The sequence below is a fragment of the Tauraco erythrolophus genome, chromosome 12 (genome assembly GCF_009769465.1).
Source record: "Tauraco erythrolophus isolate bTauEry1 chromosome 12, bTauEry1.pri, whole genome shotgun sequence".
NCBI classification, from domain to species: Eukaryota; Metazoa; Chordata; class Aves; order Musophagiformes; family Musophagidae; genus Tauraco; species Tauraco erythrolophus.
This window is the reverse complement of record NC_141476.1, coordinates 19,301,367-19,419,300: the sequence shown is the minus strand read 5'-3', so window position 1 is coordinate 19,419,300 and position 117,934 is coordinate 19,301,367. Positions and strand designations below refer to the sequence as shown.

Here is a 117,934-nt window from a genome sequence, read left to right as displayed (position 1 = left end):
GAAAGCATATCTAGAGGGAAAGTCTTTTCTTTAGAGGAAAAAGAGAGCCCCAAAGCGTTCGGTACCAGCACACACTCATCTTTTTCTGCCTCCCAGCTCAAAATGCCTCCCACCACCCACCTGGAAGTCCACACCTGTGTCAGACCTTCCCGTAGGAATCCCAAGAGCCACAACACAAAGATAACCAAAGATCCCACCTTACATTTCTACACATTTGTTTCAGTAATATTTAGAGAAGGGCTGATGAAACTTTTCCTTGCTGTAGAAGAAACTCTCCGTTGTTGACCAGTGCTGAAGAGCTGCTTTAAGAATAACTTTATAAGAATAAGTTTATGGCAGAGGCACAGCAGCCACACTGGAAAAACTCAGCAACTATTTCTATTCTGATTAAAGCATCCTTGACTGCCAAATAACCAAGCACCAGAGACAGGAATCATTTTTGCCTGCCACTCTGGGTCCCTCTCTCCTTTAACCAAAAAGCCCCAAAGCAGCCACGCACCCAAGGAAATCCTTCCAGGGCCTCACAGGAGCTCTGGGAAGAGATGTGTTTCCCAAAGAGCCTGGAAGAGTCCATTTGAGGGCTGACCATGCATGAGAAAGAGGGAGGAAGCCTGTGTGACAAGAAGCAAGCAGTGCTTGAAAGCACAGGCAGCCCTAACGTCACAATCTGAAGTTGCGACGACGGCACGAGTATTTCACATCACCTGTCGTAATTCAGCACTCAAGTGGAAAACTGCTGGTTCAAACTATCACTCAGCCTCTTCTTACTCCAACTCATCCCAAAAATCAATCCTTAGCCCTGAGGACCGATATAAAACGATCAGTATCTGCTACTGGAAACTCTCATCAAAATTACCGAATGCTAATCCCCACCCTTCAGGAACACACTTCACAGAAGATTAAGCTTCCTGAAGTCTGGTTCAAAAAAAAAGACGAGACCCAGTGTGAATTCATTGCCTATATGCATTCAGCACTCACATGACCTCTAACCATGCTAGAGTAAACTGAAACCTCTCCCGTAATCGCTTTTTCAGCCCCTGAGGAGGGAGGGGAGGAATGCTACTCATCAGGTCCTTACTGAGGAGTATTTGCAAAATCAAGCATTGCATGAAAAGACTTCTAAGCCAATTTGTTGGAATGCTCCAAGGAGCCACGATTCAAAATATTTCTGAAGCTGCCCATGCAGCCCTGGATGAATTGAGCCCTTCTCAGAAAGCACAGTAGAAAATACACACCATCCCCTTATTCGGGGTTGCAATGATGGCAAATGCCATAGCTGAGCACTGTGGTGAGACCACAACACAAGAACCGGGAAAAAGGAGAAGTCATCAGCAGAAACCTTCATTCAAAGACCTCTTTACAGGTCAGATGAAGCCAGGAGCCTGTTCTTCTAAAGAAAAACCAAAACCAAAGCTGAACACTGCCCGCCTGCAGGGCTGGGACTAGTTCTACCACTGTTTCCAAGCCCCACTCCCTGCATGTGAAGGTCTGCCAGAAATAATGTACTTTGAATCCCACCAAGAAATACTCTCCAGGCCTAGAGGATACCTGCAGCTGGAGAAACTGGAGGGACAACTCAACTTTGAAGAAGAAAACATCCATCACAGCTCAGAGCACCACCCCAAGGGAGAGCTCTGCTGATACAACAGCTCTCTGCCTCCCAGGGCTTCGTCCGACACCCCTCCTGACGGCTTTGCTAAGCCACTGGAGAAAGGGTCCAGCTGAAAAAAAGAACAATTTTATGCCAAGTTAGCAGGATCAGTTCATCAACGCATCAGCTCAGCACCACAGCTGGCACATGGGAGGAGGCAAGAGGGCACAGCTGAAAGCTGGGAAAGAGAAGGGCCCTTTTAAGAGCATCAAGCCCTGAGGCTGGCTGAGGTGACTGCTCGTCCTGAGCTAACCCACCGCTCTCCAGCACAGGGTCCATGCCCACCTCTCTCTCCTCGTCCAGGCTGCATCTCGATTCCTCTCCACCTGCACTGCTGGGGTGTTGACAAGCTCCTTCTGGCTGGGGCCTTTACAGGCTCCTTCCACAGACAATTCAGGTTACTAATTTGCAGAAAGTCAACCAGGGAAAAAAAAAAAAAAGATCAACTCAGCAAGAAGACTGCAAACACCACAACCACAACTGTGTGTCTGGAGGTCAGACCTCCCAAAAAAACAGCGAGCCTTACACCAGCTCAGCCATCCTGTGTGCTTCACCGTCTGCTGCTCACCACGCCTCACCCCGGGACAACCACAGTGGCATTGGGACTGACGTGGTCCAGCAGTGACACAGCTCAGTGGGCAGAGATGCTGAGGAATCTCCTAGCATTCCTAGAAACCAGCACTGCTGGGCTGAGGTGACCTTGAGCAGGACACGGCATTTGGGAAAACAGGGTGCATTCCTCAGGTGCCTTATATCACTTGCTTTCCAGCTAATAACTTGGGCAGAAGAGCTTCAGGCAAGAAGCTCCAGCTTTAATTCGGGCTGTGGTTCCAAGACACATCTGCCCATCCAAGCAGGTCGCTGCCAAGAAAAGAGGGAGGTCCCCGTTGCTTCCCGACACTCTGAATGCTCACCTCCTCATCAGGCACCCGGGAGCAGCAGAACAGCTCACAAACCACATGCAAGAACCACGGATCTTCCTGCTGGTCCCCGGGCAATCAGGTCACAGGCCCAGCAGGCACCAGCGAGAGGAAGGGAGTGGGTCTGCCCGGCCAGGGGACTCAGACCGTCTCCTTCGGACAGTGTTGCACCAGCAGATCAGCTTGGATACTCATGAAAAACGCAATGACAAAGAAAGCAGTAACATCAAATACATAAAACCATCTTTCCCACTGGCGAGCTAAAATTTTATCCCAGCAAAGCTGAAGCAGAGACAGTTCAAGCCGATGAAGAAGTGCAGGGAGATACACAGACAGAAAAAGGCTCTAGACTAAGAAGTGCACCTACCTAGTGTATTCATACAGGTTGATATATTAACTTTCCATCCAGCAGGACCTCAGTAGCTCACTCGAACTTATTCAGTCTCACAGAACAAGCCCTAAAAGCCCAGGTTCTTTGGGTTGATCTTTTATTTTTCACAGCTTAAACATGGTCACAGTCCTCGACGAATCCGGTCTGAGGTACAGAGCTCTCCAGACTGCACAAACATCCTAAGAACAAATATTTTCAGCATACCAAGGGCTCAGATATGCTAGGTCAATCCAACTGTGTTTATTTGCATTTCACCCAAATCACCACCGAAGTACTTGGAGCTCAAGGAGCAACAGCCTCCCACTGATTCAGCAAGAGACCAGAATTGGTAGACAGTCTACAAGCACCACAAAGAATGCCAGAGGCATTTATTTACATGACCCCTGTTTGCCCAAGAAGAACTCAGAGTTTGCATTTTCCTTATTTAAATTAATCATTACTGGAATTAAATCCTCTGTACTATTCCTCAGCTAACGGAAGGAAAGGCAGAAACCATCCAAAATCGTCCTCGCAACAAAACTTTTAAGATAGCTGCCATTGCCAAAACAAGACAGGCAGTTTTACTGCTGTCAGCTGGAGTTCCTTCCCAGGCTAGCACAGCACCCTGGGACCTCTCCAGGACAGTCTCTCTTGTTATTTGTCCAAGGGACATGGAAAAGGCAAGGAGACACCATTCCCACTGTTGAGTAACACCACTCCTGCCAGAGCAGAACCATCACACCTCCTCTGCTAGGCTGACAACACGCTGCATCTCGTACCTGTGCTGCGGACACGAAAGCATGAAAGTTCCAACGGGACCCCACGGCTGCGACCGCAGGGTCCTCGTTTCCGTCAGACCTGAGCGGGACCCACCAGTCTTTAGTGAAAGCACCTCTCAGGCTTGTCAGCTGGCACTGTCACACAGGCCAGGACGCAGCAGTGCTCTCTCCGACGTTGGCTCCTCGCTGCCGGAGCACAGCTCTGCCGACAAGAGAGCGAGAATTCCTCCAGATCAGCCGTCCATGGAAGGCGAGTTACGGTCAGAGCTCTGAGCCAATTCTAACCATGCACTGTGCAGTTGAAGCCAGCAAGAGGTCTCACTCTACCCGTCACGCGTCCTCCTTCATTTCCCATAGCAGCTGAGCCCAGCACAGCAGAGAGGAGAAAAAAAAGTGCATAAGCAGCACTCAAGCTAGCAACAAGTACCAGCCATTTCTAAAAGCAGAGAAGTAATTGGGGTTAACAAATCCCCTACAAAACCAACCAGTACACAGCGAGGCACAGAACACCTTTACTGATACCAGCCCCACAGCTTTTGCCAATTCTCCAGGCCTAGTATCAGCAATTAAATAGAACTTACTACTCAGTTTACACAATGCTGCAAAAAATGGGTATTTCTAAGCTAGCATGTGCCATCAATGTCTTCTAGCTATTCAAGAAGTCGTGCCAGCTCTCAAAGAAGCAAGTGCAAACTCCTGCAGCAAGAAGATGGCACGACCTGGAATCAGCCAGGCTTTGCTGATTACTCCTCTGAGTAAACAGTGGTGTTCCCAGCACTTCAGCTTGCTCTCGAGCTTCTCCTGTTGGCATACTACCCTATATTTAGGATAGAAGAGTGCAATGACAAGCATCGGGAAGAATGAATAAGTGGTTTAGGATGCTCGGAATAGCGGCAGAGACTGTGAAGAAACCTATGCTGGATTAGAAACTCTTCAAAGCGAGGAAAGGAATCTGTAAAGCTAAAGATGGGAAGAGACATCATTCCACATAGAAAGTTAGATAACAGATTTTGTTAAGGACAGTATTCCCAAGGCAAGAGATGCACATCCACCCTGTAACAGCAGCAGGCAGGGGAAAGAAGCCTCTGGCTGGAGGGGCTGAGAGAAGATAGGCAAACACTTGTTGTTCTTATACAAAAAGATGACTTTAGTCTTATTTCGGACATCACTGAGCGATGTCAGTGCCATTTTCCCAAGCCTAGGGGCCCAAAGCTCCAGGACCAAGGTAGATGCAGCACCTCAGGGAGTGACTGCACCCTGTGGCACAGCTCCCACGTCCCCCTGCCCACACCTCCCCCCACCCCGAGACCCGGTTAAGCTCCAAAATCACACACAGTGAGTTGTGACCTGCAAACCTGTGGCAAAAGCTGCTAAATTCACACCCGCTGACTTGACGGGCACTGGTGCCTCGGGGCGAGCCGCTCCGCAGCCTGTTGCTTCAGAGGAGCCAGGGACGCCACGAGGAATATTCCGCATTTATGCCTCTTTGTGCAGCAGAACTTATTTACTTGCGTTTAGTCACCCGCCCCGCCGACTGAGATAAAAGTTTAACTGCGGGTCCGTTATGTCCCGCCGGCAGCACCGACTCAAGGTCAACCCCCGGAGCCCACGGGCCCCATAGAGCCACTGCCGGATCGGCCCGTCCCAAACGGGGCCGAGGGGCTGCCCCACCAGTCCCGCCGGGGACTGCGGGGAGAGCGTACCCGGAGAGACGCCGAGCTCCGCCGGGTACCTGGAAACGCACCTGCGCTCCCGCGGAGCCGCACGGGGCCGGGTGAGCGGGGAGAGCCGCCCGGTTCCCGCACGCCGCGCCGGGCCGAGCCCGGGAAGCCCACGCGGGCTCCGGCACACACCGCCACGAACCACGACACATCCAGCGACCGGCGGCCGCCACCTCTGGCACCTGGGCCGCTCCCACCGCCCCCGCCGGCGGCTGCAGAGAAGCCTCACGCCTTACCCGGTACAGCCCAACCCGGCCCCCGCCGCTCGGTGCCCCGGGCCGGGCCCGTTCCGCCTCCCGCCCGCCGGCAGGGCCGGCCTCGCCGGGCACCTCCGGGCGCGGCGCCCACCCAGGCCCTGGGGAGCCCCGGACGGCCCCAACCGGCGGTCCCGGCGGGGGCTGGGCACCGGGCGGCGGGAAAACAACGAGGAGGAGGGAAGCGCGGCAAGCCGGAGGCAGCGGCGCCGAGGCCGGAGCCCGCAGCCAGCCCGGGCCGCCGCCCGCGCCCGGCCCCGGCAGGCCGCGCCGAGACCGAGACGGCGACGGGCCGCCCCCGCCGGGCCGGGCCGCCCCACTGCCCGCGCACCGGGAGGCCTGAGCCCGCCGCGCCTCTGCCCAGGCCGCGCCGCCGCTCCCGGTCCCAGCCCGCCCGGTAGGCCAAGGGCAGGGCGGCCCGGCAGGTGCCGCCGCAACCCCGCGCCGCTGCCGCCGGGCGGAGGCCAGACTCGCCCCCCGCCACCCCTCGTCCCCGCCGCCCCTCACCGTGCGACGGCCGGGCCCGGAGGCCGCTCCCCGCCGGCTCTCGCCGCCAGCGGCCCCGACGCACCGAGCGGGCGGCGCGGCGCGAGCGCGACCCCGCGCGGGCACGTACCTGGGGGAGGGGCGCGCGGCGCCTAGCAACCGGCGGCACGAGAGCGCCGCGGCCAATCGGCGCCCGGCGCCCGCCCTCGCCCCGCCCCCCTCTGCCCCGCCCCACCTGGCCGCGCGCGGCCCCGCCTCCCCCCGCGCCCCGCGGCCGTCCCACGCGGCCCCGCCCTCCCCACCGCCCCGCCCCGCCCGCTCCCTTCTGGCCCCGCCCCAAGCACCGCCCCGCACCCCCGGCGGTCCCGCCCCCCGCCAGATAAGCCCCGCCCCCAAGCCCGCAGGCCCCGCCCCGCGCCCCACGTGCGGCTCCGCCGCAGGGTGACCCCGGCCCCGCCTGGCCCCGAGCCCGCCGGCAAATATTTGCCCGAGGCCAGCCCGGCGCTCCGGCAGCCCGGGGACGCGGGGCCGCCGCCATGCAGCCCGTGCTGGGGGTCCTGCTCGCCCTGGCCGCGGCCCTGGGCTCAGGTAGGCCCCGGGGCCGGGCCGTAGTGGGGCTGGAGGGTGTGGGGCAGCGCGGGGGGCAGCGGCATCTAAGGGGCTGCAGCGAGTGCTGTGCACCCCGTGGGGCAGGGACTCTCCTGCTCCACTGGACATGGACCTCATAGTCTGTGGGGCAGGGATCCCACGCTCCATAGGACAGAGACTGGCTGCTCCGTGGGGCAGGGATCCCACGCTCCATAGGACAGAGACTAGCTGCTCTGTGGGGCAGGGATCCCACGCTCCACGGGGCCCGGGTGCCCCTGCTGTGCCCCTCCCGGCACGCTGAGCTCCTGCCACTCTCCCCAGGCCGCCGCTCACCCCTCAATGACTTCCAGCGCCTGCGAGCCACCGAGCTGCTGGCAGCGCCTGCCGATCCGCCGCCGCCGCTGCCGGAGCAGGGCTCTGCGGAGCAGTGTGCCCGGCGCTGTGCTGCCAGCCTGACTTGCCGGTGAGTGGGTTGGGGCAGCCCCGCAGGTCCGGTAGGAGTGCAGGGGGCCATGACACGGCAGTCACTCATGTGCTTGTGGGTGCCCATGTGTGTGCCCCCTGGGATGCCGCAGATCCTGACCCTGCAGGGTGCCCTGTCAGGCTCCCACTGTTCCTCCCAGGGCTTTCCACCACGACCGGCAGAACCACCTGTGCCAGCTGCTGCTCTGGACCCAGCACTCGCCTCGCATCCAGCTGCAGAAAAACATCCACTATGACCTGTACCAGAAGAAAGGTGGGCTGGTGCCATGGGTGGGCATGGGGACATCACAAATTGGGCACAGGCTGCCCGACGCAGGTCTCCGCTCTGCCCACGCACTCCGGCCCGACTCAGCCCTGGGGCTCTGACACAGTCCCTGGCTCTGCCCAGGCTACCTGCGGGACTGCATTGTGGCCAATGGTACCAGCTACCGCGGCACGCGGGCCACGACGGAGAAGGGTCTGCGCTGCCAGCACTGGCAAGCCACGACACCCCACGACCACAGGTGCCCCCATGTCCCCAGCTGCCCTGTGGCACCTGCTGGTGGCCACGGACAGCATGGGGCAATGGGGAACAGGCTGGGGACAGTGTGGGCAATGGGTACAGTGCAGGGGCAATGGCACTGACCAAGAATGCCGCAGTGTTGTGGCTGTGCTACTACTACCCCAGGGCAGCGCTCCTACCCACCCTACTGCCAGCAGGTTCCTGCCATCCCCCCGCAATGGGCTGGAGGAGAATTACTGCCGAAACCCTGACCGGGACAAGCGGGGCCCATGGTGTTACACCGTCGACCCCAACGTCCGGCACCAGAGCTGTGGCATCAAGAAGTGCGAGGACGGTGAGTGCCGCAGCCCAAGGGTGCCCTGTGCCATGTCCCCACCCCAGCACTGACCCCCCTGGCTGTCAACAGCTGTCTGCATGACCTGCAACGGGGAGGAGTACCGTGGTGCCGTGGACCACACAGAATCGGGGACGGAGTGCCAGCGCTGGGACCTGCAGCACCCGCACAAGCACCCCTACCACCCCGACAAGTACCACCCCCTAGCCCTGGGCAGCGCTCCGCCGCCCTGGCCATGCCTGGCACCGGGGCGATGGTGCCACCCTCAACCGCCGCTCCCTGTCTTCTACCCAGGTACCCTGACAAGGGACTGGATGACAACTACTGCCGCAACCCCGACAGCTCCGAGCGGCCCTGGTGCTATACCACCGACCCCGGGCGGGAGCGCGAGTACTGCCGCATCCGCCTCTGCAGTAAGTCCCTGCTGGTGTCGCCATGCGGCTGGGACCGGGGCTCTGGTGCCACTGTAATCCTACCGCTCTGCCCCTCTCCGACCATGCAAGCAGAGAAGCGCCCGCGGCCCCTCAACATCACCACCGGCTGCTTCAGGGGCAAGGGAGAAGGCTACCGGGGCCGGGTGAACATCACTGTGTCGGGGATCCCCTGCCAGCGCTGGGACGCCCAGATCCCCCACAGGCACCACTTCGCACCTGAGAAGTACCCGTGCAAGTGAGGAGGGGGTTGGTGATGCGCCCGGGGAGGGTGGCGGTGGGCAGCACCCATGGGTGCAGGCCGGGGAGTGGGCATCCACAGAGCCCCTCCACCAGGGACCTGCAGGAGAACTACTGCCGCAACCCCGATGGCTCGGAGGCACCGTGGTGCTTCACCGCCCACCCCACCATCCGTGTTGCCTTCTGCTTCCACATCCGCCGCTGCGCTGACGAGCTGGGTGCCCAAGGTGAGCTGCCCCCGGGCACCCACCCCCAGGGTGCCTGCCAGGGGTGCCAGCCCTCCTTGCCTGTCCCCAGAGTGCTACCACGGCCACGGCGAGCACTACCGCGGCCACGTCAGCAAGACACGCAAGGGCATCACCTGCCAGCCGTGGGCTGCCCAGACGCCCCATGTGCCCCAGTGAGTGTGCGAGGGAGCATGCGGGGGGCAGTGTGTGGGGATGGGGATGGAGGTGGAGGAGACAGACGTGCAGGAGATGGAGATGGAGGTGGAGATAGAGGTGGAGGTGGAGATGGAGATGGTGACGATGACTTCTCCTGGCAGGATCTCACCCGTCACCCACCCCGAGGCACACCTGGAGGAGAACTACTGCCGCAACCCCGATAATGACAGCCATGGACCCTGGTGCTACACCATGGACCCCCGCACCCCTTTTGACTACTGTGCCATCAAGCCCTGCTGTGAGCCCCTACCCATGTTCCATCAGAGCTGGGGGAGTCCCTGGCCACCCCTTGGGGTAGTTTTTGTCTCCCTAGGGTGGCTGGGTCCCACCCCAATGCCACCCTCTGCTTTCTCCGCAGCTGGCAGCATGGTGCCCTCCGTCCTGGAGAATGCAGGTGGGGGCCCATGGGTGCCAAGTGGGTGCCGCAGGGTGGGTGCTGGTGGCACAGCCCCAGCTGACACCCACCCTGTGTGCAGACGTGGTGGCATTTGAGGAGTGCGGCCAGCGGGATGAGAGGCTGCAGCGGAAAGGGCGCGTCGTCGGTGGCCAGCCCGGCAACTCGCCCTGGACCGTCAGCATCCGCAACCGGTGAGCGGGCACCCCACCTGCACCACCGCGCTGCCAGCATCCCTGCCGGGAGCTCACCCTCTGCCCGTCCTCGCAGGGCTGGCGTGCACTTCTGCGGGGGGTCCCTGGTGAAGGAGCAGTGGGTCATCAGCACGCGCCAGTGCTTCTCCTCCTGGTAAGGCCAGGGCCGGGACGTCGGGTGCTGGGACCCCCCATGCCCTCATGTCACCATCCTGCAGTGACGCTGACCTGACGGGCTACGAGGTGCAGCTGGGGACGCTCTTCAAGGACCCCCGCCCCGGGGACCCCGACCAGCAAACCATTCCCATCACGCGGATCGTCTGCGGCCCCTCCGAGTCCCAGCTGGTGATGCTGAAGCTGGCGAGGTGAGCGGCTGTGCCCTGGCTCCCACCGCACCCCGTTGCTGACGAGGCTGGCACCACGTCCCACTGCCCCTCTCGCCACAGGCCGGCGGCTCTAAACTCACGCGTGGCCCTCATCTGCCTGCCGCCCGAGCGCTATGTCGTGCCTGCCAACACCGTCTGTGAGATCGCCGGCTGGGGGGAAACCAGAGGTACCTGTCGCGGGCAGCCCTGCCAGGGTGTCCCCTGCCCAACACCTCCTCTGCCTATGCCATTCCCCTGCAATGGCATCTCCCTGCCCGCAGCATTCTCTGCCCCACAGCATCCACTGCTTGAAGTATCCCCTGTCCCTGGCATCCCTCTGCCCACAGCATCCCCAGGTCCCTGGCACCACCTGCTTACCACATCCCCCTTCCATGGCATCCCCCTTCCACGACATTTCCCTGCCCACGGCATCCCCTTTCCATGCCATCCCTCTGCCCATGCTATTCCCCAGCAACACCATTCCGCCTGTCCACAGCATCCCCTGCCGATGATGTCCCCTGCCCACAGTACCCCCTGTGAGGGCACTCCTCCTACAAAGGCATCACCTTGCATGCTGTGTGCCGCCGCTTACCCATGGCACCCCTTCCCATGGCACCCCCAGTCTGTGCCATCCCCCTGCCATGGCATTCCCAGTGCATGCATCCCCTGCCCGCTGCTCCGCGTGCTCGCTGCCCACAGGCACGGCGGACGGCAGCGTGCTGAACGTGGCACGGCTGCCCGTGCTGGCCCACGATGAGTGCAATGCGGCACTGCGCGGGCGCCTGAAGGAGAGCGAGCTGTGCACCGCCCCGCTGCATGCCGGCGTGGGGGCCTGCGAGGTGAGCTGGGCTGGGGACCGCCATCTCGGGGAGCCCATGGGTGCCAGCACGGGGGGTGACACCACTCTCCGGGTGCCGCAGGGAGATTATGGCGGGCCGCTGGCCTGCCTCACCGCCGACTGCTGGGTGCTGGAAGGGGTCATCACCCCCTCCCGCGTCTGCGCCCGCACCGACCTGCCCGCCCTCTTCATCCGCGTCTCCCTCTACGTCGACTGGATCCACAAGGTGATGAAGATGGGCTGAGCCGGCTCGGCCCCAGCCTGGCACAGCCGCCACCACGCAATAAAGGCACAGCCGTGGCTGTGGGGTCAGCACTGCATGGGCTCTCACAGGTTTATTTAGCGCCAAGCCCCCACCCACATCCTGTCCTGCCCACGGCTACGCTCGCTCCGTCCTCTCCTGGTCCTGCCATGGGCCCCAGGGCCAGCGGTCACCCCAGGGCTGGCATAGCCACAGGGCCACCGCGGGTGCTAGGGGCTGTGCCGGCCCGTTGCATCCTGCCGGGGCTGCCCCAGGTGCCGGAGGAGCCAGCGTGCGCAGTTCCCAAAGACGTCAGCCTCAGTCTCCACGCCGGCCAGCGCATGGCCGCCCTCCGGGTACCACAGCAGCCTGGGAGGTAGGGCAGGAGGATGCTCAGTTGGCTCCTTGGGGCTCCCTCCCCGCTCCCACCTCCCTGCACCCCACTCACTGTGCTGGCACCCCCCTGGCCCGCAGCACCCGGTACAGCTCCAGTGCCTGTGTGGGGCTGACGCGCCGGTCCCGGGCGCCCACGCACAGCAGCACCGGCGTCCGCACCTGCGGCACAGCCGGTGGTGGGTGCCCGGCACCCCGCGCCCAACACCCCGCACTCACCCTGCCCCTGCCTTACCCGGGCTGCCTGGGCAATGGGCGAGCGCAGCAGCATGGCGGCCACCTCGTCGGCACGGGGCACCCGCTCGAAGGAGTAGGGCAGCCCCAGGGAGGCATAGCGCCTGCGGCACAGAGGTGCTGGTGGGTGCTGTGGGCATGTGGCACAGCGCGGCACAGCACAGGGGAACAGGGTGGCACTCACCAGTCGGGGATGTCAGAGGTGCCCAGCAGCGCGGCCAGGTTGGAGACGGGGCTGCGCAGGGCGCAGGCTTGGTAGCGCTGGGGCTCACGGGCGAGGAGGTGGAGGGCGATGAAGGCTCCGTGGGAGCCAGCCAGCAGGGCCAGGCGCCGCGGGTCCAGGGGCTCGCTGCGCAGCGCCTGCTCCACCGCCAGCTGCGCCCGCGGGGCACCCACTGTCAGCACCCAAACATCAGCAGACCCCACCACCAGCAGCAGCCCCAGCCCCGTGCCCCTCACCTGGGTGTCTGCCACATCCTGCTCACCCACGTGGGACAGCAGGGAACTGATGCCAGCCTGGCCGAAGCCCAGGGAGCCGCGGTAGTTCACTGGGGAGACAGGGGCCGTGGGTGCCACGTCTCCAGTGGGGCAGCGGGGCCACATGTCCCCGGGCTCCCCGGCACTCACCCAGGAGCACGGCGAAACCCAGGCAGCACAGTGCTGCCATGCCCGGGCGCCAGCGGGCGTCGAAGACAGCGTGGGGGCCACCTGGGGCCGGCGGGGACATCACCCAGGGTGCCACCAGCGCTGCCAGGGTGTCCCCGCCAACCCTTCACTCACCGTGGGGACACACAACAAGGGGGTGCGGTGCCGTGCCGGCCGGTGGGCTCAGCAGCAGGGCCTCGAAAGCCTGGGTGCCTGTGCCAGGGAAGGGGTCCTGCTCAGCACACAGCACCCTGCCCACCCCCTGCTCCCAAGGGTTCCCGGCGCCCAGGCAGCACCCAGGCAGCACCCAGGCACAGCGGGGACCCCCGGGTGCTCACCATGCACTGTGGGGCTCTGCCCACTGCAGGGTGGCTGGACCGTCAGGGTCTTCCAGATGACACCAGGCACAGTTGGGGTGTCCTCCACCGGCACCCAGCTGAGGGGCAGCTCCTGGCCCGCCGGTGGCAGCACCGCCACCACCTGCAGATAGGCAGTGGGTGACATCCGGGCACCCCTGTCCCAGGGCATCTGGCCTCTGCCTGGGCATAATCAGCCCCAAAATGCCTGCAGTCCTAGTGCTGTGTGGTGCCGTGCCGTGCTGTCATCCCACACCACGCATGGATGTGCCATGCTGCGCCTGGTCACATTGCTCTGTGCCATGCCGTGCTGTGCCTGGCCCCTGGTGTGCTGTGCCACTCTGCTGTTCCTCATCATGCTGTGCTATGCAATGCCACGCTGGATCTGGCTGTGCCACGTCTCGCCGTGCCACGCCACGCCACACTGTGCCACATCACACTCCGCCATGCCATGCCATGCCATGCCATGCCATGCCATGCCATGCCATGCCATGCCATGCCATGCCATGCCATGCTGTGGCTGGTCCTGCTGTGCTGTGCCCTGCTGTGCAGTGCCCAGCTGCACGTGGCTGTGCCACATCACACTGTGCCATGTGGTGCCGGGGCTCTGCTCACCAGGCTGGGGGGGTGGTGTGGGGCCGAGCAGGTAGCCACCAGCACGTCCCACTGGAGGGTGAGCAGCTCCCAGCATCCATCAGGCGACCCTGGGGACAGAGAGCACACTGGCGCTCGCAGATGCTCATCGGGGCACTGCGGGCAGCCTGGCGCCACATACCTGCTGTCAGGTTGGTGACGGCAGCAGTCTCGGTGTCCACCAGCAGCAGGTCCTGTGGGGGGGCAGAGCGTAGGCAGCCACGTCACTGCGGGGCATGGGGGCCACGTCGCTGATCCCCCATGTACCCGGGGCTCACCGTGCGGCTCCGCTGCGGAGTGCCCAGCACGGCTCGCCGGCTGTCGGCCGCCCAGCACCGTGGCGGCAGCGCCTCCGTGTAGAGTCCAGCAAAGGCTGCAAGCAGGGCAGGGCGCTGGCAACCGCGGCCACGGGCACCTGGCATGGCGCGGGGTCCCAGCCTCCCGGCAGCAACCAGCCCTGTCCGCCGTGCTGCGCTCACCCTCCATGGGCTCCTGCACCACGTCGAGCACTGTCACCGTCTGCCTTGTCTGCCAGGTGAGCTGGGGAGAGCTTGCGCTCAGTGGTGGGTCCCCACCAGGGAAACTGAGGCAGGGGGGCTCGGGAACCGAGCTCACCCTGTGCCAGGCACTGCAAGAGGCTGTGACACCCCGGGCTGGGGATGGTGCAGGGTGGCACAGCCATGCCCAGTGCCTGCAGGGCCCCGCTCACCATGCACAGGCGCAGGCACTGCCGGTGGGGCCCCCCCAGACACCCCTCCAGGTACAGCAGGCGGCGGCCGTCAGGGCTCAGCCGGGGGGAGCAAGCGGCGCGTCGCTCAGCCGACAGCAGCTCTGTGGTGGCAGGAGGTCAGCACCCCGGCGACCCACAGCACCCAGGGCACCACCCACAGCCCCGGCACCCACCACAGCACCCGCTGGCCAGGTCCAAGTGGAAAATCGCCGACCTGGGGAAGAGGCACAGGTCAGGCTGGAGTCCTGAGGCCACGCCGACTCTCACTGTGCCAGCATGGTGCGGGCATCCCAGCACGGCGCTGGGTGCCAGGGGGAACCCACCTTCTGTTGGAGCAGGCACTCAGCCCCAGGCGGAAGGGCTCATGCCACCAGCCCACGAACACCACGCCGCGGTCATCCGGGGACCACAGGGCCTGTGCGACAGCTGGGCTTGTCCCATGGCCCCACGCTGGCCCCCCCGGGGCTCTCCCTGCACCCCCCGTCCTCACCTGGCCGGGGGAGAGGTGCTCCGGGACCCCCTCCAGCACTGAGAGGCTGCAGCGCTCCAGGTCCAGGGTGCAGAGAACGGGCACGCTGCGGGTGCTCAGTGCCTCCCCCCAGTCCTCGCGGTACACGAACTGCTCACCCTGCGGCACAGCCCCGTCAGCCCCAGACATGGGGTGCATGGCACACTTATGGGGTGCATGGCATGCTTACGGGGCACGCAGCATACTCGTGGGGGGCACAGCACATTCACGGGACACATGGCACCCACCTCCACATCCTTGTCCTCCTCTTCCGGCCTGGCTGCTCCTGGCACATCCCAGGGGCAGGGGGGCCGTGGTTTGGGCCAGCTCTTCTCAGCCACGTAGAGCAGGCGTGTCTCTGAACGGGACCAGGCAAGACAGGCGAAGGGCCCTGGCACGGTGAGAGGGTGCCAAAGCCCAGCCTGGCACAGGCACAGCTGGGCACCGGGCAGGCACTCTAGCTGCCAGCTGTGCCACCCTCACCAGTGTTGTGGGCAGGGGGTACGGGGCAGGGGCCCTACCCTCCGTGTAGACCTCTCCGTGCTTCCCCAGCGCTGTGAGGTCCACGCTGTGGCTGCGCCCGCCGCTGCCCCACACCTGGCAGGACGGGGGTCAGCACCAACACACCACGGCCATGGCACCCACTGCCCCGCACTGGCACTCCAGCCACCCCGGCGAGCCCTGAGGCTGCTGCAACTGGGGCAGCCCGCGTTACCTCCAGCAGCTCATGGCCCTGCTGCAGGCAGCGGCTCAGCACCGCGCGGTGCTGCCCTGTGGGCGAGTCCTGGCTGAGGAGCCTGCGGGTGGCAAGGAGGGACGCTACGGTGGGTGGCACGCTGCGGGCACCAGCCATGCCACGGGCACCAGTCACACCATGGGCACTGGTCATGCTGCCCCATCCCGCGGCCTGTCCATGCCGTACTGGTTGTGGATCTCGGTGCTGAGCGCTGCCTGGCTGACCGCGAGGCCGCTGCCACCCGTGCGCCGCAGGCTGTAGTGGCGGCTGAAGCGCAGGAGCCGGCGGCGGGGCAGGTCGGGGCGGCTGCACTCTGTGGGAAGGCACTGTCAGTGCCCGCCCGCACTGGACTCGTGGGCCAAGAGCACCGGGCTGGCAGAGTCTGCGACTCACCAGTGTAGAGCATGAAGGTCTGTCCCCCCGCAGCGGTGCCAAGGGCGGCACGATTGACGGCAGGGAACTGGCTCAGCTCCTGGTAGCAGGCGGCAGGGCTGCCGGCCGCCTGGCCACAGGGAGAGGCATGCTGACAAGGGGTGAGCTCACCCCTCTGCCCACCATCCACCCCCCCAAAACAGGGCCGTGCCCACCCACGCAGCGCCCTCGGCCTTCCCTGCCCACCTCCGTGCCCTGCTCGGTTCCTGAAGCCATGGGGCCTCGCTCCGCCGCGCCGCCGGCGCCTGCTGCTCAGCACCACGGCAGGCTGCCAAGGCGTGCGCGAGCAGCCTGGCACGAGGGGCCCGTCTGGCGTCAGCTCCCCAGCTGCCCTGCGCTGCCTGTGGTGCCCATGGCGGCTGGGCAGGTTTTACCCTCTGCCACGGCACACCGCGTCCCTGGTACTGCACACGCTGACCCATGCGGGAGAGGGGTCTGGTGGCCACGAGCCCCTGGGCACCGCGAGCAGAGGTGACACCGGCACTGGCACCACCACTGGAGAAAAGAGAGGTGCTGAGCTACACCGTTTATTGGGGGCGGCAGCGGTGGGAGCCGTTAGCACCGCAGGTGCTTGAGCAGCCACAGTGCCATGTTCATGAAACCGTCGGCTTCAGCCTCGACGCCGGCCAGCGCGTGGTTGTTCCCCGGATACCAGAGCAGCCTGGAGGGTAGAGAGGAGTTAGCACTGTGCCTGAACCCCCCAACCTGGGCACCCAGCACCCTACTCACCGTGTGGGGACCCCCCGGGCCTTGAGGGCACGGTAATACTCCAGGCCCTGCTTGGGGGGCACACGCCGGTCGTCCTCCCCCAGCAACAGCAGCACGGGCGTGTGGACCTGCAGGAGCGGCACAGCCTCAGTGCCAGCACCGCTGACAGGGACGGGGACAGGGATGGGAACGTACCTGGTCGACGTAGCGGATGGGTGACCTGAGCAGCATCTCCGTCCACTGGGCTGGGTCCGGCAGGGCGTCGTACGTGTAGGGCAGCCCCATCTCCGTCAGGCACCTGCGGGCATGATGGATGGGGGCACGTGCAGGTCCAGGGCGGTGGGGAGCCAGGGGCGGCAGTACTCACCAGTCAGGGATGTCGGTGGCAGTCACCATGGAGGCGATGTTCACTACGGGGTTGCGGACCACACAGGCATGGTAGGTGTTGGGGAACTGGCCGATGAGGTGGCACGCCAGGAAGCCCCCATGCGAGCCGCCCATCAGTGCTACCCGGCTGGCGTCCAGCGGCTCCTCCTGCAGCACCCGCTCCACACAGAGCTGCCACCACAGGGGACACCTGCTGAGGCTGGTGGCCCCACTTACCCTCCTCGGGGGCACAAACAGGAGCACGGGGTGCCCTGGGGTGCGGACTGCGTGCCAGCGCCGTACCTGCACATCACGCACGTCCTGCGTGCCCACGTTGCCCAGCAGGGAGGTCACGCTGTCCTGGCCAAAGCCCAGCGAGCCGCGGTAATTCACTGGGGAGGGGGGCAGCATCAGAACCCTTCCTGCCCCTGCCCCGACCCCATCGTGGGCACTGTACCTCCCAGCAGTGCCCGGGCCCCTGGCATCGCTCACCCAGCAGCACGGCGAAACCCATGCGGCAGAGCGCTGCCGGGTACAGCATCCACCCGGCCGTGAAGAGAGTGTGGGGACCCCCTGCAAAAGGCAAAGGGGGAGTGACGCTGCCTGGCCAGGGCAGGGGGCACGGTGGGGCGGGGACAAGCTCTTACCATGGGGCATCACGACCAAGGGGGCCTTCTGGGTGGCGGGGCCCTCGCTTGGGCGCAGCAGGATGGCATCAAAGTCCAGGCCTCCTGCAGAGACGGGGTGGGGGGGGTCAGAGCTCAGTGGGGGCAGTGGAGCCTGGCTTGGCACCCCTGGGCACTCACCGTACTGGGGGTGCTCCTGCTCTGGCAGAGGCTGCAGGGTGCGGATGCCCCAGCTGATGCCGGGCACGGGGGGGGCATCCTGCAGGCAGACCCACTGCACCTGTGCCTCCTGTCCGACGTCGGGCAGGATGGCCACTTTCTGCACAGGGAGAGGGGTCAGTGCCAGTGGCCAGGGGCTGGGGGGGGACTGAGGTGGGGGGGTGGCTGTCACCTTACCAACGTGGGGGGCAGCTAGGGGTGGAGAACTTGGCCACCAAGAGGTTCCGGTCAATGGTGAGGACAGACCAGCTTCCTTGGGGGGCATCTGGGGAGGAGTGTGGGGGGTCAGACCTGCAGGCGTGACCCCCTCCCCAGCCCTGGCACCAGTACAGCCCCACCGGCCTGCCACTCACCGGCTGTCAGCGAGGTTGTGGCACCCGTCACCGTGTCCACCACGAACACGTCCTAGGGGCACAAGGGCAGAGTCCAGCAGAGCCCTGACCCGGCCTGGCCCGGCCCCCCTGCACGCCCCCGTGCCATCCTGGCACAGCAGCCCTCACCTGCTGGCTGCGCTGGGCTGTATCCAGCACGAGCCTGCGGCTGTCAGCCGCCCAGCACAGCCCTGGCAGAGCGCTGCAGTAGATGCCCGGGAAAGCACCTGTAAGGAGAGCGGCAGCGCTCAGCACCCCCCTACGCCCCTCCTGCCCTCCCCAGGGCTGTACTCACCCCACGCCTGTCGCGGCACGGCCTCCAGCACCGTGCTGGTGTGCTTGGTGTACCAGTCGTACTGCGGGAGACACGGGCATGGGGTGAGTTTTGCAGGGTCTCAGCCTGCCCACCTCCATTGCAGCCCGGGGAGGGGGCACCACCACCCTCCTGCCAGCCACCTCCCTGGCATGGGCACCCTGTCACCTCCCCGGTGTCCCCTCGGTGCCGCTCACCATGCGGAGGCGGCTGCACTGCTGGTGGGGGCCCAGGGCGTCGTTCTCCAGGTAGACGATGCGGCAATGGTCGGGGCTGAGCCGCGGGGACCACACGGCCCTGGTGTCCTCGGAGAGCAGCTCTGCACGGGCACGAGGGGACGGTGAGGAGCTGCGGGTAGCCGGGGCACCAGCAAGGCTGGGGCATGCGCCGCTTACCACATCTCCCGCCTGTCAGGTCCACGTAGAAGAGCGCCGACCTGCCAGCACAGACCAGTGTCACTGCGGGGCTGGGGCGGCCTGGCCACGGGGCGCGGTGCCCCACGGGGACTCACCGGCGGTTGGTGCAGTGCTGCAGCCCCAGGCGGAAGGGCTCGTGCCACCAGCCCACAAACACCACGCCAGTGTCACCGGGAGACCAGAAAGCCTGTGGGGTGGGGAGACAGGGGAGGGGAGTAAGCGTCTCAGCCCACCGCTGCCCCACCAAAACCTTCCTTCTGCGGTGCCCCAGGGCACCCCATCCTCACCTGGCCGGGAGAGAGGTGCTCTGGGATGCCCTCCAGCACCGAGACGCTGCTGCCCTCGATGTCCAGGGCGCAGAGGACGGGCACACTGCGGGTGCTCAGCGCCTCCCCCCAGTCCTCTCGGTACACGAACTGCTCGCCCTGCGGCACAGCCCCGTCAGCCCTGCGGCTGCCCCACGGGCCCCCGCCTGCCCCCGAGCAGGGGGACCTCACCTTGAGGGGCGCGTCCTTCTTCTCGGGGTGCCCCATGTCCTCGTCAGAGGTGCCCAGCTCAGGGGCTTTGCTCTGGAAGAAGGACTCGGCCTTGGGACGCTTCTTCTCCGCCACGTAGAGCAGGTGGGTCTCCGAGTGCGACCAGGCCAGGCAGCCAAACTGGTCTGCAGGGGGGAGGTTAGGCACTGTCCCCCCCCTGTCCCCCAGCATCCCCCCGGCCCCTCACCATTGTCATAGACACTGCCGTGCTTGTCCAGCGCTGTCAAGTCGATGCTCTTCACCTTGCGGTTCTGATCCCAGACCTGGGGGCAGAGACGCCGGAGCGGCCCCAAGCCGCAGCGTGGACCCAGCCCCGAGCCCCAGCGAGTATCCAGCCCCCCCGCGCCCCCCCCCTCACCTCCAGAAACTGCTTCTCTTTCTCCTTCTCCTTGCCAGGGACCTTGCGCAGGACGGCCTTCAGCGCCCCGCTGGGGGACTCACGGCTCAGCAGCCTGCAGGTGGGCAGGTGCCCGTGAGCCCCCTGTCATCGGCACCCCGGGGGGAACGCTGGCACAGAGGCCGGGATGGGACTCACTCATCCTTGAGCTCAGAGCAGGTGCCAGCGGGCCCCGAGTAGACGACAGAGGCCCCGTCGTGGAAGATCAGGTACTGGCGGCAGAACTTGACATTCTCGGCCCGCGCCAGGTCCCGCTGCGACCACTCTGTGAAAAGCGGGGTGAGGGCACTGCCACGTCCCCGCTGGGCAGTTGGAGACCCCCCTGGCCACCCCCAGGGGACACCCCATCCCCATACCGGTGTAGAGGCTGCAGTACTTGCCCCCGTACTGGGTGGTGACGTCAGGGCCGAGGCAGGCGGTGCTGAGCCCCGGGTGCCGGCTCAGCTCCCGGTACAGCTCCACTATCTCCTCCGCGTTCGACAGCACCTGCGGGACCCGGCGGGGCGGCTGGGGGGTGCGGGGGGCACGAACCGGGGAGTGGCAGGGCACAGAGGGCAGTTACTGGGGCACCAGGGTACATGGCGGGGGAATTAGGAGGGTACTGTGGGGGAGTTATTGGTGTACCAGGGGCACTGCCTGGGAGTGCAGAGCTGGGGCAGCTACTGGGGTACAGGGTTGGTACAAGGGTATCAGGGTGGGTACTGGGGTACCGGGGGCCATACCAGAGTGGAGAGTCGGGGCAATTACCAGGGTAGCAGTGGGTACAGGGGTACCAGGGGGCAGTTACTGGGGTAGCAGTGGGTACAAGGGTACTGGGGGGCAGTTACCGGAGTAGCAGTAGGTACAAGGGTAATGGGGGGGGCAGTTACTGCGGTAGCAGGGGGTACAAGGGTACTGGGGGGCAGTCACCAGAGTAGCAGTGGGTACAAGGGTACTGGAGGGCAGTTACCGGGGTACATAGGGGGGATTAGGAGGGTACTGGGGCAGTTACTGGTGTGCCAGGGGCACTGCCCGGGGGTGCAGAGCTGGGGCAGTTCCTGCGGTGCACGGAGGGGACTGGGAAGGCGCCGGGGGCCGTCCCCGGGGCACCGCGGCGTGCAGCGCCGGGGCAGCTGCCGGGGCACGGCGGGGGGGGGCGGTGCCCAGCACGGGGCTCCCGGGGGTTGCAGTGACGGACAAGGGGGGGCAGCGGGGCCTCGCGGGGGCGGGCACTCGGGGCAGTGACGTCACGACCCCCCCCCCCATTCCTCCTCCCCCCCCCCGCAGCCCCTCACCGTCGGCTCCATGTCGCGGCGGCGGGCGGGGGCGGGGCCAGCGCCGGCACTTCCGGGACGGAGGGGCGGAGCCGGCAGCGTGCGGCACCTCCCATTGGCTGCGGCGCTCGGGCCGCCGTCCGCGTGGCGGCGCCCCCCGGTGGGCGCGGGCGGAACCGCTGCCGGAGGCGCCGAGGTGCGAGTCCGCGCTGGGCCCCGGCCGGTGCCGCCCCCCGCCGCCCCGCTGGCGGCTGCTCCAGCGCGGAGACAGCGGCTCATCCGCGGGCCCCTGCTGGAAGCCGGAGCCGGGGGCCAGCGCGCGGTCCAGTAACCTCTGGGCCGCCTCAGAGCGGCGTCCCCGGCAGGTGGCTGCAGCACGGGGGCTCCGTGCGCAGGTGGCGGGGATCGGGCCCCGGGGGCCCACAGGGACCCCCCCAGCCCACCAGCCCAGCCAGAGGGCGGATCGGGCCCTTGTGGCCCCCCCCCCCAGCCCACCAGCCCCGGCGGTGGGCCGCAGAGCCCACCAGTGCATGGCATCGACCAGGCCCATGGGGCTCGCAGCCCAGTTGCCCCCGTCGTGCTGGGCGTTCTGGTCCCCCCCACCTCCCCTCGCCGCAGGCAGGCAGGAATCGGGGCTAGTCTGCAGTTTGTGTCAAGTCCTTTTTATTCTGTTCCCACAGAAACACCTGGTGAGGGGGCAGCTTCTGGGAGGGAGTCACGACACAGCGGCAGGGGCGGTACGGCACGGTACGGCACGGTACGGCACAGTACAGGGTCACTACGGGTGGCACAGAGCACAGCAGACACGCACACCGTCACAATGTTCAGAGGGAGCGCACCCGGCATCGCACTTACCGCTGGAAACGGCGCCCGGCCGTGCTCGGCCCTCCGTCTCCGCACCCTCTGTCCCCCTGCCTTGGCCAGCACGCTGCCACAATGCAGGCTGGGGGCCCAGCCCGGTGGGGTGGGCTATGTGGCCCCGGTCCTGGTGGGCACAGAGACAAGGTGGCGGACGTGCTCGGGCAGTGAGATGGGCCCCGGCGGGGGTCTCGGTCCCGCGTGCGGTTTACACACTGTACAAGTATTTACAGCGCGAGGAGCGGCGGGGGCCGGGGGCCCGGAGGAGGCACCCTCGGGATATGCACTTGTCATCGTCGGGGAGGGGCGGCGGGTGCGCGCAGGGCCGGGGCTCTCCTCCGTGGGGTGCCCCATGGGAGCGCCATGCTCACAACCGCCAGCTTCTCCCCCAGCCTTGGGCAAGGGCAAGAGTCCCCTGTGAGGGACCTGCCACGGAGCGTGGGCTTCCCGTGGCCACCGGGTCCTCGATAACAAGTGCATAAATCTGCTAAGAGCTTTCAGTACAGCGATGGACTGATGGCAAAGAATAATAAAAAAAAGAAAAGTCCAGGCAAAAACCAGCAAGCACTGAAAGGCGGGTGGAACCGTGCAGAGAAGTAGCAAGCCATGCTCTACGACGGGACAGACGGTCACGGGCGCTAGGGCTGCCCTTTGGCAAAGTGGCCCTCCGTGGGTCGAACATGCCACGAATTCATACGCACGGGTGGTCGATAAAGAGTAGTTACCGGGTCGCTCGGCGGCACGCTTTGCGATGAAACCCTTAGGCGCGACATGGAACCGATTACAGCTATTCACAGGTCTTATTCTGGAGTCGTGTTATTTCGTTGCATAGAACATTGGGCGGGCGAGTGGGCGGCTGCCGCCCGCCGCGGGGGGCACCGGGGCGGGTGCCGCCGGCGCAGGGAGGCGGCAGGGCGCGGGCGGCGCGTGGCTGTACGCTGGCGAGCCCCCTCCTCGCGCTGCCTCCCCCCCCCTACCCCCCGAGGAACCCCCTCTTGGCGGGGTGAGCGGGCTTTGGCCACCGGCGCCGGCCGGCCCCGCGGCCCCGCGAAATGGCTTGAGAAGGACTTGGATTGCACAGTAAGAGGAAGGATACTGCTGGAGGCAAAGCTCTCCTGATCTTGTTCCACGGGATTTGTGCTCTTTTGTAGCCTCCTGCACTCTATTGCTTCTTACAGACGACAGCCCATGTGCTAACTCATCGCACAAAGCAAAGAGGGAAGAGGATTTGGTATAAAGTTTAAAAAAAACCCAAACAACCCAAAACTCAAAACCGAAATAAAATGAACTCAGAGAAACTGAGAAAAAAGGACACCCCCCCCAACTCTGGCGATGCCCCGTGCCCCCCCCCGGTGCGGATGAGGTATACACAGAAATCAAAGTGGGATGATTAAGGCTGTTCTCGAAAGAAAAGGGGTGCCCGGTGGCAGGCGCGCTGGCTGCGTGGCGAGGGCGAGTGTGGCCCTTTCAATGCTTCCAATGGCTTCGGGGCAGCGCCGCGTGCCGGGACGCACGAGTGGGCGGCGGCCGCGGCGGCAAAGACCGGCCGCGCTGCCTGTCAGAGTCCTATGGCCTCGTATTTCGGTAGTGAAACAGTGTTAGGTCCTAGCCGACGCGCTCCGGGGGCTCCCTGATGGGGCCGGGAGCGGGCCGCAGTGCAGGGGGCACGGGGACGGCCCCGGTGGGGCGGATGGGGTTGGGAAGGAGGAGCGGCGCCCGCAGCGCCCAGCCCTCGGCTCACGGGGAGGGGAGAAACCTATGAAGAGGCCAGAGCTGGGGTTCGGAGGGAGCAACTCTGCGTATAATCTTGAGAAAGGGCCGTGGCCCCCCTACGAGCCTGACCCAACGACCCGGATCAGGCCCATCCCCTCGGGGCGGCCGCGGGGGCAGAGGGTGCATCCATCCGCACGGTGCCGGGGCTCGCCGTGTGCCACGCCGAAGCTGCTCGCCAGGCATGGGGGGCGACCGCCCCGGGGTGTCCGCCAGGCCCCCGTTCGGCCGCCGTTTGGTCCAGCATCCAGGGATTGCCCTGCTTTCAAAAGCTTGGAGAGACAGAGAGAGAGAGAGAGACGTTAGCCCGAGCGGCAACGTCCCTGCTGAGTGGACCCTGCCACGTGGCAGCGCCGGCCTGAGTGAACAGGCGGCGGTGAGCCAAGAGGCGCTGCCGGCGAAGCAGTTGCTGCCGCCCCCACGCTGGACGGGTTTCCGGAGCAGAGCTCAGGCCACCCAAACCTTCCCTGCAAACCCAGGGTCTGCACCAGCATCCGTATGGCAGCAGCCCACACGGCGCTGCTGAGACCGAGGAGTGAGGCCAAGCCTCCGCGCCTTGGCATGGGGCTGGCACTCGGCCATGGGGATGGGGACAAGTGGCCCAGCGCAAAGGGGACGGGGCTGTACCGTGTCCTCACCCTTGGGGCTGGGAGCGTGGCTCCAGGGGTGCCGGGGGGACAGAGGTGATGTGGGAGACCTGGGGATGGTGTGATGGAGGGGACCGGTGCAATGGGAGGGATCAGTTCTGGCCGTGCCCCAGACACTCACCGTTATACTCAGAGTCTGGCGCCGTGTGCTGAATTCACTGGCTTCTTCATAGGTTTTTCCACTGCAACGACTCTATTTCCACTCTCTTCCCAAACTCCTGCAGCAGGAGGGAGCGGGAGGGTGTCAGGCACAGCCGGGGCAGGGAGAGCCCGCGGCGCGGCACCTGGCACCAGCCGCACTCACTCACCTTGTGCCGTTGTCTCACCAGAACGAAGTGAACTTCTTGCCGAAAGCCGACACCGCTGCGGGGAAGCCGGGAGAAGGGGTCAGCATGGTGCAGCCGCCCCGGCCCCCCACCTCCCTGGCCCCCAAACAGCTGCTTTTGCCCCAAACTATGGCAGCACCACATCCCGTTGGCAGCTCCCGGCCATCACTGCGGTGCCCAATCCCATCCCAGTGCAGAAGAGCATCGCTGCCCCATTCCTATCCCCGTCACTGGGCACAGCCCTCACCTTCAGTCAGTTTGCCTGCTTGTTCTGCTGCTCCCCCCGGCAAGATTTTGGAGAAAACGCTCTCTCCTTCCGCCCCGGGCTGCCCCGTTGCCGAGCCGGTGGGACCACGCGGTCCGGTTGCCCTCGGCCCAGCCTTGCTGTCTGCTGGGGGATCAACAAAGCCACCGTTAGCAGGGGACAGGCCTGGCTGGGGTGTCTCAGCTGAGCCCCGCAGTGCCAGGCAGCTGGTGCGGTGACGGCACCGTGTTGCCAGGCCCACTGACCTGCAGCTCCCAGGGGCTGTGCCGCGGGCGCTCTCCCCGGCTGCTGTGGCATTTTCCCTGCGGGTTTGGATGCGTCCGTCTGCTCCGCTTTTGGCTGGAACGGGGAAAACAGCTCTCAGGGCTCGCTCTCCCAGCACAGCATCCGCCAGGGGCGGCCCAGGATGGGAGGCAACACCGAAATCCCCAAACGCTGCAGGAAAATGGTCCTGCAGCCCCAAAAGTGGCAGGGAGGGATCCAGGACACAGGGATGTCCCCTCCCCAGGTCCCTTCCAGGGGACGCTGCTCCCGTAGCACCCATGGGCAGCCGTGGTGGACACACGGGTGGGACACACCTTGCCTCATGGCTCCGGTCCCTGACCACCTGCTAGCCCCTGGCCATGGCCAGCCGGAGCAGTCCCAGGCAGAGCCGTGGGGCACAGAGGCAGCCAAGTCGACCGATTCCATACTTACCGCCGGCGCTGCGTGCCCACTCGGCTGCGCGTGGAGCGCGGCCGGTGCCTTCCCCGCTGCCTGGGCTGGCCCCGGCTGCTGCTGCGGTGGCCGGGACGATGGGGGTCCCTGCGTCCTGCCCCTGGCCTCGGGCTGCGCCGAGCCCGCTGGCTGGGCAGCCTGCCGTGCCGCCGGCTGCTGCCGTGCCGCCTGCTGCCCTGCCTGCTGCTGCCTGGCCGCCGGCTGCTGCGGGTGCGCCACGGGCTCCGGCTTTGGCGCTGGAGTGGCCGGCCCGTGTGGCTGGGTGGGCTTCTGCGCCTTGGGGGTCTCGGCACCATGGTGGTGAGCAGCGGGGCGGGATGGTGGGGTGTACTCGGCAGAGCCAGGGCCGTAGGGTGCAGGTGTGCGGGGCTCGGGCTGCTGCGTCTTCTTGGGGGCGGCTGGTGGCCCGTGGCCACGGGGCTCGTGGCGGCCAGGCTCCCGCGGGTGCTGCTTGGCTGAGCGGCGTGGGGGCTCGTCGCCGGTGTGCCGGGAGGTGCCAGCGTGGCGCCCGTACTCCCCGTGGTGCCGGTGCTCGCGATGCTGGGGGTAGTCATCGTGCTGCCACGGGTCCTCGTCAGGGGGCTCGTCGTAGTCGTGGTAGGTGTGCTTAACCGGGGGTCTCTTCTGCGAGGAAGAGTGGCCACCGTAGTGCCTGGCCCTCTCCGCCCGCGCCTCCCTGGGCTTATCAAACCAGTCTGTCTCCTCCTGACCCAAATGATAGGCTTCGGAAACCAAAACAAACCACAGTCAATCTCTCGCTCGAGGCCACCGGGGCAGAAGCCATGCAATGAGGCGGGAGAGGCAAGCAGCGGGCACGCGCGCAGGGGACAGCCCGCGCCGGTGGGGATGGGATGCGGCGTGGCACCGTGCGGGACCGGCCGACGCCGAACACCCGGGGCGGGGGGAAGGAAGGCACGTGTCAAGCAAACTGAGGCGGTGAGAGCGTCTCTGCGTACGAGCGGATGGGCATGCCCCGGGAAAGCACCATGCTCTGGGGTGGTCACCACGGGGAGCCGTTACCTTCACTGTCCGAGACAACGCAATGGGCATCGTCCATGCCGTAGCCCTCCTCGTGCTTGTACGAGTGACTCCTTGGCACGTCTTTGATGTGCTCTTGCACATCAGGCAACGAGTGGCTGGAGCAGAACTGGGAGCAGGGGTCCCCCGCTGACTGGGAGCCGGGTCCCCCCACAGCACGCGACCCCCCCACCGCCTTCCCCAGGGGGCTGACGGGGCTCTCCTCCTCCGAGGGCTGTGCGCGGACAGGCGCCCGGCCACGGCTCTGGCTCATGCTGAGGGAGGAAGGCTTGGAGCCACCTTTCTGGGAGCGCTCCGCGCCCTCCCGCTCATAGTACTTGCTCCGGCCGCCCACCTCCCGGCCGGAGGACTTTTCCAGCCCATAGGCGGAGGAGCGGGTTCTGCTGCCGGAGGAGTAGACCCGCTCCTCCTCATCCACCAGATCTCGGCTGGAGACTCCATAGTACTTCTGCTGCTCGTAGACGTTCTTCTTCAGGCCATAGGTGATCTCCTCCTGCAGCCTCTTGGCCCTGGAGGCCACGTTACTGCTGCCGACCGAGGTCGTCGCCGCGTAGGAGGCCAGGTCCGACTCCACATCTTTGGCTTCTTCGATGGGGGAGAACTTGGAGATCTTCTGCTCCATGCCCTGCTTCCTGTGCTTGCTGCGCTTTGAGGAGACGACAGCGGGCGCCAGGTTCTTGGATGAATGTTTCGGCAGCGCCGTACCGGAGCCGTGCTTGTCTGCCCGCGAGGAGTGCCGGTACTCACCATCCCCGTAGTAGTAGGACGAGCCGGTGGAGCTCCCCGACACCCTGCCGTTGCTCTCCACACCCCGGTGGTAGCTGTTCTTTCCTCGATGGTCGGGGCCATGGTGGTCGTAGACATCCTCCTCAGACTCGTCCTCAGCTTTGGTGTAGCAGCAGGGCCGGCTGGAGCCCTCGGCGTCCCCCAGCTCGCTCTTCTCTCGGCCATGGCGGCCGTCGGCGCCTGTGCCCACCGGCTCTGCTTTCTGCCCCTCCACCGCCGGGCTCTCCTTGGTGAGCTCGCTGATGTCCTCAATCATCACGTAGTTACGGGGGATGTTCTGCTCCAGGCTGGTGTAGAGGGACTCGGAAGAGAAGCTGGTCGTGGGGCCCTGTGCTGCACCAGCTCTCTCGGCCGGCCGAGCCTCAGGCGCCTTGTACTGCTCGTAGCCGCCGCTCGCCGTCGTGGCGCTGAAAGTGACATCGGGGACGGCGGAGGAGCTGGTGACTGTGCCGATGACCTCGTAGTTGGTGGGGATCTTCTGCTCCAGGTCAGCCAGCGACGTCTGCCGTGGCTTCTGGTGCCCGCCGGCCACCTCTGCCAGGCTCTGGAAGAGAGTGGGCTGCGTCGCTGGCACGGCGGCTGCCCCGGCGAAGGCGCTCGGGGCTTGGTAGGGGTTTTGGGGCCGGAATCCCGGCTGGCCTGGGGTGCCCAGCTCTGGGTACGTGGTGCCGGGGGCTGCGAAGGCGCTGGGCGAGACAAAGGCTGGCAGAGGGGCTGCCGGCAAGCCGTCCTGCGAGGTGCTGGCCACGGGGTACTGGGGGGGCTGCAGGCGCGCCAGTGGGAAGGCGGCGGGGCCCTGCGGGGTGGGGTAGGGGTAGGCGCTGTAGGAGGCAGCGGCGGCGGCGGCGGCGAAGTCGGGGTACTGCCCGGCGGGTGCGGGGCGCAGGCCGGCGCTGTCGTAGGCGGCGAGGCGCAGGCCGTGCAGCTCACTGTCGGACAGGTAGTCGCGGTGGTCCCCAGGGCAGCGCAGGTAGGGGTGGTCCCGCCCACCGCCCCGCTCCTTCAGCAGTGACTCCTTGCGCTGGGTGATGCCCAGCTCCAGGTACTTCAGCTTGGCATCGATTTCCTTCTCCTCCTCGTCCAGCTCCGCCTGCTTCTTCCGCAGCTTGGTGGCCTCATGCTCCACCAGCTTCAGGTCGCGGTCCAGCTCCTTCAGCAGGCTGGCCTTGGTGACCGGCGTGGTGCCCTTGGGGGCCAGGCTGCTCAGGTAGAGCTGGGGAGTGGCCGGGCTGGCCAGGGGGACATGGGGCTCCTCGGGCGGTGGGCTGGGCAGCGTCCGCTTCACCTTGCGCGCCAGCGGGCTCGACTGCAGTCCCCCCACCTGCAAAGCCAAGGGATGCTCAGTCAGGGGCACCGGCGGCCGTCCCCCCGTGTCCCCCCTGCCCCCAGCATCGCGCAGCTCCTCTCGCCCCCGGGGTTGCCCGCCGCGCACGTGTCCCCCCGTGCACCCAGGACATGGCATTTATGTAAAAGCGCGATAAATAGGATGGAAGTAACAGGCAGGGCGCTTGCCGTGAGTAATTACTGGGGGTGGCAGCCGGCCAAGCGCTGGGCCGGCCATGTGCGTGCCGCCGCCTGCCACAAAAACCGCTGCCTGTCCTCGGGCGCTTTGCAGCAGGGCTCGGGGCAGCGGCCGGGGGTTGCCATGGCTCTTGGCTGGGCAGTCAGCAGCCCGAAGCGACCTTGGTGCATGGGGGAGAAGGCGGAACCGAGAGGCAACGCAACCTGAAACGGAGCTGCACGTGGCGGCCACTCCTCGGGAGAGGAAGGGGACCCAATCCTGCCACCCGCCCGCTGACGGGCTGGCACAGCCGCCGCAGCTCCAGGGCCTGCTGTTCCCCGCACCGACGTACCTGGGTGCCGGGGAGCAGTGGGTGCTGGTAGAGGGAGAACCTGTCCTTGCCGGCCTCCTCGGCGGTGGGGCTGATGGGCTTGGGGTCGGAGAGGGAGCGCTGCATGGTCTTGATGGGGCGCGGCAGAGTCTGCTGGCGCTGGGCTGTGTCGGCGGTGAAGTGCTTCTGCGGGGGGACGTGAGCCTTGTTGAGCCGCTCGCTGGTGGCGAAGGAGGACTCCAGGAGGCGGTGGGGGGACAGTGGGGAGACGGGCGAGTAGAGGACCTGGGGAGAGCGGGGCGGCTGGCGGGTCACCAGCTGGGAGAGGGACTCAGCCGGCAGGTGAGCCTGGTAGCCGATTTCCAGGGGATCCGGCTTCTTCTTCTCAAACTTGCCCAGGGTCGGCTGCCGGATGGCGTGAGGGTCCAGGGGGCCCGTGCTCACCATCTGAATGTTGGCAGAGTAGGGCGGGATGGTGGTGGGCACTGTCAGCTGGGGGACCACGACGCCGGGCTGGGGGGCCGGCTCCGGCTCCGTCTGGCAGGCCAGGCTCTCGCCCCGCTGCGTCTTCTCCGGGGCCGAGATGTACTTGACGATCTCCACGCGGGGGTCATGGGTGGTGATGTGGATGGAGGGGGAGACGCGGAGGAGCTGGTCCGGCTCCGTCTGCACCGAGCAGTCACTGATGGTCTGGATGCCCACGCTGGCCGTGCCACGGGCCACCCCCTCCGGCTTGCCCTCGCTGCCAGCCTCGGCATGCCGCGAGGGCCGGGAGCGCCGGCGGCGCACGGGCTGCTCCCACTCCCCGCTGTCCTCCTCATCCGTCTGCACGCTGCAGTCGGCACTGCGCCGCGCCCGCCGCCGCCGCGACAGCAGGTACCGCTCCTCACCGTCCTCCTCGTCCGTCTGCACGCTGCTGTCCGCCGTCTTCCTCGCCGCCTCCTTCTCATAGGCGTCCCGCAGCCGCGGCATCGAGTTCCTCTTCTTCATGCCCCGGCCGGGCTCCCAGGGCTCCTCGGCTTGCAGGGACATGTCCGAGGCCGAGCTGCTGAGTGGCCGCTGCGGCGCAGGGTAGCGAGGGCCGGCGGGCCCATCCGGCGGCGGCTGGCTCGGCGGGGGCCACGCTTGCCCGTTGTGCGGCAGGCCCCGCGGCACCTCGGCAGGCCCGTCGGGCGGGCGGGCGGCGGGCTCAGCGGGTGCGGGGAAGACGCTCTTCTGCCGCTTCTGCTCCTCCAGCTGCTGCTGCAACTGGTGCTGGAGCTGGTGGATGTGCTCGAGCTGCAGGCGCTGCTGGGCCAGCTGCTCCCGCTGCAGCGCCAGCTGCGCGTGCCGCTCCTCCTGTTGCTGCTGCAGCACCTGCTGCTTGATGCACTGCAGCTCCTGCAGCTCCCGCTGCACCAGCAGCTGCTCCTTCTCCCGGTGCCGCTGCAGCTCGGCGCGCTCCCGCTCCAGCTCCTCCTGCAGCCGCAGCTGCCGCAGCTTCTCCAGCTCCACGCGCTCCCGCTCCAGCTGCAGCACGTGCTCCTGCTGCTTGCGCTGCCGCTCCTCTTCCCGCTCCCGCTCCTCCCGCTGAGCCCCGTCCGCCGGCGGCTTGGGCGCCGCGGCTGCCTGCCCGCCCTCCTTGCCAGCCGCTGCTGCCGCTGGACCCTCGGCACGGGGAGCGGTCCCTGCCGGCTCCGCTCTCTGCAAGCCGCTGGCTGGGGTGGCAGGGCCTTTGGGAGCGGGACCGGCGCCCGCCGCTGCCGGCGTTGTGCTGACGGGCTTGCCCAGGTAGACGGGCGTCTCCATCAGCGAGGCTGCCGGGGCCGGCCGGCTGGGAGCTGGGTAGCGGTAAAGGCTCTGTGCCGCCAGCGGGACGCGGGGGGTGACGACTGGCAGCCTGGCCAGGCTGGCCAGCGGGACCGCCGCCACGCCGCCCGGGCCGTAGGGTCGGTAGAGCCCACGCAGCATGGGCCGCAGCACCGAGGCTGGTTGCGTGGTGATGGGCAGTGTGGAGGCGATGGGTGTGTTGATGGTGGAGTAGATCATGCCATCGGCGGCCCGCACGGTAGCGGTGGAAGGGAACATCTGCCGGACGGTGCCCAGGCGGACGCCGGGGACGTTGTACTGCGCCAGGCTGCTGAAGCCCTGCCGCCCCTCGGGGAAGGTGGGGTTGTAGGTCCCACCGGGTTTGGGGGGCGCGGGGCCCTGCTGCTGAGCTGCCAGCCCCCCCGTGCCCCCTGGCCCGGTGCCGGGGCCGTAGGGCAGCAGGTCGGGGCCGTTGGTGTGCCGGCCCCCGTACTGGTCCATGGAGTTGAGGGCGGCGCACATGCGGCTGATCTCGCGAGCTGTGGTGGCGCTGTAGTGGGCCAGGCTGGACTCCTGGAAGCTGGCCAGGTCACCTCGGGGCGAGAAGCGGTAGTCGGAGTAGATGTTGGAGACCGAGCTGTACCTCCGCATGGGGAGCGGGTGGCCCAGCAGCTCGGTCGGCTGGCGGAGGTCGGAGAAGGAGCCGTACTGCAGCCCCTGGCCCAAGTAACCCCCCTCGGCGAAGCCCACACTGTAGGAGTGCTTCATGGTGCTGAGGTCCACAGCAGCGTCGCCTGCCGGGGAGGGGAAGGGCTGATCCCCCTTCGTTGGGTAGTAGCTCATCCCGATTTCAGAGAGGTTTGTGTCCGACATGGAGGAGTAGAGACGGCCAAAGGCGCCGGTGGGGTAAAACTTTGGCTCCTCATAGAGCGCAGGCGCCGGGGCCGGCTGCTCCCGGTAGGGAAAGGTCTCTGGCAGCTCCGTCTCTCTGCTGCCGTAGAGGGCCCCGCTGGCTTTCCGGCCAGGTGCCGCAGCCTCCCCGGCTTTCTTCTCTGGCATCTTGGAAGTGGGGTTGAAAGTGCCAGTGCAGCTGCCGCCGAAGGGGAACTTGTAGACCACGTCGCAGCAGGCCACCTGGCTCTCCGGCTTCATGCCCGTGAGGTCCAGCACATTGGCTGGTGGCTCCTCCTTCAGCACTTTGGTCACCGGGCCAGTCGCTGCCTCCTCCACCTGCACCATCATCACCTGGGACTTTTTGCCACCCAAGGTGAGGAGAGGGCTCTGGTTCTTCAGCTCCACTGGCACCGCCCGGTACAGCTCCGAGCCTGGCTCAGGCGGGAAGGTCTGTGAGAGGCCGCCAACATTCTGCACCATGCCAGTCTGCGTGATGAGCATGTCCTTCTTCACCATCTGGCCTGGCACACCATACCTCGCAAACTTGGTCTGAGGGGCAGCGGCAGGCTCGGGCTTGCCACCGGCTGCCCCGCTGGCTCTGACAGCAGCCGTCTGGACACCCTGTTCCACCTGCTTTGCCTGCGCCAAGCACACCGGGCTCCCGGTCCCCTGCCCGAAGTCCACTCGGCTCTGGAAAGGGTCTCCGTAGACCACGGGCTGCTTGGACTGCGAGAGGAGCATGGGCGAGGCGATGGCCAGGCCAGCAGTGCTGGCTGCCGCGATGATGGCATGGGGCTGCTCCTGGGCGTTGAGGTTGATGATCAAGGGCTGGATGGCTGTGGACTGCCGGCTTGGGATGTGGTCCAAGGTCAGGCAGTACTTCCTGGCCTCAGTGGCCAAGGAGGTGAGATCCATGCCTTGGTCCGTTATGATGATGGGGGCGGACTTCAGCGCGGTCCGTAAGTCCACGGCGTTAGTGCTTGGCGCCTTGGGCCCTGGCTCCACCCGGGATGTGCCGGGGACGGAGGAGATGCGGCAGAGGGAGATGTTTTCTGCAGGGAGGGCTCCCCAGCCGTACAACCCCGCCATGCCATCAGTGGCTGAAGTCACAGCGGGCGCCTTCTGGCCATGCTCCTTCACTGGCTGTGCCCTGATGTAGGCGCCCGGTGGCTGCTCCGGCTCTGGCGCCTGGCTGTAGCCGTGTGCCGGCAGCTGCCGGCTCAGCCTGGTGGGCGACGAGGTGGGGGACATCGAGGAGCCAGAGCCGGCCAGCTTGGTTTGGCTGGCCGCGTCGGCCGCCAGCGTGATCAGCATGAAAGGGGCGTCCTGCGAGGAGGGCTGCCGGGCCAGGCGCGGCGAGCCCGCGCGGTGCGGCGTCTGCGTCCCCTGCGCCACCATGCCGGAAGAGGTGGCGGGGCCGGGGGTGGCGGGAGCCTCGTAGGGGAGGAGGGGGCTCTGCGTCTGCGTGGAAAACTCTGCTGTGGCCTTCGTGGCGCGGGTGGGACTCTGCGTGGGTGAGGTGGGCGAGAGTGGGGGGCTGGAGCTCTTGAAGAAGGGGTACGTCTTGGGTGGCGGGGGCTTGCCGTCACCCGCAGCCGGGAGCTTCTCCCTGGCCGTCTGCACGCTGATCTCCACGGACACCTTGCTTCTGCTTGTGTCCTCCGTCTGCGAGCCGTAGCTGACAGTGCTCTTAACCGGGCCATAGCTTCTGCTGGCCACTGATGGGGCTTCCGGAGCTGAGGAGCCATAGCTCCGCGGCGCAGTCCCGGGGCCACCTGCTGCTGCTGTTGTTGCCGTGCTGGCACCTTTGCCGTAGGCATAAGGAGCGGTGGCAGCCTTTGCCGCCGGGCCGGGTGCCGCCGGTGCACTCTGGAGCTTGGCCGGCTCTTGCCCCTCTTTTGCAAAATGCTGGGTGACCCGGACGTCGGGAACAGCCTTGCCCGTGCTGCCGTCGGAGGTGGCGAAGGAGACGGGAGCGGAGAGCTGCGTGGGGCTGGTGCCGGGGGTGAGCGGCCCGCCGTTCTGCTTCAGCAGGTCGGCGTAGGCGCTCTCGGCGTTGAGGAAGCGCTTCTCCTGGTATGCCTCCGCCTGCCCCTTCGCCTTGTCTCCCTCCTCGAGGGCCAGGTCAAAGGAGGAAGACTGGTGCATCCGGGAGATGCTCTGCGAGGTCTGCAGGATCTCCTCGTACACCGCTCCTGCCTTCGGCGAGGCGCTCGGGTAGCTGGGCTGGGAGGGGCGTGCGGGGCCGCCGTCGTAGCGGTACTCCTCGGCGTACTGGTACTCGAAGCCGTTCTGGCCCTCGGTGCCGCGGTAGCCAACCTGCTGGTAGGTGCCGCCATAGGAAACGGCCGGCTGCGCCTGCTGGACCTGCTGCTTCTGCATCATCTCCGCCTTCCTCATCATCTCCTCGTAGGCTTCCTCGGCACTCTTGAGCGGCTTGCTGGCGGGCTGGCTGGGGCCGCTCTCCCCCTTCTCCGTCGGGGAGTACAGCGACATGAATGTGGGCAGGTTGTACTCGCTGCCTGACTTGTACAGCTTGGAGGTGACGGCATCAAAGCTCTCGGCCTCCGAGTCGATGGAGGGCGAGTACTCGGAGCAGGAGGAGCGGTGCAGCTCCTCCATCTCCGCTGCCTGCCGCAGCTCCTCAGTGGGGGAGGCGTCCTCGATGGGGGAGAGGTTGCTGGGGGGGGTTTTGGAGCGCTCCCTCCTCCGCTGGGCTCTCAGCTCCTCCTTGTCGCGCTTGGTCTTGCGTGCCGTGCTCCGGATGCGCTGCTGCTCCACCTCCCGCATCTTCTCCTGCTCCCGCAGCAGCTCCTCTTCCTCCCGCATCTCCTCCTCCTCGGACGAGTCCTCAATGGTGGGCAGCAAGGGGCCGTGCGAGCGGTGGCGAGCCTTCCTCTGCTGCTTCACCTCCTCCAGCCGCTGCCGGCGGCTGGGACTGCTGTCACTGTCCTCCTCCAGCGAGGAGATGGAGGTGGGCGAGGTGCCTGAGGTGTAGCTGGGTGTCGTGGCGGGCAGGGTGGAGGAGTACTCGCCCCGGGAGCGCTCCTCGGGGGAGCCCGTCAGGCTCTCCATCTCCAGCTCGGGCTCCCGGTCCAGGCTGGCGTCCGCCTCCTGGCCCATCTCCATCTCCCGGCCATAGCCAGTCGTGCTGTTCAGCTCGATGGTCTTGAAGCGCCGCAGCCCGCCCTGGGCTGTGCTCAAGTCATCACCCTCTGCCGCCTCCAGCTCCTTCCTCTCCTCCTGGTACAGGCTGCCAGGGCCGTGCGGCAGGCGCCGCTTGGCCAATGGCGGCTCTTTGCCCTTCTCCACCTCCGCCTTCTGCCCGGCTTTGGGGATGCCGTACTTGGCGCGCCCGTAGCCTTCTTCCTCCTCCTCCTCTTCCAGGTTGTCCTCCTCCGCGCTCATCTCCAGGATTTGCCTCCGCATGAACTCCTCATCACTCGCCTCTGCCTCCCGGCCCTTGGGCCGGGGGGGCACTGGGGAGAAGCCCCCCTCACTGCTGTCCTCCACATAGTCGTGCCGCAGCTTGCTGCCGAACTCATCCGAGGACTCCGCGCTCTCCCGCCGCTCCCGCTGGTTCTCCCACTCCAATGAGTCCTCGTCCTCCTCCAGGATGTCCTCCAGCTCCTCGTCTGAGTCAAAGGCTTCGGGGGTGATGGAGAGGTACCGTGGCCGCTGCCGCTGGCGCTGCTCCTCCCGTGGCTCCGGGCCCTTGCCCTGCTCCGTGGGCTCCGGCGGGGCACCCCGGCCTTCCAGGAGGGGCCGCATGCTGCTCTCCAGCTTGGTGAGCTCGGAGGGGCTGGGGGGGCTCTGCCCGGCCAGCCCGGTGCCGCTCAGCTTTTCCTCCTCCTGCTGCACCAGGCCGGTGATCTCGCTCTGCGAGCTGGAGATGCCGTCAGACGAGTAGCCGGTGTCACTCAGGCTCTGGGGGCTGCGGGACAGGTCCGGGGGGTAAGGCTTGCTCCCATCCTGCCAGCAAGGGAGAGCACAGCATCAGGCCTGGGCAGTTCCCCCCCAAACCCTCCCCTGGGGAGCACACAGAAGGTCTGGGCAGCAGTGGGAACCAGCTCAGCACGAGGGCTGGGGGCCACCCCCTGTGTCCCCCTGCCCAAAACGGCTCCTCAGCAGTTTGCCTGCGCACTGATGGAGGCAGGTGTCGGAGCGTGCTGCGAGCAGGGGACAGCACAGTGAACGTCCCTGGGGGGACAAGCATTGCAGGACTCATAAATATATTTAAAAAACAGAGCCCTTCTAATTGCTGTTACAATTAGGCAAGCCTCCGAGCCGTGGGGAAAGCACCGGTGCTATGCCGGCTGCTGCCGGGGCAGTCGTTGGCTGGGAAAAACCATCCCAACGCAGCCAAGCTCTCCCTACCCCCAAATTGTATAGAATTTTTAAAAAGGTGGGACGAGGGGCTTGGAAAACGTCCGCCGCTGCAGCACGCGACGCTGCACAGAGTTTTCCATTTAATGACAAATTCAGCTGCCTTTATATCCTTTTGAAACAAATCCGAAGGGCAAAGACGACCTGAACTCTCGCGTTGTGCCCAAATTGAGGTCATCGCTAAGAAAGAGAAGGCAAAGACCCGTACGCTGCTACGGAGCCTGCCGAGTTCCTAGGTGGTTTGAAAACGCTGAGAGCGCAGCGTTGGAGCTCACCATTTCCCAAAAGGCCACTTCCCAAGGCAAACGGCCTCAATGACACCGTTTCTGTTCCGACTCGGAACAACCCCCTGTTTCCAAGCACGGTGGCCAGCGGAGGCATGGCTCAGTGCCGTGCCAGCCCTGGGTGTGAAGCGGTGCCCAGGGATGCTCAGAACCCTGCGAGCTCACCTCCTGCTCCTTCGCCCGTGGCGTCTCAGCGGGTGCCCGGCTCTCCTTGCTCTCCACCTCCGGTTTGGAGGTCACGCTCTTCCCCTTCGGCGCGACGCTCTCAGGAGCTCTGGAAGGTTCCGGGGCAGCTTTGGGCAGCGGCTTTTCCTCTGCCGGCACTGGAGGCTTCTTCTCTGCTGGGGCAGGGCTCGGGGTCCTGCTCTGCTCGGCAGCCCGAAGACTCCTTGCGGGCGATGGTTGCCGCTCGGGGGGTGCTGCCGGCTCGGCGGGTGCCGGCACTCTTTGCTGCGGGCCGGCGGCTGGCGGCTGGTGCCGCGGGGAGCCAGTGGGCGGTTGCTTCAGGGCAGGCAGCGGCATCGGGGCAGGGTCACCGAGGCTGCCTTCGAGCAGGCGCTGAGTTTGGCAGTTCAAGCACAGCCATTCGTTCTTCTGCAAAACAGAGAAAGGAGAAGTTCTGCTGAAACTCTGGGAGCTTCATCCCAGTAGGGACCTCACTGAGAAGTTTGGCTGATGGGACACACGGTGACGGTGCAAGGGACTCAGCTCGCCCAAACCAAATAACCAGCTTTGGAAAGGCCGAGCGGTGAGCCGGCAAGTGCCAAAACGCCGGCACGGACGGTGGAGGCACGCACACCGTGCTGGAGCCCTCCCCACTGACCCACTAGAAGAACAGACCAACCATCCAGCTTAAACCAACCCCTACCCTCGTCCAGACCTCCGTGACGTTCAGCCGGAGGGACTGTGGCTGCGATACAGGGATTTCACGCTCTCCCCCATGACACCTCCGCATCACCAGCTCTTTCCATCTCCAGTCTCGCCGGTATTTCGGTTTTAAGTGAAATTAAACAATGAAGGCAGATTACTACCATAGCTTAACACCGCTCGGGCTCCATACAGCTTCTCTCTCGCTCTGATTTGTTTTCTTCGATACAATAAAGGTTTAATAGCATAATCATAATACTTAAGGATCTTTTATTTTCCTAGGTTATCAGAAAATACTGGCTACGCAAGTATGTAAAAAATTTCCCAAAGACATTACCCAAAGTACACGCTGTGCAGGAAAAGAACAAGACAATCTTGTCGAGTGAAATTCTCAGCAAGAGCCGTCGTTTTATGGCCTGGAAAAAAGCAGCTTGCAGGTGGGGCTGTGAGCGGCAGAGAGCCCGCGGGGCTGCGGCGGGGGCTCTGCATTAAGAGATCAGAAGCACTTTTCCCCCACCAGGTCATCCAAGGGCTATTTTTACCCTCCCAGGAATGTCCAGGAATAGGGACCTGACATTTCCTTCCCTTTTGAAGTTTCATCATCTTAAATCTTTTGGGTTTTGCTGCTAACAGCCCGATATGTTCCAAGTCCTTTTTCCCAGACTCCCCTCGTGTTGATCCGTTGCTCCCAAAGCTCGAGGTGGCCAACCTTGGGGGGTGGCTGGCCCCAGAGGAGCTGTCTCGATGTGACAGAGAGGTGGTCTTGGTCTTCAGCTGCACCAGGCTGAGACCAGGGCTGCAAGCCAGCCATGTCTCCTGGGGCCACAGAGGCCATGGTCTCCATGTAGAAGATGAGGTTCTCCAAAATGACCTCAAGAAAATGGCCTAAAGGTGTGCCAGGGGAGGTTTAGGTCGGATATTAGGAAAAATTTAATCACCGAAAGGGTTGTCAAGCATTGGAACAGGCTGCCCAGGGAAGTGGTTGAGTCATCATCCCTGGAGGTATTGATAAGATGTGTAGGGTGCTCAGGGACATGGGTTAGTGGTGGACTTGGCAGTATTACGTTTATGGTTGGACTCCATGATCTTCAAGGTCTTTTCCAACCTAAATGATTCTATGATTCTATTCTACGACTCTAAAAACCACACCTACGAGACAGCAGCAGCATAACGGGCTTGGCACCTGCACCCCACATCCAGGAGTCCCCACGTTTTGACGAGACACTGGAGATCCTTTGCAGCTGGTGGTGGCGGGGAGTTGTGGGCTTCTCCATGGACACTTCTTTGCTCAGACAGCAATGTGGACCAGGAGCAGCCATCCAGCCCACGCTCCTCAGGGAGCAGCGGGGCTTGTTCTGCGGGGATGGGGCAGCCATGCAACGTCCTCCCTCCCACCTCCACCACCCTGCCACAGCCCCTGCTCTTCACATCAACATCTGAAGAATATGTTAGGGCTTCGGAGGGCCCTGAAAAAAAAATCCCTTTCAGCACAGTAATATTTAATTACTGCTTAATCAAAGAGAAAGTCTAATTAAGGGGCAAGTGCAGCCTATTGTATCTTAATGATTACATTTGTCTTCTTTTATTTCAGAACTCGCTCTCATCCCCGCGCCTCTGAATCAGATCTCCTCGCCCCGCTCCGCTGGGTAATTATTCCAGACTGCAGAAGGAAATGGGATTGCACGACACAAATTGAATCCCTGCCTCGTGGAAACGCGTGGCCTTTCATTTTTCTTTCAGGACTCCCATTTTTTCTTTGCCAAAGCTCCCTCCCTGATGCCAGCAGCGAGGGGCAGGCGCAACACAGAAGGGATGGGCTGGCTGTACCAGGGTAGAGCTCAGCTCCCCTCTTGCCCATCTCTCTCTGCCATGCCATCGTGCCAGCTCCCAGCTTGGTCCTGCAGGGTTTGGAGAAGATAAGCCCACCTTAAACAACCCAACCTGCTCCATCCAGGCCCTTAACACGCTCCCTGGATGGGGCATTGCCTGTGCTCATGATGTCCCAGCTCTGGATGAGGCGATGGGCACGGCTGCTTTTGCCCTTCTAGGGCAAAACTCAAGCCAAGATTCACCAACTCAAGCCAAGGATGACCACAGAAGGCTAACACTGGCCACCAAATGCCATCTAGAGATGCCGAGTGCCAGTCAGGTCCTATCCTAGGAGGTGGCTCTTGCGCCCATGGGGTTGCTCCTGCTCTGTCCAGTGCCCTGTCAGGACAACCACGATGGCAGGACACCCCATCAGTACACCCCTTTTGTCTCGGTTTGCCTGGGTACAGATGGATGTGCTTTGCAAAAGCAGAGGTTCAGGGTGGACATTAGGAAAAGCCCCTTTGCTGAGGCAGCGGTGCAGCCTGGGACAGTCACCATGGGGTGTCCTACCTTGGAGGAGGTTCAAGACTTTGCTGGACAAAGCCCCTTGTGTTGGTGGCTGCCCTGCTCTGCGAGGGAGGCTGGGCTGGAGAGCCCAGCAGCACCTCCCAGAGTCTATGCAGGCACAGGACATGGCTATGGTGCAAGGCAGGCATCAGCAGAGAGGAGCTGCTGGCATCATCTCACCAGGATGGAGCTTAGGGGTCCTCCAAGACCAGGGGCACAGGACTGATCCGGGCCATGGGGATGCGGTGGCTCCGCAGATCGGGCTGAGCATCCTCCCTCAGGTTCCTCCCAGCCACAGCTCTGCAGCCGTTCCTCTTGGCAGCTGCCCCAGTTTGAGCAGCCCCTCCGCCATCCTGCTCTCACAGATGTGACAGCTTGATTCTTTATGGGACCGCACCGGGGAGTGGAAAAGGGAACGATCTCCAGCAAAAATAGCGCTGCCAGAAAGATTGTGGCGCTCTACTTTGAAATGCCCCTTGTCTTTCACGGCAGGCAGGAAGGCGCTGGGTACGGAGAGTGGGCAGAAACCAGGGAAGGTCACAGGCAGAGCTGGACCTCAGCCTTCGCCAGCCATGAAAGGTGCCGGCCAAGCCCCGGGAGACACCCAAGACAAGAGACTGGCAGATATGGAGTTTGCCTTCTTTGCTGGCTTTTTTTCTGGCACCCTGGGAGGTCTCCCATCCTGGGGAGACCCTGCCAACATTCCAGCACCCTGCACTCCAGCCTGAATCCCCCTGAAACCACTGTGCTGTTACAGCCTTGGACGGCACGAAACCAAGGAAGGGATAACGGAATTTTCCCGAGCCGTGGGAGAGCCCCCGGCCTCATCAACAGCCAGCGCCGAGCTGAGCTGCCTGTACGCGTTTGCCATTGTGGTCTCACGGCGTTACCAGCTCAGGGTTTGGTTATCCCACAGCACGTCTGCTCCCCGGCAGCGGGAGCAGCTCTGGGGCAGCTCCCTCATACCTATAACTTGGCTGCGGCCAACGGGATTAAGATGCCCTGAGAAAAAAGGCAAACATTTGCCGACCGGCTGATCTGCTAACAGCTTGTAAATCCCCACCGAGATTAACGAGATCTGATGAAGATAACAATAATTAGGCTGTATTTAGTGCTTTCCGTGGCCAAAACCATTGGGTGCCCAGGAAGTCAAGGTGCCCCTCACTGGGGCAGTAAGCAGGTAAGGAGCTTACGGCAAAGGCACGGCAGCACCTGTCTGAGTCTCCGTGCTTGAAGATGGTGGAAACCACGGCCCCGATCGGGATGGGGATGGGGGCTTGCTCAACGCTGAGGTCTGCTGCCCGAGGGTGCACCGACGGGGAGCCAGGGCTGGTGAAGGCTGCGGCGTGCAGGGAAGATCGTCAGCACACGGGTAGCGCCAGCGGGGTGCAGAGCGAGCTCCAGGCGAAGGAAAACATCAATAATTAAAGAGAGGGATGAAAGCAAAGTGTGCCTGATATGCTGTCTTAAATGCAGAGGCGCTGGCAGGGCAGGGAGCACTGGGACCGGGCGGGTGGGTGGGCAGGGGGGGCAAGGGCGCCAAGGGGCTGCCCAGGCCAACCGCGTGATCGGCTTACACCCCTGAGAGGGTCCCCACCCGGACCCCTCGGGCTCCCAGCCTTCCTCGGCCCCGAACCACCGGGATTTGCAGAGGAGTTATGGGAAAAGTAGGCTTCTGGAGAGAGAACGGGACCTCCCGTGGTCATCAGGGGCAGGATGGAACCCGGGGTGCAGGGCAACCCCGGCCAGTGACCGAGAGCGAGCGGCTTTGTTCAAGGCATCACTTCCAAGCGGTAACAACGATCCCGGTTTTTAATGGTGCACCTGATGCCCAGAAATTCAGGATGCAGCCACAATTCCCGTAGGCTCCATTGCTGTGCCGATGGCTGCCTGTGCTCCCTGCCAGGGCGAAGGAGGCTTCGCAGCACCCTGGCTCACATTGGAGCCCCCCGAGCTCACCCCAGGGTGCTACATGGGGATGGGGTGCAGGGTGGGTGTGCACCGGGGGTCAGCGTGCACCAGGGTGCGCCTGGCTCCCCTCGGGCTCCGGCATGTGCTGGCAGGTGGCCACGGCCGTGCTCGCCAATCTCCACCAGGTTTTACCCTGCAATTGTTTTAATTTACTAATGGGAGACAACAAAACTGTAATTAACTAAAATAGAAGCCTTCCCGCCTGATTTTGGTCAATGTTACCGCTTGACAAGTTAATTAAATGCTGAATCCCCCAGTGCCACCGGGGTTTTTTTTAACAACGGAGCCAGCAAGCTCCAGCATCTCGGTTGCACATGAATTCCCCGTTTGGTGTCTTGGAGGTCTGAGAGCCTCGGTGGGAGCTGGCAGTGCCCAAAGCTTCCCTGGTTTGCTCCTGGCTGCCAATTCCACTGTCCCCGTCACCCTCGAGACCCTCGCTGCAACCTCTCTGGCTCCTGGGAGATGCACGGCCGTGGTCTTCCTCCCAGCACAAACCACTCCCTGCAATATCATCCCTAGGACTCTGCCCAGTTATTTATGCTCTACAGTATTACTTTACACAATCAAAACGGCATCTATTAAAATACCAGGATAAAAATCGGTACGAAATGAGATAAGCAGCATGAGGTATAAGCACCTCGCAAGCCAGATCTCATCTCCCAGCACTAAAGGCGGTGAATCTCACACGAATATTTCATTTATTTGCTGACAAGGACTGCGCAGGGCTCATCGCTGTGACAGATGGGTGCCTGGAAAATATGGAAAACACTCTGGTATCTGAATCAAGATCCAAATTAACAACAAGAACCTCATAAAATCACTTCTCGAGCACTCCTCTCAGCCCCGCTTGCAGGAAACCTCTGGTTTAGAAGGGCTCCTGCCACCCAGACCCCCTCTACGTCCCCCGCCGCAGCAGCAACAGGGGCACCTCCCTGCAGGATCCCACCTCCCAGGCTCTCAGCATCCTCCTGCTAAGAACACCAACGCTCTGTCTGTACCAGGGACAGGATTTAGCAGTTTTAAAGGAAAGGAACTGAGTCATGCTTGATCACGGGATACCAGGGCAGTGCCTGGGATGTGGCTGGTAGGTTTCTCCATCCTCCAGCTGCTCCTGTGCCCTTCCCTCCCCTCGGCAAAGACCCCCTCTCTGCCAGCAGCCTCTCCAGGAGAACCCTGGAGCTCATTCCTTCTGCTCCCTGGATGCCGCTGCCCGAGTGCTGGCTGATGTTTGCTCCACCATTCTCACAGCTGGATTCCAAATTACCTCCCTGTGGTCAGAGGCACCGCACACCTCTGCCAAACCGCTTCCACCGAGCCGCTGCCATTTCAGGAGGCGAGGGAGGAGCATGTCGCCCCATGCCAACCAACACCTCACTGGGATGCTCACCTACGGAAAGGAGGACACATGTCACGGGACTGACCACAGCACGTCCACAAAGAGCCTTTTCAACCTCATGTGCCATCAGCAAATAACCTGGTTTCACCTCCGCCCCAGCCCTTCTCACTCCCAGGAGGCTGAGGCAGTGATAGGATTTGAGACGAGGGTGAGGAAACACGCCGTGATGGCAGAAGTACCAGAGATCAGGAGGTGAGATGGAGCAGACGCAGGAGACACCTGTCAGAGAAGCTCATTGGGAAGAGACCAGAGCGGATTCAGCTGGTCCTGGTGCCAGGAGGGGACCGAGGCTGAGGCGGGTGCGGAAGCAGCAGAGGGGGACCAGGGGGACCGGCTGCGCACGGCCGGCGGTGCACACACGCGTGTTTGCGCACCGCCGCGGGACGGGGTAGAAAGAGTAGGGTGTGCTACGGCTCCAATAATGCCTTTTTTTCCCCTAAAACCGCCCTCAGAGCCCTGCTTAAGCTAGACGTGCAGCTGCCAGCACCTGCACTCGCCAAGTGCATGTACGCCTGCATACGGGTGCTGCTTCTGCAGTTTATGCGTATATGTACATCCATCTAGACCGAACAAATCTGGAAATACAGGAGGGTCGAGTGCAGCTCTCAAACACTGTTGAGCAGAGCCAGTGGAGGAGCCTCTGCCCGGCACTTGGCCATGGCAGGCAGGGTGGCAGAGCGCTGGCACTCCCCCAGCATAAAGCCATGAGGTCCCGGGATTGTCTGCTGGGAACAGCAGCGAGGGGACTGCTCACACCTCCCACTAATTGACTTCATTACCATCGACTGGGCAAGTATTAGTGCAACCCCGGCTCACAGCTCAGCCCAGCTGAAAACCACCACGGTTATTTCAATCCCTGGCTAAATATAGCGTTTGACTAAGCAACCCAGGGATGTGCTTTCCAGCATTGGCCTATTCTTATCCATTCCCATGGCCTCTCTAAGGCCGATGGAGCTGACAGTCCCTGTTTCAGATGTGCGCGATGTGTCGGTGGCCTTCACGCCGCAATAACGTGATTAGAAGCAGCGCAGGGTAATGAGCTCGCTGGGATGAGCTCTGCGTTGCCGGGCTCTTTTTCTGCCTCCCATCTGCTCCCCTCCAGCCCTCCTCCTTCCCTGCTGGGTCTGGGAACCAGCCACTGTGCTGGGAACCCTCCCCATTGGGAAAAAGAGAAGGCGGGAGAAGCCGCACGCGATGGCCGAGCACTGGGACTGCCGTTGGCTGTGCCGGGAGGGAAGGGAAGGACATGGGGCAGTGGCAGCTCCCAGCCCCGGCTCCACAGCAGCCACAGGGGAGATGCCGTGTCTTGCACCAATGCTCCCTCCGGCCAGAACTACCCCGAGAAGGGGTCCTGAAGCAGCAGCAGCGGTGTCTGCCCTACCACCCATCTTCTTTACCGGTGCTGCGGAGAGGAGAAGGCAGAGCTGGCCAACAGCTGGGTGCCGATGCGGCCATCGCAGCCCTGTTCCTGCAGCACTGGGGAGCATCCTCCTTCCTCGGCTCTCCTTTCTCCTTCCCCCTGCACGTGCCGCACGGTGGGGACTTTTTCCCCCCCCAGCTCCTGGCCACAGCTGGAATGCACCAGCCCTGCACAGCACAGCCCTGGGGTCAGAGAAACAGCCCCCGCGGCGCTGGCAGCCTCCCGCCCCGCGGTTCCGTACACCGCATTGCCTGCCGAGGATTATTCCGGCTGAAAGTCTTTGACTGATGAGCAACAGCACCAGCACCGCTCCCCTCCCTTCGCCTTCGAGGAATAGCTCTGCTCTTGCCAAGTCCAGCTTATTCCACCGCAGCAGCCGACGGCCGGCAAATGCCGCCGTGGCGGGGAAACAGCGGCGTGGGGCTCTGCGGCCACAGGAGAGCTGCCAATGTGGTTTCCACCAGCGTGGCTGCCTGCAGCTTCTCACCCGGCTGCAAACCCAGCGGCCGTGCCCCGAGGTGGGGGCATCGCCGCTGCCCTGGGCAGCCCCTCCTGCGGCACACACAGAGAACTGATGGGCTTTTTGGGGTGCTGACCTGTGGACAGGGGCATGCACCACTCTGCTCTGTCTCCTGAGCTGTCCTAGGGCTCCCAGCAAGGGTCCTTCCCAAATCTGGTTTGAGAGAGGCTAGAGGAAAAGGCCAACTCTTCCACATTATTAGGAACAATATTAGTCAAGCTTAGACTAATTTTCTGTATTGTTATTTCACTCTCAGGCCCCAAAAATTTCCCTCCACAGAGCTGGGCAAAGAGCTCTCCTCGACTGACTCGAACGCCAAGGGGCCAGTTGGACAACCTGTTTGAGTGGTCTGGCCAGCACCCCAGAATAACACCCCCCTCCCTGGCTCTGGCCTCCAGCTGGAGCACCCACGGCCAGCAGCTCCTGGCAGTGCCCAGCTCTAGAGCAGCTCAGCACCCGCATCCTTGTGCAGCCGTAGCCGCGAGTCAGGCTCCCCCAGCTCATCCCTGCCCATCTTCTACCACCTCCAAAATTAGGGCAGCTGCTGCAGCAGGAAGCACCTTCTATATTTTTGGAGCTTAAAAGGAAAAAAAAAAAAAATCTTTTCAAACGGCAAGAATGTTTCTAAGTCAAAGGACTGAAACTATTTTGCAACCAAGGGAGCATATTTCCAAACCAGCCCGATTGCGAGAGCCTGGGTGCTGTGTGGGCTGTGTGAAGGGGCTGCTAAAAAAGGGTACGCAGCTGTCCAAAATTTGGAAACCAGTGCTTCTGCAGAATATATATAGACATCCCTCCCCACTCAACATATTTCCTTCCAGTTCATTAGATAAAAAACCAACCCAATGTTTTAAAAAATCAGTGGGGTATTGAGGAGAGCACTTTGATGCTTTTGGCTTGTCCAAAAGCCACGGGACCGACTGGCAGGGCTGTGGGTGAGCACCCATCGCCCTGGGAATGGCCGGCTGAGCACTGGCATCACTGCCACCCTTCTGCACGGACACAGATGTCCAGCAACAAACCAGCTGCCATCAGGAACGGGAAGCAGAGACACCACATCCCAGCTCAGCAGCAGCGGTGGAGATGAGCGCAGTCTGGTGTGCCTCAAGATGGTGAGGAGGTGAGCCACAGAGGTCAACCAGCTCTAGCTGGGACATGGGCCATCCTCTGCTTTACTATTTGAAGAAGAGAAGAGTAGTTTTGGGGCTGGATGTGACCACCAGAAATGCCCGTCCTCGCTCAGACCCAACCAGTTCACCCACCACCTTCTGCACCAGGTCATCCCTCAGCACTTTGGATCAGCCTTAATTGCATGTGGTTGCCACCGCTGGGCAGCAGCTTTGATATTCATTTATCTCTGTTGTTATTTCCCATCTGGATGTGCTCTCTTTCTTTTCCTGGCCATTGGCTACCACCACGGGCCTTCTGCTACCTTGACCATTACCCAATGTCCCCTTCTGCAGTGAGCAGGTGGAGATGAAGCTGCCTCTGGCCTGGGACAGACTCAAGATGGAGCATCTTTTCAAAGACCTGGGAGAGACAAGGCTGAGCACCTAAGGGTGCCACTGTGGGAGGAAACGCGGTGCTGCGTAATTTAAGAAAAATGAAAATCACAAAGAGTAAGAAAAATAGGAGGAACGAGAGAGCAAGTCTGGGAGGCTGAAAGCACTTTTTGCCTTCCTTTCCACTCAACCTTGCTACTTCTCTCTGTTTTACCTTGGAGAAAGAGCTAAATTATCTACCAGCTCAGTTCCGAGAGACTGGATCCAAATGGATGAAGAATTAAGAAGATTTTCTCTTCACAACAAAATCCAGCCAACAGTATTAAAGCAGCGGAGGGTTTGGTCTGGTTTTCAGAGATTAGCTACGGCTGTCCCAAGGAAGACAAGCTCCAATTTTCCCCGTTTTCCTCCAACGTGATGTTTATAAAGCTGCCTGGATCATTCACAGCCATCACGGATCAGACTGCAACGACCATTGTTTAACCACACGGAAGAGCCGGACGCAGCTCTCGTCCTCTGCTGTGTCCCATAGACAGACCAATCGCTCCCAGTGCACCCTCCCCGCAGACCCCGCTGGCTCCCAGCTCCGGCGCTGCCGGGGACGCACCCGCTGAGAAACCACCTCTTTTCGGCAAGCCTCGCCACTGACATCCTGCCGCAGCTCTGCATCCAGCACGGACACTGCCAGCACAGGGTGGTGGAGTCTGTTTTTCCACTACTGATAAAGAAGTAATATATTGTTCATTTGTGTTTGAATCGATCCGGCCGTGCATTGTAATTTACTCCGTGATGTCATACTCCTTAACGAGATTTATCAGCCTGCCAGGCAGCCTTATCTCTAACAGTCCCCATTATCGGGATGTATTTCTCAGCCAAGGTTAAGAGCGGCAGGAGGATCTCCCAACACCGGCTGCATGACAATAATCCTGCCGTAACGCCCCGGAGACATACGTCGGGTCCGGCGGAGCCTGGTCACCACAGACCCCAACCCCCTTTGGCGTGTCGGCACCGCGGAAGTGCCAGGTGCTTCTGGTGGCCACGCAGCTATTTCGCACGTAGGTTCGATGAAATAACTGCGTCTCCGCAGGAACCGTTTGAACCCGCACGCGGAAGATTTCAAGTGTGCAGCAAAATAATGCTTGCAAAGAGAAACCTGGCAAAAGGCTGCAGGAAACAAATATAATCGTCTCTCTGTTCTTCCAACAGAGTGGAAGAAAATCCAAGAAAAGCTAAGTTTATCAGAGAAGCTTTATTTAATCAAAACCTTGTTTTTTCACAGGCACGAGTGCTGACTAAAATATCCAGCCATCCAACTAGTAATTTTCTGCAGCTGATAAGAGCAGATTCAAGCTGTCTGATTGCTCTCTTTTCGATTGCAAAGAGCCCCAAGTGTCTATCAGGCAGCAGCCACTCACTTCCAAACCAGAACAAAATCTGCGTCTTCAAGAGCTTCGCCTTCCTTCCCATTATAAGCTGTTCTGTCCCCTCATCCCCAAATCAGCCAAGCCGCAGCAAATGGGGTTTGATCCTACTTCATCATTGCGATGGATCATTTTCAAGGCACGCAGGGGAGCCATCGGTTGTACAGCTCGGAAGCTGAGGACATCGCAAACCCACGTCCTGCGGTACCTGCACAGTCATGTAACGCTTTTAAAACTTTAAAAATAATTATAATGGTTTCCCAAGAGACAACCCTCCATCGGCAGAGACCAAAAACCCCACGTGGAGGTGACTGAGGGTACTCAGGGCTCCACCGCTGACACCTACCAAATCCACCTCCCCATGGTCCTTGCTTGTTGAGTAGATGCACCACCAGAGGAGATATCTGCTAACGGTTGTCCTCAGCTCTCCCAGGCCCTGCCAGACAGCGGGAGGTCACCTCCGGGCTCTCCTGGCTGTTTAGCACTTGGAAAATAGGGCACCAAAGGCCAAGGGCTTCACCCTTAGCTTGACAGCAGCCAACGCTGAGCAGACACGAGCAGAGAGCTCAGGTAACCCATGACCCCACTGATTCCAGCCCTCCGTCTTCCTCTCTTTCTCCATCCTGTTCTGTTTCTATTTCTACAGCCCCTGCCAGAATTTTTGCCCCGAAATACACGTATTCGTAGAGAAGGGGAAGCTTTGGTTTCTGTGGGCAATGCTGTTGGACCCCATCAAGCTGCTGCTTCAGAAAAGCCCATACACCCTGTTCCAGGCTTCAAGATCGTGAGAACCTGATTTCAGCCGCGGAAATATTTTAATTAAATGAACTACCTTTATGGAATAAATCAACTGATAAGCTTGAAAAATTAACTCTCATAATCTTTCATGCTTCTGTGCAGGTCAATAAACTATTACAGTAAATTGGAAATGTTCTAGAAACACGGGTTGTTCCAAGGGAGACAAACGAGCCGTTTTACTCCCCAAATTACGCACATCAGCATCTTTCCACGCTTGTGTCTCACACAACCTCTCCCATCCCCTCGCCTGCAGCCCACGGCAAAGCTGGGGCAGCATGCCCAGCATCTCCCGCCTGCTGGGGTCCAGCTCCCAGCCCTCTTCATTGGGAGAGCGTCTCTTTCCCTGCCCTCTGCGCATCCCGTGCGATTCCAGACTCCACCCAAACGCATAAAATCTGGGCTGTAAGGGCACGTTTGGAGAACCCAGGACTTGCCCGCAGTGGGGGGTACATGTCTTGGTAGGTCCAAGATAATTTTCATCATCTTCAAGACTTATTTGAAAATTCAGCTTATTTTCTAAAATCCCCTTATTTTAACTTAACTTATTTTAAAAACAGCTGACAGCCACCCAGCTGCCACGTGGTGATGTGATGGTGACCCCGACCTGGGTGGATGTTTCCACCGGTGGTGCCAGGTCTCTCTGCAGCCGGAGGGGAGGAACCAGCTACCAGTGCTGGGGTGGAAGAGCCGAGATTTTCCATCTCAAGATTAAATGCGGCAAGAATAAAGCTAAGAAGCCAAAACAAAATGAAACAGTAAAGTCCACATAAAATGGCTACTTTAAATTTTTTTTTTTTAAATAAATCACATGAATGCTTGCTCAGTTTAAAACGTGTCTGTGAAGGCATTTCCTTCCCCAGCTGCCTTTTCTGTAGAGCCAGACAGATGCCTGTGGGACCTCGCGGCTCCCTGAAGCCACAGGAGGAACCACCTTATATAAACCCTCCAAGTAATTTAAGAAGCTCCACTTTCAGAGGCGTTCGAGGCCACTGCAGAAACCTGCTCCTCTGACAACACTTGCCTGACTTCCAGCCTGAAGAAAAACCCAGATTTGTTAAAAATATTGCTGCCTAGCTCTAGTTCGCCCTTCTTTTCCCGATGTCCTATTTGCTCTCGGCAAACAGATGACTGTTGGTCATACTTAACAGCTCCGAGTAAATCGGGAAGTTATGTAAAGCCGGGAATTTCACAGCTCCTTTGCAGACGGCGAGCCCTTTCGGTGCGGCGCGGGTGTTGGCTCCCGGCAGCTCCCGGGATGTGCCACCGCAGCCCCCTCACCCCAGCCGACGAAAGCCAGAGCGCTGGGCAGGCACTCGGCCACGCTCGTCCCAGGTGGTCCAGCTCCAGGGCCTGGATGCAGCCCCAGCAAAGACAGAGCCACGGGCAAACCCATAGTGCAGGTCCTATCCTTACACCCACGTCCAGGCTTTCGGGGTTATTCCCAACCCAATACCTTGTTTCTTTGCCAAACGAGGTTTGGGGTTTTTTTTTTGAGAATATTTGTTCTCTGAGTCAACCAAACTGATGCTTTTCTGCTTCAATGGGCTTGGGAACCAGGTGCTCTCTGTGCTCCAAGCAATTAAAAATATCCTAACAAAAAATAAAACAAATGAAAACTGGAGTCAGATCTGAGAGCGCCTGCTAGTTATCTCCCAGTCACGGAATAAATAATGGCCAAAAGCTTCTAGCTGTGGCATGGGAAAACGCGAAGCATTCAGGGATGCAATGTGAAGATCTCGAAGCAGATCTCGAAATTAAAAGCATCCTCTTATCGCTCCCAAAAGTGTCTCCATTTTCCCCAAATCCTCCCTCCGGGTTCCGGTGTTTTGTTGGACTCTTTGCTTCAAGTAACCCAGGGTGATGAGGTCTCCGGGCTAACTCTGCAAAATGTCTTCTCCACACTTCCCAATCTCACCTTTCTTCTTGGTTTTGTGTTGTGGGAAACACAAAAGCTGATGCAGGACCTTGCTCTGCTGCGGGGCACCAAGAGTCTCCCATCCCTCCTTGTCCTGGGCAGTCATCGGGTGCTAAGAGGCTCTCAGCAAACCTACCTTCAAGATGTTTCATCATGTCAAGGAAGAGGGTGGTGAAGGTGGTCCTGTGTCCCTTCCACCACAGTGACTCCTCCACAAGGAGATCACAGGAGAGGACACCAAAGGACAAGAGAAGTGTGAAGGACTTGGGCCGTTCTCCATACACTTCAGGTCTCTTAACATAGGGTTCATTTTACTCAACCGTCTAAAACTTGGGCAGCCAGTCTCTGCGAGTCACCATCTGCCCCAGGTGTGAGACGAGCATCTCCAGGTGGGAAGCTGAGACCCTGGCAAGGAGTCACCCTCAGTGGATCCTGCTCTCTCCCATGGGAGAGAAACCTGAAACCGGAGGGGCCAAAGCCCACCCTCAGCAGCAGCAGCTTCCCCTCAGCCACGGCAGAAGGTGCCCAGTGCAGGGTCCCTCCGTGCCGAGCCGGCGCCGGGTGCGTGGGGCTCGGGGAGCGGAGCAGAGCACAGCACACCCCGTCTGCAGCACGCTGCCTTATTTTAGCAGGCGGAGCAGATGGAGGTGGGAAGATGAGGAGGCAAAGGCAGAAGCAAAGAGGAGGCTTTGGAAATAAAGCCCTGTGCTCTGCCGCAGGGGCTTGGGGCGTTCTGACAGCGGTAGCCGCGGTGAAGGGGCTTCAAGGCAGCGCAGGGGTTCGCTGGTTGTGGGCAGAGAGCCCTGGAGAGCTGGGACGGGGAGAAGGTTGCCCTGGTTCCCAAACACTGCTTGGCAGGGACAGCTGGCATGGGCTCAGCACGGCCCTGGCCAGGCACAGACAGAACCGAAATAATCCTCAGCGAAGGGCGGCAGAGCCCTTGCAGAGGCTTTCAGCCCTCGCGAGAAGATGCGTCAGCTCCACCGCCTCTTGCCTGCGGGGAGCCAGGACCGTTCCCTTCCCCGACGCCACCGCGGGTTTCTGCACAGCTGAGCTTCAACGTCTTCTCAGGACCTTCCCACCTGCGACGCGGGGGATGCTCGGGGGAGTGCCCCGTGTTCTCCTCCCCTCTGATCCCCTGCAGATCTGGGACCCCAGGGAACGTTGAGAAGACGGTTTATCCACCACCTGCCCTGTGACACCTCCCGGCGCAGCCCCATGCCCACCAGCACAGCATCCTTGGCCTCCAGAGACCGTACCCCCAGCCCGGACAGCAGGATGCTCGGGGAGACAATGCCAAAGGCTTGGCGAGGTGGATGCCATCCATGCGGGACCTGACAAGAGCCGTGAAGCCTGAGCCACCCTGCTGTCCCCTTCGTCGGGTTCCACATTCACCACACCAGTGGGACAAAGCACCGCAGGGCGGGGAGCCCCCCATAACCACACCGAGTGCCCCCGGATCTCTGCCTCCGCCTTACCCTCCGACAGAGAAAATGTAACTCCAGCGGCTGCACCTTTAAAATTGCTTCTCTTCCAAATGCCCTGGAATAGTTGCTTAAGTTGCAAGGTGTTACCTGGGGCTTTCACATCAGGTTCTTCATTAGCTGAAACTATTTGCTTTGTCGGGGAATCATTTCCAGGAGCTCCTAAACAGTTTTTAATATCAGCTCTAGGAACAGCCTCAGAAGGGGAAAGCATTTTTCCCTTGGAAAACGGATTTCCTCTCAACAGGTTGAAAGCAGCCCTGAGGAGAAGGACTTGGGGGTGCTGGTTGATGAGAAGCTCAACACGAGCCGGCAATGTGCGCTGGCAGCCCAGAAAGCCAACCGTATCCTGGGCTGCATCCAAAGCAGCGTGGGCAGCAGGTCGAGGGAGGTGATTCTGCCCCTCTGCTCTGCTCTCGTGAGACTCCACCTGCAGTGCTGCGTTCAGCTCTGGGACCCTCAACATAACAAGGACATGGAGCTGTTGGAGCAGGTCCAGAGGAGGCCACGAAGATGATCCGAGGGCTGGAGCACCTCTCCTATGAAGACAGGCTGAGAGAGTTGAGGGTGTTCAGCGTGGAGAAGAAGGCGGCTCTGGGGAGATCTTATAGCAGCTTTCTAGTACCTAAAGGGGCTACAGGAAAGCTGGAGAGGGACTGGAGTGGGTAGTGATAGGACAAGGGGAAATGGCTTTAAACTGAAAGAGGGCAGATTTAGATTTGATATAAGGAAGAAATTTTTACAATGTGGGTGGTGAGGCACTGGAACAGGTTGCCCAGAGAAGTTGTAGATGCTCCATCCCTGGAAGTGTTCAAGGCCAGGCTGGATGAGGCTTTGAGCAACCTGGTGTAGTGGAGGGTGTCCCTGGCCATGGCAGGGGGGTTGGAACTAGATGACCTTTAAGGTCTCTTCCAACCCAAACCATTCTACAATTCTATGATTCCTAGAATCTGCCCTCCCCCAGCAAATTTCTTTCCACCACAAAGACATTGGGCAATTTTTAACTCCGAGTTCCATGTTCCCTTCAGCCAGTGCAGGAGGCTCCCCAGGCTGAGCTCTGCAAGCTGCTGTTTCCCTATTTTCCGAAGCAGAGGCAGGGGACACATTTGCCCTCGGCTCCCTGGGAATGCCAGGTTCCCACTGCGGACAGGCGCTCGTGGAGGAAGAGGGACCGTCTTTGGCCGTGACCACGCTGGAAAGAGCAGGCAACTTTGGGTTCCACCAGGGATGTAACCCCATCTCTTACCGACCCAAAAGGAGGACTTTTTGACGCACAGAGAAGGTGACAGCGTTCCCTTCAACTGGTTGCTTACTCATAATTGCTCGTTCTCCGTACTTTCTAGATCTCGATTCTCTAGGTCCAGTTTCAAGCAACGTATTTAGAAACTCTGGGCAAAGTACAAAATAATAAGTAATTTTGGATGCCCTTTTCCGAGGGGGGCAGGCACATCAGCACTGACCTATGGAAGAGAAGGAGCTTCCTGAGGGTACAGCAAAGCCGTGGCTACACGCCCTCTTTCATCTTTCATTTTGTGTCCCATTTCTCACCCAGTTTCTTACACCAGGCTGGGATCACCATTAAATTTTGGGGGATTTTAAATTAAAATTAATTGGGTGGCAGAGCAGCCACGCCAATGCCCCACGCAGGCAGCACCCTGCCCCATTGTCACCCCCGATGCTGGACGTGACTGGCCCCGAACAGATATGCAGGGTGGGGACACGGGACAGGGAAAGGTGCCGGCATTCCCCTCCGCACCTGCGCTGCGGGGATGGAGACAGTTCCCAGCTGGATTAGGGAGAAAAGGATAACAGGGTAAAATCAAGGAACTCCAGGAAAATTCTAGCAAACTACCAAATAGTTCTACGAGTAATTCGGATGTGACAAAGCCTCGACTCTGCTGTTTCACCACCAAAGAGCCCACGATGCAGCAAACGCCGCGGGATGGCGTCACCCAGATGTGGCCTGTGACACAGCGGTTGAGCCTCAGGCGCTGCCTTCGGTGGAGCCAAACGGGACGGCAGAAGCTGTCCCCAGGGTGGTTATTTTCTGCTCTTTTGCACAATTTTTTCAAGAGAAATCCATTTTGTAGTAGAGCAATCGATATCCTTAGACAACGGGCGAGTCCCTGGAGGCTCCGGAGCCCTCCTGAGCCCCAGCCCCTGGCACCCTCCTCTGCTTTATGAGCTTCTCAAGGGACCTTTCCTAAAAATTCCCTGTTTTCTCAGGAAACGATCGCACATTTGATGGAGCATTTTATCCCCCTGGGGTGTTTAAATACGCCTTAGGCGATTGGCCCTGTCTCCAACGCGCCCTGGGTTAGCATCATTTCTTACGTGAAAAATGAGAGCAGGGAATATCAGGCTTTATAAGAAATCCCGTATCAGCACCAAGGAAGCCGCAGCGTGGCTCTCCATCCGCCCCAGAGAGCAGCACATTTTAGACCAAAAAAAAAAAAAAAAAGTAGGAAAACGCAGCTGTTGCGGTTTAAATGGCAGGGGCAGAGGTGATGTTCTGCACTGAAAGCTGGAAAACCAACAGGGAGCAGAAAACACAGCGACATGTCTTTCCCTCTTCTGCTCTGTCAATAAATGCGCGCGAAGGAGGTCAGGGTCCCAGAGATGGAGGAGCCCAGATGCCACCACAACAGGCATGAAAGGCTTTTAGAGCAGATGAAGAGGCAGGTGAACCCCTTCCCTTGGGGGGGTCAAAGTGCCTGTAAAGGTTTGGTACCCACTTCCTCCGCATGCTAGGAGGCAGGTCCCCAGAAGCCAACCCAAGAACGTCCTTTGGGAAAGCAGAAATTAAGCACAAATAAATAACAAGAACGATACATTTCTAGCATCTGGGGCTTTGCCAGATGCCCCGGGCTGCCACGTGGGCACCCAGCCTCTGCCAGGATCTCACCCCTCCGGAAATCAAACCATCCCTGTGAAACATCTCCCTTTGAACTAAGTAGCAAAAGTCAACCCAAAAGGCGTTTAATCATCTGTTTCCAGCCAGTTCCTCACCCCTATACATCTGAAATAATTACTGAAATGTGTCCCTTATCCATCTGCAACTCGGTCCCCCGTTCATTAAGAGCCATTCCTGCCCGGAGAGGCTAGGATGGCTGAAGTTCCGAGGGCTGCGAGGTGGCCACGGGCCACGCTAATAGGAGCTTCGCCGAGACTGAACATCAGCCCGGATAATGTAAGAACAAAATGTGGCTCGAATCTCCCTTCAGAGACCCGCACGGGCTCCCGGCCTCGGAGTGCTTCAAAGTCCGAGCCTGCTTTCATTTTCTTTATCAGCTTGGCATTCCTTTCGGTGCAGGCTGTGCCATGCACCTGCCCCAGCTCATCAGCCCAGGAGGAGGAGGAAGCAGGAGAAAGATGAGGATGGCAAGGGCTCAGCTCTTCATCCCGCATCTCCTGGTGGTACCACCGTCCTGACGGGATCGGGCTGTGTCCCCTCAGCAAAGCCCCACAGCCATTTAACGGAGAAAGAAAGATCGCCGAGTGTTCGCCCGTGGCTGCACCGGTAACGCCGTTTCTTTGCAGAGATTGTCCGTCTGCGCCCAGCGGTGTTTCCTCCAGCACTCAAGGGGCTTCCCAGGAGATGGGATTTTACAGTCCCCACCTGGTGTGGCTCACCCCAACACACATAGCCAGGAAAATCCCAGCACAGGGCAAGGACTGAATGCTGAGCTATGTGAAACATTATCAAATCAGGGTGAAACCCTGCAGCACCCAAGCTGGAGATACCATAAAACTGTCTTCCAGGTCCTGTTGGCCCTTGGAGAAGGGCACAGCCTTCACTAACTTGCACGTGGCTGATGAAAGCTTGGGCTGGTTTCAGCAGCATGGTATCGACGTGCCCCCGGTGCCAGGGGGCTGTGCTGCCCACGGGTGCTTGCCCTGCCGCAACGGTTTCAACGTGGGAAGGAGGGAATCAGAACAAGAGCCTGGCCTGAGCAAGCGATGTCCATCCCCAAGATGTGCACATCCAGCCGGTCATCCCATCGTCAGCATCATCGTTGGCTTCTTCCCCAGCGTGGCTGTGCACTTCACCGCCGGCAGCCCCTCTCCTTGCTCTCGTTTTGTTCCGTGGGCCTTTCCAGATCCAACTGCAAAACATCACCCTAAGAGAACTGCTGCTGCTTTGGAAGGTGGATCAACACTGACGACGTTAGTCCGAGATGCTCCCATGGCAGCTGGAAAATCGAGCATCTCTCTGCAGCCCTAAAGCTGCCTCCCCCTCAGCCCACGCAGAAATCCAGTGTTACAAAGCCAATTAAATGCTCGATTAAGTGTCTCAACATGTTCCCAAATAAAGTACTAACGTGGCATGTTACAGGAAAAAAAAAAAAAAAAAAAGAGGAAAGCGCCAGGTTGTGTAATGGCCTGCGAGCACATCGGTATAATCTGTGCCTGCTCCCAGGGGGTGGAAACAGGAGCTGAACAGCCAAATCCCCTCGCCATCGCCAACAGAAAGAGCTGCTTCTCCCTCTGCCCAGCACACCTTCAGACCCAGACTCCGATCAATGCAGTCCCACTGGCCTCGCCGCCTGGTACCTGCCTGGGGACCGTGCACCTCCACCGTCAGTGCCCACGGTGCTGCCCAGAGCACGCTGCTCCAAAGGTCCCCTCCAGTCTCACCCTCCTCACGGACTTCTTGTCTTTGTAAGAGCAGCGTCTGCCATGGGCAGGTCTTCTCCATCTGCACCAGCAGCCCCTGCTCCAGGCACGGGAGAGGTCTCGTGACGCAGGAGTCCACGCATCCCATGGAGCAGCCTGGATTCAAGAGTCAGAGCCCTGGCCTGTCCTACTGCATCCTACCAGCACGCAACGAGTCACCCAACAAGCTGAGCACCACAGCCATGGTGCCCTAAAGCAGAAGTGGTCTGTAATCCTATGTAGTGTGTTTGGAGGCCACCGAGCGTCCTCAGCCCAGACTCCTCTGATCCCACCACCACCTTTCTCAGGGCAGAGATGGTGATAACCTACTGACAGTGGGTGCCAGTCCCTGTGCCGGGGACTGCTCCTGAGCTTCTTCAGTCACTGGTCATTCAATAGAAGACCCAGCAGGAGCAGGAACAAGGGTCCAGGCTCTCCCTGTCCTGCCGAGAGCCCTCCCACCTCCCCCGTAACATCACGCTCCTCCATCCCTGCTCTCTTCCAGCGTCTCCTGCTCTCCACGGCATCTGGCACACCTCGATGAGGATTCCACCAGTACCTCTCGCCCTGCCCAAACCAACCTCTGCATGCCCAAACGAGGTGTCCACTGAGGTCTGTGTCAACTCCCTGCGAGCAGGGCTCACCTGATGAGTTACGAGGACATCTCTCAGGCTGATCCTGTGGCGGACTTTGGCGATGCTGCCCAAATCAGCGGAGAAGTACGAGGCTCCTCGAGACACCAGGCTCCAGCGCTGCCCCACCAGCACAGCTGCCAGGTCTGACTCGAAGAGCAAAGGCAGAAAATCCAAGTATACCCAAATTTTGTGAAGGAACTGAGGTTTTTTGCTCTCCAGCACGTATTTATAAAAACCCTTCTGATATCCCTAAAGCACTAGAGCAGCTTTTGCTCGTCCTGCGTCCTCTCTGTGCTCCCACTTCACCTATTTTTGCTGCCTTCAACCTTTCACGTGTACAACAGTAACTCTTTCCAAAGCTTCTCAAGGTCAAGAAAGTCCCTAACAAGGTGCGTCAGGGCAGTTATCGATCTTCCCTCATGTCCTTCCCAGAGCAGCTCCGAACTGTGAAACCTGAGTCGGGAGATGGAAAGTTCCTTAGGCCCTTCCCGGGCTGGCGAATTTTAATATTCACGGCACCCAGCTCATGAGAACACGAAATCCTCTCGCAGGGATCGCCCTGTACGTCTGTCCTGACATCCCTGCTACACGGGTGCGGTCCCCACTGTCTCCCCAAGGATGGCTCCGGTGGATTTCTGAAGGATGACTCTGTGCCACAAAAGTTTCACGGACAGAATACCATCACCCCACGGAAGCAAATTTGTGACATAAGCATCTTGCTGGGAAAAGCAACCCCAGCTCAGCAGGGGACAGGAGCTGGCACGAAGATCTAAGCACGTTACATGGGCAACAAACGCTTCCCTAAACTGTTCCTCGGCACTTTCTAGGAACCGCCACAATCGATATCGCGCAGACGACGTTTTGCCATCAATTAAAGTGGAACAAAATCCATGCTGCTGCCTAACAGGGCGATACCAGTCACCCTTCACATCCCCATCCCGAATGGCAGCAGGAACTGGCAGAGCCTCCCTTCCGTAGGCTCCTGTTGCTCAGCAGAGCCCGAGCAGCCCCCCAGCCCCGCCAGGGCTTGCAGGCACGGCCTCGTGCCCACCCATCCACATCCCTACCCCCAGCCGCAGTGACGGGTGGTGGTTTGCTGCTACGATTCCCAGCAAGACATCGGCTCTCGGGGGTTGGCCCGTGGCACCCTTTTGGGGAATATTGGCCCGCGGGTCTTGTCCTCGCTGGCTGGTTGCCCCAAAAGCCAAAGGGCTCCCCGTTTCAAGCCCGAATCTCTGCACTGACTGCTCCATGGCGAGCGCTTGGGCTTTGCTCTTGCCATACCCGCCAGCTTTCCCGGTGAGACAGCTGAGGAGGACACTGAGCACTGTCAGCCCAGGCAGCTCGCTCGCCCAGGAGCACAGCAATACTACAGGCAGCAGCTCCAAGTCCTGGGGCACAGCAAACATGTGCCGGCAAACCAGCCTGGCACCGCGAGAGCATCACTCACTTCAAAAATACATCTTCATTTAGAAGCAAGGAAGGCAGGACCTGTAACCTTACTCGGCCACTGTCACCCCTCCGAATATACGGTTTGGCTTTAGGAACCATTGAAAACAACCTGCAGGCGCGGGCAGCGTCTTCCTCCGAGGCGTTAATCAGCGGGGTTCATGTACGCCTGGCATTTGTCCGCTGATAATGTAATCGTATCGAAGGGAGGAAAGGAATCTGGAGCTCTGCGTTTGGTTTTTGCTGATTAAAGAAAGGAACAGTGGTTCTTAAGATAATTTTCTGAGTGGCCAGAAGCTGAGAGCAGACTCAGCAAGAAGCCCAGCATTTGGGGTAGTCTTAGGAGCTGCGAAGAGACAAGAGCCTGCAGAGGTAACATCTAATGGGGTTCTGCATCTAATGGGAAAGCAGCAGGGTCCAGAGGGGCCACGACACCCACCAAAACATGGGTGAGACGGCCATGGATGCCGCGCACATTGCCCATCGGACGGGACCCCACTCTTAGCTCGGACCACTCTGTAGGTCACACAGCACCGCTGACCCCCCCGTGCTGGGAGGGGGAGCTGGCAGGGAGCCCAGCATTGCCCAGTCCAGCAGCAGGAGCCAGCTTAATTACAGCGGGTTAATCAGCACAGAAAACTCCTGAGTCACAGCAAGCTGTTAATTACCAACCTGTAAAGGGATTTGAGGGCTCGGGCCGGCGCAGCCAGCTTTGCCCCGCGCCATCACAAGCAGCGCTCACGGTTTGACTCGCGTTTACGCAACCGACCTGAGTATTTATACTCCTGGGGCTGGGGTATTTTATAAAAATCATGATTTCTACAGAAAAATTCAGGAGAAACCCAGCAATCGCTATGTTCCGTGGCCCACATCTCTGGCTACATCTTCCTCCCGCAGGCAAGCCCGGGGTCTAACCTCCTGCCCACCATTCGGTGGGCAGCTCGCTCCTCCTGTCCCCGGAGAGGGGACCCGGGAGCCTCCGCATCCAGCCGAGCTGTCATCACAGGACACCCCATTCCAGGGAAAACAGCCCCAAAAGGGTAGGACACCCCATTCCAGGGAAAACAGCCCCAAGAGGGTGATGGACAACAGCTGCTCCCTGCTACATCAGGGGCCGCAGAGTGTGGCCCTCTGAGCTCAGTAGGAATAACAGGACCTCTGGATTCCTATGGAAAAATGATTCCCGCAAATTTTAAGCGCCTCTCCCCACTTGTCAGCCCCCTGCCCTGTCACTGCCCAGAGGTGAGTGGCTCTTGGGAAGGGTTTCATACGTGGAGCATCTGGTGGAGTACATACACGGGGCTCTCTCGGATGGGGAGCTGCCAGAGCCCTGATGCAGGCACTGCCCATGCTCCAGGAGGCCGGTGTTTAAGGCACCCAGATCCCACCCTTTCCCCCTGGCAGGAGGTGGGGGGGGCAGCCCGGGACCCCCGCACAGCCCCAGACACCAGACCGGGGCCAGGATTTCTCCACCAGGACAGAGCTGAGCTGGAGGCACTCTCTTATCCCGGCTAATCCTCTTTGGCTGGGAGCTACCAGCTAATTAAGTTCCCAGTGAGAGCACGGACCCTCGGGAAGGGGGCAGGGAGCCATGGCACACCAAGGGTTGAAAATGGGCTTGTGGCTGCCGGTTCCCACCTGTAGCAAGCCTGACACTCCTCCTCGCTCTCTTTTTTTCCCTCTTCGATGAAATCCATGTGCCGACACCAATTTCAGCAGAAAACCTCCCCTCAGCCCCCCTTCTCTAACCCCATCCTCTGCTGCCAGCAGCAACATCCTGTTCTGCACACAGCCTGCGCTCACCGACGGGTGTTTGTTTTTTTTTTTCCTCTAATCAAACTCCCTTTTCCGCAGGCGTTCTGCCCTGCAGCCAAGCACAGCAGCCGCCATGGTTGCTTCTGCAAGTAGGGCAGGCTCAGCCCCAGCTCGGCATCAGCATCTTGAACCAGAGTGGCACAGCGTCATAGAATGGTTTGATCACCTAGGTCCACCCCCCCTGCCATGGGCAGGGACACCCTCCACTACACCAGGTTGCTCAAAGCCTTATCCAACCTGGCCTTGAACACTTCCAGGGATGGGGCATCTAAAACTTCTCTGGGCAGCCTGTTCCAGTGCCTCACCACCCTCAGAGGGAAGAATTTCTTCCTTATATCCAATCTAAATCTGCCCTCTTTCAGTTTAAAGCCATTGCTCCTTGGACTATCACTACACACCCTTGTAAAAAGCCCCTCTCCAGCTTTCTTGTAGCTCCTTTAGGTAATGGAAGGCTGCTAGAAGATCACCCCGGAGCCTTCTCTTCTCCAGGCTGAACAACCCCAACTCTCTCAGCCTGTCTCCATAGAAGAGGTGCTCCAGCCCTTGGATCATCTTCATGGCCTCCTCTGGACCCTGGGGAGCTGTTTTGCTCAGGGCCATATTTTGCCCATGGGGAGGTCTTGGGGCATGATGGAAAGTGAGGATCAAGGCTTTCTGGCAAGTATTCGATACGGTGATTCATGAAGTCTTTGCAAGAAATCCATCTGAACAGGCTTGTTTGTACCTGGCAGCAGCAGAAGGGCAACACAGCCCCTGAAGCACCTAAACAAACGCTGCTCCTGCATCTTGTTGACTTGTGACACCACATGCAGGATAATGCCTGCAATACGCATATAATATATTATACATGCACATAATAAGGGACCTATCAGCACTGACCGGTGAGACCAGCCACGGAGATGCAGCACATCAGTGACAACACGCGCGTTATAAGACGGATGATTTTTGTAATGCTCGGGGCAAGCAAGAAAACGAATTGTACAATCTGAATGCGGAGTGGTGGGTACCACAAATCAGTAAAAGGACCCTCCTGGCAGGCACCCCTTGGGAGTCCCAGCCTGGTGCCCAGGGGATCAGCAGCGTTCTTCAACACAACCTGTCACAGCTCCTGTTTCAGGCTGGTTAATTAGGCAAAGGGACATCCCGCCATGCTCATTACCTCCGGAGTCAATTGGGGTTAACCAGGGTTACCAGCAGAGCGTCGTGCAGGGCAATCACGCTGCGAGCCAGCTCTTGCCAGATCGCTCGCTCCCTCGGCAGCCTCTGACATAAACAGGTGTCATTTCTTAAATCCCCCCTGAAAGGGCCCAGCACTCGCTCCTCCTGCGGCAGAAACCTCTTTCCCGCCTGCGCGTCACTGGGCTGAGGCTGTAGGGAATTTGGGAGAGCCCCAAAGCGCCAGCTCTGTCTCGGTGAGAACAGCTCATGGTGCGGTTCCCAGGAGCCAGCTCCCGGAGGAGGTGTGATGAGGTGGGAGGAAGGCACCTGTACTTCTGGTAATTCACATAAACAACTTATTTAAAGCTGGGTAACGTGGATCAGGGTGAGCACGCAAGAGAAGTGGAGGTCAGACACGCTTCTGGGCTTCCTCTGTCTGCTGGTCATTCACAACCTGCAGAGAAATGGGCCACTATGGTCCATGCTCTTCTGCTGGAATGCACTGCTGAAACGCCATGCTTGTACCTGAACTTGTCAAGTGTCCTGGGCTCCCAGGCCTCACCGTCATCTTCTGATCACACCCATCCAGACCCAAGGTCGAAGGAAAGCCAGCCTTGCTGGTGGATCTCATTGGAGCTCTGGGCTTGGAGGCGCTACCCAGCTGCTCACAGATGGTATGCTCCTGGAGCAACCTTCAGTCGGACCAGACTGCCTGAGCACTCTGTCCACGGCAGCGCAAAGACAATGAGGGAAGCTCAAATCACCCTCTTCCTTCAGTGGCTCAGCATCTGCACAACTCAGCAACTCTGCAGAAAATAGCACTTTTAGTGGTTTCTTCTCTTCCATGAGGTTTGAGTGCACGTGGCTGAACGAAGCGCTGGGGAGGAGGCAGCTCCTCGGATACCTCCCCAGGCAGCTGCAGAGGGTGGGAGGGGACAACAGGAATCCAGAGCCTCCAACTCCGTCTTTAGATCAGGAGCGGCTTGGGGATGAAAATACCCCGAGTAAGTAACAACGCATCTTCCCAGAGAAACCAGAAGTTTTAGGGGGCTGCAGATAGGGGCAAAAGCCTCTCCTGCTGTCTGCGTTTCGCTCTCAATTTTCTTCTCCCCCTTTCATAATGATGATCACATGGCAACACCTCACATGCGCCCCTGGTTTTGACCAGTTGCCCCTGTATCCAACTAGTTAAGACCTGTCCATCCCTTTGGTCACCCATCCACACGGCAGAAGCACAGGCAGATGTGCAGCAGGAGCTCTGCTTCCAGCAGCATGCGACAGCCTAACATGGTCTCACCTCCACCTAGTACATCTTGTGGGGTCTCACTAAGCATGCAGCTCCCTCCATACCTCCCTATCCCCTTCCCAAAGACCTGTTCTGGCCACATGATCTCTCCAAGATCCACCTCAGCCACTTGCGGGGACTGTTCCTCAATAGCTACCATCAATCGGGAAGTCATTACGTGCTAAAGTGCTAGGGTTAGTGGGCATTAGGATGCTCTTCACCCTCAACATTATGCCCAATGCCACCAAGGAGCTGGGGTCCCCAGGCAAGCGGTGCTGCCAGCACGCCCTCTCCAGTTGCCACTTCATGCCTGGGGTCATCCAGCCCCTCAACAAGTACCAGTTGAGGGTTCAGGGCTTCAGTCCTACCTAAGGGACTACACAACACTTGGACACCTTCTCTTCTCACTCAGATGGTGATGGGTTTACACCCCCACGCTGTGCACTGAGCCAGGAGAGCGACTCTCCTCTGCCGTGAACGTGACCATGAACAGCAGCAGCTTCAGGAAGAGGAGAAAATTACTGGGTATAATTGGAACTGCAGGGAGGAGCGAGGGACATAAAATGTAATTATCCGCCATGGAACGGAGCCAAGATTAGCAATCCTACTTCTGGTCATTTAAAGTTCCCATTAACTTTTCCATGTGCTGATGATATCGGGTTCATGTTCGTGTCTTACTGGCTGTGAGATGCAGCACTTCCAGAAGAAAGTCCTGGGCCCCCTCTCCTGATTGTCTTAAATCACCTGTAGAGGAGGGAGTGAGGGGCTAGACTTTAATTGAGGTCTTCTCCAAGGGTCTGGAAGATGTCTCTCCCTAGCTAGCAAGGGGGAAGAGGGAGTAGGAGGATGCTCCAGCTGAGCCCCAGTTGCACCACTCTCCTCTCCTCTCCAGGCATTGATGGCTAGAGTTGGCTAAGGTGCCTTTTTGGTGCCAGGGAAGATGATCCGGGTGGGCACCCCAACAATTCTGAGACCTCCTAGACTATAGCTGGTGAGACTGGGCGGACCTCAGACCTCAGTCTTCTCCTCTCCTCGCATTCCATCTCAGCAGGCATCACGATGCCCATCCAATTCGCATCCAAACTGCACCACGAACATCTCCACATCGATCCTCTGCCCAGCCCAACCCATGCCCCCAGGCACAACGGCGCAGGGCCCCTGCTGTCTGGAGAGGGCATCAGACTCCAATGGGATGCTGTGTGCCCTCAGGTGATTTGAAATCCTCTTGCTGAGGTCCTGCCACCTTCCCACCCCGTGCCACTTTCCTTGCACCGTGGATGGAGGTCATCCTTCACCAGCGTCTTCCCAAGTCTGGCCATGGCATCCATCCACAGCACTGGGAGAAGGATGCTTGTTGGTGACTGGCACCTGCATGACCTCTCTCATGTTTCTCTCTCCTTACCCTGTCCACCGACTCCTTGGACACCTTTGGGGAGCAGTGGCCGCTGCTGGCCGTGCCCCAGCAATGGCCAACCCTTGCTCTGCTCCTCACGTGAAACCAGCATGAAACCAGAGTACACATATGAAATCCATGTCTTTGTCAAGAACTGGAGGACCACAGCCCCCCCCTCCCCAGGAAGGGGACAAGGCTTCATCAGCTTCTTAAAGGCTTTTTTAAACCTTTGAAGGAAAATGCACCATCTTTTCCCCATCTTAAGCCAGGAGCGAACACCAACCCTCCCCTCGGAAGGCACCCACCCCCACCCCACCAGCCCCCTTACCTCCACCAGGTGAGGCGTGGGGTTGAAGCCACACATGTTGCAGACCTGCTGCCGGCAAGTCGTGCAGGTGTTGTAGTTGGGGGGCTCACCGGAGCCCACGTTGATCTCCGCCTTGCAGAGGGGGCACGAGACCCTTGCTTTCGGCACTTCCTTTGGCTTGACGCCCGGCTCCGGCTTGCCCGGCTTCGCCGTTGGCGCAGCACCAGCCCGGCCCTGCGCCCCCGGGGCTTTGGGACCAGCTTCTTTGCTGGCATCACTGAAGACGATTTTTGGAGGCACTTTGCCAGGAGACGGCTGGCTCGGAGCGGGGGCCTCTGGCTGGACAGACATGAGCGTGCTGGCCTGGGTGAGGAGGGATGCCCCAAAGCCGAAGAGCTTCCCCGTCAGCCCCTCCTGGGCTTGCTCCTGTGCTCCAGCCCCGGGGGCCGGGGCGGCAGGTTTCGGCCCCGGGTCCCCCACTGTCTTTCTCTGCTCGGAGGAGGAAGGCTTGGCTTGCTGATGCTGCGGGGAGGACCTGGCCACCTCCTGAGGTTTCGGCTGGCCTTGGGCATGCGGTTCCCTCTGCGGCGTGGCGGGGTGAGGTTTGGGTGGCTCGGGCGGCAGGGTGCGGGCGGCCGGCGGGGACTTATCCGTACCTGGGGGTGGTGGGTGCTTGGCCGGGGAGTGGGAGGGGGATGGTGAAGGAGAGTGCAGCTGTTGCTGGCTCTTGGAGCGAGGAGCAGTGGTCATGTCCATCCCCAGCGCCCGCTGCATCTGGCAGTTCAAGCACAGCCATTCCTTCACCTGTGAGACAAGGAGAGGACAAGGGGGTGAATGGTGGGCAGGCTGCAGCCACGCGCAGGGCAGCCCCACTGGGTCCCCAAAACGAAACCCTACGTAGCTCTAGGGACGAGGCATCGCCCTCCCAGAAAACATTTCGGTGCCGTGTTCTTTGCGACAGTATCTCGCGGTCACAGCGAACGGACCCCATCTGTCACGGGTGCCCATGGTGCAACACGCCAGCACAAAAGCAAGCTTTAATTAGCGTGGGTTTGCTTCCACGGCTTCTGCCATATAGCTCCTGCTAGCCACGGGGCTCTGCCTGCAGGCAGCACACTCCATGCCTCTCCCAGGGAACGCGACCTTTCCCAGGGCTCCCAGCCCCACCACCTCTCTAAAGCCCATCTTTTATTTTCCCCTCCTGCTTGGTGACTTGAGCTGGCACAGAAAACAGCCAGGGCCAGCAGAGATGGCTTTTCCAGACTCGTTGCAGCGATTTTGATATCACATCCAAAAATTTGGCTCTGCAGCCCATAAGGCAAATCATTCTCCTCGCAAGATGCATCTGGTCGACTGGGGAGGAAACGGTTAATTTGCACTCGTGCCACGATGAAATTTGGGATGTAAATGAAAAAATATAGCGCTCCCTCGCTAAGTGGTGATAAATGAAAGACTTCCCCCTCGAGAGACATTCCCTGTGACACGCTAATATCTGAATTAAGTTAATTAAAGAGGCCGTATGGAAGCTGTGAGCCTTCCCATATGAGCAAGCCCCAGGATGCTCAGCGGCTGTGCAAATATTAATCTATAGCACAGTCAGCAGGACAACCGGGTCTGCTTGCAAAAGATTTCTCCGAGACAAACAACTAAGGGGGCCAAGAGGATCAGAGCAGTCTCAAATACCAGAGCAGTGTCCAGGACAAGCAGACCCAGAGCCTGGCCCGGCTGCTACACGCATCCCAGCCCCGGCGCTCTCCTGGGGCTGCATGTCCCGTGCCAGGTGCGGATTTTCCTGCCTTTCATTTCAGGAGCCGTCTCCTCATCTTGGTGTTATGGATCACCTCTAAGGCTCAGCTTAATCCCCATGGTAGAGACATTAACCACCCCATCTCCTCACCCAACCCCATGTCTCCAGGTCCACATGGCCTTTTGGTCCCGCAGCTGGAGGGACAGGTGCTGCATCACCCATTCATAACCCCACTACAGGGCTTTTTCCCCTGTGCTCCAACCACAGGCACATTTTAACCTTTTTCCTGCTCACAGGAGCTGCCCGCAGAGATGGAGTCGGGTGTTTCCGCAGGTCCTGCAACGGGACGGGACGACAAGTCCCTGGGAAGGGACTTACAGGCTCTTCTAAAACCCAGCCTTCAAATAATCAACTTTTTGAAACAGACAAAATTCAGATCAGCCAGAAAAGATGGATTAAAATTAAAGGAGTGGGGTATGTGCGTGAACAAACCTCCACCTGCCCACTATGCCCATTCTGCTCCCTGCCCAGCGCCCGCCAGGCTCGACGGGTTGCGGAGAGCTCTGCGTTGCCTCCCAGGCCCCAGCAAAGCTCTTCCCATCTCCTTACAAGCCTGGCTGCACGTCAGCTCTGTGCTCTTCTCGGCCTTCGCTGTGCTTGCCGAGCTCCCACGCCACCATCACCACCAGCCTCTGCTCGAGTGTTTCACTCGGAGCCGAGCGAAAAGCAGCCTCAGTTTTTCCCCAGCAATTTTGCGTTACGGGGTTGTTTCTCCAAGCTGTTCCAAACGAGCCACATTATATTTAGCTCCTGAAAAATATTGCTTTAGTTTTTAGAATTTCTTCTGGTCTTGCCGTCTCTCTTCTGACATACAGAATTCCTCCTGTTATTTTCGCTTTCACATACCCTGGAATTTCTTCCCGCTATTCTATTTCAGGAGAACGTCTCCCGAAATCCCGTCAGCTTTGCCCGCCATCCCCATCAGCTCTGATTAAGGGAGAATCAATCCTTTCTCTCTCCGCGCAAAGTTCCCAGTATCTGAGAAATGCAAATCTTTCCTCTCTGCATAATCTCTTTATCCTGCACTTTAAGACCCTCCAGCGAGGTGGAACGTGGAGGAAGAGGAGATCTTCCCAGACCTGCCATCGGAGCTGTTTGCATCTGGATTTTACAGGACTATGACCACAAAGTATGCGGCAAAGGCCATGCTCCACACTCCTGATTTTCTACAGTCTCAATTTCTTACGGCCTGGCCCAAGCTTTAACTTGTTTTTTTTGAATAGAAAAAACACTTTGCTGCTCTCCTGCATAAACTTCCAAACACCCAAACAAAACATTGAGGGAATTCAATCGATTGCCCTCTTTAACAAGAAGCAAGTGCGGCAGGTGAATGCCGAACAGCTCCGGCATTGCTGGTTCACCCCCTTCCCCACACGACGCACGGCGCCCACTTTGCCCCTGGCCAAGGCTTGTGCAGGAGAACGGCTCATCAGGCACCAGGAGGTACCAGCCCCACATCCCATGGCCATGCAAAATGCATACAGCTCATGGACAAGCCCACCAGGATCTGCCTGAGCTCAGAGGCTGGGGAACAACGTGATGGTTGAAGCTTTCTTGCTTTCCACAATAAACATGGCTTGTGCTGCTGAGACAGAAAAAAGCCGGGGGGCTTTCAGATGGGACAGAAACCATCAAATCGCTCTTGGTGACTTGGTGAGCAACTGCTGAGGAACGTCTGTCCTGAGGAGCAGGAGAGAGCTGCAGGGAAGACAGCGAGGTGGCGGGCTCCCAGAGAACGCATTTGAAATGTAAATTTAGTTGGGATTATCACAAATTGCCTGACCGGCCTCTACCGATGCAACCGATGACACAACGTGTGGATTACACAGATCAAAGACGATTTAAAGGATCCCGGAGGGAAGATAGTGAAGAGGACGGGCCAAGTCATCGTGCCAAAGATCCTCGCCTCAAGAAAGAGAAAGGAGAATGAAAAAGCCTGGGCATAAATCTTTACTAATCTAAGCCCTGAAAGTTCTGATTTGGTGGAGAACTGGGCAAATAAAACAGAAATACATGAAAGAGAGGACTATTCAGTTGGCTTGCATCGCCGTCCTCTGAACGCTCCTCTGCTTGCCTGCAGACTCATCATGCAGGGGGAAGATGTTCAGAAAATAGTACAGAAATAGGGGTAAGAATAAGAAAAGAATAATCTATCCTATTGCTTCTTCATCACTGCTAACAGCCTGGGTAACTAGCAAAATGAAATGTCCATCAGTGAGAAGATAAAAACCCAAATTGTTGAAAACTCTAGTTCCAGGTCACCTTGTAGGAAGGCTGAAGTCACCATTATACCCTAAAATAAGGGGAGGTAAAGCTGTGCTCTCTTGAATACCTTGAGACTGGCTGCTCCAAGTGTGCCCATCTCCTTCACCCCAGGAGATCTGACTGGGGGAAATACTGAAAAATAGAAAGAAAATAGGGATGTAGATGATAGCTCTAACCAAACTGGTGCCGCAACGAAGAGCGAATGAGGTCGGCTAAAAGTGAAGGCGGCTGCTGTGCAAAACAGCGGGCACCAGTAGAAATATAAATTCAGCAAATATCAGAGCTCAGCACCTCAATGTCAACCAAGAAGTTGTGAAGTGCTTAAAGCACAGGAAAATGAAGGAACTTGAGCAAGAAGTCTCTTGGGAGCAGTAGGAAGGATTGATCGAGGGCATTAGGGACAAAGGCCGTCCTAGAAAGGACAGGGGTCCATCACTGGGAGGAGATGGTAAAGCTGTTAATGAGACAGATATGGTGGACATGCTGTAATTAGTGTCGTCGAACAGTTGGGAAGAAGCAGGATAACACTCATTACGAGGATGAGGCATTTCCAACTTATTAGCAATCGAGAAGAACATTCAACAACATCTCCCAGCACCAGAAAATGCTTAAATTTGGCAGATCTGAATAATTTTGCATCCAAGACAGCTAAGAAAACTGCTGCACGCTGATGTTCATTTTTAAGAGGCGATTTTAGAAGACTGGAAGAGTCTTCTGCTTGAACACCCAAGAAGGCAAAGGGATGACCTGAAGGGGACAGCTAGCCAGACATCTGTCCAAGACAGAAAGACAACGCTGGATTCCCACAGCAGAGAACTGAAGGACAAGCGCATCGGCCGGTCAACGTGGTTTTCGCGAAAATAGGTCACGGCAAAGAAACCTGATTTCATTCTCTGCACATTGGGTATTAGCAATGCACAGAAGCAATATCCTTGATGTCCAAAAGGTGTTTCGACCCAGCAACGCACGACATGCCGACACACACACGCAAAAAAGCACTATAAAATATGAATAGTGAATATGCTAAATAGATTGCAGACTAGTTACCTGGCTGATCTGGGGGACAACCAGGATTCACCACCGCTTAAGTACCTCACTGTGGCCAACACCACTCACACATAGCAGATTTTGGTAAAACGATAAATACTGACAAAGAAGAGTCTCTGCTGCCTGGCAAACCTGCACTCACTCTGTACGGGAAGCCCGGAGCCGGAGGTGGGAGCAAGGAGGCGGCTCAGCCTCCTCTTCCAGCACCGAGGGACTCCTTGCAGAGCCCTCAACGGTTCCACACCGACATTTTAAGGAGATTAGTAAAACACTGCGGGAGATACAGACCAGATCTGTAAGAGTGATTCCAGGGATGCAGAAAATGTCTGAAACGAGAGAACTGAAGAGGTTGATCTTTTTCGTTTATCAAAGAGAAGATTAAGAAGTGACTTGATTACGATACAGCAGCACATTCAGGGGAAACAATATCAGGTACTAAAAGGTTCTTAATTAGGTAGAAAAAGGCATCAAAAGAACTAATGACTGGAAATGGAAGCAAAGCATCACTTTTAACAGCAGATGTTTCTAACCATTAGAGCAAATTATACACATGCTGTTGGGCTCAGCAGAAGACTCAGGGAGGTAAAGCTGGCAGGCCTTTCATCTACAGGGGATTTTATACCCGTCTCGATCTCAAAAGCTTTGAAAGTTTGAACCATCCCGTCTTTACCAACAATTTGGTATTGTCTGCGTCCAACACCCGACCTGCTCCAGCCCACCACGCAGCACTCGACGCACCCACGACCCCCATCCGTGCCCTTCCCACCCCAGACCCCTGCAATGGACCAGCCTGCTCCTCTAGCCCCTCCTCCCAAATCCTCCTATTCCCTAACGCACGGACGGGTCTGCAACCTGCAGCACTTGGGCTAAGGGGTCACCACTGCCAGATGTGCCTCTCCTCCTTGATGCTGTCCCGCAGCTGCGAGCGCAGACCATTTGCAGATCCCGTTAGGAATAAAAACTTTTCAATCAGCATTTTCTTAAAAAAAAAAAAAAAGAAATCGTAGGCAGGAATATATGCAGCACATGCTGGCTGTGCCCAGGGCAGATTTAAACATCAGATTTAAACTCTGGTAAGAATTAAAGATGGGCACGTGCACGGTGGGCCAGATCCTGACTCTCTGCAGAGGGGTGTGGTAGAGGAGAGCAGTGGTTTGCACAGGCACGTTGCAGGGCACTAAAAGCATCCCTGTGCGCTGCAGCTCACCGATCCCTCTAGAAAACCACCAGGAAAAGCACGCAGATAAAAATGATCCGAAACAATAGAGACAGCTTGAGCTTCTAAGGCTTCTCAAGTTATTCTAACACCACCTATTTTAGGAAACTATGTGGAAAACGGTCCGTCCCCTGAATTTGTTACCAGGAGATGCAGGGGAGTGCTGGTGATGTGCAGGTTGTTTTGTTCTCCTAAGGAAAGACAATACAGCTCTAAAAGTATCCCAAGCATAGAGTTCAGCCTTTGCAGTAGACAGGAGAAAATTCAAAATGAGCTGTAAGTAGAGAGACTTCTTAACTGAATGCCTGAGATCTCTTCAAACCACAATTTAGGATTATAATGAAAAATAATTGTGTCTTTGCTGAGGGTTAGTTATTTTGGACCACTTGGAGGTCACCCAGGATGCTATCCTACAACATAAAACCGAGAAAACAGGAAGGACAGCATTAGATGACTGTATTTAAGACTTTGGAGACTTGAGACTGGGTGGTTCCTCACCAGCTCTAGCCCCCTTCCACCACCTCACTGCGGCCAAAGCCATCTGACCTTGCCAGCTCTACAACCCTGCATCAAAGGAGGCCATGGGGCACTCCAGAAGCACAGTTCATCTGACTCATTTTAGATGACTGTTTTCAGCTGGGAAGGACAGCTCCCATGTCATCTCCAGTCAAGCACAGTCAACCCCATCCAAGGCAGACCACTTTGAAGAGGATGGAGCAAACAAGCTTTGTTCAGCAGAAGATACAACCCATCCTCGTCCTCTGGCGTGAGGCAACAGGGTGCACAGCTAGCTGAAAAACAAGAATCCAAGTTCATGGAGAATTGAAGGAGAAAAGGAGCGTGGGTTTTCTCTGAGTGGCCTAAAACGTGTGTGTGTGTGTGTTTAATATTCTACAAAACTGGAACTCCTGAAAAAAAATCCACATTTTGGAAGAGGAAGACAGCAAGCCTTCAGCAGGAGCTCTTTGACTCCGAGAGCCCCGAGCAGGCACCTGCCCCAGAGCCACCTCTCACGAAGCCAACCCCCAGCAGATGCACCCCAAGACCACGGTCACGGCTCCCCCCTCTGCCTATCGCAGCCACCAGCACAGCCAGAACCAGATGAGTATAAAAATAACCAAAGCTGGAACTGGGTAACAGAGGTACTGTGTTAATCAGGCTAATTGAGAGGCTCGGCGCCAAGATCGCGGAGCGGATGAAGTGGGGTTTCATTAATGGGTGCTACTGGCTTATCCTGGAGGAACACTGCAACAGCCTGGCCTCTCCCTGGAGCCGCCGGAGCTGCCAGCGTCCTTACGTGCCTTTATCAGCTCTGCCTGCAGATGAAGAACGGTTGTCTCATGACATCAGCCAGCCAGCAAAACGTCCGCGCCCCTCCGTGCCTCCCAGACCCGCTCCAGAGGAGCTCTCCGGAGGGGTCCATGTCTTGCCTTTTACATTGTCACGCCGAAATCTGCCAAAGCCACCTACCCTGCAATTAAAGCAAGTCCCCATCTGAGAGAAGAGGCAGCTCTAAAGGCAGCCCTGGGCTAGAGAGCAGAGGGAATGGCAGGCTGCGGTGGGGAGCCGGGCCACCACTGGAGAGGCAGGAGGTGGGAACGGCTGGAGGAGAGCAGGGAAAGCTCGGCAAATCCTGCAAGGGCTGCCGATGCACGGAAAAAGCTGAAGGTACCGCGTGGAGAAGACTTCCCACACCATCTCAGACTGGCTGGTGGGGCGTATGACAAATACAAATGTATGTCTTATTCTGAACTTGGGGGTTGTTTGTTAAAGCAGAACTATTGCCGATTATTCCGACGGCGATGCCGGGACAGCTTTTGCCAGCAAGCTCACACACCACGGGTAGGAAAAGCAGTCCCTGTTGTCTGGATCAGCGCACAGCCTGCGAACGGAACGAGAAGCCTGCAAAGCATCCCGTGGGAGGCTGCAGCATGGTGTACCAGTCAGGGTCTGAGCCAGGGGGAACGGATAATGGCAGGAGAGGGAGTCTCCTGGGGCACCTCTGAAGGAGCCAGAGCAGCTCAGGGTGCAGGAGCCGTCGCGTGGCCGTGGCCACGCTGCACGGCAAGACACCACCAAAATTCAAGTGTGCATCCAGGTGGAGAGGAGGCGGACGCACACGCACAGGCAGCGTGGGCTGGAGCTTCCTGGGCCAAATCCAAAGCACAGCTCGGGGAGAATCCAGGGCCCCAGAGGGACTGTGCCCTTAGGAGCGTGTTGGCACTTAATCGACAGGGGAATCGGTCACTGAGGCACTTCAGAAAAAGGCCACCTTAAGCTCATCTTTGTCTTCAAACATCTCAACACAAATAAAACCCAGTCCTTAGCGCTCCTGCCCAGCAGGGGAAGCCACCGAAGCCGTCCGTAATCCTCCCGCCGATGCCTGCCAGAAAATAATCAACTTGCTCGCTTGCTGGCAAGCGAGAGGAACCAACTCCCAAACTCATCTCCTTCAACGCAAACAACAGATGGGAAACGGCGTTTGTCCAGAGAACCGAGCTGCGGAATAAGATGGTGCCATTTCATCCTATTAGTCACTTTTTAACCAGCCCCCCTTAAACAAGTCCCTGCCTCTAGTTAGCACCCCAAAAACCAACCCAAGGCAAGTCTTCTCCTCTCCCCAGCAGGCATCAGGAGACACCAACCCACACGAGGCTCTGCAGACCCTCTATGCTTTCAAGGAAACCTCCAGCTCCTGCGCCTCGCCATTCGGATGGTCTTTACCCACGCCATGCAGAGGTGGAGCAAACGCTCCAAGAAAACGACCGCACGCTGTGGAGCTTCACAACTAACCTCGATCTGCCGTCAGACGCAGGATGGCGGCTCCCCCAGTGGCATCCCCCATGGCCAAGGCGCCCATCAGGCTGCTAGCTCCTCGGGAAGGGCGAGCATTCCCTTCTTCACCACTTGCCCTTGCTGGCGGAGAGAAATGGACGGGCAGGAGGGAAACCTTTCCGGCACCGGACCCCCCGGAGTGTGGGTCCCCCCCCCGCCAAAGCAAGGCGCTGCTTAGCCAAGCACGCTGGCAGTGCCAGCGCCTGAGGCGAACGGACAAGTCCTTCCAGTTCATTAGGGAAGGTTTCTTGTGCGATTTGCTGCCTCGCCAGCTCCTGTTTAGACAGCCTTTGTTCCCTGTCCGCGGGAGCGCATGAAAGGTTCGGACGTCCGTACGCGCTCAGAGGATGCTGTCCCCCGGGCCTGGGCAGGGAGGACCGCAAAGAGCTCACCCTCAGCGAGGGTTTTAACCTCTCGAGCTTCGCACGCCCGCGTGCTCTTAAGTGCAGCCCCAGGTCCCCTCCTGCTCCGTAACGCGGGATGGCCACACGTGCCCGGTCGGCCAAGGGAAGCCTAATGGCTCGCTGTGCCTTCTGCTGCCGTACCCTGCCACCAGCCAAGGGATGGACATCCTGAGTAACAGGAGCCTCCGGTCCTGCTCACTTATTGTCTTCTGCAGGACTAAAATAGCAGCCTGGGAGGGAGGGGGGCAGCTCAAAACTTTCCATTCACCGGTACCTCCTGCCCGAAGCAGAGGAATACAGGAGGGCTATGGGGTTTGTCTGGGTGCAGAGCAGCTACAGCGGGCAGCAGGGATGCAATTCATAGCTCTGATGCTATAAAGAGCATAGGCTGCTCTCCATAAACAGACTCGTAACAGATTAATTTAAAAGCAGCCTGGTTTCCTATTGGGAATACAGAATAAAATCGTCATTCATTTCCTGCATGGCTCCACGTTTATTTGTTTACTGCGTGGCTCCACGTCTCTGCAACGAGCAGGCTCTGCTGCAGCCTTGCCTATGAGTTCCTGGTTCCTTTGGGAATCCTGGACAATCACAGCAATAGGAGATATTGGCTGCAGCTCAGGGAATAAACTAAACACGCTTGAATATTTGAATGTCCTTTTATGCCCCAAACTTTGCGTTACCTTGGCAGCGTCCCCATCTGCGTAGGGCACAGGAACAGTCGAGCGAAGGGGACCGCGATCCTGTGACCCAGCAGAAAGCGGCTGGGACAGAAGGTTTTCAGCAATAAAGACAAGCCTGGTGCTAACGTAAATAACCCGAAGCATTTTCAGAGGCAGTCACAGACCAGGTGTTATGGCCTCACGTTTTCTCCAGACTGAAGGAGCCAAGTTAGGTCTCATTTATCCTGGGCCGATACGTATTTACGAGTGAAGCCGCTGGAACGAACAACTTCTGCAAATGAACATATCGGAGCGGATCAATACATCAAAGCAGAACGTATTTTCTGTCTCTTTTTTTTATTATTATGGATTAAATATGTAATAAATGATGTTGCAGAATTTAAGGCCTGAAGATAGACAAGCCATTGCACAATCTTTTTACATACCTAAACAGATTTAATTGCTCAATTATTCCAGATAAACACGATAAGTTCCCTGCCATGAATAATTTACACTCCAGCTAGCCACGCAATCCACGAAACACAGACCTACTGCTGCAGCGAAGGAAAAGCAAGCCAATGCCACAATCCTGAGGCGCTCCAGCTTGCCGAAGACTGGCCGAAGGAGCGACAGCGTCGGCTGCCCAGGGCAGGTCCGATCTTGCCCGAATTCACTGGGACAGCCCCTACCTTCGTTTGGATTAGGGTGGTGCTCGAAGGACACAAATATCCAACAAATTAAAGAGGCACAAAGTTCAGATGTGCACCTGGGAGGAGACGGGCACCGTGCATCCCCCCTTCTGCTCGTGATCCGGACTGTGCTGGGACAGCCCTCCTCGGGAGCCGGCTGTACCAGTTTCTCCGGGAATTTCATTAGATGATGGTGATGGAGCTTAAGAGCTGCAGGGAAGCCTGGGGGGACACGGTGCGTGGAGGATGGAGGCCCATGGGGGCCATCACGAGGGATGGCACGAAGGAAGCAGGGCAAGGAGGACTGCTGGAGGGTGACAGGTCTCACCCCACCAGGACTTAACACGCTCAGAGAGGAGAGACCTGAGAGAGGGAGCTGGAAGGTGTCCAAAAGGAGGGTTAATCCTAAACTCGTGACAAAGCCATCCCAGGCAGCCCCCTTCCCCCCACAAATGGGTAATGAACCGGAGCGCTGAGCCCTGGGAATGCTGCTGTACCAACCGCCCGTCGGTGGGTAGGAGGGGCAGGTACGTCCTCCAGGCTCCAGCCGCTCCAAACAAACGCAGAAGGCTTTGCCGTGGGGCTTGGAGCCCATATCATAAACTTTAAGCACCTTTATGACTCTCCGAGATGCAGACAAGAGGCACTAGGTGCGTTTCCCCTAACACTGCCTTTCCATGCCCTGCTCGTCCTGGAGATATTCCTGCATCCAAATTTTATTTACACTGCTGCTTTGTTCCAACAAACCCATGTTAAAGGCTGCGGGATTTCAAGCTAGTGTTCGGCAGCAGCAAGACGAGCGGGCTGTAAGGGCCTCCCAAAGGTTTTGCCTCGATCCTTTGCCCGCGGATTAGACAAACATTAGACAGATGTTTGTCTAATTCAGTCTTTAAAACTTCCCATCCATTGTGGATTTACTGGGTGGGCAGTGAAAGGAGGAATAAAGGGGCTTTGGCTTAACCATCCTAACTGCTAGAAAACCTTCCCAAAATATTAACCTCAATCTTCCTTGCAGTCTAGGTCTGTTACTTGCCATCCTACAGACCACAAACACCGAATGGCAGCTCTTTTATCCGGCAAAAAACAGCCTGTGACCAGCTGCTCTGCTGAAGGCACCCATCCAGGGGAGCACGTCCCACCAGCAAGGCCACAACATGCAAACCGTCTCCTAGAGGTGACCAGCCACCACCTTCACGCTGCAGAACTCTTGGTCTTGATCTCCCCTGGGGCTCCACAGCCTCCAGACACAACTAATGGTTTTCTATGTTTCTAGGTACAGTTTCTGTGTGTTTTTAGGAGCTGCTCGGGCAGCTTTGGAGAACCGCGTGCAATGAAAGGAGCTCAGCCTTGTATGGTCCCATCGAAGCAGCCTACAAGACAACCTGCCCTCCAGATCCACCTCCTGTTTCACCTTCTTCTGGAGACACTCACTCAGGTCTTACAAGTATGGGCCATAAACATCAGAAACGGTTTGTCCAGTCACCAGCTACTTATTTTAGTAGATTAGAGTAGGCTTTCTGTGTTGGAATTCCTATCGCCAACCGAAGGTGCCCAGACCCAACTTGAAGTCATCACCTACTAAGTGAAACACACCAATTTCAACACAAAAATCTGCAAACGGTCAGAATTTGAACAGATACCTGGAAAGGTGCATCACTGTTAATTAGGGGTATAAGGCCATTATATAACGCCTAAGAAGGGGACACTTAATCGCAAGCCCGTCTACAACAGTCATGGCCCAGCCTTCAAAAAAATTACTGAAATGGACAAATGCAAAGCAAGATTAAAACCGCTCAGTCAAATCAGGATTTTTTGCTTGCTGATCTAAAGTCACTATTGCCATGGAGATCTAAACCGATGCACCCCAGAACGGGCCCTGCTCTCTGCCAGGCTCAGAGTCTTCTGTCATCGCCCCAGCCAACAGATGAAGTTACCCAATTAGGGGAGCTCCTGACGAGGGGCTCAAAGGATCAGCTCAGAGCAGCCTGCCTGGGACCCCGCAGCCCGATTCCAAACCCACGGACAGCCAGCTTCATTCTGCTCTAACGAGGGGCCGAAGGCTTGAGTGCAAAACTAGAAACTGTCATGGAAGAGAAAAAATGTCAAATAGAAATTGCCCAGTTAGAAAAACCAAATCCTACCTCCACCTTTTTGGGCTTCTTAGCTTTTCTTTGAAATATCTCCAAACTACAGCAGCTTTGGGTTTAACACAAAAACCCAAACAACAAAAAAACCTCAAAATCCACCATGCAAGAATTCTCTTCAAAACACCCTTTTTCTGCAAACGCGCCAGCGTCAACTGTTATTTTCGGGTTGCCTTTAGCCCCTCATCGCCTGCACAGCTGGCTATCGCACCGCACGGCGCACAGGGAGCATCCCCCCAGCCAAGACAGCGCTCCCGCTGCTGAGCACAGCCACATTTCTGCCGCAGAAAAAAAGATGGAAAGAGAGACGGAGACGTACTGGACGCTGCAACCCCAAGCAATGTATACCAGAGGAATAAATCAGGTTGCTCATTTGAACAAAGTATTTAAGCGCTCCTCGACGAGGATGTCTGTCTATGCCATCACAGCTGACAAACGCAGTCTGCAGGAGCAGGCCAGCTCCTGTAAATAGCATATTTTTATCTTGTAAATAGTGTATTTTTGATTAAAACATCACAGCTGTGACAGGCAGCTATCTCCAGGCAGCCACCCTATGCCTCTGGCAGGACGGTTTTAAAAAGGTGCACCGTTCCTATGAAAGCATTTTTCACTCCAGCCCTATAGCTCAACACATCGTCTGTAGGTGCTGAACACACCCAGCACCTCTGTGCCCGGTCCCATTCACTGGTGCTGCCACCACCAGCAAGGAGCACGTTGGACCAGGCGATCGGCGACGCCAGCCACAGCGCTCCGGGAACGGCACCGTTTCGTGTCCATCCAGACAGAAAGGAAACTACAGCAGAGCAAACTGCACGGGTCAAGCTGATTTCACCCCACTTTGATTTGCTCCAATGCCAATTAGAAACTGCTTTTGGAGAGAAACAAGAAAATCTCATCACTGTGTCCCAGCTTCAAACCCAGGCGGCTGGATTGTAATTCCCAGTCGTGGGACCAACTCTGATCCGCGGGGTGTTTCTGGTGGGTGAGACAGCAGGAGCGTTTGCTGCCCCCTGCGCGTTCGGGTGTTCATCTGGAGAGGCCTCGCTCCTGATTTTCGAGTGTTGTGCCTCAAAACCTCCAGCTGAATAGTGGGAGCTGCGCCGACTGTGAGCAATCAGCCCCAAACTGCCTTAAATTGGGCAGATAAGGGATGGATTGGCTGGCGAGAGGGAAGCAGCAGGATCCGTGCATCAGAGGGGGGAAACGTTTTACATCCAAATAAATACCACCTGCCTACAAGCTTTTATCTGCCCACAGCCTTGTCCATTGGTGTCAAAGCCCCTGCCTGGCTGGGCTGGCTCCTGGCATCCTGCAGGGGAAGAAGAGGAGGAAGCAGGAGGTCTGAACCACGGCGTGCAGCAGGCGTTGGGATGCAAGATGGCCATGCGTGGCCAACATCACCTTGGGGGAGGCTGCTCATCGGTTCAGAGCAAACTGTCAGCACAGGGAGGTGGGCTCGCTGTGCCCAGACCTTTGCTTCCCAGTGGGATGCTGGCTGGGTGGCACAGGGTGAGTGCCTGCAGGTGGAAGACATGGGAAAAGGGGTCAGCTGGAGAAGAAAGCGGACATGGGGCAACAGCTTGAGCTGGCCAAAGCCACCAGGAAGGGCAAGGAAGCCTTTGCTTTTTACAAGCAGTAACATAGTGCCCAACGTTGGCTCTTGGTGGGGGTGATGTGGCTTTGAGATCACTTAATGCGGTGGTGCTGGAGCTGCTCGGAGCCCTCTGAATGACACGTCCTTCAAAACTATCAGATGATGGGACTTTTCTGGGCAGACTGGGAAAAACTTTCCACCCAGGATCTGCATAAAGCATTATTTTGACACGTCCCCCCGGGTCTCAACAAGAATTTAGCACCTGGAATTAGTTACACAAAACAATATTTCAGAAATCGTGGGATTTTTTTTCCCTTCCCAGTCCAATAAAGCACTAACGATCGTCTGCTGAGAGCAAGCAATGGGCTCCCAGAAGCAGCTCAAAGACAGATGGCAGCAGCAGCATGCCTGCTTGGCGATATTTCTCAAAGCACTCTCCAATCTGAAAGCCACAACCATATCATCTGGAAAATTAATATGGCAGGTCAGAACATACGGTAGGAGTTTGTAAAAACGAATTTGAGGGCGTTAGCTGGCCTGGCCCTGTACCTCAGTACTGACTTGGGACTCAAAAAAAAAAAAAAAAGGAATCAGGATTCATGCTCCAGTCTGCCAAAAGTCCTTTGGGCAGGTCGCTCAGAACCAGATGCAAGTAGCACATCTGGGTACGAGGCCTCAGTTTAACTGTGCTTCACCTTTTTTGGGGGGACACTCCTCCTCTGCCCCAGCACCGCTGGTCTTGCATTAGCACGCTGTGCTCCGCTGGATACCAAGGGTATTTGCTTTTCTCGGAGCTTGAAAGGTTTTGCAATACGTAGAGCACACACTGTCCATCGCGGGCAAAACAGAGGCAGGTGCCCTCAAGGACAAGCCTCTCCCCACGATACGTATGCTCATTATTTCTGAGGAATCCAGAAATTCAGGTAATTCAACTCCTCCTCAGGTCCCCTGGGTAATTTTAGCACAGACCACTATTTTTTAGCCAGACCTTTCCATTAGACCTGTATTTTATCTGCTGGGCATCACGGTCCATGCACAGCAGGACGGAGTGGCAGTGCCTTTCTGGAGATGGGGACAAACACGGGATGTCTCGCAGGGAAGAAAGCAGACGCGGTATGTCTGAGAGCACAGGAGGGGCTGAGCAGAACAAACACCTCACCCAGAGCCACCATGAGCTGGTTTTGGAGGAAACACACGCTTGAGGAGTTGCAGGGAGATGGACCTTCCAGCTTCCCTGGCAGGAGCCCAGTGTCTGCACCTTGCCCCTTGCCTACATCTTCAGGCAACAGGGTACTTCACAACAAAAAGAGAGGCAAGAGACCCCAAAACTATAATCCCAAGGGGGGTTCCCATTCCTAGAGCCAAGCCTAGCAGTGCCCCCGCTCCGGCTCATCCAGCTGGTCGCTGCGCTATACGTACATCCCTATACATTTGCATCCTTAGCGCTCCGTGCAGCAACAAGCTCCTTTGCTCTCCAGGGACAGGGCTTCAAACAGCTGCTTGCTCGTGGCAATTAAAACGGGCAGAGCTGCGCCACCGACCCCGCTAGCCCGCGCTGTGACTGACGCGAGCGCCGTCTGGAGCGCTCTGATAAGGATATCGGATGATTCGGAATAATCGAGGCTTACGCTGAACATACGAGCCCAAGCGTTTGGGCTTCTGCTTCCGCCTAACAGGAACACCGTGTCGTGCTCGTTAGAAGGGGGAGAAGGCGTCTGGAGGTTGGTGGGCACCAAAACTTCCTCTCCGTGGGACTGACGGGCACATCTGCCCTGCCCACCACTCAGGTCTCTTCCACAGACATCTCCAGCTCAAGGGTCTGGCCAGTCTAACCCCACAGCTTGGAGACATCAAGAGGGTGACAGGGAAAGTGAAGAGGAAGAAAAATAGTCAATGTTAAGTCTTCTTCCCACCTTGGGGGATTTCCGTGAGCTGCAGCTGGGCAGCAGGGTGGCTGCACAAGCAGTTGGGGCTCAATTAAGATGCAGGAGATGGGCATCGAAGTGGGCAGGGGGGCATAGGAGGGAGGGGAGGGACACACTGGCCCTTCAATCTTCAAAACTGACTTCCAGCTGGTTTAGTGCTGTGTTGTGTCCATGCCTTAACTTGTTCTGACAAACCTTTAATCCCACAGACCTGCTGCACAGTCTATTCCCATCGCTTTACAACCACGTCTTTCCTTACTGAGCCCTTTCAACAACTTGGCTCTGATTTTACCCGGAGCAGAAAGCCAAGACAACGGCACAGCTTATTTACAACATGAACCGGATCCAGAACTGAAACATCCCACCCTTCAGCTGTCCTTGATCAAGAGGTTTACAGCCTAGATAAAATGGCATTTCAATCAGAGTTAAAATAACCAGTTTTCATGGCCCAGCCAGCACCGTAGCCCTCTGATAAAGGCTGCCCAGGACCCTGGCTGCACGTTAAGTCTCTGAGATGAGGAGCTAGGCACGACAGGAGGGTGAGGCCCGGGAGCAAGGCTGCACAAGCTTGAATTAAGGTGGTGAGGAACACCTCCGCAGCCACAAACTGCTGTCCCGCAGATACCATCCTGCATTCACAAGGCTGTTTTGAGAAATCTCTGATACCTTCCAGTCCACCACACTACGTAAATCCCCCTTTGGTACCTAAACGTGACCACGGCCAAGAGACAGACAAGTGACAGGGTGAGGAAGAAGCAAGTTGGGTCTCTGGTGATGGACGCCCACGCAGGTCCATAAACAGCAATGGTGATCGCCTACGATTCAGGTCAAAAGAGCCGCTGCCGAGATGCCACCACCTCTACCAAGCACTGCTTTCTTTAAGGACCAGACAAACATTTTATGTCGTTCCCAGCCAGGGTGGGAAGACTCGCATCATGGCATCTCCTCCTGTGTCAGGGTTCTCCCGCCAGGCACCCCTCTGCTGCACTGGAGACAGCGCCGTAGGGGATGCAAAGCGGGAAGCGCCGGACACCCCTCGTTATAACCACCCTGCTCTCTACCGCTTGTAGAAAGACAGTAAATAGGAACTAATCCACCTGGGATTAGCTCAATCCCTGCTGAGACACTGAAAGAGCTGGAAGTTTCCTCCCAAAGGCAGCACAGCGTTTCACCACCCAGTGCTCAGTGCAACCAGGACCATACTATAAAGTCCCATACAATGGCTGCTGTTTGGGATGTTCTGCATATGGTGAGCAGGATCCAGAGGGATGCTCGATGCTCAACCACGAGTGAGGTTTCATGCACTCAACCGGTCGGAAAACCTTGAGCAGCGTCCGCATGAGCCAAACAGCTCCATCGACCACTGCAGCCTGCAAATGATCTTCTGCACAGGGAACTGCAAGTGAGTAGGAGATACAGAGAAGCTTTCAAAAACACGAGGAGCCTCTGGCTCGGTACCCTGCTCTGCTTTGCACGACCACGTCTCGTTCGAGCAAACAGCTTGCCGTAACTTAATGTACCGAGGGAAGGACGACACAGGGTGGCAGCGGCTCAGCGAGCGGCTTGCTGGGCTTGGTATTTATCAAGCGACAGAAGACGTCAAGGAGAACGCAGGCCACTTCCCATCCCTCCGAAGTATTCATCTTTATCCGCAGTTGGTTTATTACCCCTCTCCACCGCAGCGTTGCTCTGGCGCGCGGGAAGCCACGCTCTCCTGTCCCCTCTGAACAATTTAACACATCACCCTGGACCCTTGCGCGTCCCCCCAGTCATGTCCCTGCTGCCGTGGCTCATCGGAGCCAGCCGTCAGCAACACCAGCCTTATTAGTCACCGGCAACCGTTTAGCCAAGATATTTTTTGACATTTCCCGCAAGTGAGTTTTGCATTAATTGAATCATCTACGCAGAGCACAGTGAAAGGCGGCATACCGGGAGGAACAGCCAGAATTACTCATGAGCTTTTTTTTTTTTTTCTTTTTGTGTTGTTGGCTCCAACTTAAATTGCGATCTGTCGAAGAGACGAGTTGCACGCCGCTGCAGACGCCTGGGAGAAGCCCCTGCTCGGGCTGCAGCAAGGGGCCAGAGAAGCAAGCGAGTCATTTATAAGTAAAAAGCCTCAGCAAATAACAGTATGCTACTCTCCAGCTTCGTATGAGTTGCTTCATTCAGCTCTAATCACCTCATTAAAAAAAGATAGAGCAGAAATAAATCAAAAAAAAGTCTGAGAGAGAGGTAACAGAAGCATCCTTCACTGCAACGCTGCAGATACAGGATGAAATGAGGGCTGGGATACTCAGTGTGGGGATAAGGGGATCAGGAGGTGAAGGAAAATGGTCAGAAAGGGCTAAAATAGGGAAATACACACACGCAACCTGTTGGTCCAGGGTGATAAATTCAAGGTTCCTATTAATATTTTCTCACCATAAAAAGCCCACAGACTATTCACGGCGATCACAAAGAGCGTATTTTTAGCGCCTAGCTGACGAGGCGCTCTTGGAGAGAGCTGCAGGGCTTCTTTAGGCGGGCACATGCCCCAGTAAGCACTGGTCCCGCCAGCCCACACTGCCAATGCTGACCCCGGGCACCGGGGACGGGAGCTGCCCTGCGGGCACAGAGTGGGCCAAGCACCCCTGCCCGGGCCGCTGCGACTCTGGGCAGGTGCAGCCCAAATCACTGCACCCTTCCGAGGAGGATGCCGCCACAACGAGCCCTGGCTCCCGCAAAAAGCGCCACACGCAGCACGTACAGGTCACCGCCGGCCGAAGCTCTGCTGAAAACAAACGAAATCGGAATCAAACCCCCCATTTCATTCCTATTGCACAGCCCGACCCAATGGAGAAATTTTCCCGGATCTGCGACGTAACGCTAAGGACAGATTTATTTTTACAGCTGTATCACAAAGAAGGATGATCTCAAAAGAGAAATCATTCAGAAATGGGCAACTCGCCTCCGCAACGCAGGGGCCCGGCTGGACATGGGGCTCAGCCTTACCACGTACAAAGAGCTGCCTGACACCACGGCAGTGCACCAATCCTGCCTGCCCGAAGACATCCTGGGTTATGGCCTGATCACAGGAGAAAAAAAAACACATACTCCTGAATTTGCCAAAAGGTGCGTGGAAGGGAGGACCCAGCCTGTCCTACAGCCCTACCTCCCCGGCTACCCACTCCTCTGCCATGGCTACCATGACACCTGGGAGATGCAGGACCACAGAAACACTTGCTGTTAAATATTACCCCACTACACGATGTGCTTTTTGAGATCCAGTGTTTTTCAGGTCCATTCTTTAAGGGGAGGGGGAACTACAATCTCCAAATACAGCCTCGCGTTTCCGCACGGGCACAATAACGCACCTTCGAGGCGCGGTGCCGCACGCTTGCCATGAGCTGAGGCTGGAGGCTGCTTCATAGCTGGGAAAATGAATAGCTGGCGAGGTCCCAAGGGCATGAGAAAACCTTGTCGGCTTTGCTGCTCAGCAAGAGAAGAGAGACGGTGTAAAGGTAACGTCGCGGCTCTTCCTCTGCTGTCACTCCCATCGCAAAAAGGCAAATCACCCTTGGAGCCGCCGGACCCAGAGAAAACTTGGAAATTTAGATGTCACATCAATATTGCCCTGCAGCTTCTCAATGAATAGCCATGAAGGAGAAGGACCACTTTGATTGTTTGAAAAGACAGATAGACAGGGGAGTTTAAATCTCTCATAAAAAACATATAATTATCTATTGGCAGGTAGATACCCTTTTGTATCCGATTCTCCCGTGCTCCTCCCCGAGCTCACTGGACACAGTCAGAGTCCCTGAAAACACCACGTTAACACCCAGGAAGGACGGGGCAGCATGTCAGAGCATAACATACTGTAAAACGTGGCTTCAAGCCGCATAAACTACAGAAACATAAGTCATGGTCATGCCCTAACGACTTCAGAGCTACTCGGAGCACAAGGACCCACACCCAGCTACTCCCCACCAAATCGCTTGAGCGTCTACTAGACCCCAGGGAAGAAATTCTTCCCTTGGAGGATGGTGAGGCACTGGAACAGGTTGCCCAGAGGAGTTGTGGCTGCCCCATTGCTGGAGGTGTTCAAGGCCAGGTTGGATGAGGCTTTAAGCAACCTGGTGTAGTTGGTGTCCCTGCCCATGGCAGGGGAGTTGGAACTAGATGATCTGTAAAGTTCCTCCCAACCCTAACCATTCTATGATTCTACACCGTGGGGAGGCACCGCTCCTGCTGGTGGCGCTGGCTGGGCTGGAGAAGGCTTTGGACCAAGGCCACTCCTCCAGCACCGACGAGCCCCTCTCACCCTCCTCAGCTCCTTCTGCCAGAGGTGCTCTGCTGAGCACCGTGTCATCCCTCTGCTTCCCATAATTCCTTTTTTGTTCTGCTTTACCTGAATTTTCTTACAAGTATTGAGCAGAAAATGATTTACCGTTACATTATGATAGGACAAATATGGCCCAATATGCACATTCATACTTAAATTATTTCATTCTTGACTCTTCAGCTGATGGTCTATTTTCCATTCATACAATTTAAATGTTTTCCTAAAAACTTCAAATGATTTTTGTGGATATCTCCTCCTGCTACAGATAACCCAAGAGCTGTCGAGAGGTTTTCCTCTCCTGAAAACACAACCTTGACCGCTGTTGGGAAACCAACCAGCACGTTTTTAATCCTCCCTGAGACATTTTACATTTTGCTTGCCAAAAGTCTGTGATCAAAGGTTGGTGATGATCCTACACGGCACAGAGCACGTAGGGAACAGGTTTGTTCTCAAATATTTTAAATATTTCATATTACATTATATTCATAATGTAAAAAGTACAAAGAATCTCTTCAGTCTCCCTAAGCAGAGCTAAAAACATGGGCCAGAACTGAAGTTTCACAAATATCACCACTCCATAGAGCGACAAGCACAGCAAATGCATTCAGAATGACTCAGGGACAAAAGCAGGGACTCTAAAAAGAAAGAATTTGGTGAAAAACATACATGTATGAATATTATTTTTTTCTTCCTGGGGAAAAAATATTAAAAAAAAAATCCATTGCACACATCTGAATACTTATGAAACTGCATCTCATGAAAACGGTTTCGAATTGAAAAAAAGCACAATAGAAACCTAAGGAAGAATGCAAAGATCTTCTATAATCCCAAAGCGGTTCTGAGCAAACCTATCAGGCAGCCAGACGTGTTGAGTTTCATTTCAGCACTAACTAAACCACTTATTTTAATGCTGTGCTATTGCTCTTGATTAAAGTCAAAACCAAATTCTGCATTTTTTCAGTTTAGCACAGAAGATGGGGAGGAAATGAATTAAAAGAAACCGAAAAAAAAAAAATCTAAGGGAATATTGAAGAAGAAATTAATTTCTCAAATTACCAATGTGCAGTGGCACTTCAAAACCCCAGAGGAACAGAAAGGATGCCTGCAGGTTACTCCTTGTGATACCAAACAGAGCAAATCCAATCAGATGAACACGCTGCAGGATCCGCCAGGCGATAGCCACGGGAGCGGCGTTACAAAGTGAAAGATGTATAAAAAGAGGATTTTCTAAACCTATTGTACTGGTTTGAAACTAAGCTGTTCCCCCCCGGAGGAGATGACAGCATTGCTGGTACGGTCCTGCGAAACAAGCTGTCCAAAAAAAAAAAAAATACCCTCAAAGACAACACAGAGGAAAACTAGGAAAAAAGTTTTAATGGGAAATTAAAAATCCTACTAGAACGTCAGGGCTGCGATATTTTGTTTAAAATAACCCATCTCCGTGCAAAAGGCTGTTTGCTGCAGAGGAGCATAAGCAAACCGTTACATTTCACCACGCTGGTTCATAGCTTCTTGTCTCTAACGGTGCCATCGGAGCTCCCCGCTTCACGTTTCCTCTTGCTTAAAATAACCATCTATGGCGAGAGTGCTGACCTTCAGGAATGAGTGAGGGAATGAGAAAACCAGCATGCCACCAAACGGAGAACGATGACAGCAGTTATTTCGGAGCGCGGAGACGAACAGAGGGATGAATATGGTTATCTCCACGTAAAATATTGAGTGACGCCGGCAGCAGGCAGGAGCTTCTGCCTGCCCAGGCTTGTGAAACAAGAACGAGCTGGTGCTCAAAGGAATAAAAAGGCAGTAAATAGTAATACAAAAGAAAAATACCAAAAAAGACTTACTATTTTTTTTTTTGCTCAGCAAGCGATCAACTCAAGACGTCACAGAGGCCAACTGCTTCGTCATGGTAGAAATTCACTACTTGCCTTTAGGATAAAATGATCATCAAGCCACATGAAAAGGAATAAAATAAAAGAAAAGACAAAGAAAAAGAATTTTTCAAAGGAATGAATATGCTTCTGAGCAGAAGGTGTCACCTAATCATCGAGCCGAGGTGTCTGGCTAGGGGGTACGATTAACCCTCCTCTGAAAAATTTGCTCTTGCTACTTGTAAGTGGCAGGATGGAGCGTGAGGGACTACAGCTCATACACTATGTATGTTGTTATTTTTTTATAGAGAGAGAAGAGAGATATTAAAAAGCTATTTTACAATATATATTTTTAATATATATATGTATATAAAAATAAAACACACATCAAGCTCATATGAGCACCAGGCTCTCAAAAGTGTTTCAGAAGCCAACCCACGCGGCTGTGTTATGCCAGGCAAGTATCGGAGTTCCCAACTCGCCACACCTGTGGTTTCTGGCCATCCCACAGATTCTGCAGGAGAGGATATACCAAGTAAAACAATTTTGGTTTTCTCAGGTTTGGTTTTCTTAGACAACATGATATTTTCAAGGATTTAATCCTGCTAGAGAGCCTTAAAAGCAGACAAAGAAGTTGCAAATCTGTATCTACTGCAGCACAAAGCAGAATCATCAACTATTCACATGAAAAAATATTCGTAAGGAAACGCAAATGGGAAATACAACCCCACAAATCACCTCATTCGCAACACCGTGCAGCCACCCTGCAGCACCTGCTGGGTTTGAGGGACCAGGCTGGGGGGGATGTTTTGCCCCGTGAGCATGGTCAAGCAGCAGAGTAGGTGGGACCAGCTGGTCCATCCTTGGGAGTTTCTGAGACCCAACAGGACCTCACCTAATCTCAGCTTTGAGCAGAGGCTGGACTAGGTGACCTCTGAAGGAAGTCCTTTACAACCTGACTCCTACCATCAAGAAAGAGGACAACCTCTGAGCCACCTCCTTAAAGGTGGCCTCCTTGTTAAGGCCACCAGACTGCTTCAGACACCTTGTTATGTAGCTCTGCAATAGCTGCCCATGTCAACAAGGCAGTGACCACCCTTGGTCCCCCACCCAGGCCATCACACGGGCTACCAAACAGCCATCATGGACAACTGTTTTCATCCCCCAGCTCCCTCAGCGACCTGCTTGCAAGTCATAAGGTTGCTTACTGTTGAAATGCATGTTAAATGCAGAACAAATAAGAACAACAACAAAAATCTATTTTCATCCCAAGTCAAATTTTTTTGATTCAATGTTCAAAAATGCTTTGCAATCATCACATTTCAGAAGGCCTAGAGATGGCCCCAGAGATGGCCTGTGGAAGCTCCACACACACACACATTTTAACACGGGTACCTCCACTGCAGGAAAGCTCTGGGGCTTTCTCTGGACAGAGGAGACAGGTCCAGGCTGACCAGAAACCGAGCAATTGGTGCATTGTCATTTTCTTATTTGCTATTTAACTGCTACTATTCAGAGTAGTTGGTCAACTTTCAGTGCAATGCTTGGACAACAAAATCAACGTTTAGCAAATTGATTTTGAAGTGAAACAGGAAAGCGACCCACAGCATTTCCTTGCCAGAGCCTGAATTTCCACCTCGAGGCCCTTCGTTAAGATCAGAGACCTTACACTGATCTTCGCAAGGGTAAGTACCTCTTCACCGCGGGACAAAAGCAGTACCCAGATAATTACATCTCGCAATAGCAGAGGTGTCAGCTACCCCAACTTTCTTTCTGCTGGGAAAAGGGATGGGAAGGCAGGAGTCTCTCAAACAACGGTGTTTAGAAACCGCCACACCCGGTGCCAGGGGCCACCACTGCACGTTTACCAGAAACAGCTACCGGCAATAAAACGTGGGTACCCAAGGGACTTCAGTGCCCAAATCCTGCCCCCTCACACACTGGAGCAGCACAGCAGCATTCCAACGCGTGGAGGTCTCTGGTCTGACAGATCTGCATGGGGAGCCCCACGTCCCAGCCAGCCCCAGCACCTCCTTTGCTGCTGCTGCCGCATCCGCCCCCGGGAACCCAGAGCATCCACTTCACACATCCCACACGGCGTGAAACGCTCCCCCAGCCAGGCACCATCTCGCGCACGACTTCGCACTTCTCTCCTGCCACTGAGGCTGGCGCTGCCCAAAACTCACCCGCCACCAAGACATCATCACCTGGGATGAGTCAGGGTCTAAGACAATGGACACCTCGGGGTTGCCAACAAACCCTCCATTCCCCTCCCACCACTGTCGACTTCAGGGCAGTTTCATGTACGTGGATCTCACCTCAGCCGAGCATTCAGTCCCAGCAACAGAGATTGAACCTCTCTGGTGGTCAACCACTTCTCTTTGACTAATTTACCTCCCCTGTCTCATTGTAGCTCACATTATCACAGTTATCTCCTGATTAACCAGCAGAGCCCTTGCTCTTGGGCTATGCTTTGCAGCTGCCCAACACAACAGCACAACCTCTATGGTGGAAGAAAACAAGAACCTCTCCTTGCAAACCTCCGTGATGGCCACCCCACCGTCCACTCGAAGCAGGCAGGACGGCTGCCCGAGGAAGAGGAGGCCTTACCTGGGTGAGGTGCGGGTTGGGGTTGAAGCCACACTGGTTGCAGACTTTGCTGTGACACTGGGTGCAGGCGTTGAAGTTGGGCTGGCCGGGGGAGGAGGTGAGCTCCGTTGTCTTGCATATGGGGCAGAGCGTGCTGCTGGGGAGGGGGGCGATCTGCGGGAGCGAGTAGGGAGAGGTAGGGGTGCTGCCGCGGTCCGGTGACACCGAGGGAGACCTCCCCGAGCCCTGGCTCCTGGCGTCCACCTGCAGCGTCCTCCGCGGTCCCTCCGCCGGCGCTCCCGGCTGGCCCCGGCCCCTCATCTCCCGGGGGCTCTGGGAGCTGGGTGCAGTCTGTGCGAGGGAGGGGGACGCTGACCGCTGGCCCGTGGCCTGATCCAGCTGCTCTGGTCTCCTTGGCGTGCTGAAACACCATTAAAAATACACAGAATGAGCCAGGTTTAGTACATTCAAATGACACCGGTCAACGCAGAGAACGTCTAAAGCCCCCTCTGCGCCCCCGAAGCCCCAGCTGAGCCCGCAGCGAAGCCACGCTGCTGCTCAGAAGGATGAGCTTTACCTTACGGAACGAGGTGCAATTTCAGCTTTCTCTTACATAACCCGGCAGCAGCCGGGATGTAATTGAATTATTCGCCATATTCCGAGGCGAACTTCAGTCGGAAAGTTGCACAGAGAAATTTTGGGGCAGCTCAGCCTCCTGCCAGCCAAGGGATCCCCGTTAGCACTTCTCCAGCACAGATGCAGCGCTGGAAGAGGCAGCACCCAACTCTGGTTTGCAGACAGCCAACACGCGCTAAACCGCCTTCTCGCAACCGACTTTGACAAGCTGCTGTAAAACAACAGGACTGCGAGAAGCCCTCTCTGTCTATGGAAGAGACACCACTCCAGCAGCCCAAAGGGGGCAGGAGAACTATTTATGCTTTCTCATCTGCCAAGTCACAGGTGAAAGCAACCAAGGTCTTGTTTCCCAGGGGCCACAGCAGTGGGAAATTAAGAAAAAGGGCATCAGCTCTGCTTTAGTAATCATTACTAAAGGGAGAAGTGTGGAGAACAGGGGCTCGCGTGGGCTGCCCACTCCCCAGCTGGACCCTCTTCTGCGTGATGCGAGCCCTGCCTGGGCAGAAAACCAGCTGGGATGCATCAAGCCACCAGGACAGTACTGCAAACCTCCCTGGGAAAGCCCAGCTATCCCAAAGGAGTGATCCTGAGGTCAGCGTCACACCCGCTGCACCTCAGGCAGCAGTCCCGTGGCCTGCACAAAGATGCTTGGCACCCTGCAGCGCGTGCTCCTTGCCACCCCAGAGCTTGGGGACAGGGTCCAGTGGCCCCAGGGAGCTCTGGAGCAGCTTCAGCTGCAAGAGCTTTGAGCCCTGGTGCTGGAGAGCCCGGCGCGAGGTCCTGCACACCCCACCTCCTGCGTTATTGCAGTGCAAGTAGCCTGCAACGTACTGCTGACGGACCATGAGTGCACGGGAACAAATCTGCGATGGAAGACGTCTCTGTAATTACAGAATAAATTGCTTATCGATAATGCCCACAACCATTTCTCAAAGAGGCAGAAGCCCTAACACCCTCACTACCTGTGATCTACAGCTGTTTAAGGAAAAACATTACTCGGAATCTCAAATTTAATAAATTGTTGATTTACCCAAGCAGGGTCTGACCTTATAAAGGTTTAAAAAGGGAACTTAAATGCATAAAACTAATGAAATTCAAAGTGCATGTTGCCACAGTAATAGGAAGTCAGATTAAAATAAATATTAAAATAGCACTTTGGGAATACTTTTTGGCTGCAGATTGAAACCCACTTCTCTGAAGGAGGAATACGCACGGTAATAACAAAGCGAAGCGATAAGGGACTAACTGATCTGCTCCAGGCTGAAGAGCAAACCCCACCTGGCCCTGACGCAAGCGTCGTTTGAACACGCCGCTCCTCCGGCGCGAATAACGACACCCTCGAGTTCAGAATTTAATTGTTATAAAACCAGCATGTATACATTAGAATATATACTATCCTAATGGTGTATTAAACAATACTGAAACAAAATTCTTTGAAAAGATTAATGTATATACAGTCAAAAAACTGTTGTTTGGAACAAGAGAATGGTTATTCCACTGCAAATTTCAAAATTCAATTTTTTTTTGTTCCCATTTGATATGAGAAAAACGTTTGCCACCAAGTGGGAATCCCAACTCCAAACCAGCTCTGACCACAGAAATAGCACCCAACTACGGCTTCACTTCCCAGCTCGGTGAGAAATGGAAAAAACTTACAGCAGCTACCCATGGCAGAAGTGTTTAGCAGTATATTAGTAGTTACTACCTATTTTTGCAGCTGGTATTAGTAGTACTAGTAGTCTGGCTTATTTAGTTCAAGTACCTTTCTTTGAATAAAGAGGGATTTTTTTTGCAGCAAATCAACGTGAAGAGCGTTGTAACTCCAAGGCTGTGCTCATCAAGAGGAACCATCACAGACAGCATGGACAAGCTCACTACATTTCCTACCCAAAACAGTCAGTGGCTCTCTTGAAAATGCAAAAATCGATGACAAAAAATACACAAGGTGCTGTAATTTTGCCTTGAGCATCATTCCTGGTGCAGAAGAGGGAGGAGGGCAGCTGGGCACTCGCTGCCCACCGGGATGGTCCTGCTCTGGAGATGCTCTCCCAGCCTGGGATGGGGCTCCCTCCCAGCTCCCTTCACCTTTTCAGGCGCAAAGAAATGCCATGCACTATCTCTGTCCCGCTCCCAGCAGCAGTTTCACTCTGTGCATTTATTTCATCGCTGCATTTATTTAGTTGATAACTATCCAAGTTATCAGCTTGGATGCCTCAGCCACCCTGTGACATGGGCTGGGCTGTCTCTCACTTGCACCAGTTGAATGTGTCCGTGAAATTTTAAGACCAGAAGGAATCAGCTGTCAAATACTCTAACTAAATACAGGAGAGATGTCCCAGGAAAGAACATGAATCAAAGAATCATAGCATGGTTTGGGTTGGAAGGGACCTTAAAGGTCATCTAGTTCCAACCCCCGTGCCATGGGCAGGGACACCTTCCCCTAGATCAGGTTGCTCAAAGCCTCATCCAACCTGGCCTTGCAGAGAATAAATGAATTATGAGAACGGTCATACGGAATCAGACGCAGGGCCACACTCATTGCCAGGATGCTCTGATGTTTGTATGTCTTATACCCATCTATGAATCCTGGTTTTTTTGTTGTTACACAAATCTGAACTGCAGCTCATCCCCTTTTTTCATTACAGTCTCCTTTATCACTGATAAAAACATTAACTAGCATCGAGCTGCTCACTGGTTCCTAAGGAATTCCCCCCCAGTGCCACTAGATCGTTCATTAACAATTAGATTGAGATATCTTGATAACGCAGGATTTCACCCGTTTGACAGGGGCTGTATTGATCTTGCACCACCCTAATTGCTGAATTAGAAATGTTGGGTGATGCTCAGCCAAACGTCTCCGCAGGGTCCGAATTCAGCAGCGCTCTCACAGTTAACCAGCCGAGTTATAATTTTGTCCAAGGAAAAAATATCAAGTGCGTTTGACTAAGCTTATTAACTTTTACACTGTCGAGGTTTCCATTTATTATATTCTGCCCATTAAGGCTTTTATCAGGAGAAGGTCAGACAGGCAGCTCTATTAATCTGCCCACAATCACCGGCAGGTTAGGCAGCTGGGAAGATGCCATTTTCTTTCCTTTTTTTTTAATTTTGAAATTGAAAAAACAACGGCTTTCTTCTTGCTTTCTAAAACTCCCTCCTTTTCCAGCATAAAGCCGACACGGCGACAAACCAAGGCACAACCGACCAGCCCCCCACCCTGGCGCAGCCCAGCGAGCCGAAGCAATGCCCACTGCCAGCCCTCTGCTTGCCCAACCTCCCCCAGGTCTGCTGAGCTCCCACAGTCCTTCGAGGGGCTACAAAAATTAACCCTCAGCTCCGTGCAAGAGAAGAGGCTGAACTGCAAGGCTGCTTGCCACGCAGAGCTAAAAATCACTCCGATAGATTAATTTAGACCCAGGTTTGCTTCTCCATCTGATACTTCTCCTGATTAAAAAGGTGCAGATCTTCCCTTGTTCCACTCGGGAGATGAAACCAGCCTTTCTGTTTAGGGCTGGTGCCAATGCCCTGGCAGGCTGGGAGGAGTTGGAGAAGGACTAGGAGGGAACATCTGATGGAGATGATCAGAAACATGAACAGCATAATGAAAACCAAGGGTCAAAGCAATCCTTCACAGAATCGAGCTCAGCTGTGTAAGATGTCGCAAGCACCTCAGATTTTTTCTGTCTGTTTTTTCCCTTCTGTAAAAATGTCTGTTCTTCATTGCAACAGCAAGAATCGGGAAGGCTTTAAAAACAAAATCCTTTTTACAGCCAAAACAAACATTAGACTGTTTGCTGGTTAACGTTTAATTTCAGAAAAAAAAATCATTTGTCCTAAACCTAACTTCTGACGGCATGGCAGAGCCAGTGAAAAGATGTCAGCAGCTTTAGGAAAGATGAAAGCAATACAATGACATAGTACTCCTTTACAATTCCGCTCCAGTAAATCGGTACAGCCTTCTTATTTGGGAATTCCGAGGTGAAGTCGGGGCCTGGAGGAGGGCATTGCTCTAATCTAACTCATGTGGGTTCATTGGTGCCACTAAATTTTACAGATGAGACCCAAGCTTGGAGCCAGCAGCCCAAGAGGTGTCAGCAGCTCCTTGTTCATACAGAACGCTACGTTGGGAGCGATAACCACGCGAGGTACACGCCAACACCGTTCACATCTTTGCTATAAAATCAGCAATGACATTAACCAAAATCTATACATGTGGCTGGTAACTCGCTCTCGTTCAGGCATGGTGTGTGGAAAAACTCAAGAGACGTGCAGCAGTTTCCCCCAAATTTCACGTTCCCCTCCTTGAACACACCGGCCACGTCCATCTGCTCAGCTGCCACCAAACCCCGGCGGCACTCACATCCATGGGGGCTCGGCATTTTTGAGCCGAGCAAACCCTTTGGGAGCTGCTGCCCATTTACGCAGCTGGGAAACATGGATTGCATCCCTTTCCCTGCCTGGTGGATATTCAAATGGGTCTCCTGCTTGCTGGGTAACCGATCTAATTACTACATTATAGTATATAAAAAGAACATGAAAACAAATGGCACCATCGCCATCACTTCGCAAAGAGCACGCCCTGCTCAGGCTTTCCAAAGAAGAGCTGGATTTGTCCATGGAAGGGAGCTCCCAGCTTCACATCTATATCAAAAATAAGCAAAACGGGGACAAGCAAGTCCTTTCTATTAGTAGAAAAAGAGGGGAAACAAATGACTGTTTACCTGCGGTAAAACCAAGGGTACGAGAAGCAAACAAATTAAGATAAAGCATGAAAAGAGAGAAGACGTGTAGACGCTCACGCCCAAAAGAGGGAGGTTGGGATAACGAACAAGAATTAGAGCTGCTCAGCTACGAGCAGAGATTTGACCTAGTTGGTTTGACTGAAACCTGATGTGAACATCCACATGACTGATTTTAAGAATCACTGAATGTAACCTATTTAGAAAAAAAAAAAAAAAGAGGTAGCTAAGGAAAAGGGGAGTTGCACTCTAGGTCAAAACAGCACCGGGTTTGACTCGAAAAAAACATAATTCCTAATGTTTACAGGTCGGCATAGAAGCTGCGTGGGATAATATCAAATATTAGCTGGTATATACTGCCTATTAGCAAGTCAGACTAGAAAATAGGACACGCAACCTTTTAATAAATAAACAGAAAAGGCAGAGTCTGACGTGGAGGGCCTCCGGTTTCAGCTACATGCACCGAAAGTCTCACACTAGTGATGCTAAAACATCCACAGAGCTCGGGAGTTGTGCTGACGGCAGCTTCACAGCTCTCAAAGTGCTACGTCCAGCACGGGGAATCCTGCGTTGGACCCTGCTTCAACAGGTAAAAGAAGCAGTTACAGAATTCAAAATCAGCATCTGCTTCAATACAGGTGCCCCCGACTTAACCACACTTACGTCCACACAGGACAAAGTTCACACTGGAAAAGTGTGTACTGGATGCTTTCAAAATGAGGAATGCCACACAACCGAAAACAAAACAGAAAATATGAAACGGTGACTGCAAACTGCCAGGGAGTACTTTATCAGGTGTCAGCACAAGCACCCTGCTGAAAGGCCGCGGTGTTTAATGAATTGCTTTTGTGAGCAGTGGAAAAATCCCATTCTCCCGCAGCTTTGTGCTCCAGGGTTGCTTGATCCCCGTCAAATAAGACGCAGCCTCTGTCAGGCACTTTCCCTGGGACCAAGGCATTCCCAACGCGCATCTCCTGGTGCTGGATAGTATATCTGAGCTCCTGCTCAAGGCTTTCACCTGATCTGGGCAATCACTCGGGTCTCTAACCTCCACCCTGTTCTCATAAATATAGAGGAACACGGTAACCTCACGTCCTCGGCCTCCCTGGTCAACCCCACCGGGGCTGGGCTTCAAGGAGAGGCTGCCAGGCAGGCGGTGCCACAAGCCCCTTGCACTTAATGCACCAGATTAACGACTTTCCCCAGAGCAACCACGTCCCAGCACGACGCTGCCGTGTGGCAAACAGCACCACGACGCACGGCGTGCCACCCGCCTCCTCCGGCCCCTGGCTTTGCAGAAGATAACGCACTGAGCGGTGTTGCCAGCTTTTCCCTTGGTTTAAAACGTAGAGGTCTACACAATCCATGGAAAGGGAACAAGAACCAGAAGTTTTCCAGTTTACAGCCACATCAGAGGTGCATGACTCGGTATACTTCAAAGTCAAGATTAGGAAAAGCCTCAAGTTCACCACAAACCCGTTATCCTCCATCTTACCAGCATCACGCCTAGTTCAACCGAGAACCGGCAACGGGCTCACGCATCAACGTCACTCACGCTGCTGTACGAAGCACCATCTGCCACCTTATTAGCTGAATCCTACGTACCCAAAGAGGGGTTTATGACTGATGTAAGCTCTAAATAGACATTTACTTGCTAATTTTCGTTCCCGCGCACTGCCTTTTTGTAAGTGTTTGTGAATCATTATCAATTGCAGTTGGACTAGATGATGGTCCCTTCTAACTATTCTATTCTATTCTATTCTATTCTATTCTATTCTATTCTATTCTATTCTATTCTATTCTATTCTATCCTATCCTATCCTATCCTATCCTAATTCTACTCTATTCTAATTCTATTCTAATTCCATCCCATTTCAATTTTGCTAAGTGGCAAATAAATACTTAATTTGCACTGAACTTGGCCCTGGTTGAGCTAAGAGCAATCTCCCTTAGAGCGCTTTGCACCATAAAACCAGAGCAAGGGCTGCTCACACCCACCAGCCCAGCATCTCCAAACTTTTCTCCAGAGAATCCCAAGATTCTACTAGTCACGCTCTGTAAAGCATGACGAACATCTGCCACTGAATGCAAGGAAACTGATCCCCATAGAGTCCAGAGCGGCTTCTATGAACCCCAAGACCTGAACCTGAGCCAGGGGAGACTCTTGCATATGTCTCATGAGCTCTCGCAAGCCAGAAAGTCACCGAGTGATCTGCAGACCCTCACATGCTGCTCTTTCACCTGCCAATGCCTGAAACGTGCTGCCACTGCTGTCAGGATCTTGGCCAAGCTCCTCAGAGTCACCAGCAACTGGCATGACAGAAGAGCCTGCAGGTAATGATCTCAGTCCAATATATATCAATGAGATTTCTTCTGAGATAGCTGTACAGGAGCAGGCACACTGAAGGTTGAAAGATTTGAGCAGGTCTCCTTTTCAAGTGATATAACTGTTGCTGAGAACATTTACGATCTTGAACTTCAAAGCATTAAAATCTCTCAGGGATAAGTGGGGTGTCCGATATCCATTCTGCCTCAGCGACAGGGAAAATCTGTTTCCTCTGTGATAGCAGAAAACTACACGTAAATCTTCCAGAGACAGAGCAGAAGCCACTTCTTGATCATGATGCAATTAGCCGCAGGGGGCAAGAGCAGGGGTAGAGCTAGCTGCTGAGAGCCACAAGCACACAGAGGCAAAGCAAGACCTCCAGCTCCATCGTGCCTGGAGACACGCTGTCCCTGGGGTCAACGTGGAGCTATCAGAAAGGTTCACTGGATTTCTGACCAAGTGTCTGCATCTATCTAGGCACTTAGGAAGTACCTGGAAGATACAAAGTAAAGAGGAATGGTAGCTCTTCCGGTGTACAGGTGCAGTGGGTAGGTCAGTGGACCATCAGTGGAGGTGAAGACCAGCCTTGGAGCCCTTGAGGAGAGCTGGAAGGAGAGGAGGCAGTGGGCACCTCAGTCCTTGGCCCCAAGGATACTGCTGAAGGGGAGGATGCTCAGCACGTCTGCCCGACTGCAGGACTCATTAAGTTCTCCCACATCAAGCATATCGAACCCTACATTAATTCAGGTGAGGGCTAGGGGTGGCCATGGTCGGGGCACACTGCAGGCTGGATGGTAAAGCAGGCTGCTGCTTGCAGAGCTCCTCTCCTCTTTATTGCAGGGCTTGGAAGGTCTACATGGAATGATGAAGAGCCCTGTGACTGACACCAGGGAGCACGTAGTGAAAGGGCAGCTGAAACGGGGATAAACGTCCCCAGAAGACAGTGCGAGGCATGGGCTGACAGCCATCCCTTCAATCTGATTTCCACCCAGCTGTTCGATGTGCAGCCTTCATACCTTTCCCAGGTCCAACCAATTGCTGCGAGCAAGTCATTTACGCACGTTAAAAATCATGTAATTTGTAAAGGGTCATGACAACCTCGAAAATACGGCCAACACCACAAAGGACAAGTGTGACGGGTAGAGTACCCCAGCCAAGGAGCAACTGCTGCCCTCTGCCTCCGTTCACTTACATCTCATCACCAGGCAACAGCAATTAAATGGTAAAAGAGCCGATTGCCACAGTCATGTTCAGTTGAAGACCTTTGTCTTAGCAAAACTAACAGCAGGAATTACCGTGCTGTAGTTATGAAACACCAGCAAAGCCAAAAGATAAACCACAGCATGAAGCTAAGGAATTGTTACGGCACACGGTTCATGAAAGCTTATCTTGTAAATCTAGGATGATAAACGTGCTCCCCTTGAGAGCCTCTCTGATTTTAATTGGCAGCAACACGACGTTCTGCTTAGGTTGTTAACCATTCCCTAAACCAACGCAGAATAAAGCCACCTGCTCTCGACTTAGTCCCACGACATGCACAGCGCCTGCTTTGAGACGCCAAAATTGAACACAGACACTTTCAGTAACGGTGACCGTAAGAGGCTCAGCTTCAATCTATTGCAGGACTGGAAAAAAACCCACAAATACACACGACTACTATCATATTTAGATTTAAACGTGGACAAAAAATTAAATCAGAAACAAGTGAGAAAGTTTGTTAAAAAGAAATGAAAAGCAGCAGGTGGAAGGGTAAGAAAGGGAAGTTTCCATGGCACCTGTTAGCATTACAGGGCCTCAGGCAAAACACACACTGTCAAGAAAGGGTTTAAGACGTGGCCATAACAAGGCAATGTAATTAAAGAGTGGAGCAAATAATGCTACAGGAGTAAAAGGAAAACCTTCAAAAAGTAAAAATTGTATTCAGATGAGGAAAAAACAAAAAAAACCCACCATATTTTGGCAAATTATATTTAAAAACCTAATAAAGCATGCAAAAAAAAAAAAAATCCCTTCAGGAACAACTCATAAATTGGGCCAAAACAAAGATTTTCTAAAACTTTAGAAATAGGAAATCTGCAAAAGAATCAGAAAAACTGAAAGACAATTGAAATGCAACAGAAATATTCAAGGAATGCAAGAGTGTGAAAGAAAAGATAAACCCAACCTTTGCCACGCTGTTTGCTAAGGAGAAATTTATGAATGTTCCCACACCAGAATCATTTCACGTACAGGATTAGTCCAAAAAATCGCCTCAGTAGAAAAAATGTTAGGATAAAAATCTAGCAAGAAAGAAGGAAAAAAAGAAGTAGAAGATGGTGAAATAAGGGGAAGCCTTCTTGTGGGTTAATAACTGGTTACGATTTAGGACACCAAGGACAGAGGTAGATGGTCAAGTTTTCACACGCAGAGTTGCAGGACCTTGCCGTGGGATAAATGGGTCATCTTCATAAATGGCCTGGAAGGAGGGGAATAACGATGGGAGAAGTTTGCTGAGCCCTACAAATTTATTCAGCATATTCAAAGCTAAAACTGAATGGAAAGAGCTTTAGAAGGCTCTCCTGAAAGGGATGTCTTGAAACGCCGTGGCAGGTGAAATCCAAGGTCAAGAAAAGCAGAGTAACGCACGGAAGATAAGACAACCATAGCCACGCGTAGCGATGGGCTCTAGATGAGATATTGCCACTCTGCAAAGAGTTCTTCGAGCCATTTTGGACAGTTCTCAGAAAATGTCAATTTAATGCTCATCAACAAATATAGAACAATCTACAAAAAAATAGACAATTAAGTTATTTTGGGAAAAACGCATTCTGGAAAGCAATTCAAAGAGAAGAGCAGAGGCAGCCTGTTCTCTTGACTTGCTTCTGGCTTTTTTCCCCCATCGGAGAGTGGCACGAAGGTCTGGTTTTGCAAGGCTCCCTTTTGAGTTTCAGGCTTGGTTCCGTCCAGGAGCTGGAGAGATTTATTTCTGCAGCTGTTGGCCCGTTGTGGATAAGTGCTCCAACGTGAGACCCGTTTGCTGCTGGTGGGTAAAAAGGGGTCAATCCCAGGGGTATGGCTCCACCCGGACAGCATTCACGGTCCTGTCCACACCACCCACTGGTACCCATGCTTCTACAAAACCCCCGGCAGCAAGAAGTTTGCTTTTGACCATTAAGAGCCTGGGAAGGCTGCAGGGCCCTTTTTTTTTTGGATGAGTTCCACCCATGCTCCAAAATTAAAAGCTGATGCAAAAAAATGTATCATTATCCATCTCCGTGACAGCTTGAGTCAACCGAACTCAGCCCGGAACGAGGAACAACACTCATTCCAGGCATAAAAAAATAGGAAGATCCATCAGAAAGAGAAGTGCTGTTAAAAAAGAGGCAGTAATGATATACCAGAAAGAAAGCGGCTTGTATTTTTAGAAAAAGGAAAGAAAAACCCAGTTAAAACAGCAATTTCCAGGAGAGGAAATCAGACTACCACACTGCAGAGAGACAAGCAGCTCCTGGTGACTGCAGCCAGCGGCAAGAGAAAAATCCTGACTTTGCACGCCTATTTGTTTGAGCCTGAGCAAACAGAACACGAGACCCAATATATATTTTTTTTTGTGGCTGTGAAAAACTGTAGCTTTTTTATCCACCTTGCAAAGGTGTCTTTGCGCTTCGCCACATTTTGGCCACCTCATAATCGCCCCTCTAACTCTTCCCCAGGCCATTTAGGTCCTTAACGAGTTTTTCGTTGTTGTCTCAGGTTACCAGAAGAGCTGACATCTAAGGTGTGGAAGATAAATCAAGAGAAGATCATTTGGACAGGGACTGAGGAAACAGTGATCAACTCATGTCCTTCCTGAAGAGCTCCAAGTACTGCGCATGTAGAGGGGCACGTGGTAAAACCGATGAGCCCACGCCTTCTTGCAAGGAGTAGACATTCGTGTCCAACACGGCCAGATACCACTGGGTGAAAACTTCACATCAGGTTGTGGTTGTCAGAAACACTTGTCAGCTGCTAAAGTTTCTCCATCCCTGACATTCTCTTCATCAGCAGACGTGGTCCAACAATGTCTGTTATTGAAGAGGAGACCATGGTTGCAAGTGCCTGCTGGGGACTGGGGCTGCAACAATATAGTTGTTTGTGTGGCTTAGATTTGCACTTTCTGGGTTTTGGAGATTTGAATTGGAAACTCAAATGCCAACAGCAAACCGAACTCACAATTAACAATCTTTTTTTTGTGTGTAAAACTTGTTATTCACAACAGGAAAGAAAAAGCAAACCCAAAGAATACATTACCAACACTGTTAGAGACACCATCAACTTCAGTATTTCAAGCTGTTCGGTTTAAATGTACTTTTGAAATAGGAGAGTCTGAAATTCCCCTGCCAAATTCTTTATAGGATCAAAGGAAAATGCTTCTCCAGCATCTGCAATTCTTTGAGGCGCTTTGTCCCTGCGCGCGTTTCCCTGCCGCGCATACCTCAGACCAGAACATCTGTCCCCAGAGAGACTGACACATCTGTGTATTTGATGTATCTGCCCTCACAGTCCCATCAAAAGGCTTAACTTGGCAGAAATGGACGCAGGTAAAATTTAAGGCTGATGAGTTTACTTGGTAAGTGAACTGGATTTTAGATATGTTGGTAAGCAGAAGGCATTTTATTACTACCCAAAGCAGCTCGTCGATTTTGTTTGCACATTTCAAAGAAAAAGAAAGACGTGATAATTTGTTAATTCAGAGTGTTTGGGATCGTATTTTTCATTAAGAACAGACCTAAAGTAAGTTGTTAGTTATCAACATGGGTTGGATGAAACTGAGTTGTATGGCCAGCAGGAATCACATCCCAATCCAGTGACCAGTGCAGCTAGGAGAGACTTCAAGATGAGAAAGGCAGATAAAATACAGTACAAAAGGGACATCTATGGAGATACTTCTTTCGAGTCTACTCCCAGAGTGATGTTTCTGGATGCCTTATTTTGGCCAGCTTACAGTAATCAATGGCATATAACGTAATAACAAGGACCATCTTTTCCACTCAGGCAAGAACTGATGTTCTGTCATAATTTTCATGTCACCAGTCCAAACCAAGCCTAATAAAGCAGTAAATGGGCTTTATCTGCCCTGACAATCACCACCACGAGAGTTTCAGAGGACAGCAAAGGACCACATTGCCCCCTCCGCTCCTCTTCCACTGCCGAGCCCGAGGCGGTAGGATCTGACGGTGAGGGAGGAGGGCAGGCTGGGGCTGCGCTTGCAGGACCAGCAGACTCAAACATCTCCACTCTATATGAATTGGAAATAACCTGTCTTTCCTTGCGTGCTCCCCAGCTACAGGATTCCCAAAGCAAAACATCCACAACAACTTGCAGAAAAGGAGCACGCTTGGAAATTTCCGTTCTTTGGGACTACGGAGCTGCCCTAAATAAATAAAAAGGGATAGTTGGGGCAGACGCTGAGCAGCATGGACCAATTTACAGCGACGTAAGCAGAACCCAGCATCGCCTCCTCACGTACGCCGGCGTCGGGAGTATTTACGGAAAGCTACCGATGCCGCCTGGCCCCGACACAATGTGTTCCAGCACTATCTGCTGCAGACATCTCGTAAGTTCGTATCAGAGGAGATTCAGGCCATGGATGTGCTTTGGGAGCAGCCTGACAGTGGCTCCCCCACCCTCCTAAGAGCCCTTCCCAGCAGAGAGTTAGAGGAGAGCAGAGAAAGTCCGCAAGAGCAGCGGACCAACATCTGCCTGGTCCATCGAGAAATCTTGCTACAAACAGGTAAAAAGAAACCCAAAATATGGTGGATTACCATTGGTGGGCAAAAGAAAAAAGCTGACGCACTTCAGAAGAAATATGGGTAAGATCTGCGCACTTCAAGGACAACACGCGGTTCGCTGCATCCTATTGCTGGTCCCACAAGGACTCCATTAATGGGGCCCAAACTTGGAGCCCCACAACGAGTTCCAGACACAACACAACCCAAGTTACTGTAGAGGAGCTACTGAAAAAGCATACTGCAAAATTAAAATGGAAAAAAAAATGCATTACTCCATCCTGTAGACTTGGAGGTTATTGCCAAGCACAACGAGAACGGTTTAGGCTGCGACCACCTTGAGTGCTTTAACTAACTAGACCAAACTGGCCAGGACAACACGTGATGGCATCACCTCGCTCAACTGCAGCGCAGACGTACCTGGAAAGGCTTCAAACCATCAGCGTTTACTCTGGCAGTTAACTGGGAGGTTAGTGTTTAAAAAGAAAAGAAAAAAAAAAAGAAAGAAAGAATGAAAGAAAAGAAAGAAAAAACCCAACCAAACAACGATTTGTCTCCCTAAGAAGATTAATAGGTGCATTTAAGAAATCAGTCTGTAGGCTTAATGAGAAAGAGGCAGCAAAATCCTAAATGTGAGACCTCCTACAGTTTCTCAGTCCAGCTGTACAATCAAATAATAGTTTATGTAACCAGGATTGGAACAAAATAAATTAAAAGTAATTTCATGTTTCATCAAAGGAAAAAGTACAGCTCAGAGTCAACGTGGAGAAAAATCTAGTTCAGCATTGCGTTTTCCCCAAGCCTTTCAGAGGCTTTGTATTATCAGCTGATTTGTTTTTTTTTTTACACAAGAGGAAGGCAAATTACCAAGTCCCTTAAGAACTTATTATACATTTCCAAATTTCAACTATTCTTATTTTATAACTCATAACTTCACATATCTGTAACTGAAATGTTTTCTTTAGGAGATGAAAGGAAAAAAAACCAAACCAAAACAACAACCACCACGCTTTTTTCCAGGGTGCAATCTGTCTTTTCTGGTTTAAAAAAATAAAAATAAAAAAGTGGTTAACAGCTACTACATGTCAATCTTTAAAAGTAATTCCCACACACAATTTCATCCTTTTGCAGGCATTAAATATGGCAAAATCTCCTCATGCTCCTCAAGTCTAGACGGGTGCCGGAATGATGCAAGGTACCAACAGACTCTTTCTCATACTGGGGAGCCCACAGCAGACCCAGCTGGGTCTCACGCGGGCTGGCAAGAGGGGCAGGATCCCTCTGAATCCATTTAACAGCTGACGAAGACATATCTAGCATTGACTTCACACCCATGTACAACTTCCAAGGACAGAGCACCCTGAGAAGGAGCACCCTGAGACCACGTCAGAAGAGGTCACGTACTCCAAGTGTCTCCTAACAGAGCTCAAAATCCATAAATAAAGCCAAATTCCAAAGTAAATCCCCACAGTCACGACGTATGATCCTCAGGAGAGCACCAGTCCTGCAAAGCGATGTCTGCTGGAGCCAGGGTCTGAGCTCGGGATCAGCCTTGCATCCCTCTGGGCAATTGGAGAAGCCTGTGGACACCCATTGCGAGGAAAGAATCAAAACAGGCTAAAAAGCAACGTTCTACTGGCAGGGGAGGAAAAAAAAAAAAAAAAGAAAAAAGGTTCAAAGACTGTTCTCAGTTATTGACATCTGGCCTCTGAAAGTCTCCCTACCCTGTAATACCTACATAGACATCTGTGCCCCTGGCACCCGGGGCCGGATGGAGGAGGGCATGCCAACCTCAATCACATCGGCCGAAACACTGAATTTTGTCACATCCACAACATTTTGGTGTCACAAGGTGATTTTTTTTTTTTCCTGCAGTCTTCAGAGGAGCTGTCAAATCCTGATCTGAAAACCATTCAGTGTGGGAAACTGCTTTGTCACGTCTGAGAGACTATGGTCCCTGGCAGGTCCCAGAGCCAAGCAAAGAACCTGCTCGAAGAAACTCAAAATTCAGCAGCATTTCTCAACCAGCATGGATTTGTTTTCCCTACAGCATCTGCCTGCTCTAGGTGGTGTTACAGCTGTCAAAAAAGGGGGAAACGCTCCGAGAGGAGGGCAGGAGATGCTCTTCTCATAGAGAGCAGCTAAATATGCTCCAGCAGCTGAGGTTCAGATGAGTGCAGGTGGGACAGGCAGCAAGTCCCAGGGAGGAGATGGCAGCCTGCACCTCACATGGGGCTTCAGAAGCTGCAGGACGTCCCAGGCAGAAGTCACAGCATGGCACTGGAGCCCACTCACAGAGAATGAGAAAACACTGAGAAACACAGGGACGGCCTCAACAGTCTTCAGGGAGGAGGTAAAGAGCTTCTTGTGGGTCAGAGGGGCCTGGGCAGAGCTTGCTGCAACTTGAGAAGCCACTGCGTAACTGTGACGCAGCAAGAAGACTTGGTATCCAGAGGATGTCCCTTCCTTACCTCCCATACCACCTGCTGCCTGGCTGTGAACACGGAGGAGAGGGGCATGGTGGACAAGAGTAGAACCATCACATCACCTCCAAAGGCGCAGCTTTGAGTCCTGACCCACGTGCCCCTGCTGTGTCTCAGCCATGCAACCTGCCCCATCGTCTGGCTGTGGAACCAGAAATGGCTGAACATCCCAGTCACCATCCCTCCCCACTGTGAAACCAGCTAGCCAGGATGGCCCAAGTCCAAGTCTTCGAACGCACCTGCGCTTGAAGGAGTTGTTATCCCTCAGGAAGACACATGGAAGTTAAACTATATCTGCATGTGTCGAACACCTGGACTACCGCAGGCAAAACAAAGCTGTGTTTTGGCTTTGCGAAGGAGAGTATCTCGTTTAAGATCTTAGTCGTCACCTTGATAGTGGGACTATATGATGGGGTGACTAATGGTGTCTACTTAGTGGGCAACGGCTCAGAGGTCTTCTCCAGTCCTGTGCTCCTACCTTTGCCCACTGATACAATCACTTGGCTGTTGGATAACTGAGTCAATCATCAGCAAACACTAACGGTGTCTGAGTGGAGATGTTCCTCTTGGTTGCTCTGAGGTAAAGGCTCTTCCTAACATCAGGAAGCAAGAGGAAGACAAGAGCAATGGGTTTCCAAGAAGAACTGCTGCTGCAGGAGACACCAAAGACAAGGACAGGAGAAAGGTCTGCGGACTCTGATAGGCAAGAAGCAGACTGGGCAGGAGAAGAGGTTTTTTTGTTGTAGCTCTTCTTAGAAGATGCCTAATACACTTTACCACATTAAATACACACACTTTTTCCTCTGTAGACAATGACCTAGAAACACAAGTAAATCATTTTTGACAAAAGAGAATGCACCAAACTATTTAATCACATCTTCAGGGGGAATAAAGCCAGTACGAACAGCTAATCTGCTGTACAGCGCAGAAACCATATTTTGGGCTGAGGGAGACTGTATATTTTAGGAAGCGAAGCTTTTATTTAAGCTTTGTGTGATCATACATCCTATCGCACCCTCTGGTAAACTGCTGCTACGCTTATTTATGCTCACTGTTTATATAGATTGCACTGCCAGTTGGTAGCTTGGGCCTCTGAGCTCCAGATTTTGTTTCACCTTTGTTAGCCATCACGACAATCTTTACCACCCAGGGCCAGCAGTCAGGCCGGATGGCATGCCATCGCTTTTTGTCTCAAGCCAAACTATGTCATTTTTTTTAAAAAAAAAAAGGAGAGAAAAAAAATGGCATTCAGAAGCAGCTCTTCTTGGCTTGGCGGATGATGTTCCTCTGCCTTTGAGAAGCTCAGCATGGGCAGTGAGTGCTGTCTCCTGCCCCATCAACCCACTGCCCCCAGTCTGTTAATGGGGCTGGGGTCTATCCTTGATATCAAACACACACTAGTAAGCTCTAAAGAGGCCAAGAGGCAGCAAGAGACCATCACCAGCGTAGTTAAGTCATCTTTGACATTACATATCAGCGGAGTATGGGTGAGGAGCCCCCAGGAACATGCCTTCCAGCCTCGCCGTAAATCACCGGCCAGCGCTAATAGGATGCAACGATACTGCTCCCTCTTGCAGGCTCCTAAATAGCTCGTTGGAGGCACTGGGTGTTCTCAGCAGGGAGCCAGCTCACTGTATTTATAAAAACTTTTCATCGTCAGTGACATGAAAAGCAGTCTGCCAAGCCCGGTGATGACTGACAGGCTGCACAGCAGCGCTTCGGGGTCACGTCGAAGCTCAGCACCTCCAGGCACTAAAAAAGACACCAAACCCCTGTTTGTAAGAACAGTCGCACCCATGGATTGATGCAAAAATAACAAATCTGTCATTCAAACAGACGTTTGAAAACACAGTGATGGCTCGACAGCAACGATCTCAATCTCCAGAATATACGTGCAACACTCATAACAGTTTATGATGTGTAGGACTGGGATGACCATCAGCACTTGCTGTCACTCACCAGCCCAGAAAAAAAAAAACAAACGAGCAGCGTCCAGGAGCAGCGGTGCCCATCAGTAAAGACAACGTGATCATCTTAGCTCCACATTTAGGGAAAAAACAGAGCACCATTGCTGTGGAGCCCATTCCACCCTACCGAGGTACCTGCCTTTGGGAAATGCTGTTTGTGCCCTGACTGCCCATCACATCCTCCCCAATGTGCATCTCACACGCTAGAAAACGAGTCTGGTATTGCAAGGGGATTACTAGAAACACAGCGTGGGCCGACGGCGTGCCATGGTGGCAGGCAGGCTGGGGAACGAGAGAAGAGGGCTGCATGGAGAGGCAGGGCTTGCCGCAGGCAGCCTGGCTTTTTTCTGGCATGTAGGTGTCCAGATGCATGTCGGGTATTCCCCAAACCAGTATAAACTGCAGGAATACGCCACAGCACTGAGTACCTGTTTGCACTGAATCAGCAACGTGATGAGAAGCATCAAATACATCCTCGGTTCAGACAGAAGAGAAAAGAAACAGCTTTGTCCCGTCATGTTGGAGAAGCGGAAGCCAGCCCGTCGCACTGCTCGGCACGACCCGCGGTGTGCCGGGACCCACCGGTTCCAGCGGACGCGGTCGCTCGAGCTGCGGCACTGCTCCCCAAGGCCAGTGGAAGAGGCTGAGCACCAGCACTCAGCATTTTGGGGCGCAGAAAGTGGCCCTGATGCAGCGGAAGGAGCCAAAGAGCCCTCCAACTTTCCAACCAGCACGAGCCAAGGGGAGAGAAGGAAATCAGCCCTTACAAATCCTGCCACGTCTTTCTTCCTGAGCAGAAGCAGACAGCGTAGGCAGGTCCAGCAGCCCCTCGGGCAGCAAACGTTAAAACATCCAGGTTGGTTTCAGCAGGGAGAAGCCCCAACCTGTGAAGCGGATTGCAAATCTGTGTATTTGTTTTGGAAATAAAGGCATTAATATTTCATGCCAAACATTCTGAATATTGATGAGCGCGTTCACAGCAGAGGTTTCGGAGTTACTTAAGCACCCAGGATTGTGCCGTCTAAATTCAGTGGCGTCACGGCTGCTGCCAGAGCTATCAGAAGTATGGAAAACACCCCTTGCTAAAGGGGAGCCGCGTCGCAGCTGACACCGCCTGCCCGTCATGGGAGAGGAAGATGAATCGAAGCCCAGGGGAATATTTAACACAGCAAATATTTTGACGTGATCCATCAAATAAGCCATTTTGCACTCCTCCTTTTACCTTTTCTTTCGCTCACACAAGGTCTGCGAGCTTGAAACGTTGCGTTTCTGCCTCTCCTCGCTTAAATCCAGCCTCAGCTCCCTCCTGACCCTCCAACATCTTACAGCAAATAAACCAATACTTACTAAGCATGGGTGCGTGGCAGGCTCTTCCAGAGTGCTACAGTTCAGCAAAAAGCCAGGAAAAATCTATTTTAATACTGTAGGAAAAGGTTTTCCAGTGATTCCTCTGACAGTAAGGTCCTGCTCAGGGCTCAGTCTCTCTGGGGACAGCAGCACATGGAAGCAAACCCGGAGCTGGCTCTCCAGCCCTGCCCGTAGCCCGCTTTTCCACCGGGCAGCCTTGTTTTCTTTCTAGCAGAGCAATATGAAAATGGACACTGACTGCTAATTTCTGCAAGCTTATGAAAAGTGCCCATTTAAAAAAAAAACAGGCAAACTTGATTTTAAAAAAAAAAATTTACTTTTACGTATACACTTATTACCTGTTATTGCTACGGCAGCAAGAAAACAGGCCAATACCCAGCAAAATCAAGTCAGCCACCAAAAGGGCAGAATGGAGCACCCGAACCACACTGTTTTTTCCAAACTTGAGCTATTTTCTCGAATTTGGAGGAGTGCTGCTTTCAGCCCTGTTCCTACCACGCTTTTTCCTGTTGCCTGATTCTCCTGACCGCCCAACAGACCGACGCTGAACGTACAGCAGGGTAAACAGGACCAAGGCTTGACGTGCAGCTCCAAGCCAAGCGAAGGCTTCGAGGGTGCTTGCAGTGCACGCGGGAGGTGCAGCCTGCTCAGTACTGGAAACTTCTCGGTCACTTGAAGACCTTCAGCTGGCAGCGTGCCTACCTGGGGGTTTGAGAAATTCAAGGGTACTGAGCAAAGCAGCTTCTTTATCGTGGAAAACAAAGATCCCAGCAGTCTCCGCTAGTGTGCCGTGGGAGAAAGCTTCCTCCAGACCCTGGAGCCCTGCAGCCAGCCCGGCTGTTTGCAAGACGCATCTCCCAGGCTCCGGAGGAACAGCCATGCTGAAAGCACTGCTGCTCCCACTGACAGCCCGAGTATTTGTGGCCGGTCCTCAACGCTTCCCAGGAGATCAACCCTCTTCCCTTCTCCTGTCCTTCAGCCTTAGCTCATGCATCCAGGTAGCAAAAAAAAGTCTTTTGCGAGCTCTGCAGCTGAGCAGTGGACAGATTGAAAACCTGAATGAATCGGGCACAAATCATGCACAGACAAATACGATCAGAAACAGCAATAAAGTCTTTCTCTTCAGGATACCAGGGAAAACAGCCACCTCAAGCGCCGTGCCCCAAGCTACGTTTCTAAGCTTGGGATTGTTCCTGCTCTGCCATCCAACTCCTTTTCATCAATCCATCAAGCTGCTCCGTAAAATGGGCTTGTCCCTTCTGATGAGGGGGTCTCTTTGGAGCAGCGAACCAGGACTGCGCTGCCAGGCAGCTGGGAAGTTTTCAGCCTGAACACATCCACAACTAATTTATGTTCCTTTCATCCTACGGGTTAATAACGCTCAATCTTTTCATCTCCTCTCAGGCGATGAAGGTTCCATTTGCCTGGGCAGACGAGCAGTAACCCCTCCCTCCTTCCCTCCTCCAACAGCACCATCCTGCCCGAGGACCAGAGCTGGGCACAGCCCTCCTAGGTGAGGATTTAGCAGAGCCTTGCGCAAGGGGAAGGTCTTCTCATCTGCACTGCAAACATCCCACTTGATGCAATCCTGCCCCGCGTCTGCCTTTTTCGGAGCTGTGCCCCGCCAGCAGAGCCCATAACTACCTCGCAGCCGAGGACCACACGCGCCCCCCCTTCATCCTCCAGCGCCGCTGCTCCCCGTCTCCGCCGCGCCTCACCCGAAGCATGCAGAAAATCAACTTTATAAACAGGGGTAGATGTTGCAACCCGGTGACACGACGTTACTTCTACAAGACATTCTCTACTCTCTGAAGTCTCTCTGTAGCGTACGCACAGTTTCCTGAACACAGTTGTTATGAATTTAAATACAAGATCCCAAAATCCACATACACAGGGAAATAATCTGAATACCTTAAAGGCAGAGCAAGTTGTGAAAAATTACATAGAAAAGCGATATTACCATGGTTTTCAGTGGCTTGCATACAGATTTACGGTACTTAATTCAGAGAAAAAAAACAAACTGCCCAAATGTTGAGAGAAATTCACTTTCTCTTGCCTTGTTACCTGGGAATTCTGGAGCAGTACTTCTGCACCGCACACCCGCTGCTCAGTCGGCACGAGCCGTGCTCTGCTAAACCTCTTCCAGCATCTGGCCTATCTTACGTGCCTGCTCCTGCATCACACAGAGATGACTTTCTTCTTGTCAGGCCTGTTTTTTTTTTTTTCCCCTTCATTTCCACTACGTTACCTTGAATCAAAATCCCTGAACGTTATCACAGCTCCCCACACCCCTCCCACACTCAGTCTTTAAACACTGGCACAGATCAGCGTCTTACCCATCCCACCACCGCTCTGCAGCAGCCTTCACCGCCAGCCCGCAGAGCCCCACATCGTTAATTGCATTAATTAATTGCAAGGGAGGGCAGCTCCCTGGCAGCAGTTCCCCAGGAGAGGCAGGAGCCTCAGCTCGGCGTGCGAGGGCTTGAGCACGGCACCGATATCAACGCGGTGTTTCTGGCTGGAGCAGAGCAAGGATGGCCAGCGCTGCAGGACCATGCTCTTCCACCCTGCCGGCCCCCTCTACTCCAGGACCCCCAAAGCCCCCGGGGACCCCCCACCCCGGTACCCAACAGCAAACTCATGTAGCAATGGGGGAGCCCCGTGGCAGCGCCGAAAACAGACAGAGACGGCGGATCTGCACGGCTCCCTCGGCTGATCTTGTTACGCCGGCCTGAACAGCCGTGTGGGTATTTAATTGTAAATTATTACAAGCAGCCGATGAACAAGTTCTCGCTGGCAGAATCCGAAGCAGAGGGGCCGGTGACTCGTTAGCAAGGGGAACTGGAAAAACATAAAGGCAAAGGGGCATGATTTTGCTCAGGGGTATTTTTTCATGCTCTCTGTGCAAAAGCTAACTGATTTTTACAAAGAAGAGCCTGCTCGCAGCTCGGGCACCCTGTGGGATCCCTCGATCCTGACTGGATGAGAACGTGCAGCCTGCAAGCAGGGATTGCAGCCGGCCGGGCTGGGAGCGAGAGGAAAGCAGCACCGGGTGAGACCGCAGCCTCCCGTCTGGGCTCCGCTTGCGTTCTCTGCGTTCTAAGTAACACAACCAGCAACAGGAGCAGCGCTCGTGGCTGCACGGGCAAGGCACAGAGCCCAAAATGCCACCACCTCGGCCACGCGCCGTGGGCGAACCGCCCGCTGAGTGCCCCGCGTCCCTCCGTGCAACTTCCTGCTCCTCGCCTTTGTTTTTCCAGAGAGGACGGTATTTGAGGATTGGCTTTTTTAAAAGGAATATCTCCAATCCCACACCCATGCCCGCTCCCGAAGCATCTCCCTCCCAGCTGGCTCTTCCTCGTGGAAGGAGAGCGGCTCGGCCCGGTTCCCCGCGAGGTTTCGCACCGATGACTCCTGGCAGGGCTGCACGTCCCTCCTGTTACATAACGGCCTTTCCCGTTTGGTGTTGGCTCCGGTTGGGGTGGCCGCGTTTGGGGCGCTCGCACGCCCCAGTGCTGCCGCCCGCGTGCTACCCACCCCGTGTCCCCCCACCCCAACCAGACCCCCAAGCCCACTCCCTGGCTTTCGGCTCACCACCCGCCATTTATCGCAGCCGTACAGATCCAGAGCCCCAGTCAGCTCCTTCTCTGCCTCCCCTTTTCTCCATGCTGCACCCCAAAATCCCCCCCAAGCCCTGGGTGCCCCTCGCTGCCCTCTGGGCCCCATCTCCCATCCAGGACCCCTCCTCCTCTTGCTGCTGCTCCCACTTGGCCCAGGCTCCCCCACCCCGAAATGCATCCCCCCTTCCTCCTAACCCCGCTCCCCCTGCAGCTGCCCTGGCCCTCGCTGCTGGACCCCCACCCACTGGGCAGCTCCTGCTGCTCTCCTGCCCCCAAAAAGCTGTGCTCCCCATCGAGGGCACCCCGTCCCTCTCCCACACCCAACCCCAAACTGCACCCCTGCCTCCCCCCAGCACCCACAGGCATCCCCGGGCCTGCACCCTCCAGCAGTGCCTTGCCTCGGGTGCCCCCATCTACCCCCTAAGCCCCGTCCACCTCCAATGCCCACCCACCTGCCGCCTTCCCCCTGCCCACCCGCACCCTGGTCTCCCCTCGCTTCGCACCCCTCGCCCCCCCTCCTGCCTGCCTTCACCTGCCCGCGCCCCGTACACCCGCACCCGAGGGGCACCTCCTGCCCCCCCACAGCCCCCGCACCCCCCAACCAGCCGCATCCACGACGCTCGTGCCCGGCACCCCCCCGCCCCAGCTCTGCCCCACGCACCCACCCACGACCCCGCAGCCCATCTGCTCCCACACCCCCCGCGCCCCCCGCCCCTACCGCCGCCGCTCCCGCACCCCGCACCTCCGCCCGCGCCCCCCGCGCCGCCCGGCCGCCCCGCGCGCTCTGACCTGGGCCCGGGCGCGGGCGCGCTGCCCGGGAGCTGTCCGCCGCCGCCCGGTGCTGAAGGCGGCTTGGCGGCGGCGGGCGGCGGCGGGACCCCGGTAGCAGCGGCGGCGGCGGCGGCGGGCGGCAGCTGCCCGTCGTCGCCGCCGCCCTCCAGGCTGGCCTCGTTGCCCATGGCGGGCCGGGCGGGACCGCTCCCTCAGCGCAGCGCCGCCTCCGCCGCCATCAGCCCCGCGCCGCCATCGCCGCCTGCCCCCGCCGCCCCGCGCATGCGCCGCCCCGCGCCCGCCCGCGCCGCGGGCACGCGCGCCGCCCGGCCAATCGCCGCCCGCCGCCCCGCCCTCCAGCCTCCCCCGCCGGCACGTGCCCCCCAGCCCGCGGGCGTGCGCCGCGGCAGCCAATGGCGGCGCGAGGCGACGGCGGGCGCGCGGAGGAGCCCCGCCCCGCCAAGCCCACCGGCCAATCGGCGCCCTGCAGCGCCCGCGCCCGCCAGGCGGCGCCCCGCGCGCTCACACCGCATCTGCTCTGCCGTGAGGTCACGCCTCGGCGACCAATGAGCACTCGCTCCTGCATGAGGTTACATTCCGGTAGCCAATGACCACTCACTCACCCATGAAGTCATGGCCTACTGCAGGATGTCACACACTACCAACCAATGAGCATCCCCCTCCCCTATGAAGTCATGTGCTGCTCCAGGATGTCACCCCCTGCCAGGCAATAGGCTTTCCGCTCCCTTGGGACGTCATGGTCTGACAGCCAATGAGCACTTTCCTCCCCCATGAGGTCATGGACTGCCCCAGGATGTCACGCTGCCAGCCAGTGAGTGCCCCATGCCCTCATGAGGTCATGGACTGCCTTGAGATGTCATACTCTGCCAGCCAGTGATTGCTCTGCTCCCCGAAATGTCACGAGCAGCCCTTGGATGTCACACATTACTGGCCAATGAGCACTCTGCTACCTCATGAGGTCATGGGTTGTCCTAGGAGGCCACTCACTGCCAGGCAATGAGCATGCAGTTCCCTGTGAGGTCACAGGCTCCCCGGTGAGGTCACACAGTACCCACAGGGTAAGCACACTGGCTCTGATGTGAAGTCACAGTCTCTCTGATGAGGTGAAAGAGCCCTCATCCAACAAGCATCCAGTCCCCCACAAGGTCACACAGTGCTCAGCCAATGACCATCGTTGCTGTTCTATGACATCACAGGGACCAACCAGTGAGCTCACACACTCCCCTAATGTCTGGGCTCAGCCACCGAGCACCCAGCTTCCCCAGTGAGGTCATGGGGAGCCCAGCCAACCAGCACTCCCCCTCCCCATCAGGTCATGCAGCGCTCAGCCAACAGCCATGCCCTCTCCGCATGAGGTCACAGCCTGCCTGATGAGGTCAGAGAGCTTCGGGAGAGCGCCCCGCCCAGCCAGGGGCTCTGGCCGGGCACTGGAACGGCGCAATTACACCGAATCTCGCCGGCGGTTAACGAGGGCGGCGGGGATTAAAGCCGCCGGCAAGAACAGAGCCCGACTCAGTGGCGGGCGGGCAGGGGACGGGCCACCCCCGCGGCTCCTCCCGCCGCCCCCACCACCACCCCCGGGCGGGGAACGGGCCGCAGCCCAGAGACCACGCCGAGGGGCGCAGCAGCCGCCGCGCACCCGGGTGCAGCCCGGCCCCGGCTGCCGGTGCCCTGCTGCCACCCTGCGGCCTCGCGCTCCCGGTCCTGCCGCAGCCCCCGCCCTCCGCCGGGAAGGACCCCCCGGCCGCGGCAGGGACGGAGCCGCCCCCCCACCCCGCGGGAGGGGAGACGCTGCTCCCCCCGTTACGGGCCGTGACGCGACGCCCGCACGCAGCGCCGCGTCCCCGGAGAAACGTCAGAGCGGGCCCGGTGTCACCGACACCGAAAGCAGCTCGGAAGCACGGCGCCCCGGGAGCCGCCGTGGCGGGGCTGGGGCTTGCTGCTAGCGGAGCGCGGGGAGGAGGAGGGCGGATTTGGGGGAGCGGAGATCGGCCCCGAGCAGGAGTAAAAAGTGCAACAAACCAGAACAAAAACCACTTCCATAAGCAGCAGGTACAGGGAAAGTTGGAGAACGTGGGAAAGCATGAAAAGGGAGTAGGGGTGAAAAAAAAAAAAAGTTGTGGGGTTTGTTTTGGGTTCGTTGCATTGGGTTTTTTCCCAGGGTAGGGGGCATGTCCCAAACACAGGAGACTCAAACCATCCACCTTGCTGCTCAGCAGAGGTTTGAGCAGCTGCCAGCAGTGGCCCCAGCTCCAGCAGTGCCCAGCAGCTCAAGCCCTGCCTTCAACCTGCCTCGGTGACAAAACCCAGGAAAGTAGTTCAGGAAACACACCAGCTTAGGAGATGGCGGGAGATAGAGGAAAACAGCACCCAGAGCCAACACCAAGTGACACCAAAATCACAGAGTGGTTTGGGTTGGAAGGGATCTCAAAGATCATCTAGTTCCAACCCCCCTGCCATGGACAGAGAAACCTTCCACTAGACCAGGTTCCCCAAAGCCTCATCCAACCTGGTCTTGAACACTTCCAGGGATGGGGCAGCCACAGCTTCTCTGGGCAAGCTGTTCCAGTGCCTCACCACCCTCAGAGTGAAGAATTTCTTCCTTATCTCTAATCAAAGTCTCCCCACTTTCAGTTTAAAGCCGTTGCTCCTTGCCTTACCACTACCTGCCCTTGTCAAAAGTCCCTCTCCAGCTTTCTTGTAGCCCCTTTTAAGGTACTGGAAGGCCTCCCCGGAGCCTTCTCTTCTCCAGGCTGAACCACCCCAACTCTCTCAGCTTGTCTCCATAGGAGAGGTGCTCCTGCCCTTGGATCACCTTCACAGTCTGAAATGAAGGTCCTTTGCTCGCCACAGTGAGAGCAGGGGAACTTTTTGCCCCAGAATGAGTTTATTCTCAAAGAGAAATCAGATTCAAGTAATCGGGGGGCACCAGACCCAGCAGAAGTGGGACAGAAAGATGCCAGCTCACGCAGACACTGCTGTCCCTGCTGGAAGGGACACTGGGCTGCACAGCCCGACGCTCAGCAGGTTGGACTCCCCAGGCCCTTCCTGCAGGGTAGCCCCAGGGCTGTAGCCGAGCAGAGGACAGGGCTGGCTCCATCAGGTGTAAATACTTCTCCCCAGCTCTGACTGGTTCCCAAAGCAGGGCTAGAGCAGGAGAGCCCCAAAAGCCCTTCTTGATCCCTCCACTGCAGGCTGGGACCAGCTCTGCCTTCACAGGTACTCACAGGTCCCCAGTTCTCCAGCACCCCAATGTGGAAGCCCGCATCACCAGCAATGCATCCAGACCTCCACTGCCACCTTTAGAAGGGTCTCCCTGGACTGGCTTCGAGGTCAGTGATCCAGAGCAGGTGTCACTTTTTTTACCCACATAGGGTGCCTACCTTGAAGGTATGATGGAGGCACCATGCAAGAGGGTCAGCAGAAGGCTCACTGCAGACCCTTTCCCAGGCATCTCTTCTCCAGAATTAACTCCGCTTGATTAAGTCCCCCTCCCTTCCAGTTTGTTTCCCAACTCTGAGACCTCTTCTTATGCTCCTCTGGACTCTCCACCCTTTCCACGTTGCTCAGCAGTCAGCTCCAAGCGATGCAGACAAGACACAACTCATGTTCTTCAGGCATCGGCCTTGCTCGCTGCCCTGGGGACCGGCGTCACTTTCAGCACAGCTTCACCCCACCACAGCCCTTCCCTGCAGCAGGGGCCCATCTCCCAAGAGCCAGGACCCACCTCCCGAGAGCCAGCACCAAAGGTTTCAGGAGGTTCAGGCTTATCCATCACCTGCACTCTCAGCACCTGAGCTGCAACAGAGAGGAAACCAC

At 56.5% G+C, this 117,934-nt stretch overlaps 4 protein-coding genes across 7 annotated transcripts; 1 reads left to right on the top strand and 3 right to left on the bottom strand.

Annotated features, from left to right (window-relative positions):
• Positions 1-6,717: 6,717 nt before the first annotated feature.
• MST1 (macrophage stimulating 1) lies at positions 6,718-11,237 on the top strand. 3 transcript variants are annotated; one of them, XM_086618939.1, is made up of 18 exons: positions 6,718-6,769; positions 7,091-7,232; positions 7,393-7,505; positions 7,641-7,755; positions 7,952-8,088; positions 8,161-8,281; positions 8,383-8,501; positions 8,592-8,757; positions 8,856-8,986; positions 9,057-9,159; positions 9,304-9,440; positions 9,561-9,596; positions 9,679-9,790; positions 9,867-9,944; positions 10,009-10,155; positions 10,237-10,343; positions 10,855-10,994; positions 11,076-11,237. In XM_086618939.1, the coding sequence occupies exons 1-18, from the start codon at positions 6,718-6,720 to the stop codon at positions 11,235-11,237; spliced, it is 2,118 nt and encodes a 705-aa protein (XP_086475065.1). The 3 variants fall into 3 exon arrangements, with proteins under 3 accessions (XP_086475065.1, XP_086475064.1, XP_086475063.1); XM_086618938.1 differs by having other exon boundaries at positions 7,949-8,088; XM_086618937.1 differs by having other exon boundaries at positions 7,360-7,505; positions 8,844-8,986.
• Positions 11,238-11,464: 227 nt separating this feature from the next.
• On the bottom strand, positions 11,465-16,117 carry LOC147528003 (acylamino-acid-releasing enzyme-like). Its single transcript, XM_086619138.1, is given in 19 exon segments — positions 11,465-11,603; positions 11,683-11,789; positions 11,863-11,965; positions 12,046-12,409; positions 12,489-12,719; positions 12,845-12,986; positions 13,478-13,566; positions 13,638-13,689; positions 13,774-13,868; positions 13,975-14,035; positions 14,205-14,439; positions 14,549-14,640; positions 14,716-14,853; positions 14,982-15,124; positions 15,255-15,330; positions 15,449-15,530; positions 15,656-15,782; positions 15,863-15,992; positions 16,088-16,117. Coding segments are annotated over 19 exon segments (2,436 nt in total).
• Positions 16,118-16,427: 310 nt separating this feature from the next.
• LOC147528002 (acylamino-acid-releasing enzyme-like) lies at positions 16,428-21,151 on the bottom strand. The gene is given in 22 exon segments (XM_086618971.1): positions 16,428-16,562; positions 16,631-16,737; positions 16,805-16,907; positions 16,977-17,167; positions 17,279-17,367; positions 17,468-17,548; positions 17,623-17,706; positions 17,782-17,916; positions 17,993-18,085; positions 18,174-18,225; positions 18,321-18,418; positions 18,487-18,547; positions 18,702-18,823; positions 18,900-18,940; positions 19,016-19,107; positions 19,208-19,345; positions 19,418-19,581; positions 19,644-19,719; positions 19,815-19,908; positions 19,992-20,118; positions 20,210-20,360; positions 21,128-21,151. Coding segments are annotated over 22 exon segments (2,217 nt in total). The 5' UTR covers positions 21,140-21,151; the 3' UTR covers positions 16,428-16,456.
• Positions 21,152-24,703: 3,552 nt separating this feature from the next.
• BSN (bassoon presynaptic cytomatrix protein) lies at positions 24,704-114,282 on the bottom strand. 2 transcript variants are annotated; one of them, XM_086618982.1, is made up of 10 exons: positions 114,113-114,282; positions 90,459-90,858; positions 65,090-65,872; positions 36,863-37,291; positions 29,367-35,999; positions 26,710-28,834; positions 25,669-26,411; positions 25,218-25,311; positions 24,955-25,098; positions 24,704-24,744 (listed from the first exon to the last, which is right to left on the bottom strand). In XM_086618982.1, exons 1-10 carry the CDS (start codon positions 114,280-114,282, stop codon positions 24,704-24,706), a joined length of 11,562 nt encoding a protein of 3,853 aa, XP_086475108.1. The 2 variants fall into 2 exon arrangements, with proteins under 2 accessions (XP_086475108.1, XP_086475109.1); XM_086618983.1 differs by having other exon boundaries at positions 24,955-25,095.
• Between the last annotated feature and the right edge of the window lie 3,652 nt (positions 114,283-117,934).

What these genes read in the sequence shown, in the direction of transcription:
- BSN (XM_086618982.1), bottom strand. Translation starts at nt 114,282, where the DNA reads ATGGGCAACGAGGCCAGCCTGGAGGGCGGCGGCGACGACGGGCAGCTG. An exon ending in CACTGCTCCCCGGCACCCAG is followed by an intron (nt 28,835 to 29,366) that starts GTACGTCGGTGC and finishes TTGGCTTTGCAG; the next exon opens with GTGGGGGGACTGCAGTCGAG. An exon ending in AGCAGGCAAACTGACTGAAG is followed by an intron (nt 24,745 to 24,954) that starts GTGAGGGCTGTG and finishes GCTTCCCCGCAG; the next exon opens with CGGTGTCGGCTTTCGGCAAG.
- MST1 (XM_086618937.1), top strand. Translation starts at nt 6,718, where the DNA reads ATGCAGCCCGTGCTGGGGGTCCTGCTCGCCCTGGCCGCGGCCCTGGGC. An exon ending in CATCAAGAAGTGCGAGGACG is followed by an intron (nt 8,089 to 8,160) that starts GTGAGTGCCGCA and finishes GGCTGTCAACAG; the next exon opens with CTGTCTGCATGACCTGCAAC. An exon ending in TGACGAGCTGGGTGCCCAAG is followed by an intron (nt 8,987 to 9,056) that starts GTGAGCTGCCCC and finishes GCCTGTCCCCAG; the next exon opens with AGTGCTACCACGGCCACGGC.